Source organism: Magnolia sinica, chromosome 7 (assembly GCF_029962835.1).
Source record: "Magnolia sinica isolate HGM2019 chromosome 7, MsV1, whole genome shotgun sequence".
Lineage (NCBI taxonomy): Eukaryota > Viridiplantae > Streptophyta > Magnoliopsida > Magnoliales > Magnoliaceae > Magnolia > Magnolia sinica.
The window spans coordinates 16,292,149-16,436,327 of NC_080579.1; the positions used below are offsets into that span (position 1 = coordinate 16,292,149).

At 38.2% G+C, this 144,179-nt stretch overlaps 5 protein-coding genes and 4 long non-coding RNA genes across 19 annotated transcripts; 7 read left to right on the forward strand and 2 right to left on the reverse strand.

Moving 5' to 3' along the window:
- Positions 1-25,857: 25,857 nt before the first annotated feature.
- LOC131251138 (uncharacterized) lies at positions 25,858-37,169 on the forward strand. 9 transcript variants are annotated; one of them, XR_009173605.1, is made up of 4 exons: positions 35,152-36,136; positions 36,313-36,531; positions 36,750-36,858; positions 36,960-37,169. XR_009173605.1 is itself a non-coding variant. In XM_058251673.1 (3 exons), exons 1-3 carry the CDS (start codon positions 33,802-33,804, stop codon positions 37,113-37,115), a joined length of 378 nt encoding a protein of 125 aa, XP_058107656.1. In that variant the 5' UTR covers positions 33,720-33,801; the 3' UTR covers positions 37,116-37,169. The 9 variants fall into 9 exon arrangements, 1 of the variants encoding a protein (XP_058107656.1); XR_009173599.1 differs by having other exon boundaries at positions 35,156-36,148; XR_009173601.1 differs by lacking the exons at positions 36,313-36,531; positions 36,750-36,858; positions 36,960-37,169 and adding exons at positions 33,673-33,877; positions 34,264-34,329 and having other exon boundaries at positions 35,388-36,269.
- A 9,552-nt stretch (positions 37,170-46,721) lies between these two features.
- LOC131251140 (uncharacterized) lies at positions 46,722-53,516 on the forward strand. Its single transcript, XR_009173608.1, has 4 exons — positions 46,722-47,044; positions 51,361-51,432; positions 53,066-53,093; positions 53,279-53,516. It is a non-coding gene; the product is annotated as an uncharacterized LOC131251140 (long non-coding RNA).
- A 25,590-nt stretch (positions 53,517-79,106) lies between these two features.
- On the forward strand, positions 79,107-81,462 carry LOC131251139 (uncharacterized). The gene is made up of 3 exons (XR_009173607.1): positions 79,107-79,270; positions 81,117-81,206; positions 81,412-81,462. It is a non-coding gene; the product is annotated as an uncharacterized LOC131251139 (long non-coding RNA).
- A 15,777-nt stretch (positions 81,463-97,239) lies between these two features.
- LOC131251997 (uncharacterized) lies at positions 97,240-99,116 on the reverse strand. 2 transcript variants are annotated; one of them, XR_009174089.1, is made up of 2 exons: positions 98,924-99,116; positions 97,240-97,386 (listed from the first exon to the last, which is right to left on the reverse strand). XR_009174089.1 is itself a non-coding variant. In XM_058252961.1 (2 exons), exon 1 carries the CDS (start codon positions 98,127-98,129, stop codon positions 97,587-97,589), a length of 543 nt encoding a protein of 180 aa, XP_058108944.1. In that variant the 5' UTR covers positions 98,130-98,158; the 3' UTR covers positions 97,240-97,386; positions 97,463-97,586. The 2 variants fall into 2 exon arrangements, 1 of the variants encoding a protein (XP_058108944.1); XM_058252961.1 differs by lacking the exon at positions 98,924-99,116 and adding an exon at positions 97,463-98,158.
- Positions 99,117-103,317: 4,201 nt separating this feature from the next.
- Positions 103,318-106,239, reverse strand: LOC131251998 (uncharacterized). Of its 2 annotated transcripts, XR_009174091.1 has the most exons (4): positions 106,121-106,239; positions 105,336-106,032; positions 103,857-104,883; positions 103,318-103,641 (listed from the first exon to the last, which is right to left on the reverse strand). It is a non-coding gene; the product is annotated as an uncharacterized LOC131251998 (long non-coding RNA). The 2 variants fall into 2 exon arrangements; XR_009174090.1 differs by having other exon boundaries at positions 105,336-106,233.
- A 13,069-nt stretch (positions 106,240-119,308) lies between these two features.
- On the forward strand, positions 119,309-119,863 carry LOC131251999 (uncharacterized). The gene is made up of 3 exons (XR_009174092.1): positions 119,309-119,414; positions 119,509-119,580; positions 119,662-119,863. It is a non-coding gene; the product is annotated as an uncharacterized LOC131251999 (long non-coding RNA).
- Positions 119,864-120,595: 732 nt separating this feature from the next.
- LOC131250575 (protein DETOXIFICATION 45, chloroplastic-like) lies at positions 120,596-122,084 on the forward strand. Its single transcript, XM_058250862.1, has 5 exons — positions 120,596-120,607; positions 121,130-121,201; positions 121,509-121,625; positions 121,711-121,806; positions 121,915-122,084. The coding sequence occupies exons 1-5, from the start codon at positions 120,596-120,598 to the stop codon at positions 122,038-122,040; spliced, it is 423 nt and encodes a 140-aa protein (XP_058106845.1). The 3' UTR covers positions 122,041-122,084.
- A 3,600-nt stretch (positions 122,085-125,684) lies between these two features.
- On the forward strand, positions 125,685-129,615 carry LOC131252000 (uncharacterized). Its single transcript, XM_058252962.1, has 3 exons — positions 125,685-125,804; positions 125,885-125,958; positions 128,725-129,615. The coding sequence occupies exons 1-3, from the start codon at positions 125,721-125,723 to the stop codon at positions 128,924-128,926; spliced, it is 360 nt and encodes a 119-aa protein (XP_058108945.1). The 5' UTR covers positions 125,685-125,720; the 3' UTR covers positions 128,927-129,615.
- Positions 129,616-130,806: 1,191 nt separating this feature from the next.
- Positions 130,807-131,151, forward strand: LOC131250576 (cysteine-rich receptor-like protein kinase 34). Its single transcript, XM_058250863.1, has one exon. The coding sequence runs from the start codon at positions 130,807-130,809 to the stop codon at positions 131,149-131,151; it is 345 nt and encodes a 114-aa protein (XP_058106846.1).
- The last annotated feature ends 13,028 nt before the right edge of the window (positions 131,152-144,179 follow it).

The following is a 144,179-nucleotide window of genomic DNA, read 5'->3' on the forward strand; positions in this document are numbered from 1 at the left end:
TAAAATTGGGGAAAATGCTTCATCTTCTTCATTTCTTCTTCACTCTCCAACGGGCCGACGCACGACTAGTCGAACCCTTCCTTCAAAATCTTCAAGGTTAGTACTCCATTTGTATTTTTCTTGTAAATTTGAGTCTAGATTTCTTCTATTTTTCTCTTGAAGTTATCTATTTCAAATTTCGTTGAGATTTGAAGTTTTTCTTGGGTAAAATCTGATTTGAGAAAACCCACTTCTCAATCCTTTGCAACTCTCTATTTCCTTAAAATCCTTGTTGCAAATGACATCTAGAGGGAGAAAGACAACATCCTATAGTCCATCTTCTTCCTCCAGATCGGCCCCTATCACTAAGCGTCATCTTCGAGCTCCCAAGGACGATCCATCTTATGTTTGGGACATTAGATTGCGTAATGTTATTATTGAACATCCTATTGATATTAATCATGTTGCTCCTTTTGATATCCTTCTTATGCTTCAAGCTGTAGGTTGGGATAACTTATTACATTGCGGTGGGTCAGCATACCGGTCCATTGCCCAGTCCATGTTTGCATGCATATATGATTTTTCATTGAAAAATTTATCTTTTAAGATAGCCAAAGAGAAAGACCATTTGACGTTGATCGTCATTTGATTTCAGCTCTTATGGAAATTCCTGTGAATGATGAGGGCACTCCTATCCATAACTTATCTGAAAAACCCTCAGTATCTAAAAAACGTATGCTAACAAAAGATTTATGAAATTTAGATGTTCAATGGACACATAAAGGGAATGCGCTTCCCTCAAAGTATCTGTTATCCAAATACAGAGTTCTTCACAAAATATTTGTGTCTAACTTGTATCCTCGATCAGGTAATAAATCTGAATTGACTTCATTCATGGTTTGTGTCCTTCATGCTGTTGCTAGCGGTGCTCATGTTTGTCTACCATCCTTAATTTGTCACTCCATTATTCAGTTTCGACTCCATCCAGGTCACAGTGACATTCCTTTTGGTTATTTGATGACTGTGTTGGCTACACATATGTTAGTCGATATGTCGGTTAGAGAAGCCCCTATCCATCATCTAATATTTAACAATTCTAATATCAATAAGATGAAGCTTGATTTCCTTCCTGGTCAAGGTGTTGGTGGTGGCAATGCTGAAGCTAAACATGAGGAAGACGCTAGTGATCTTCCTTCTGATGATATCAACATGGATGATATTTTTAATGAACTTGGATCTGACTCTACAACTGATCTAGATTATGAGCCTTATGAGTTTGATGCACGTCTGCGTGCATTGGAAGATAAGGTTGAGAATATGAATGTTAAGATGGAAAACATGTCTATTGCCCATGATTTACAATTCAAGTATATGCGCAAATATCTTAGGCGCTTGAACAAGGGCATGCATCAACTTGATCCTTCCATCCCTGCTCCTTCATCTGGTTCAGATTAGTTCTTTTAAGTTAGTTGATCTATTATAACTTTATTACTCTTGTGTTAGCTTAACTGGTTTTGAGACTGTAATTATCTTTGACTTAGCTTTGTTTATGAATTATGTAGGTTGTTTATGCTGGTTAATCATATCTTGTCTTGTTTCCACTCATATATCTCTTTCCTTATTTCTCCTCAGCCATCTGTTCTATGCTTCCTTTGTCCTATTATGACAAAAGGGGGAGAATGGATATGGATGTGATGTGTCTAATGATTATGTTATGAGGAGGGAGTAGCATTGTATGTTACTCAGGGGGAGTAGTATGTGTAGAAGTGGACTGTATGTTATGTTGAATATTGATTTACAGGTTTGCAGGATCATGTTAGTATATACCGGTTGATAACAACTGGTGCATGATATAACAACTAGTGCATGAATCTTTAATTAGATATTATGTGTTATGTAACTTGGAAGTGTGTTTTGTCACTAATTTGACAAAGGGGAAGATTGTAAGTGCTATAGTTTATAGCCCCTTTTTGTTGTCAAATTTGTGGTGCCAAAGACACTATTATGAAGCGTGCATATGTGAAGAACAATGCTTTACTCAAGATCAGCTTTGATTGACAAGCACTGTTCACAAGTCAAGATCTCAAGAAGCTTTCAAGTTCAACCTCAAGATCTCAAGAAGCTTTCAAGTTTGAACTACATCAAGACTTCAAGCTTCATTACTTTCAAAGGTCACTCGTCTCTAAGTTTCAATGTCCTTACTTCACTATTGAGGTATGACTGACCTCAGGTTGACCTTTAGAGTATGTCATTCTAGATACATAATTCATATGTTTTATATAAGTTTAGGTTGTTCTAAGACTAGTCCTAGACTTTGTTCGACTAATCCTAGCATTGCTTCGACCTGTCTAAGAATTTCCTAGATCAGTCGTAAGTTTGTTGCAAAATTTGGATATTTTTTGTTAGGCTTCGACTAGTCTTAGGGTCTGTTCGACTAGTCGTATGAACAGTGTCGACTATTGCTTCGATCAGTCGTAGACCTACGATTCAAAGTACAGTATAGAAATTCGACTAGTCAAAGAGCAACCTACGACCAGTTGAAGGAGACCTACGACTAGTCGTAAACCACCTACAACTAGTCGTGAAACCGCCAGATCTTATCGCGCCCGAATTTTCAAATATCCGTTGGTTCTACGACTAGTCGTAGAGTTCTTTAGACTAGTCGAAGACGTGATTTTCTCACCTATAAATAGAGCACGAATCTCAGAATAAAACATGAAATTCAAGCTACTTTAATTCGGCCTTATGAGAGACAAGTCTGTGCTATATTTTAAGCTAAGTGTGCATATTTAATATTCTCTTTCTTTAGCTTTTCTTATTTGATTTTGTTCCTATATTCCAATCTTATTTAAAAAGAGGAATTACTGTATTCCATCTTCTTGGAATCAAAATCAAATAGAGCTATGCCCAATTTAGTTTAATTTAAAATCTATTAAAACCTAGAACCATTATAAAGTGAGTATTGGACATTGAACTTTGACATTCAAATCTCTACTCCAACTTGGTTCTTCTGGGCTGCTACAACGAAGGAAAAATTCAGGTATTTTACGTTTGTGTAATTTACTTTCATTTGGTTTTCTTTTGGGATTTTCCAGAAAAATCTCATTGTATTTGTTATCTGAGAAGAGCCAGGAAAACTCAGAAGAGGGGTTTTTTTAATTGTGTAAGCTCACAAAGAAAAACACAATTGTGAAAGTTTTACGTGAACCTAGAAAACCTATCTTTGATAGCGAACGCTGATATCCCCTGTGTGAGGATATTAGGAGTGGAGTAGCGATGTGTGGCTATTGTTGAACAGTTAGTGAACACACAGGCGAACCACTATAATTCTTTGTCTTATGGTTTGAATGCTTGCTTAAGTTTTATATCTCTTTTCATTCAGATTTGTGGAATGTATGTATAGATGTGAATGTTGTAAAATTTACATTTCAAGCACAATGGGAATGTTGTAATAATTTAGTTTGAAATTCTGCAATTTATTTCAATTCCTTGTTATTTATTTATTCCTCTCCGGTTTGAGTTTTTGATACAAAGGACGTTCTAAAAATAAGGTTGTCCTGCCATAAACCCTTGGTTTTTATGGTGTGAGGTTGTCCTTATAACTGAATTCGTATCAACCTCTCAATTCTTGTTTAGAGAGGTTACTTTTATTTCAGCATTATGATTTGATTTAGTTTATTTGGCTATCTATATTTCTTTATTCCGCTGTTAAAGTTTTATTTTGGCATCGTCCTATTCAACCCCCCTCTAGGACGTATAGCTAGGCCATTTCACAAGCCCCAGGGACAACTACATCAGATCGGCCTCCCAAGGGCCCGGCCTTGGCCCTTCCAGTCGGATCCCGAGGTATCCTCTTTAATCCTGTGGCGCGACCTTTGCCTTTTGGGCTCGCAGTCTTCTTTGCTGGAGGCCGGAGCAGTATCACCTCAAAGGGACCTTTTAAGTCCCTACGCTCGGAGTTTGTACTCTCGGACTTGGATTCCTCACCCATTGCTCGAACTATTTAGACTTCATTTGAACCGTTTGACATAATGTGTTTAAAGCAAAGCAAAGGAAGGCTTGGGAAGGAGAGAACTCACATGAAATCACCCTCGGGGAGACGATTGGCAGCGTAAAACTCTGAAACTCTCTTGAGGGATGGAATGCAGGAGAATCAAAATGAAAGCGGAAGGCGCCTTTTATAGCCTTAATCGATTATGTGTAATCATTACAGATAGCTGTCTCTGGAGCCAAAGCGACATGGTGCCGAGGCTTACTGAATACATGGCAGCTAGTTATTCATCTGAGCTACCCTCCGAACCGTTTACCGCCAGCACTGAAGAGCATTCAATGCGTCGATGATGCTCCACCTCCCAAGGTCCACGCGACAGCACCATACTCACCCAAGTCATTCAAATCCCTAACTGCCGCTATGTGTTCACCCACTACAAGCTCAAATCCAAAAGGTCACCTCCGAACTACGGTGCCTCGATCGCGAGGAGTAATGATCACGACTGTTTGTTTCGATGTTACTGACTCATCATTGGGGAGGGAATGCCAGTTCACTTTCCCTGGCATTTACTCCTTAAGTCCGAGTTCGAACTCAAAGAGTAGGGGGCTTCTGTTAGGGGAAAAGATGGGCTAACCTTAGAAGAGATGGACTCGGCTCGACCAACCAAATGAACTCGCCATAGCCAAACGAAGTCTTAGCTCGTCAGCATAGCTTGTCTAGTCCTAGCTTGGTAGTAACCAAAGCTTGGCTTCCAAGTTCTTTTGTAAGGCTTTCACATCAACCTAGAACCTAAAAGAAGCCATTACACTTTCGACCTGACTGCTTCCGACCCAACCCTTCTCGCCAAGTACACCAGGATCAGCTCACCTATGGGCTCAGACTATCGCAGGTGAGACCTAAACTTTGAGGTCAGATCGGATGAGAACATGGTCAATGGTCACATTGAGGGGTCAACTCCGGTAATGCATGACAGGAGTAACACCCGATGCACGATCTTAGGGTAACCGACTACATCACTGGTTGTGTACATCTCGCCTAATGGTTGAGATTGTGCCGAGAATGGCGGGTACGATTTCTTCAATCAAAAGGTATAAATAGGAGATGAATCCATTGGAACAGGTACGCAATATCTTATACCCTATGCCCCAGCTATACTACTTAGACCCAGATTCCTAGCCTGACTTTGGCATTGGAGGGTCCCCTGCTCTAGCCAGGGTCTCCTTTGTCTGTCTCTTGTGCAGGCTAATAGAGCTCGGAGCGAGCCTTCGGAGCTTGGCTAGGGTGAACCAGATTCTTGCATGAACAAAACTCATCCTGGTTTGTGAGATGCCACTGATTTGAGGATCTAATGGTCCAGATCATTTCTGCCTCTAATAAGGTATTCTCTAGTCCATCTTTGCTATGAAAGTGTCTGCGACCCACTCTACATCAGTCCTCTCGACTTCAAAAGAACTCGACCTCGAGTTCTCGTTCAACTTCAGTTCATGATACTTAGTCAGGTCTGCAAAGTTGAAAGTACATGAGATTTCCATGTAATCCGAACGATCAACAACGTAAGCATTGTCATTGATCTTTCAGAGGATCGGTACTAGTCCAATCTTCTTGTTCTTCAACTTGTTGTAGGTCCTGGTTGAAAATCACTCCTTGCATAGATGAACCATAATATTGTTGGTTATCTCGAATACCTTTTGATGACGATGCTTGTTAGCTTACGACTTTTAATTGTCTTTTAAAGCTTGTAACTTGGCTTACACATCATCATGAATGCCCTAGCTAGATTCGTTTTGCCATATTCTTTGCTGCAATACTCATGCATGGGAGCTTAGGCAAAGGGACAAGTCAAGTGTGTGGCGGGGCACTCGATCATAAATAATTTGGAATGGGGACTTCCTTGTCAAGTGGTTCACTAGATTGTTGAATGCAAACTCCACTTGAGATAAGGTCAAATCTCACTGTTTCAGCTTGGAACCTGAAATAAACCGAAGGAGGTTTCCTAACATGTTATTCACAATTTCATACTACCCATTGGTTTGTGGAAGGTAGGCATTACTGAACTGAAGTTGTGCACTGAACCGATTCCACAAAGTCGGCCAAAAGTGGCTAATGAATTTCATGTCACATTAAGAAGTAATGGTCCTAGGAACCTTGTGTAACCGCACAACCTCTTTAAAGAATGAATTCATCACGTGTGTTGCATTGAGGGTCTTCTTACATGGGATAATGTGCGCCATCTTTGAGAAACGATCTACCACCACAAACACTGAATCCAAGACACATTGTGTTCATAGGTGACCAAGCACGAATTCTATAGATAAGTCCTTTTAAGGGTCATCAAGCATATGTAACGGGGTGTGGAGGCCCGTATTCTGAGATTTCCCCTTGGAGGTCTAACAAATTTGATAGTGCTGCACCACTCTACCCACGTCATGCACCAATTATGGCCAACAATATCATTCCTTAACAAGAGCTTGCATCTTGTCTCGTTCAAGGTGTCCATTAAGGTCACCTCCATGTAACTCTTGGATAATCTGCTCACTCAGAGAAATTTTGGGGATAATGAGATTAACCACTTGTCAGTAGGGGCAAGTGTTTGATAGGTGACCTAGTTAGCCAAAGCTATAGCAACGTTCGGGCCTTGGAATTCCTCTCTAATTGGATGCGATAGGAAGTGCCTTGCGCAACAAAAGAGATGTACATGACTGGCAGTCTGTCTTTGACGAAGCGACAGTGGATTTGTTGTGTACTGACAAAATTGCTTCCATTGTATTAGAGAGCTTCTATGATTTACCAAAGCATTTGAAGCAATGCTTTACTTTATGTTCCATATTTCCAAAGGATCATTTGATAGAGAAGGCCAAGCTAATCATGTTGTGGATAGCCCAAGGTTTCATTCCCCAAATGGGAAGAGAAGACATAGAGAGGCTAGGTGGGTTATATTTTGATGATTTAGTTAGGCGTTCGTTGTATCAATTCGTAGAGACAGATGAAGAAGGTGATCGAAAGTATTGCATGATACATGACATGATCCATGACCTCTGCAAATCTATTATGACTAAGTGTTTAATCATAAAAGAGGAAATGTCGAGGAGTCAGCTTGCAAAGGCTCGCCATGCCTCATGGATTTGTAATGAGGATGTAAAATCCATTCCTTCCTTCATACTCAGGGCCAAAATTTTGCAAACACTGCTACTAATCGGATGGCCAAAAATTCTCAGCATTTTTCATCATTTTTTTTTTCACGGCTTAAAACGTCTGAGAGCATTGAATTTGAGTGGCAAAAAAATAGAAGAGCTCCCAAATTCTTTGCAGAACTTGAAGCTTTTACAATAGCTCGACTTGTCTGCCACCAATATACAAGAATTGTCGGAATTTATAAGTGGCCTATGTCTTTTGTAGACCTTAAAGCTTAATCATTGCTTTAGTCTTAGAAAACTCCCTAGAGGGATTGTGAAACTGATCAAACTAAGACATCTTGAAACCGAATGTACTCATTTGCAGTACTTACCAATGAAATTACGGTAGGACCGCTAATTTGAATAATGGAATTAGGTCCAAATGAACAATTTCTATAAACTCGAGTGATTTTTGAAAACAATCTAGATATGAGAATTCTAAGATTCATGAATGTTGGGTGGTACCTTCTCCCGGACTCAAGCGCACAACAGTAAACTTCATAATCAAGTTCGAGGTATTAATCCATCAATCAGAAAAATTTTAAACATTGAGTTCCATCGGTGTATATAGTGTAAACCCTGCTCACCATCATTAAGAGATCCAATCATCACTTTCCATACATTGACGATCAAAATAGCATTCAGGACGACCTAAACCAGAACTTGCCTTACAGTTCTTCTTTCTTTTTTCTATTGACGGTGTTCACGCCGTTTCAACCTTGAGGATCAAACCCTCACCTATAGGGAGCAGACCTATGGTGAAGACCGTTTGCCCACAACCACATGTATTGGGTAGAGCCAAGGAGGGAAAACGACCCCTCACCTATAGGGAGCAAACCTATGGTGAAGACCATTCGCCCAACCCTGGATATTTTCTTTTTCTTCAATTCTTCTTTTTCTTTTTCTATTGATCATGACGGGTAGATTGTCCAGGTTGGTTCCTTTTATGCTTAGTGATTACCAAGTTAATCCTTTAATATTGAACTGAAACCTTAATGTGAAAGCGAGATGTGACATGTGAAATCATGATTCAATCAATGTTTACAACTTCTAATTATGGATCAACACTTCAAACTTAACTGTGAAATCTAATAGATAATTGAATTTAAGAGTCATAAATCTATCATTACGTATCTTATAATTCTGAATCAAAGACGGCCATCAAAATCACTTCGCATTCACAAGAAGTTCTAGGAAAATTTTAAAATTTTCACAATTTTTGCTCAAGACCAATAAAATACTGATTAGGGGACCTAATCTCCCACCCCAACCTAAAATCTACATTGTCCTCAATGTAAAAGATATGAGCATGCAATGCACATGGGACAACGAAAGTAAAGGAAAAGTGATGGGAAGATAGTACCTGGATAATGAATCGAGAGAAAGACTTTCTAAGAAATCGCAGCATGAAAACCGGTCAGCACGAGAGTGAAGACACAAAAGCAAACTATCCAAAAACAACGCAGGAAACAAACTAACCTAATGGCATAAAATCGTCTATCCTAAAACAGCATAAAGCAAACTACCATAGTCCTATGAAAGCAAGGAAAAACTACTCGATCATGCCGCAAGGTTCCTCTTCCGACTAATATCTTGATAAGTTTCTCAGTAAGTTCCTCAACAGGATCATCCAAAAGCCCTTTTTGCAATAGACTTGGATGCTCTGGAGCATGACTTTCCAGAGAAACTTATGTACCTCATCAAAATTTTTTCGTTGAATCACTTGAGGTATTCAGAGTATATACAATTCACCTGTGACAGAAAAAGTTTCGGTGTTATTATCCCATGGTGAATCAGAGACTACAAATAAATAAAGTTCAGAAAACTTCGCAAGAAGTGATGTAGTCTCAACATATTCTGAAGTATTAGACTTCGGTTCCATTGTCAACTCCTCCTCCTTTAATGGTAAGCATTTAGGATTAGGGAAAAAAGGGACTTCAGAATAAGGGTTCTCTTGGTCAGTGATGACTACTGAGATGTTGTCTTACAAGGCATCCACTTTGTCTTTTGACATGGGATCATTTGAATCTGCAAAGTGTGCCAAGAAATCATCTAAAGAGTTGGGAAGTTCAGCTGAGTGTGATTTATTTTTCACATTGGAGCTCATGATGATCTGCCTAAGGAATCCATCATCCTTGAAAGTGGATGGAGGTATGCTCTCTTGCTTCAATCCTGCACAGATAAATTGAAAATCAATAGGGGAAGCATTTATGTGATCACTCTGTTCATTGAAACTACTCAATCGAGGCGTTGAATTATCAAACGTGTATAGCTTAGATGGTGGCCTCAATTGAGTGTTTCAAATTCCAGGGTCGTAGCGAGAAACTCGTCCTTCTCTCGAATCACATCATCATTCGATTCAAAGGAGTGGTCCAAACATGTTTCATAAAAGTTAGAAAGGTCGGTTGTAAGGGGCTCATCCTTCACTTTTAAATCAGACATGTCAGGTAAAGGGAGTGGCTCATTATGACCGACCACATCGTGTACGACTTGATCATTGACCTGGACCAAACTTGAGATTGATTATAGGGGAATTTGGGTTGCACGTTCATAATAGTTATCCCAATATGCATTATTGTCTAATTTCGTCCAGTAGTGCACACTCGGGATGGGATCACTTTCCTCACATTCCATTCCTAAATTAGGTTGAGGTTCGAATAAATTAACATTTACCTCATCAACGAAATCCTGTGTGTCATGTGAGGGAGGTGTATCATTATCACTGTATTTGAAAGATACCCACATCTCTTGACCATTATTTTGGATCGTCCTCGAGATCGACTCATCGGGAAAGTGAACCATATGCTCATTAATGGAATCCGACTCCTCATTCTAAATTTCAGATTTCTTCAAAAGCGAGTGAGGATCACTTTCCTCGCATTGTATTTCTGCATTGGGTTGTGGTTGGGATGAGCGAGCTTCCTCTATCCTATCGAGGCGCGAATTGAGTGCTTCCATTACTTTTCTAATTTCCACAAGACAGGCCATGTTACGCTGAATTGAATCCTCTTGGATCATTTCTGGTTGGATCTCAAAGGTAGGGGATCTAAGAGAATAATTATTATAACATGTTGTTGGTTCATTTCCCCAACTTTGATGTTTTCACTGATTACAGTCATACGGCTCATCGGTGGGAGAATCTGATGGTTGGTAATACATATTATCACTCATAATATAATCACGCATTGTTTTCTTTTTATCGGATGGATGATAATAATTCTCACTCCCATAGTTATGATAACCCCAACACTCACGTACTGCTTTGTTAATCCGTGGGGGGTAATTGTTCTCCTGCATATGATCATATAAGGACTTCTTAACTGGTGAATCTTTATATTCCAATCAGTTCTCGATGATAGTTTCAGAAAAGTTTTGGAACATAGGTTGATTTCCATCATAATCATCATCCCAATATATGTTATTCTTCTCAGCATACTAACGTTCCCACTCGTACATATACATGGTGCAACCCTAACTCTGAATCTAATCTTAAGAAAAATAAAAGAAAAGATCCTACAACTGTATGGTAAGTAAGAGGAGAAGAAGTTAGAAGGAAGTTACCAGATTGGAATTCTATGTTAAAATCCTGCAAAAGGAAATAAAAGAAATTAGTTTCTAAAAACAGAAGAAATCCTACAATTAGAAAGTTTCTAAAAATAAAAATAGAAAGTTAGTTTCTAAAAAAAAAAAAAAAAAGAAGAATCTAAATCTAAAATTAGAAAATAGAAAATTTCTAAAAAATAAAACCCTAATTCTAAAAATAGAAAAAATAGAGAATTTAGAAAGGGATTACCAAATTAGAAGTTTATGTCAGGATCTTACAAAATAGGAAAACAGGTTAGTTTCTAAAAAAAAAAAACTTTAACCTAAAGTTAGTAAAATCCTAATCTTAACCTAATTATAAAACTAATTAATCTCAGAAAACGTAACCATCAATCCCCGGCAACGGCGCCAAAAACTTGTTAACTCCCCAAGTATAGTGTTGTGATGCAGTAATAAACTCGGTGAGACCGAGGTCGAATCCACAGGGACTGAAACCTGTACGTAATCTGAAACTAACTAGACTAAGATGAAATCTAAATCAAGTGAATATGAGGGAATAATGGTGAAGTATTACTCTAAAACTTGTGAAAATAAAAGTGGAAACTAGGGTGCCAAGGATCCGCTTGTAACAATTGGGAAGCTACCTTGTATTGATTCAGGGATACAACTGGAATCAGAGTCCTATCCTATCCAGTTGATAAGAAGAGATTTGTCAGATCTCTGAACTTCTCATGGATCTAATAATCAATAGATAAGAGTGGTGAAGATTTGAAAGTGATTCCATCACCTAACTATGCCCAGGAGACTATAGCAAACAACAGCAATTTACCAATCTCACAGGCAATCATGAGAGAATTGTGAAAGTTAGGAAGGATTCCGTCACCCTACCATGCCCATGGGACGATGGTGAACAACAGGTCTTACTAATTTCACAATCTCAATAATGGAAAAAACATATTTAAAGCTATCGCAGATCCATTGTAATTTGAGTCACAGCAAACGATTAAAAACTAAAAATATACCTTCATAAATAACTAGAATCCATAAGAGTTCAACAAAACATGAATCCAAGCCAAGCAAACGTGCCAATTCTGCTACAAGCTTCACCTCTTAGCCCTAGCTAAGAAGTTTAGCCCAACATGATTGGGCCAGAACTCGAACAAAAACAAAATAGAAAATATGAAACAAATTCTAACTACTCTACTCTCTCTTGTATCCACGTTGAAGCCCCCAGTCAAGATGCCCCCAGGATCGGCTCTCCAAGTCCTTTTATAGCTGCTGGAGTCGGTGGAGGAGTCGGTTGGTGCAGTTGTCGCAGCAGCTTCGCATGCGCAGCGAAAGCTTTTTCGCAGCAACTTCAGTGCCTTGAAACTCACCATTTTCCTCACTCAATTTCCAAAGAAACACCGTCCCTTAGGACTTTTTTAAGTGCTCTACATGATGGACGGATCAGATCTGCCATATGATCAAAGATGGTGGACCACAACCGCTTGGAAGTCTGGATTTCTCGGACGTGCGTAAGCCTACGCACGTGACTGCGTTGACGTGATCGATGGGTCCCATAGCAGTGTTTTCTGGGAAATCCACCTAGTCCAGTGAATTCCTCTCGATATTTCGGTCAAGAATAATAGGTTTTAAATGTCTGTTAATGCGGCCAAAAGAAGAAATCACACTGAGATCATTTTGAACGTCAAAGGGCAGTCCGCTTGTGGCCTCTGTATCGCACATGTATGTATGCATGGATGAAAAGTATCAGCATTATTTTAAAGTGATCGAGGCCTTCTACAAGATGGATGACTTAGATCAGTCGTACAGAAGATGTATGGGGCCCACTAACTTCCACAAGATGGACAGAGTCCGTCCGTTACACGGACGCTGGAAATGGAAGTTTTCATTTCTGAAGGAGATACGGGTCAGCAGGCGCTGACCCGCCTTAGCCGATTCGGTGCTCATCCGTGCGTATATGCACTGTGTACGCACACTTCACGGTGTGGGGTCCACTGTGATGTTTTTCAGATATCCAATCCATCCATCCTGTTTCTCATCTTATTTAAACCGTTGATGCCAATTTTGAAGCATATCCAGATAGCATGTGGGCCCCACTCAATGAATTGTAAGGCTGATCCATCCGTTGGCATAATTCCAGAGACATCCAATGGCTGAAATTTTACATGTACGGTTAATTTATGGTCCCCAAGCTATGTATGAAGTTTCATATCAATCTGATGGCGAAAACCCTGTGATCTTGCATTCTGGACCAATTTTAGGCCTCTTTAACATGAACAGCTTGATCTTCTCGGATCCCTGGCGTGTAAATCCGTTGATTTTGGTCCCATGGAGTCCGTCCCTTGTCTTGGTGAATTCTGAGCATTAATTCCATGCTTTTAGCACCCTGTTTCCGTCCGAGCTCCTAAACTCACCTTGCAACACAAACACGATTAAAATAGTCCGTTAAACAGTATCATGTTCATAAATTTAGGTAATAACTGGGGTCTAATATACAATATTTGACCCTCAACACTCGCCATGCCTCCTGGATTTGTAATGAGGATGTAAAATCCATTCCTTCCTTCATACCCAGGGCCAGAATTTTGAAAACACCACTACTAATCGGATGGCCAGAAATTCCCAGCATTTTTCATCATTTTTTTTCACTGCTTAAAACGTTTGAGAGCATTGAATTTGAGTGGCAAAAAAATAGAAGAGCTCCCAAATTCTTTGCAGAACTTGAAGCTTTTACAATAGCTCGACTTGTCTGCCACCAATATACAAGAATTGTCAGAATTTGTAAGTGGCCTATGTCTTTTGTGGACCTTAAAGCTTAATCATTGCTTTAGTCTTAGAAAACTCCCTAGAGGGATTGTGAAACTGATCAAACTACGACATCTTGAAACCGAATGTACTCATTTGGATTACTTACCAATGAAATTACGGTAGGACCGCTAATTTGAATAATGGAATTAGGTCCAAATGTCCTAAAGAGGGGTGAATAGGACTTTTCAAAAATATTTTCTTGTTACAATATACAATGCCTTAATTTAATCAAGATAATTAAGGCAAAGTAACTCTAAGGCTTCCAAGCCAATAGAGGGTCCATTCACAAAGACTACACATGATTTCTAGCATACACTATCTCAAGCATTCAAGTATTTCAGCACAATGATTTGCCATTAAGAAGTATTAATGGAATCTTAATGAATGTCAGAGTTCATGATTTAATCCAAGCAATGAAGATAAGAGTAAATGCTTGTGCAAAGGATTGAATGATGAACTCCAATGGGAAAGAGAGCTTAAGGATGAGGGTATTAACTATTGCAAGAACTCTCTCAAGCTTTCTTCAAATCTAGCTCAGTTTACCAAGAAGCAACCCATGAGTTCATATAAAATTGAATCCTAATGGTAAAAAAATGGGTAGAAATCTGACATTGTCGATGCCATCGAAATTTGAATTTTGATGTCATCAAATCTTCTATGATTGCATCGACTACCTACACCAAGATATTCAATTGGGTGCAGGACAGATTTTGTTCGATCTTATCAACCACCCTTTGATGTCATCGACGTGCACTTCGATGTCACCGAGGGATATTTCGATCCCATCAAAATTTCCTTTAAAACCTTACCCTTTGGTAATTGGACAGATTTGTCCCCTTTTCGATGCAATCGATTAGACCTTCGATACCATCGAAATTTCAATTTCGATGTCATCGACAAGTCATCGATGCAATCGAATATATTTGATTTTCTTATAAAGCTTGTTGGACAAATTGGTCCTTATATTGATAACTTACTCTCGATGTTATCGAAGAAGGTTCAATTACACCAAGGAACACTTTGAGTATTTCAATTGTATAGGAAGAGAGCCCTTGGTTGATTTAATCGAAGTAGGTTCGATGTCATCGAATTTTGAATTTCGATGTCATCGAACTTAATTCGATACAATCGACAATTCCCAGCATTTGTTTAGTTTGTTGTTGGATAGTATGGGCTTGTTATTCGATGCAATCGAACCATGTTCAATTCCATCGAAGTTGTCCTCGATCGCATATCGATGCAATCGTCAAGACATTGATTTTTCCTGTATGGTTCATGTTTTCCTCCAATACTCAAGATGTTTAAAACTAAGCTTACCAAGAGATTTTCGAAAACAGTTGTGGGTAAGTTTAAGTTTTTATGGATGGGGTCATATACTTTAAGGGTTTGGTTAAGGAAGTGAGGCTTTGTCTACCTATGTGGAGCACTCTAACTTCTTCTTGGTTAAGTCTTTGGTCTTGTAATCTTTAGCTTGGGGCTCACTTGACAGACTAACTCAACACTCACGTAATTTAACAATCCATGGTACTTTCAACCAAAAGGCATGGGGAGGACGTGAGATTATATAATTGAAAGACCTTTAACTTCTTTAAGGGGAGCTAGAAATAACGTGCTTAAATAGAGTAGCAAGTAGAGATGAGGATAACAATGCAAAATTGGAGAACAAGCAAAATCTCCATATTTTGAAATTGTCAGGTACGGACTAGATGAATTTTGATATGCACATAACAGGTGTAGAGGAGGAGGTGGAGGGTGTGTTTGAAGCCACATAGGACACTTACTATAAATAGTAAATTTACTATTTATAGTAAGTTATGAATTTTTGGGAGTTTTAGTTGTAGTTTAATTCTAAAACTTATTCCAAGGCTTGGAATCCCTATTTAAAGGGTTGTAGACTCGTTTATTTTAATCATCAATCAATTTACGAATTGTCTAGAATATTATTTTTATTTTCTTGCTTTTTCTTCGTAGATTCGAGAAGTCTTTGTAAGAAGTATAGAGAAGCTTCATGGATTCAAAGTAGTTATCCTTAAGGAAGATGGTGATCGAATTCATCACATTCATCCCTACGTCAATTGGTATTAGAGGGATGATCCTCTCGTGTCGATGACAAACAACGAAGGTAATGAACCAAAATCTTATGGAAGGCGATCCAGGGATTTGTTATCTTTTGGAAAGAGGAAGCTTTCCACCGGGAGAGTCAATTGATTGTGCAAGGGCTGCAGGCAACCCTCAACCATCTTGCAGATGCACTGATTCTGCCTCGAGCCCAAGGCGATGTTCAAACGCTCGTAGTTGTACGACACAACCTTGATTTTTGTAGAGCACTACCAGTGGTGAATCTTAGGGATACACCAAATAATTCAAGCTCTAGTGACGAGGATCTTAATGAAGGCTTTACCCTACGACCAATCCATGGATGCGATCATCTGTATCATACTGAAGGATACTATTAAGGTAAGGCCGAACTTCCTAGTTTTAACGATTTATTACGCATAGAAGATTTCCTCGACTAACTAGTCGAAGTAGAAAGATATTTTTATTACATGAACATGCCAGAGCATAAAAAGGTGAAATTAGTAGCGATTAATTTAAAATCTGATGCTTCTGCATGGTGGGAGAAATTACAACTCTCATGTGCCTAACAGAACAAGGTGCTCATCTCATCATGGCCATGGATGAGACGCCTTCTTCGATCACAACTCCTCCCTAGTGATTACGAGCATGTATTGTTTCAGCAATACCAAAACAGCCAATAGGGAAATCGAACTGTCATAGATTACACCGAAGAATTTCAGCAGTTAACAATGTAAAATGATCTATCAGAAATCGAATCACAAAAAGTAGCACGATTTATAAGTGGGTTACGGTCGACGATTCAGGACCGAGTTCAGATGCACCTAGTCAGGACTTTGTATGAAGCGGTTCATTTGACAGGTAGGGCAGAAACAGAACTTGCAAGAATTCCTACTTGGCCTTATCCTTCAACTCGGTCATCTATGACAGGTCTCATGCATGATTTAGTACTGGCATAATAAAAAGAACTAGTAGGAGGACATCCTCAACCTCCTACAACCTCAAACTATGACATGGGGAGTGGCCCATCTAGGCCTCAACATGTAGCACCCATAACAGTGGGCCCAAGTAGGATTCTAAATCGTTACGTTCGGCTAAGACTAAACAATTGTGACTGCTGTGGCCAACCGGGCCACTTATCAGACACCTGTCCTCAACGCCCCAAATCACACTTAACCATAAATGAAGGGGGCATTGAAGGTGAGGCCGCAGAAGAAGACTCCAACTTTGATGAAGATGAACAAGTCATTAAGGAAGGAGCAGATGGTAAAGAATGGACGGGTGAGGATCGTGGCGAATCTTTAGGCGTGAGGCGATTACTGTACACCCCACAAAAGGAATTACATCCATAGCGACACTATATTCCGTATGCGATGCACCGTCAATGGTAATGTTTGTCATGTGATTATAGATAGTGGTAGTAGCGAGAATATCGTCTCGAAAGTGATGGTGAACAAGTTACAGCTACCTACAACAAAACATCATTCACCTTACTCAATTGGTTTGATTAAAATGGTGAATGAGACCAAGATAACTGAACAATGTACTTTCTTATTTTTAATTGGTAAAACTTAAAAGGCATGTCATATGTTTCTCAGTCGACCATGACAGTCGTACCGTGATGCCACCATAAAAGTAGTAGGCCCCACTATTAAGATGACACTCCTCGAAAATTAGGATGATTCACTCACTAGATGGGCCACATGGCCATGTTGAGTTAGGCCACTCACTAGATGGGCCACCCAACTATTTTGAGTGGGATCAACGGTTGTCTATTGATTGCAACAGTGTTGGCCCATGTTGTGAGCGGTTCAATTAATATTTGTGAGAGGTGATGTATATGGTGGGGACTATAGCATTAAAGAACTCTCTCTCTCTCTCTCTCTCTCTCTCTCTCTCTCTCTCTGTATGTGTGTGTGTGTGTGAAAGCCCCGAATCTCTGAAATCTCTACACATACATGCTGTAATCTCATTTTCTGTGGAAGGGGCCAACTAGATGGATGGTTAGGATCTATTTGTTGGTGCCCTTATATTACAAAGGGTGTGTTTGGTTGCACCAAGAGTAATGAAATTTGCTCCAAATTAGACTGATTAATCATAAGATATCATGAAATTTGCTACAAATTAGATTGATTAGACATAAGATACCATGAAACTTTATAATATTTGGTACAACCAAACATGCCCTAAACAACTAGGGAAAATGAATAGAACGGGGTACTCCAGCCCCATGCTCTCGTGGTTGTTATTCAAGTGTGGCAACTGTGGCATGGGTGGATGAGATCTGGACCCGATTGTAATCCTCAAAATTCAGCCAATTAGTGACTAAGATTTCCCAACTGATATGGTTTTTAGGCCACCTATTGTTCACCGTATAGCCCAATAAATGAATGCTTTGGATCTTCCGGATGTGTATCTTTCAATAAGATTGAACGGTTGATGACTAAACTAGACATTGATCCTCCATGATCACTGCTGATCATGTTTTCCACGTTCTAATATTCTTACAACATCATGAGTTCTCAAGATCTGGTTGCCGACGAAAGTAGCTATAATGCGTCGCAGCTGGACTCGATGATGCAATCTTGGTCGATGGATTCTCTATCGATCAATCCAAATGGCAAATCATGTGTATGTTCTCCAATGAAGCACGCGGGATCGTTCCGATGCAGGCTTCATCAGTGTTCCCCAACCAACACCATGGCCTGGGCCCATTGCCCTCTCAAACCAAGCCATCTACCGATGCCGTCCAAGCTGAGTGAAATTGCTGTATGAAAATGGGAATGCTAATCACGGCCACCTGTTTGTAAGCGTGGAACATGAGCACCCTATAGGTGCCAACTTGGCACACGTGTGAGATTCTGGTCGTTCCTCAGGTGGCCCCAATGGTGAATGTGAACTAGCCCAAAACGTGTAAAAAGAAAATGGCCGGTCCAAAAATATAATTGTCCATTTTAAAAGATGGATTGGCCAGTGTTTTGGGTATGGACACATTCACTATGGAAATCACCCTAGATCTCATTAATGTAAGGAGCTTGTATTTGGCGATTAAAGAATAATAACCATCGGTTGCAAGAAGCATTCCTCTAAGTGGCCCATTTGTAACTTGTTTTTCTTTTTTCTTTTTCACTGTTATGGGAAGCTCTATGTTTAGAATTGTGCTAGATGAGATTACAAGTGTTACTCTAGGTTCCTTTGTACATGGCCCCTTTCTTATATGTTGGGCCCTTCATCGTTGTATTGTTGATCCGGACTGTTGATAGAGTGGCCCCATCGTGGATCCTGGTTGGTCCAAAGTTCACCCATATAGATTTGAAGATCCGAAAAGTCCAATAAATAAAGATTAACGTGTTTTGTGAAAGAGTGTTTCTATAACGACCACTTGCAGTACCATTACGTGAAAAATGGAAAAAAAGGACAGATTTTGAGACGGTTGTGGACTGTCTCTAAAATTCTTTGGTTTAAAGACGGTTTAGAGACGGCCGTAAACCGTCTCTAAAATTTTAAACGGCTCTTGACCATCCCTAATAGTCTTAAAATGTTGAGCATTCACAAATCATTTAAGACGGTCTTCGACTGTCTTATATGTGGTCATCTGAGACGGTCAAAGACCGTCCGCATTAGAGACGGTCTTTGACCGTCTTATATGCGGTCATCTGAGACGGTCATTGGCCATCTGCATTAGAGACAGTCATTGGCCGTCTTTTACTTGTAATATGAGACTGTCAAAGACCGTCTCTATTAGAGACGGTCCTTAGCTATCTTATAGCCCTGTCAAAGACCGTCTCTATTAGAGACGGTCCTTAGCTGTCTTATAGCCCTGTCAAAGACCGTCTCTATTAGAGACTGCTAAAGACCGTCTCTATTAGAGACTGTCAAAGACTGTCTCTATTGGAGACTGGCACAGACCGTCTCTATTAGAGACGGTCCTTAACCATCTCTAATGCTCAGGTCAAAAATTAAGAAGCTCAAACAAATTATGAAATTCGAAAAAAAAAATAGTTGAGAAGCTTAGAAAAATAATTAACAATGTTTAAGAAAATTTTAAATTTTGAAAAAAAAAAAAACTGTTGATAATTTTGAAAAAGAAAGATTTCGATAAAAAAATGATATTTTGAAAAAGAAAATTTAAAAAATTAAACAAAATTGTGAAAAAATTGATAAATTGTAAAAAAAAAAATATTTTTTAAAAAAGAAAACCAAATTTTGTATTTTGACAAGAAAAATTGAAAAGTTATATAATAAAAGTGAGATTAAAAAATGATATTTTGAAAAAGAAAATTTTAAAAATTAAACGAAATTGTGAAGAAATTGACAAATTGTAAAAAAAATATATTTTTTAAAAAAGAAAACTAGATTTTGTATTTTGACAAGTTTGAAAAGTTAGATAACAAAAGTGAGATTTCGATAAAAAAAAAATGATATTTTGAAAAAGAAAATTTAAAAAATTAAACAAATTTGTGAAAAAATTGGCAAATTGTAAAAAAAATATATTTTTTACGAAAGAAAACTAGATTTTGTATTTTGACAAGAAAAATTGAAAAGTTAGATGACAAAAGTGAGATTTTGATGATGTGTTGTATATCCTTGCCACCCATACGTTTCTTCAACCCATTTTTGGGCCAGGTATAAAAAATTGTGTAGATTTAAATCTTAAGTGGACCACACCACTGAAAAGAATGATAATATAGTACCTCACCATTAAAAATTATAAAGAGCCCATCGTAAGGTTTTAGTAATATTTATTTGCAATCCAACTTGTCGATAATGTAAAGAAGATCTAGATGAAGGTAAACTACAAAGATCAAATTGATCCAAAACTTTTGTGGCCTTCAAAATGTTTTTAATGGTTATTCATCGTATTGTTTTGATTGGTATGGCCTACCTAAGATTATTTAGTTCTTATGATTTGAAATCACATCTTAAAATATGATGGAAAAATATATGGACGGTGTCAATATACATAAAATATATCAAGGTGGGCCCTACACGGTTAGATTACTAACACCCATGAAGGAGTTACCTAAAATAGTGAAATGGTATTATAAGGTCACCTCATGGGAACTTCCCATGAGGTTAATTTGTGTGCGCCCCACCATGATGTGTGTAGAACATCAACACCATGCATTTGATGTGTCCCCTTTAAGTCCAAAAATCAGCCATATACGAAACTTAGGTAGGCCATAGCATCTAAAACTATGTGAAGACGTCCCTAAAACATATAAAAGCATTTGGTGGGGCCCACATGAGTTTTGGATGTGTATGAAACTTGGTCTAACTCCTCATCCAAGTGGGACACACATAATGAATGGGTTGGATCTATGAACCACATCTAGGTGGGCCGAATAAATGATTATGAATGTTTTAATGGGAGGGTAACCCTCTCAACTATAGTATGTGGTGTGGCCCACCCAAGTCATGGATTGACTTTATTTTTAAGCTCTTGGCCCACCCAAGTCATGGATTCACTTTCTCCATATCATTCAACGCTTTTATCGTATCATTTTAAGATATTAATTAAAAAATGGGGCAGGTCCAAGGCTTAAGTGGACTACAAAGTGGGGATTGAATGTCCGTCATTAAAAATAACATTTGCAGAAGTTTTGGATTAAGCTAATGTTTGTGTTTTCTCTTCATTTATATCTTTTTGATATTCTGAATATATATACAGTTTTTATATTATATGAGTGAAAATTTTATGAGTTAAAAAAGTTTTGGATCAAGCTGATGTATGTGTTTTCTCCTCAAGTTTTTATATTATATGAGTGAAAAGTTTTGAAAACAAAATGATGCTTTTTATGAAAAAAAATCGGCATTTTGAAATTATTGAGAAAATTTTACCAAAAATTCGGGATTAACCCACGCCGTTCATCCATTTTTCGAGATCATTTTAGAAAATTTTCTAAAAAATGAATCATATCCAAAGATTAAATGGACCACACTACAAATAAGGGGAACAGATTGGCTACTCCCCCTAACACCATCCAATAACTGGTGGTTGGTGCCCTGCGGGCCCCACCATGATGTATGTGTTTAATCCATGTCGTCCATCTATTTTTAAAGATCATCTTATGGCATGAGACAAAAAATGAGGCATATCCTAATGTGAAATAGACCACATTATAGGAAATAGTGTTGAATGAGCGTCAACCGTTTAAAACATTTTGGGGGCCATAAAAGTTTTGGATCCAGATGATTTTTGTTTTTCCCCTTCATCTAGGCCTGTATGACCTAATAAACAAACTGGATGTCAAATAAATAGTACAGTTGGCCTTACAATGATTTTAATGATGGATAACCAATCACTATTGTTTTCATGTGGTGTGGTCCACCGGATATTTGAATATGATTCATTTTTGGGCTCATATCCTACAATGAGTTGGGAAAACAAGTGGATCATATGGATATACAATATATAAATCAAAGTGGGTCCACATCTACCCCATCAGTAAGACGCACCATTCCATGGTGGGCCTAGGGCTTAAAAATCAAATCAATTCGTGACTTCTTTGGGCCACACCACATACAAAAGTTGAGAGGGGTTACCCTCAATTAAAATATTCATATTCACTTGTTAGGCCCATCGAGATGTGGTTCACAAATCTAGCCCATCCATCATGTGTGTCCCACTTGGATGAGGAGTCAGACCAAGTTTCATATGCATACAAATTTCAGGTGGACCCCACCAAGTGCTTTTATATGTTTTAGGCATTTCTTCACATGATTTTAGATGGTATGGCCCACCCAAGTTCCGTATATGGCTGATTTTTGGGATATCCCATAATTTAAAGGTGGCCCATCAAATGCACGGTGTTGATATTTGACACATGTCATGGTGGGGCCCACACAGCTTGACCTTTGTGTTTAATCCATGCCGTCCCCATGAGGTCAAGCTGTGTGGGCCCCACCATGACATGTGTCAAACATCAACACCATGCATTTGATGGGTCCCCTTTAAATTATGGGATATCCCAAACATCAGTCGTATACGGAACTCTGGTGGGCCATACCATCTAAAATCATGTGAAGACATGCCTAAAACTTATAAAAGCACTTAGTGGGCCCCACCTGAAATTTGGATGCGTCTAAAACTTGGTATGACCCCTCATCCAAGTGGCACACACATAATGGATGGTCTGGATTTGTGGAACACATCTCGGTGGGCCTAAAAAATAATTATGAATGTTTTAATGGAGGGTAACCCCTCTCAACTTTTGTATGTGGTGTGGCTCACACAAGTCATAGATTGATTTGATTTTTAATCCCTGGGCCCACCATGGGATGGTGCATCTGACTGATGGGGTAGATGTTTGACACGCATCATGATGTGGCCCACAAAGCCATACCCGGCCTTGGCCTAAATTTGGGCGCGCGCTCAAAAACAGAACCGAGCCCGAAAAAAACCCCAAAAGCAGAGCCGTGCTTAAAGGCCTTCCCTTTCTTTCAGAACGTCTCTCTTTCCCCCAAAACTGCATCTGATTTCTCTACAATTAGGGCACGAAATGAGAGCTTCAGATCGACGTGAAAATGGCAGATTTCGATCTCCTCTGCATGTAGTTGTCTCAGATTGATCAAGATCCATAGGTATCAACTTACCTAAATCAAATGGTTGTCATTTCTCAGTTTTCTATGATGAATCCGAGGGGCCGATATCCGTCCAGTATCGGCAACGTCCGCTGCGGGAATCCGAGGGGTTTTTGGTGGGAAACAGTGCAGATTTAGAGCTCAAGGGGTTTCCTAGGTTGCATCCATGCTGGCGCTCGTCAACTACGGAGGTAGGATTCGGGATCTTTGCTTCTTGAGGTAGGATTGCAAGACATATCAAGCACATATTAGAGGTACATCATCTTCTTCATTTTCTTTTTCAACAGCTAAATTCATAATAGAAGTCTAGATCTGTTTATTAGATCAGGATCTGTGCTACCTTCATTTCTAAGAATGGCCTGAAGGTAAGAGAACCTCTACTTCTCAAATGGGCTGCAGTTCCAACTGTCAGGTCCTAAAGCTTGGCCTTCGAAGGCCTAGAAGCTGCTTTCTTTCCCCTCCACCATTCCTGTATCAAACCTGATGCCTTGTTTACATGCCTCTTTATCTCCGCTCCAGTGTCTTTAAGACCTTTCACAATCCGCTGCTTCCAATCCTTCTCGGTAGATTCCTTATCTCTCAGGACTTCCTTTGAAAAGAGATGGGTCATGTTTTCATTGATGAGATTGATGATTTGAACAGAAGCTTTGGTGGAAATACAATAGCAAAGCCTGCATCTTTCTTGAAAAATGTGGACCTGACTTACAGTCAGGTATGCTAGGTCCAAGCCCCTCATCATGTAGGGTGCACTAATTAGTGCTGGTCCACTCATCTGGTAGATCACACATGTATGCTAGAAGTGGACTGTAAAAAGGCATGCCTCCTCCAGGGCATGTTTGGATGCAACTTCGGCAAAAGGGAGTTTCAGCAAAAGGCCCGTAATGTCGACTCACTGAAAACCAATCCAATTGGTTTTTGGCGAGTGGGATTTTTAACACCTATGTGTCCAGCAGGGCATAAAAGGTGGGTTACAAAAGTGCATCAAAACACCCAACTTGAAAACGAGTTTGGCTAAAAAAAATGGCATTTAGGCATCAAGAGCTCTTAAGGGTGCCTCCAAATGGGACCTAAGGTACTCTTCCAAAAGGAAAGACCAAATGGCATCAAGAGCTCTTAAGGGTGCCTCCAAATACATCTTCATGCCTGGTGCTCCCGGCATGCCCTGAGACAGTAAATCACACAGATTAAACTGTCAAATCAAGTGGACAAAATGCTAATGGCAGTCAATTTCTAAATTTCTATCTATTGGAGAGAATTGTATGATATCGTAGAAGATCGACACAGCATGGTAGATGACCACAGAAAACTGTTTCTTAAAGCTTGTTGATGAATGATAGAACAGGTGGTAGTTGTTTATTTCATTGTCTAGAAATTTGTTAAGTTTGTTGAAGGTTAGTTATGATTAGTACATTTGTATCAGGATTAGTTGGATGTTAGTTGCAGAGAAAATCTTTACACATCATGCTTCCCTATAATTTAATTTCTAGTTTTGAACATTGTTGACAATATGACAAAGTTATGAAAGGAACAAAGTCTCTTTCCTCTCTTCTTTGGAAGGTCTTTGGCATTGCAATACACTTGGATTTTGCTGATTCCCATTACCTCTTTGATCCCTTTTACAGTCACATTGTAATCTTTGACTCTCATAAAATCAAGATGATCTAGGATTTCATCGTGAGCTCTCTTTTTCGTATTGATTTATTACGTTCATATATTTCTAATCTTCACAAAACTATCACTATTTTCCATTCCAATGCTTCAATTTAAATATGCTTTCCATAAACAAAGAGAGTACAAGTTTGGATTTCTTTTTCCAAATGGTATGCAAATCCGAAACAAATTGCAGGTATATTTTTTTTTTGTTTTCCTTCTATACACGTCTTATTTTGGACACATTGGGAAAACCTTGGATCTTGTGCAGATGTGACATGTTGGCCCATCTGTTGGCCATGTACATGAGCAATGTCGCCACATGTGCTGGCCTGTACCCGAGTAATTTTGGCAAATGTGGAGGTGTGTAGATGAGTAGGGTTGTGAATGCATGTGAGCTTAGCAAGTTTCCTCATTTTATCTTTTTATTTTGGATGAACAGTTATCCAATATATATGAATATATTTTTTAGTTATTTCTTTAAGTAGATACAATTCAATCTTAAGATCTTTGGTTTTTTTATTATCTGTTATCGAATGTTGTACTTTATTTCTTCCAAATTTGTATTCTTTAGCCCTTTTGTAACCAGTAGATAGATGATAATCTATGAAGAACAGTATGTCAGGGGCACTAGCACTCTTAACAATTACATACTGCTACACTTTACACACTGCATGGAGATAGATTGATGGCAAATACATCTGTTCAAAGATGGCACATGTGGGCATTCATGTCTTGTGGCTGCAAGTAGTGTTCCTATGTTCTGTAACTTTTGTGTAACAGTAACATATATTGGTAACTAACAACCAACTCCACCTTGCTAGTTGCTTGTCTAGTTGCCTACAAACAGAGAGTGTAGCATGTGTGAGTGATCCAGGTTTACTAGTGTACCAAAAAAAGGAAAGCTGTAGAAGTTTCACACGTTCATATTGGGTCTATGCTCTTGAAAATGAGAGAACAACATTAACTATAGATTATGAAGAGCTTTTGATAGCCATGAATGTTATAAAAGTATAAGAAACAACCCATACAAATTGACCATCACATTCGCCTAAAACAGCCCCTTACCTCGTATGAAGAGCAGTGTAGCTTTTGACGAGTGATGAGTCGCAAATGTCACATCATTGGTGGCATGAGTAGCCCTGCAAATGACATTAACAAACCATTAAAAAAACAAGGCAGCTCCTACCTAATTACAATCGTATGGATAGATAATAAAGAGAGGTATTTGCCAAAAAAGGTTTACATTTCTCTTTATTATAATATGGATAAATAGCATTAAAAAAAAAAAAAGATCTGCATGATTATCAAATAGCCATTAATTCAGGGTATTTTAGGTCTAAAAGATTTGTTGAGAATGTCTTGTATTTTGATTTTCTATCTTATAATATTGCAAGAATTTTTTACATACGCACGTCTTTGCATATATAGCTGTTTTGACCTTTTCAGGTTACCAAGTCTATAAAACCCGACATTTCTATGCGTTTTTGTTTCTTTTACCAAGCTTTTAACTGTTTTTTCAAGGATCCAAATGGTATAGTCACACGATAGGCGATACAGGGCCTCTTTTTGTCTGCCCGTGTGCGCCTGAATCCTTTTTCTGTAATTTTTGTTGATGATATGAATGAATTCACAGTTTTTTTTTTTTTTTTAAAGGATCCAAATGGTATAAAATTCAAACCTTCTCTAAATCCCAACTTTTCTAATGCCATTTTTTCAAGACTAGATCCTCTCTTTGTAACTTAAAGAAGCCCAACTCTAAACACTTTCCATAGGTTGTTGCACCATGACTTGTCATGCAGGTCACTCATTCCTACCAACATGCTGCAAATGAGTAATCCTCATCTTGAAAATCAGTCTGATCCACTCCGTAGTGGACCACAACTGATGCTTACACGAGATGACCGTCGAAAGCTTTATTCGAGTTTTGGTTCATTTTAGCTTTTCAAGTGACCTTTTTCCTGCATTTTTTGGCTTGGAATTACTCAACTAAGTTCCTGCTATAGCTGATAGATGGTGTGTTCATGGCTGTACCTAATAGATGGTGTGTTTGTGCTTCATAGGTATCCATTTGTTCACGAGGAATTTGTTGTTTGTGAGGACATTGATCAGGTAAGTTTCCGTGGAAATTGCATGAAAACATTGTGAGAAAGCACCATTGATTTTCTCATGTGTGGTTTAAGGTCGCAGACATAAACAGAGAACAATGGAATCACTCTACATGGAACCTGCTTATCTGGATTCTCCTCATCTAAATCATTCATAAAATTTATTTTGAACTGCTTTCCTTGTATAGTGATGTTGGATTCAATAACATTCACGTTGAAATCTATCTACTATTCAATAGTACCAGTTCTTGTGACATTATTTTCAGCAACATTTTAGTAATTCACTAATCTCAAAAAATTCACCCTAAACATTCAGTGATACTCCCTAACCTAAAACCTCAACTCAATTCCCTAAACCTTAACCTATAACCTAACCTAAACCTAAACCTCTAACCTACACTTATAACCTAAACCTAAACATATAACTTAAACCTATAACCTTAACCTAAACATAAAACCTAAACTTAAACATATTCTTATAACCTAAACCTATTCTCAAATCCCAAAACCTATAACCTAAACCTTAACCCGAACCCGAACCTAATTTCCTAAACCTAAACCTACACCTATTCTCAAATCCCTAAACCTTTACCTATAACCTAACCTAAACCTAAACCTAAACCTATAACCTAAACTTATAACCTAAACCTTTAACCTTAACCTAAACTTAAAACCTAACCTAAACCTTAACCTATAACCTAAACCTATTCTCAAATCCCAGCCAAAAACGATTTGAGACGACGTTTAGTGATACTTTGTTAAATATGAAATTTATGACCTTTAGTAACTTGGTTAATTAAAAAGAACTACATAGTGGCTTGATCCCAATCTAACTTTTTGGGTACGTAGGCAGCCGTTCGTAATGTACTAGAATATCGGTGCAGCCACAAATCTTTTTTCTCCTTTGAATTATAACAGACTGTATCATTTGTATTTTTCTCTGTCATACAGGTTGTAGTTATCAAAGATATAATATCACCTCCTTATAGGGAAACATTTAATGATGTGTACATGTAAATTCATTTTTTCTTATTCCTTATATTGTTTTCCAGTTATATTTGTGTTGGTTTCATAGTACAGGTAGCGATAGAAAGTGTTGGTCGATTGTGGCTTATAGACAAAGGGATGAGTAACTAACAATATGAATATGGGAGGACTTCCTCAGGTATCCAGATGCTTTTAGATATAATTATGTTGTTTTTAAATGTATTAGCTTGAAATTGATGGAGCAGACCCGGATGTGCGTCAGAGCTATCCGGATGTTGAGCGGGGTCCCCTGTAAGGTGAGAACAGCTGTTATGACCATGATGAAGCTGTCTATTTCCTATGGACAACATTGGAGTGGCCTGACCATTTGGACATGCCATTTTTATGTATTTACTCGAAATTGATGGAGCAGACCCAGATGTGCGTCGGAGCTATCTGGATGTTGAGCAAGGGTTCCTGGAAGGTGGGAACCGCTGTTATGACCATGAAGAAGCTGTTCATTTCCTATGTACAGCATTGGAAGGGCCTGACCAATTAAAGCAGGCCGTGTTTATATCTGTATTTGCAGGGACCACACCCTTAACCTATAACCTAAACCTATTCTCAAATCCCGAAACCTATAACTACAACCTAAACCTATAACCTAAACCTATAAACTATAACCTAAACTCAATTTCCTAAACTTTAACCTATAAAATAACCTAAACCTATACTTATAACCTAAACTTATTCTCAAATCCCAAAACCCATAACCTAAACCCATAACCTATAACCTGAACCTATAACCTAAACTCAATTCCCTAAACCTTAACCTATAACCTAACCTAAACCTTAACCTAAACCTTAACCTAAACCTATAACCTATAACCTATAACCTGAACCTATAACCTAAACTCAATTCCCTAAACTTTAACCTACAACCTAACCTAAACCTATACTTATAACCTAAACCTATTCTCAAATCCCAAAACCTATAATCTAAACCTGAACCTAAACCTAAACCTATAACCTTAACCTTAACATATAACCTAATTCTCAATTCCTTAAACCTAAACATTAACCTATTCTCAATTCCCTAAACCTAAACATTAACCTATTCTCAATTCCCTAAACCTATAGCTTATAACCTAAAACTAAACCTAAACCTAAAACCTAAATGTATTCTCAAATCCCTAAACCTAAACCTACACCTAATCATCATCTTAACTCCCTAACCTAAACCTAAACCTAAACTTGAAAACCCAAACCTAAACCCGATCCCGAACCTGAACCTGATTTCCTAAACCTAAACATTAACCTATCCTCAATTCCCTAAACCTATAGCTTATAACCTAAACCTAAACCTAAACCTAAACCTATTCTCAATTCCCTAAACCTATAGCTTATAACCTATAACCTAAACCTAAACCTAAAACCTAAATGTATTCTCAAATCCCTAAACCTAAACCTACACCTAATCCTAATCTCAACTCCCTAACCAAAACCTAAACCTATACTTGAAAACCCAATCCTAAACCCGATCCCGAAACCGAACCCGATTTCCTAAACCTAAACCTTAACCTATTCTCAATTCCCTAAACCTATAGCTTATAACCTAAACCTTAACCTAATCCTAAACCTAAACCTATAACTTATAATATAAACCTAAACTTAAAACCTAAATGTATTCTCAAATACCTAAACCTGAACCTACAGCTATTTCTAATCTCAACTCCCTAACCTAAACCTAAACCTAAACTTGAAAACCCAAACCTAAACCCGATCCCGAACCCGAACCCGATTTCCTAAACCTAAACTTTAACCAATTCTCAATTCTCTAAACCTATAGCTTATAACCTAAACCTAAACCTTAACCTTAACCTAAACCTTAACCTAAACCTAAATCTAAACCTATAACCTATAACCGAAACCTAAACCTAAAAACTAAATGTATTCTCAAATCCCTAAACCTAAACCTAGACCTAATCCTAATCTCAACTCCATAACCTAAACCTAAACCTAAACTTGAAAACCCAAACCTAAACCCGATCCCGAACCCGAACCCGATTTCCTAAACCTAAACCTTAGCCTATTCTCAATTTCCTAAACCTATAGCTTATAACCTAAACCTAAACCTTAACCTAAACCTAAACCTATAACCTATAACCTAAACCTAAACCTAAAACCTAAATGTATTCTCAAATCCCTAAACCTAAACCTACACCTAATCCTAATCTCAACTCCCTAACCTAAACCTAAACCTAAACTTGAAAACCCAAACCTAAACCCGATCCCGAACCCGAACTCGATTTCCTAAACCTTAACCTATTCTCAATTCCCTAAACCTATAGCTTATAACCTAAACCTAAACTTAAAACCTATAACCTAAACCTAAACCTAAAACCTAAATGTATTCTCAAATTCCTAAACCTATTCTCAAATTCCTAAACCTAAACCTACACCTAATCCTAATCTCAACTCCCTAACCTAAACCTAAACCTAAACTTGAAAACCCAAACCTAAACCCGATCCCGAACCAGAACCCGATTTCCTAAACCACTACAAGAAAATAGGCCTTTAGCTACAATTTTTTAGCCTCAGTTGAAAAAATGGAGGCTAAATGTGTTTTTTAGCCTCGGTTGCTAAGGAACTGAGACTAAAAGTTCATTTTTCACCTCAGTTGCTAAGGAACTGAGGCTAAAAGTCTACTTTTTAGCCTCCATTGCATAGGAGGCAAAAAGTCTACTTTTTAGCCTCAGTTGTATAAGAACCGAGGCGAAAAGCCTAATTTTTAGCCTCAGTTGCATAAGAACCGAGGCCAAAGCCTAATTTTTAGCCTCAATTGCATAGGAACCGAGGCCAAAGCCTAATTTTTAGCCTCAGTTGCATAGGAACCGAGGCCAAAGCCTAATTTTTAGCCTCAGTTGCATAGGAACAGAGGCCAAAAGCCTACTTTTTAGCCTCAGTTGCATAGGAATCGAGGCGAAAAGTCTACTTTTTAGCCTCAGTTGCATAGGAACCGAGGCGAAAAGCCTGATTTTTAGCCTCAGTTGCATAGGAACCGAGGCCAAATGTCTACTTTTTAGCCTCAGTTGCATAGGAACTGAGGCTAAAAGTCTACTTTTTAGCCTCAGTTACATAGGAACCGAGGCGAAAAATCTACTTTTAAGCTTCAGTTGCATAGGAACCGAGGCTAAAAGTCTACTTTTAAGCCTCAATTGCATAGGAACCGAGGCGAAAAGTCCACTTTTTAGCATCAGTTGCATAGGAACTGAGGCGAAAAGTCTACTTTTTAGCCTCAGTTGCATAGGAACCGAGGCGAAAAGCCTAATTTTTAGCCTCAGTTGCATAAGAACCGAGGCCAAAGCCTAATTTTTAGCCTCAGTTGCATAGGAACCGAGGCCAAAAGTCTACTTTTTAGCCTCAGTTGCATAGGAACCGAGGCCAAAAGTCTACTTTTTAGCCTTAGTTACATGGGAACAAGGCTAAAAGTCTAGCCTCAGTTGCATAGGAACCGAGGCTAAAAGTCTACTATTTTGCCTCGGTTAGTAAGTAATGGAGGTTAAAGGTTTAATTTTTAGCCTTAGTTGCATAGGAATTGAGGCTAAAAGTTTTGCAAGGGCCCACATCTATTCAGAATGGAGGATGGCTAGCTTAATTTAAACGGATCTCAATTGTTTTTTTTTTTTCCATCCAAACCGTTGATAATGTTAAGCAGAAATGGATGAAGGGAAAATTCAAAGATTTGCCTGATCCAAAATGGATGGGCGGTTTGGATAAAACATGTACATCATGGTGGGCCCGACAAAGCCGCTGATAGGACTGTCCATCTCGGACGCAGATTAGCGACTAACAGGTTGAATAGCCAGACTCGCTACTGGAGTGACCTCACCAATTTCCGTGGGCCCCACCATGATGTATGCTTTAGGATAAGACATCCAAAGAATGAGTTAAATCCAAAGCTCCGGTGGACCCTACCATAAAAAACAATGGGGACAGTGACGCCCACCATTAAAAACTTCTAAAGGCCACGAAAGTCTTCAATCAAGATGATATTTGTGTTTTAGCTTCTTTCATGTCTTTTTTAACTCTTGAACAGGTTGGATTTCAAATAAAAATCATGGTGGGCCTTGGGATAGTTTTAACGGTGGGAATCACTCTCCCCACTGTTTTCTGTGGTGGGGTCCACTACAGCTTTTTATCTACCTCATTCTTTGGCTCATGCCATAAAATGGTATCTAAAAATGGATGGACAGTGTGGATACAACACATACATCATGGTGGGCCCCACAGAACTTGGTTACGTCACTTCAATAGCAAGTCTCGCTGCTCAACGTAGCTAATCCGTGTCCGTCCATATTGAATATATGTGGTCTATCTACACCGTCCATCCGTTTTTCCTGAAATTTACGCCCATAAAGGCCCCTACATCGCACGTTTTCCACCATTTCCCCTCTTTCACTCTCTTTCGCCATTGTAGCTCTGAAACGAAGTTTCGAAGCGAAGAACAGAGAATTCATCCACAAAATGAAGCTTCGAGAGGCGAGGATTCGGAATCCTACCCCTCAAATTCTCGGTACGTGAAGCAAAAATCTTCTCTATTACTCTTTTATTCCGCGAGAATCTACGAAGTCCGCCCATTTCCGCCCTCTTTGGCTATAAGATCGTTTTTGGAAGTGAACGATTGGATCTCGCATGCATTTTCTCTGATCTTCATTCAATGGTTGAAGTGAAGAACAGAGAATCCGATCCGCAAAACAAAGCTTCGATAGGTGAGGATTCGATCTCCTACCCTCAAATTGTCGGGTACGTGAAGCGAAAATCTTCTCTATTACTCTTTTATTCTGCGAAAACCTTCGTGTTTCTCCGATATTTAGGTTTTTTCCGGACGATGACGGTCTTTTGAGCATTTCCCGTCATGGAGGCATAAGGGTAAGAGGACGCATGCTCATTAGGCATTTCCCCCCTTTTCGGATGTGATTGTCGATTCGTTCTTGTTGATTCTCCTAGTGTGTATGGGATAGACATGTTGTAATCTTATTATAGCAACGATCAAGGAAAAATGATTTCTCATCATTCTGTTTTGTGCTTGATTTGATGCTTGGATGTGATTTTAGCTAGTTATTTCACCGTCTTGCTGTTTTTTTTTTTTTTTTTTCTTGATTTAATTTTCAGCGCTAAAAAGTGTTGCAAATTAGTTGCTATCTTTGCTTGTTTCGGATTAGAAAATTGCAGTAGCAGTTTGTTGTTTCATTTCCCTTTTTTTCTTTCATTTTTGTTGAAATATTGTGTGATGAAATCTGTTATAGATATCTGATCTTTTGCTGATTTTGAAAGAAAGATAAATTAGTAGAGCAGTTCCACTTTTATGCAAATGAGCTTAATTATGATGTATTCACGGCTTCCAAATGACATTCTGTAATTTTTTTAAAATTTTATTATTATTTATTATTTTTTTAATTTCTACTTTTAAACTTAGAATGCATGTTATTTGAATCGGTTTGGATGGTCTCTTGAGTACTGATCCTAGCCCTCAATTTCATCAAGAAACAAAAAAAACAGTTCCCAGGTATAAGACGAACTTTGAGTCTTTTTATTTCTTGCATGAATCCTAGGAGTAGCGTATCTGTTAGTTGAGATGAAAATGCTTGATCGGTGCCACAGTTTCTATTCGAGCATATTGGGATGTTTTGAAATCGACCAAAAATTAACACTTCAGTGAAAAAGGGAGGAAATTGGGGAATTCTATTTTTATTTCTATTTTTTCTTTTTGGAAAGGTAAGATTAGTTTGATGATTTTCCTTTAACATGAGTAATTAGTTCTTTAATTCTCAATATCTTTTTTTGTCCTTATCTCTTCACATGCATTCTGACAAAAAGACTAGGGCAAGGATTTGGGTTTAAGAGAGGGCTTGGGATGAGGAATTTCCAGATCTTCAACTCTTTGACCAGACAGATGGAGCTTTTCAAGCCTAAAATCCCTGGAAAAGTAGGTATGTATGTCTGTGGCATCAGCCCCTACGATTTCAGCCATCTAGGTCATGCTCACTCTACGTAACTTTCGATGTCCTGTATAGGTTCATGTGCTTGTTTTCATTCTATTTGCTATTTTAATTAGGCACTTGCTAATATCCTACCCAACAACACTTGCCATCTTTATACATTATGCTTCATTGGCAACTTAAGATTTAAAAAAAAAACATCATTATGGAGTGGGTTCAACTCTTTCTTTCTTAAAACTTTCTTTTCCATTTGTTCCTGTAATTCAACCTTTTCTTTCTTAAAACTTCATGTCCATTTAATTCATATACTTCTCTTCATTCTATTGTCATGAATTATACTAGTTTGTGAGATGGGAGAGTCACTTGTTGAAATACAGGGTACTATGGCCAATTGTGAAATCAGGGATATTTCTCAGCCTTTGCAAGTGGGTTCTGTCGGGCAGGTGCATGCTTTATATTCTATTTAACTTTTTTTTTTCTTTTTCTTTTTAATTCCTGTTTAGGTTGGCGGTAGGAAGGAGCATGGGCAACCCGATGTTTCCATGAATCATCCACATGATGTGGGACTTGATCGTTTTCCCCAATACCCTCCAAAAGGCTATGATTTTTTTATTGCATTTTGTGAAGAAGATTTGATTGAGAAGAAGATTGATTTTCTAGTAAACTGTGTCAGTTACCCATTAAAATCGTTAATAGCATTTTCGTTATGTATGTCATATACAATCGAGAGGGTCAAAATAAGGTCTTTAATGTATAAGTGGCTATAGGATGAAGGAATGGCAAGATCAGTGTTGGCTTTGAGTAGAATCCTTGCCTATTCAGATACGACATTTATATTGCATTTTGTGAATTGTCACCAAAGGGTCCTAAGGTTTGAGAAAAGTTCAAGAAAGAATGATCTTTAGGCTAAGCATTGTCTTTTGCTTGAAAGAGGAAAAAAAAAGTCGTCCCTTTCATGAGAAAAGAAAATGTATGAAAGCCCACAAAAGAAAATGAAAAAAAAAAAACTATATTCAATACCTTTGAAAACCATGACCAATGAAATGTGACTCTTGAATCTTGATAATTTGAGTTAAAAAAATCAAGCTTTTCTAATTATTAGCTTCCTTTTTTGGTTGATCACATTTTGATGCAACTTGGTTATCAAGGCAATGGTTAGTCACATTTTGATACAGTTTGGTTATCTGGAGCATAAATGTGTGCACGCATGGAATCAATTTCAAAATTCTGGATATCTTCTTCTTCTTCTTCTTCTTCTTCTTTTTCCATTTTGGCCGTCTCTAGACTATTTTTTTTTTTTTATGTGAATAGTAACTCAGTTACTGAAAAATGTAGATCTTTAGCATTGATTAGAGAAGTGCTTATATTTTTTAACAAAACCAGATGGTTATTGGTCTTGTACTTTAATCTATGCCTTGTTATTGATTGCATTTTCTTTGTTATGTTTTGCTTTGTTTTACCATTGAAAGTAACTGAATATTTCTTGTACCCTGGTCTTTAGACTTACACAGAGTATTGGAATGCTATCCAGCACATTTTTTAGGAGTACTCGGAAGGAAGATATTGTAGTTCCTATGGTAAGAATAGTTTTAGGTATTGTTGTTGCATACTTCTTAAATGCTTTTGAATTGTGTTCAAAATTCTTTTCCAGCAGGCTTATTGCTATATTTATGTTGAATGAAAGTAAATTGACTGGATAATCATTTACGGGTGGTTATGGGCCAGGTTTGGGCCATGTCAAGGTCAGCCAGAATCTAACCTATTTACTAATTGAGCCAAAATCAGACTTCACATACATTATTTTAATGCAAGCCGAGGATAAACATCTTATGCTAGAAGTAAGATTCATTTTTCTCTACTTGTTACTTTATTAAAAGCATGCCACTATTTTTCTCTACAGTCCAATCTGTTGATATGATGGACTCCCTGTAGATGGGAGATGCACCAAAAATTTGCCAAATTGGAGGATCCTAACAATTATTCTTAAGAGCAGTAACAACCCATCTTCCGAGATTTGTTTTGGGAGATGAGTGTTTGATGATGCAGGCTGAGGTGTATCATTCGTACATGGAAGTGTTACGTGCATATGAGATTTTTAATGCAGATGGAGATATGTGGAGGAAGCAAAGAAAGACTGCAAGCTTGGAGTTCGCATCAAAGAACTTGAGAGATTCCAGTACTCTTGTATTCAGAGACTATGCCCTCAAGCTATCAACTATCTTATGCCAAGCTTTTATACAAAACCAACAAGTAGGCGTGCAGGTCTTTCTCATCTACCCAAGAAACACTCTCTTCTAATGCATGCATATCTGTATTGATGCATGTGGATGTGCGTGTCTTTCTAAAGAGTAATGATCACATGAATCTCATCACATTCAACTCATAGTACGTTGTACTTTTCTTTCCCCTCAATGTGTCGTGTGTAGGATGTCCAGGTAGTGCAAAAAGGTGGGCCCAATCAGGATGAGCACTTGGCCTGAAAATTGAACAGGTCGACTCAGCGAGGAGGGTGACAACCAATGATCTGACCCAACATACAGCTGTTGCCGAATTGATGTGTGGATACACCTGTTTTTCATGGTGGAATCCACATTTTGCAAGAAAGAATTGGATGTTCTACGCATGTGCAATTCCCACCGGCAACGGTATATCATGCTAAATTAGCTTTCTGTGCAGTTTTTGGTCTTATACAAAAAAACTTTTGGTCTTATATAAAAAGTTTCAGGATGACAAATAGCCAACATTTGGCAACAAGGACTTTTCCTCAATTATTGGCTTGCCGATGTGCAAGTTATAGATTGGAGCCTTTTGTTGTTGTTGTATAATTTTTGTGATGATAGAATTAGAGTTTCGTGCTTGGCAGAGAAAGGGTTAAGCAGAGGCTGGCACTTTATCATGGGGTGTTGCCCATATATATGTAGTTCTCCAATGATGCAGAAGAGACGTTCTCTTGAGCTCTGAATCTCCTGCTGGTATGGAATTATCGAATGCTTGCACTCATGGATCTTGATTGTTTTTATTTCTCCTTGTTTTCCCCTTTAATAGTTAGTTCTATAAAATTTTCATGCACCAGAGCCGAGGTTTGTTGAAGGAGGGAGAGCATGTTACTCTTGTCCAAAGCTACAATGCTCAGTTACTGCTGTTGATGATTACTACTGAATATTTTGGCCAGGCATTGGTGAAAAATGCAACAGATGTTATTCTGAATATTCCACAGGGTTGGCACTAGGCAGAACATGCTAAAATGCCATTTGCTTAAACTTCGGTTTTGCAAGACTGGTTATGTGGAGTGCTACTGTCAGTATTTTGTGCTGTTTGATCTGTTTGCAATGGATTCCTATTACTTTTCTTTTTCAGATTTCTTTGAAGCTAACATGTTCTCTGGTGACTGATTCAAGGGTAATCAACAGTGAAAAAGGCTTAGTTGATGCCAACAGAGGCTAAAGCCATCTTTAGCGTCAGTTATCCAAACTGAGACTGCTACTCTCAGGGCTAAAGGCTTTAGCCCCGGTTCTTGAGAACCAAGGTTAAAAATAGTTTTAGCTTCGGTCGGAGGCAATTGAGGCTAAATTTGGATTTAGTCTCAGTTGGAAACAATGGAGGCTAAAATTTTAATTTAGCCTCATTTTGAGAAAATTGAAGCTAAAAAGGTTCTTTTAGCTTCACTTGAAGAACCGAGGCTGTAAAAGTCATTTTAGCCTCGGTTGCTAAAACTGAGGCTACAGCCTTTACCTACAGGGGTTTCAACCTCGGTTTGAATAACTGAGGCAAAACCAAGGCTAAAGGCTTTAGCTTCAGTTTTTGACCTTTTTAGCCACAGTTTTGAACCGAGGCTAAAGCCATCTTTTCTTGTGGTGAACCTAAGCCTTAACTTATTCTCAATTCCCTTAACCTATAGCTTATAACCTAAACCTAAACCTAAACCTAAACCTAAACCTATAATCTATAACCTAAACCTAAACCTAAAACCTAAATGTATTCTCAAATCCCTAAACCTAAACCTACACCCAATCCTAATCTTAACTCCCTAACCTAAACTTGAAAACCCAAACCTAAACCTGATCCCGAACCCGAACCCGATTTCCTAAACCTAAACATTAAGCTATTCTCAATTCCCTAAACCTATAGCTTATAACCTAAACCTAAACCTAAACCTATAACCTATAACCTAAACCAAAACCTAAAACCTAAATGTATTCTCAAATCCCTAAACCTAAACCTACACCTAATCCTAATCTCAACTCCTTAACCGAAACCTAAACCTAAACTTGAAAACCCAAACCTAAACCCGATCCCGAGCCCGAATCCGATTTCCTAAACCTAAACCTTAACCTATTCTCAATTCCCTAAACCTATAGCTTATAACCTAAACCTTAACCTAAACCTAAACCTAAACCCCTATAACTTTAACCTAAACCTAAACCTAAACCCCTATAACTTAAACCTAAAACCTAATCCTAATCTCAACTCCCTATAACCTAAACCTAAACCTAAACCCCTATAACCTAAACCTAAACTTTATTTTAAAAAAGTGCCCACTTTTTTGGAAGAAGTTTCTGCAATTCTTCATGATTCTGAATTATAATGTTTTGTTGGTTGGATATTTTTTTATTAGATGAAAGACAAAAAGAAAATTGTTGCTGATTTTTTTCTTTTTTTTAAAAAAAAATTTATGATGTTAAACGTATATGTATTTATGCGTGGATGAATGTAATGTGGTTAAGATTGTTTGTGTTTGGATGGATGTAGTTTATGTTTGGATGAATGTAGTTTATGTTTGGATGGATTACATAGTTTGGGTCTAGATGGATGTGAATGTGAATATGATGAAATATATTATATAACAGGTGTATATCAGGAAGAATGCGATGAAATTTATTGTAACAGGTATATATTTACCGTCTCAAATTTGAAAATGTCCTTTGAAGGCTCATAAGAGATGGTCCATAGCAGTCCGTTTTAACGACGGTCCATGACTGTCCTTTGAAGGCTCATAAGAGACGGTCCATAGCAGTCCTTTTTAAGGACGGTCCATGACTGTCCTTTTAAAGGATGGTCTATGACCGTCCTTTGAAGGCTTATAAGAGATGGTCTATAGCTGTCCTTTTTAAGGATGGTCCATGGCCGTCCTTTGAAGGCTCATAAGAGACGGTCCATGGCCGTCCTTTTTAAGGACGGTCCATGACTGTCCTTTGAAGGCTCATAAGAGACAGTCCATGGCTGTCCTTTTTAAGGACAGTCCATGACCGTCCTTTTTTCGTTAATAAGAATGATGGTTTTCAACCGTCCTTTTAAGTAATACGACACGTCAAAATATGACGGTCCATGATCGTCCTTTTTGGTCATTTGAGTCGATTTTGGACTGTCCTTTTTTCGCTGTTTTGGCGTAGTGTGCATGCAGTGTATGCTTGCATTGGGGGTGCAAATAGGTGGGTTTTAGGCAAGGTCAGGTGATGTAGAGTGGATTGCAGACACTTTCATGGCAAAGATGGACCAGAAAAGGCCAAATCAAAGGCGGAAATGATCTATACCATCAGAATCTTAAATCAGTTTGTGTGCCCATGCCAGATTTGTGAGATTCCATCATATCGACGGTTAATAGTCCCATTTATTATCATGTTACTATAAATAGTAAGCTTTAGTTCCCGTTTAACTTTTGATCCTTTTAGTATAAATTGTGCCCAAAATGAAAAGGTTTTAGAAAAGTTAAGAGAATAAGGTGGTTGGCTCAAATTGGGCACTTACTATTTTTAACAGAAAACCATAAGTCTAGTAGGAATAGAGGCCATCGAAGTTTACTATTACTAGTAAGTCAGGTTTTTAGGGTTTGACTTCAAGTCCAAGGCCCTATTTGTTAATCTGAAGTCTAAAGACTGAATCTGAAACCTAAAGCCTGAATCTGAAATCTAAAGTGAAAAAGCTTGTTTGATACACTACAACAAATTAGACTTTTTGCAACGATTTTTTTAGCGACGAGTCCAATTTCATTGCAAAAAGTCAATTTTTTACAATGATATTTCAAGTCGTTTCAAAAAATCGATTATTTACAATGATAGTTTAAATTGTCGCTAATAGTTACTTTTTTGCGACGAGCTTCATTTGTCGTCGCAAAACTTGTCACAAAAAGTTGTCATATGAATTTTTTACAACGAGTTTAACCAGTTGTCGCTAATAGCCACTTTTTGTGACAAATTAGGTGTCGTAAAAAAAAGATTTTTTACGATAACACAAGTTGTCGCAAACAGTACCTTTTGCGACAACTGGTTATGCTCATTGCGAAAATACAACATTAGACTTTTTTCCACAGTTCTTTTTGCAACGACTAGTTAAACTCATTGCAAATAATACTGAATTATACTTTTTGTGACGAATGTAGTTTCATTGCTAAATGTTAGAATATTTGCAATAACATTGTAAATCATCGCAAATAGTTTGACGTTTTGCGACGAGTTATAATTATCGTCGCTAAAACGTTTCCTACCAATTTTTCGCGGGAAAATTACATGGTGGGAAAGACGTTTCGCCACGTGTTTCAATCGTCATCACTAATGTCCACTTTATGCGACGAATTGAGGTCGTCGCAAAACATTATTTTTTAGAACAACACAAAAGTCGCTGCAAATAGTTTGTTTTAGTGATAACTAAGTTAACTCGTTGCGACAAATACCAACTGAAACTTTTTGCGACGATTGTAATTTCATTGCGAAATGCTAGAGTATTTGCAACAACATTGTAAATCATCGCAACTAGTTAATGTTTTTGCGACGAGCTATAATTATTGTCGCTAAAACGTTTCTCACTAATTTTTCACGGGAAAATTACATAGTAGGAAAGACGTTTCGCTACGCGTTTCAATAGTCATCGCTAATGTCCACTTTATTTTACGAATTGAGTGTCGTCATAAAACATTATTTTTTGCAACGACACAAAAGTCGCTGCAAATAGTATGTTTTAACGACGACCAGGTTGACTCGTTGTGACAAATACCAACTGAAACTTTTTGTGACAAATGTAATTTCATTGCGAAATATTAGAGTATTTGCAATAATATTGTAAATCATCGCAAATAATTTACATTTTTGTGACGAGCTATAATTATCGTCACTAAAACGTTTCTCACCAATTTTTCGCGTCAATCGTCAATGCTAATGTCCACTTTATGCGATAAATTGAGTGTTGTCGAAAAACATTGTTTTTTACAACGACACAAAAGTCGTTGTAAATAGTTTGTTTTAGCGACGACTAGGTTAACTCGTTGTGGCAAATACCAACTGAAACTTTTTGCGACGAATGTAATTTCATTGCGAAATGTTAGAGTATTTGCAACAACATTGTAAATCATCACAAATAGTTAACGTTTTTGTGATGAGCTATAATTATCGTCGCTAAAACGTTTCCCATCAATTTTTTGCAGAAAAATTACATGGTGGGAAAGAAGTTTCGCCATGCGTTTCAATTATCATCGCTAATGTTCTCTTTATGCGACGAATTGAGTGTTGTTGCAAAACATTATTTTTTACACCGACACAAAAATTGCTACAAATAATTTATTTTAGCGACGACTAAGTTAACTTGTTGCAACAAATTCTAACTGAAACTTTTTGCGACAAATGTAGTTTTATTGCGAAAGGGTAGAGTATTTGCAATAATATCGTAAATTATCTGCCTGTGTACTCTTATGAATAGTTTTCCTTCATCTGTCTGTGTGCTCATCAGCTAAACAGTGAAAACCAACGTACATTGTCTTATTAAGTTCCTGATCGATGATCGAACAGTGCACATTACTAATGATCGCGCGATTGACTTCCTAATCAATAATCGGACGACACGAAGTGTTATTGAACATTTGATGAACCTCCAATTAATGATTGAACGATACAAACCAACATAAATCTTATTATCAATTCCCCTATTCATGATGGAATGGTGCACATCAACAATTGCTTGATCGACCTCCAATCAACAATCGAACGATAGAAAGTGTTGTTGACCATCCGATCAACCTCCAATCCTTTATCGAATGGTGGAAATCATCGTACATCACTTCATTAAGTCTCCAATCAATAATCGAATGTTGCACGTCACTGACAATCACAAGATCAACCTCTCAATCAATTATCGTACAACACAAAGTGCTCTCAACCATTAAATCAACCTCCAATCATCAATTGAATGGTAGATGGATGGGATGGATGGATATTTGGATGGTTGGATGGAATAGTTAGATGAATGGATAGATGGGATGGTTGGATGGTTGGTTGAATGGGATGGTTGGATAGATCAATATGTGAATAGATGGGATGGATGGACCGATGAATGAAATATTTGGGATGGATTGATGGGATGGATGGATGTTTAGATGGTTAGATGGACGGATCTGATGATTGGATGGACGGATGGATAGATTGATCAATGGGATAGTTGGATGGGATGGTTGGATGGTTAGATGGACAGATATTGATAGATTGATCGATAGGATGGATGGTTGGATGGAATGGATGGATGTTTTGATGGGATGGATAGATGATTGGATGGTTGAGATGGGAATGGATGGGTGGTTGTTTGGATGGATAGATGATATGGACGGATGGATGTTTTGATGATTGGATAGAATGAATGGATGGATAGGTTAGTTCGATGGATGGTTAGATGGATAGCTGGGATAGATGGATGAATGGATGGATGGGATGGTTGGATGGAGGTATGGATGGATGGTGGGGGGTGGTTGTATGGATAGATGGCATGGATGGACGGATGTTTTGATGATTGATGAGATGATCAGATGTATGAACGAGATGGTTGGATGTTGGATGAATGGATAGTATGGTTGGATGGATAGATGCATGGATGGATGTTTGGATGATTGGATATATAGATGGATGGAATGGTTGGATAGATGGATTGATGGGTGTTTGGATGATTGTATGAGATGAATGGATGGTTGGGTGGGGTTATGCAATGGTTGGATGGGGGATGAGATGAATGAGGCTTCAATGGGCCACTAAGGGACCAACAAGATGTATGAATTCTATCCACACTGCCCATCCATTTATACGTATCATTTTAGAGTATGACCCCAAAAATAATGAAGATATAATGCTCAAATGGACCACAAAGTGGGGATTAAATTCATACCATTGAAAAATTCTTGGGGGCCACAAAAGTTTTTGATTAAGATGATGTTTACTTTTTCACTTCATCCAGGTGTATATGACCATATCAACAGGTTGGATGACAAATAAATAATGTGGTGGACCTTAAAAAGTTTTCAATGGTGGCCATCCTTAGCACAATTTCATGTGGTGTGGTCCACTTGATACGTAGATATGCATTTTTTTTTTAAATCTACTATAATCTAAAATGATATGAAAAAAATGGATGGACAGTGTGGATACAATTCATAAATCTTTCTGAATTGATGGACGGTGTGGATACAAAACACACATCATGGTGGAACACATATAACTAGTGACGTCACTTCAGTAGGAGTCTTGCGGAAACAGATTGGCTACTCCCCTACCACCAGCCAATGGCTGGTGGTCGGTGCGCTGTGTGCCCCACCATGATGTATGTATTTCATCCATGCCGTCCATATATTTTTTTACATCATTTTATGATATGAGACGAAAAAATGAGGTATATCCCAATCTAAAGTGGACCACATTACAAGAAACAATGTTGAATGAACGTCGACCGTTAAAATTTTTTTAGGGCCCATAAAAGTTTTGGATCAAGTTGATCTTTGTTTTTTTCCCTTCATCAGGGTCTGTATGAGCTAATCAACAGATTGGATGTCAAATAAACAGTATAGTGTGCCTTAGGAGGATTTTAATGGTGGATATCCAATCACTATTGTTTTCTTGTGGTGTGGTCCAGATTATATTTTTATCCCATCCATTTTTGGTGTAAAGACCTAAAATGATCTGTAAAAATGGATGAACGGAATGGATGAAATACATACATCATGGTGGGGCCCACATAGCGCTGACCACCAGCCATCGGGCTGGTGGCAAGGGAAATGGATTGACTACTACCCCTGAGACCACCCAGCAGCTGGTGGTCGGTGTTATGTGGGCCCCACCATGATGTATGTGTTTCATCCATGCCATCCATCTACTTTTAGAGATCATTTTACGGTATGAGTCCAAAAATGAGGTATATCCAAATCTCAAGTGGACCACATTATTGGAAACAGTTTGAATGAGGGTCAACCATTAAAAACATTTTGGGAGCCATAAAAGTTTTGGATCACGCTGATCTTTGTTTTTTCTCTTCATTTGGGCTTGTATGACCTAATCAACATATTGGATGTCAAAGAAACAATATATTGGGCCTTAGGAGGATTTTAATGGTGGATATCCAATCACTATTGTTTTCATGTGGTGTGGTCCACCTGAGATTTATATCACTCATTTTTGGGATCAAGCCCTAAAATGATCTTTAAAAATGGATGAATGGAATGGATGAAACACATACATCATGGTAGGGCCCACAGAGCACCGACCACCAACGACGGGGCTGGTGTCGAGGGGAGTAGCCAATCTGTTTCCGTTTTTAGGTCGGATGCGGATCGTGTCCTACTAATTCGTCCGGGTGGGTCTTTGTGAGGCTCACCGTGATGTAAGTGTTTTATCCATGCCGTTCATATTTTCTTCCAGATCATTTTAGGATTTGAAAAAAAATAAAATTTGAAGTAGGTTCACAGCTCTAGTGGACCACACCAAAGGAAGCTGCAGTGATAATAACACCCACCATTGAAACCTTTCTAAGGGCTATTGTGATGTTTTTTTTACCATCGAACCTATTAATAAGGTCATTTAGACGTGGACGAAGCAAAAAAATAAATATATCAGCTTAGATCCGAAACTTCTCCAGCTCTCAGGAAATTTTTAATGGTGGAAGTGCAATGCCTAATTTTTGGTCCACTCAAGCCTTGCTCCTGACTAATGTTTTGCATGATACCTTATATTATATGAGAAAAAAGATTAACGGTGTGGATAAAACACTTACATCACGGGGGGCCCCATAGAGCCCTGCTCGGATGACAATGGGTTGGATGCAATCCGCGTCCTTTCAGATAAAAGACCGCAAACAGTCCTCACGCCCGTCCTCACTTTCAATCTCCCTCTCCCATTCCCTCTCTCACTCGCTCTTGCCGTCTCCCTCTCTCGCTCACCCTTGCCGTCTCCCTCTCCCTCTCTCAATCTCGCCGCCATTCTCGCGGGCTGCAACAAGTTCACAACTCTAAAAGGTCTCTCTCTCTCTCTCTCTCTCTCTCTCTCTCTCTCTCTCTCTTCCTCTCGATCGGACTGTTAGCTACGCTCAACTGCAGCAACCCGGAAACCCATCTCCGCACACAGGGGGTTTGAATCCATTGAGTGCATTGATGAACGGGGTTGAGATAAGGGTTTGGGTTTTGATTTGAGCACATGATTCTTGAAATCGATGTTAATGGAGTGGAGATCTATTCTAATTTTGGATTAAAATGCCAGCCTCATAGAAAAAAACATGCTCAAGGTTTTTATTCAAGCCAACATTTGTACATGTATGGTCTTCATAGATCTGGTTGATTCATCTTGCAGGCCACAATATGGATTGGGAATGAACTGAAGGGCTAATGCATTGAACAATCCCAACCATCTAATCATTATACTTGCCTCCTATTGCTTATTACGTGTTGAGCCTGTTGGTCACATTTACAGGAAAGTCGTTGGCTTCCTAGGATTTTTTGATTGAGGATATTTTCAGTTCATTGCAAAGCTCCTTTTATTCATTTAAAAAAAAATAAAAAAATTCTAACTTTTTTTTTAAAATTTTTTATTTTTCATGGAGACTGGTTGATTTTCAGGAAGATTTTTCTTTCCTTTGATTTTTGATTACATCGAATGTTTTTTTTTTTTTTCAATTGGCTTTGATTTTTCAGAAGGCAATAATTTTTGTTTATGGCCTTATGTAGTATGGTTTGTGTCACAAAGAATGAGGGATTTAGATTAAGTTGTTGTTTTAAGAAAGGCATGTATGATTACATGATGCTTGTTAGATATTTGATGAAATGGGCTTTTCAAGTTTGGTTGTTTGGATGATGCTTGTTAGATATTTGATGAAATGCCCAAGAGAAATCTTGTTTGGGTAGAAGTAATTCTATAGTTTGTGTATGAAATAAGTATTCTTTTATTCAGTTATTCTATATAGTTTGTGTATAAGCAATTCCAAAAAACAAAAGAAAAGAAAAAAAAAAAAGGAAAAAAAAAATACACCATGTGATTCCACCTCATTGCACGTCTCCAAATGCAGCTTTAGTGCTTTGTTCGAAGTTTTTGAATTTAAAGGAATTAGAGATAGAGCTCTAATGCTTTGACATCTCTACTTTTTAATTCAGAGATGGTTGTTCAGGAACTTGATAAGATTAGCGAACTTGAATCAATGGGATTTCCAATGGCGTGCACAACAAGGGCACTCCATTATTCTGGTGGGGCAATTGATAAGAAGAGTCTCTTTTCATCTCTACTCTGCATTTTGTAATAGTAAAGTTGCTTTCATATAAGAATGGATAAGGCTATGATGCTTATGTTGAAATTTTCTTTTGTATCTCAATAAGAGGTTCCATTTCTTCTACCCAAATCACTGTTGTTGTTGTCATGAGTTTCTGTTTGATGATTCTCTTGGATATCTATGAAATTATGCACTATTAAGGTTTTGAAAAGTTGACTAGGTTTAATTCTAGTAATTATCATCTAATATTTTTGTCTCCCTTTGGTAGACATTTTGGTTGTGGGCTGGCCTAGTTTGGTGTTAGTCTTAGGAGTTGTACTTCACTAAATTAAAATATAATTCAATTCTTGTTATGGTAACCTATCAATTGTATGCTGTGTGTTTGATGCAATCATGCATGCATCTGGCAACTGAATTGGGAAGGAGATAATGAGATTCTTATTATTTAATTTCAGCTTTGCTATTTCTCTCTAACCATAGAGGATCTTCTTAGTATCATGCATCTCCAAGGTTTTCCATTTCCATTGCTTACAGGATTATGTTGCAACAAGATGGTATAAAGCTCCTGAATTGTGTGGATCCTTTTTGCTGTAATGTGCATGAATTTTTGTTGGCTAGGTATGTGGAATCAATTTGATAATGCACTAACCTTTGCTCTATCCTTTGGTAGTGCTAATTTCCTTTGCTTCAATTATAAATTTTGTTTATTCTTTCTGTCATTACACTGATTGTTTCAAAGATTTTATTTGGAATGGAGCTTGGATATTAGGAACATTGTGTGTTCTAGGTTGTACAAAATGGAAACCTAGTCTTATTCTCCAGAATGTCAGCCCTAGCATTGCTATGGATGCGTGTTGTGTGGTGGTGGGAACTGAATTGTGTGCTTGTATGGAGAATTGCTTGATTTGAATTGCTCTGACTTTTTCCCCTGTCATAATATGATGTAGATGAGCATTTCTCTTCACCATTTCGAAGTTTTGAAAATGGTTCAGAACTCTGGATGTCATATGCTTTGTGTGCATTTGTCCATATGCATTTGTTTGATATGATTTCTAATGATTTTGATACCGTCAAAAGCTTTGAGATAGTGTCTCTGATTGCATCAACGATTTCCCTCCCCCCCCCTGATTTTTCAGTTTCTTGAAATCAAAATTTGTTCCATTTCTACCCCTTCAAAATTTTTCTTAAATTGTTATATTAGCAAGGAATATAATAACAAAAATAATTTGCAGAATGTTTCCAAGAAAAAAATCCAATGCTAAATGCTGATTTTTTTTTGGAATTACTTTCATGTAGATAAATTATTGTCAGGATGTTATTTCCTTACTTTTACTGCTCCACTTCTAATCTTTAGTGATTTGTATTAAACACCTGTTGAAACTTGGAATGGCATTTTTCAGGCACACATCTACTGTCGTTCTAGTCACGCTGAAGACTTGAGCTCAACCCTGTCAGCAGATGATATCTGCTCTGCATTTCTTGCAAATATTGATGAACATATATAATTCGGCTTGAACATATATAATTCGGCTAGTGTGAAATTCCTTGGTCGAGTTTATTCTTTACCACCATGGTCAGTCGGTATATTACCAGATTGTAAGAATGTTGCTTTCAATACTGCTAAGGTAACACTCTAAACCATTGGCTGTAGTTCTTTTTCTTTCCAAGTTGATTGTACTTGTACCATTGGAATTTTCCTGAAGTGAATAGGATTGTAAATGTCTTTTTGTTGAATTTGATCCATAGCTATCAGATTGTCAAACTAACACATAATACTTATCAAAGAAATGATGAACTGCAGGACATGAGAGATGGCATGACAGATGGGGGTGCTCATAAAATTGGTTATAAAGGGTGGGTGTATAGCTAGTTTGATGCCATTCCTCTTGGACCTCCTGTCATATGAAGGGTGAGTTGGCGGAAGTGGGATCCTCTCCACCTTAGGCATGTTTTAATCTAAGAATTACCTGCTCTAATTTCTCAAGCATTAGTTGTTTCTGTCTTCTCTTTCTAGTTGAATAGACTACCAGACAGGTTTTCTCCATTTCTTCTTTTTTCCTTTTCTCCATTTCTTGTTTTTAGGAGAAACTGTTTCACAACTTTTCTACAAAGAAGTGAGGTGAAAGAGGTCTACAAGATCCATGTAGATATTCGACAAAGAATGGAATTTAAAGGCGATGAGGTCCCAAGCCCGGGTAAAGGAGGAGGGAGAATGGGCATCAAGGTGAGTCGTGTACTTTTCATTCATTTTCTGAGAGACATTTTTAAAATGCTTGATGGTTAATTTCAAGAGTTTTCCTATAAAATGTATTAGTAATGGCTTCTTCTACTACCATCTGAGGACCTTAAAGGCCCAACTAACTTGAGATTTTTATATGCAGGCTGATGTATTTTTAGCCCCACGGATCAATGTTGCCATTGCAAGGTTCAATATTGAAATGGTAAAGTTTTTAACTATTTATTTTATCTTTGTTTATTCCTGTTCTTCATAAATAATCTGACATCTTAGCCTTCTTTCATTACCATCTAGTTTTGTCACTATTTGTACATACGTCAATCTCATGAGTCTTACTTTTTGTAATTTTCTTACCCTTGTAGTGATTATCAGTAAGCAGTGGGCCATCATTGAAAGATTGGCAAGTCCAGGTACATGTTTGTAATCTTTTTAGGCATGAGCCCTAAGCTTTGTGAGGCCCACTTCAATGTATGTGTTGCATTCATTCCATTCATGCGTTTCGCTAGTTCTTTTTAGGCATGAGCCAAAACACAAGGCAGATCCAAAGCCCAAGTGGACCACACCACATAAACAATGGGGGTTATAAGCCCACCATTAGAAACTTCTTGGGGGCTGTCGAAGTTTTGAGGCGCGGGGTTGAAGATTTGAGGTGCTGGTCCAACTTTTTTTTATTTATATTTCTTTTCCTTTTACACACGCCTACATGTGTGTACTCGAACCCAAGACTTTAATGTTTGTTGAAACGCAAAACATCTACTACTGAGCTGTGCATTGAGAACCAGGGTCTAACTTGATCTGATCTAAAGTTCGGGTTCAGCTAGTCATGTGCAGGCTGAACCTGACCTATGTTCCACCTCTATTTTTTTTTTTCAAATTTTTTTATTTTTATTTTTATTTTTTATAATGCTCAGTGTGGCAACCTTTTCAATTTTTTGCATTCTTCAATTACGCACCTCTAAAGTTTGAATTAGTGTTCGAAAGAGCCAATTCCAACAAGTGGTCCTGATGGTTTGATGATCCAGACCTTTGATCTGCCAGATGCCATCATTGTTCTCCTAGCTCGTGTCATAACCCTTTAATAGATGCTCTACGAATGGACTATTGAGAAATAATACAACAGTCCATGTAAATAGGCCAAACATCAAACGACTAGGATCTTTAGATCTGAAAATTATTGGGCCATCCCTCCATTTATGATGGGACCCATTAGTCCAACAGTATTGGTCAGTTAGCAATGGGGCCTGCTTGCCGAGATGTCCCAAACAGTAATAATCTTCAGATAATTGATCATCTGTAACTCCATAAAATAATGCTTATCTACCGTGGCTGTTGTATTTTTGTCATATCTGAAAATTAAAATTTAATTATGTTAAATGGTCTATTTTGCAGTTAATACAAAGAATGGTTGTTTTGTTGTATACACTGAACATTCGATGTTTAACTGTACTATGAATCAATCCCTTCCAGATATGGGTTAAAATGCATTTTCCAAGTAATGTATGGGATTGGGAACTGTATCGAGGATAATGGTTTTCATTACTACTTCCCATGGCTATAATTGCAGTCACCTACAGTGGAAAATGGGCTGATATGGACTGCCACCAACCCTCTTTGGGCTGGGGTTTGGTTGATCAGATTGGGCCTGACAATTTGTTAATTGTGTTCATGGGCTTCTATCATAAGCTCAAGCCCAACCCAAATTGGGCTGCACCCAAAAGCCGATGGATACGGATGGACTTTGTTGCAGGCCGAGAATTTGGCGTAGTTGTGGTGCACAGGTTGCAGCTTTTTTCAGTTAAGAGTTAAGACTAAGTTGGATGTAGATGGTTGTAAAAATTTATGGATGTATTCCACTTTTCAGTCATTGGTGGAGCAGCAATTGCTGGTTTTGGACCATCTGTATGCATTTTATGGCTGCATTTCAGTGATTGTCTAATAATGGTGTTAGTTGAGCATTCTGGTGGCCAGGTTCTATTGATGGAACACTGGATGTTTGGATTATGGCATTATATGCAATCTTCTGCCAGCTATGTTGCTAGTCATCTTTGTTAAGTAGCAGATTCATACTTGGTTTTTAACACTTCTGTTTCCATCATTAGAGGCTGCTTCAAAATTGGTTTCCTTGAGAATATTGGTTGCTTGTTAATTCCAGCTTTGTAGGCTAGAAAGTAATGTGGCCTGTGCTTGTTGTATTTGGATCATGGATAGCATTGATATAGTTACAGGCAGATGTGGTATCAGAATTAGGGAGGTTAATTGGCCATTGGATGGTCTTTTCTGTGTTGAAGTTTAGGATGGGGTAGCTGTAGATTTTCAGGCAAAGCAGAGATCTTGGACCATAGTTTAAATAAAAATCATAAATGAAAAAAAATTCCTGCTGTGTAAAATGGTTCATAATGAACTCCCATGCCAATTGACCAGTGGTCCATCTTTTCATTTTATCTTCAGCCACAGTTTTATATTAATTCGTATCTGATGGATTTCAGCCAATCATAACTATAATCTGATAACTATAATCCATCTCAAGTCCTTTGGTGTTATATGAGTTATAAAATTTAGCATTGCCACACTCATGCCGAATCTTACTCAGAAAGATTTGTTCCTGCTCTGAAGTTTCTTTCTTGTTTCTAGCACATACATATGCATCTGTTTTTGACACCCAGTCTGTTCGAGATATTTCGGGTTGTTTGCTTGAGTAGAAAGGTTCCGTGGGCTGTTCTTAAGTCTTATTCAATGGCACTTGCAGGGACCTAAAAGAGCTTTCTTTGCGAGGGATATTGGCCCCAGAGCTTGGGAAACTTAGCCACTTGAGAGCTCTGTAAGTATCATTTGAGCAGTTCTGTGGGGAATCTGAATTCTACTTAATGCTATTTGCTATATGAAGTTTTACATGCACACAGGAGCACTGTTTCATGCATACAGGCACACATATACATTAAACATCATATTTCATTCAAATACATACCTCTCTATGTAACTCAGACATAATCACATGGTCTCAGATATGGTAACACATGAAGTCATATTTCATTATGGATTAGAGTCATACAAAATATTTGCATTAAGATCATCATCATCATCATCATCATTATCAAGAAGAAGAAGAAACGTAATAGACTTTTGACATTGAGTTTACATTTTTGAATTTTCTGTGCAAAACCCTAGCAGGGGGAGATTTGGTTTGCATCAATAAATAAAATATATTAGCAAAAAATAGGGAAAATATTCTGACATGCATGTCTGAGATGGCAACACTTTTATTTCAAGTGTTCTTGTTACATTAAATCCTCTCCTTTGGGGCAATGAGGTGCTTTTCCAGAATGTGAGACAAACTTTGACCAATTGCTCTGTTTAGTAGAATTGACTTCTAGGGTTTTTTTATTTTTTTATTGTGTTGGACCCATGACAGGGGACATGAACTCTTGTTCACTAAGGATAGGGCTGTAGATAGGAATGATTGGGGAAAGAAAATTCATGAAGCCAACCCCAAATAGTTGGGATGAGGCTACGATGATGTATTAGATTCCAATCACCTTCTCTTTTCTGTTTCATTTATCTTGTCTTAGTGTCAACACAACCGAGCCAGTGAGACTTGTCTTTCGGAGAGGTGGTATATGAGGGTGTCAATGGGTCAGGCCAGCCCATGATGTATTCAGCCTGGCCTGTCACAGCCCGGGCTTATGCCTAGGCTTCTTGTTCCATCGACCTAAATGTTCAGGCTCAATTAATATTTGGCCAGGATTGAGCTAAGGTTAATTGGCCCATCAGGTCTGGTCCGGCCGGCCCATGCCAGATTATATGGATAACAGTGTATATTGGATATCTCTCTATAGGGATTTCCTTCCCTCTTTCCTGGTCTAGTTGTCTTTGCTTTAACAAGATTGTTACATTTCAAAAGAGAAAGAAAGCATATCGGTCATATGTATGTGTGTATGTGCATGTGTGTGTGGCATTACATGTATAAATTGCATGGTGGGCTGAGCCGATGCCATGAAAACTTGGCCAGTTTCAGTGTCAGATCTGGGTGGGGCTTGGGCTGATTTCTTGTGTCAGTGAGGCAAAGCACCAGCCGATTTCTTGCATTGGCAGTGTCCTCTCCAAGAATCACTTCCGTGGTGTCATACCTAAGGAGCTTGCTGGATTGACAATGCTGGAGCTATTAGACTTAAGGGCTAATGACTTGAGCGGAACAATTCCAGCAGAGATGGGCAATATGCTTTCACTTAAGTAAAGTGAGTCCTTAATTGCAAATGTCAAGCGTAATCCATGCTCATGAACTATCCATCCTTTCTTGTAAATGTTATGCCTAAAATTTTATTGCATTATAGTGGTTGGACTGAAATATCACATATGCAAATTGTCTTTCATTAAATGCATTTATTTACATCTATATGTTACCATTTCATTTTCCAATGTTGAAAAGACATTGATTTTGTTTTTTCCTTACGCAGGCCGCTGGTGATCTGTCAGTAAAAATTGGTGAGTTTCGAAGGCATACTTGGATGGTATTGACTTTTATATGTATATTCTGTCCAATTCATTGGTGACTTCGTAAACTATAGTAAAAAAAAAAAGAGAAAAAAGATCTCATCCAATGTGTATCTTTGCTATCTAGATATCTCTCATGTTACTAGAGCTGAGGCTGTGTGTGTTGGTTTGTGCAGGGGCCATACTATTGTGGTGATGGAGCTGACAAGGCATTTGGACGATGACTGCTCCTATTATACTTACAATCGGTGATCTGTTGTATTCTGAAATTTGTTTATTTAGAAATGTGAATGTAGGATGCATTGTATGTTTTGATTGCTATTTGTAATATGAATGCATCCTTTTCTTTTCTGATTGCATTTTATGTACTATTTCTAGCAGCATTAATTGTATTAGCTTAGTTGAGCTGATCAATCACAGTAGGTTCTTGCAATGCTAATAGACACCATTGGTATAAATTTATTTTATTTTCAAAATTAGCTACGGATATTAGCCGTAGCTAGAAAGCCGTAGCTATTGCTATTTCACCGGTTGCTACGAATTTATTATGCTACGAATTTAATCCGTAGCATTTTACTAAACCCTAAACCCTACAAATATTATTCGTAGCTGTTTGTGCAGTTCCCTCCAGAATTATAGCTACGGATATGCTATGGATTTAATTCGTAGCCATTGAGACCTTACCTACACAATCGACTTTTAGGTTGTTCTACAGACTATAACCATAGCAGCAATCATTTAGCTACGGTTTTTATCCGTAGCCTTTGTTCCTTTTCTGGTAGTGGGTCTTCACATATAATTAAATTATTGGCGACAAGTTGGAGTTTCCATCACTAAATAGAATTTGTGATGCCGTATTTGCGACAAAATTGGCAACAAGCACACAATCATGGCAATGACCTTGGCAACGGGTTTGAGATTTTTAGCGACGAGTGGATTTGTTACAAAATACTTTATTAGAGACGAGTTTCATGTTAAGCGACGTTTTACAATATATAATGGTGATATGTTAACTCATCACTAATTAGCTATCTTTTGCAACAAGTTATTAGGTTTTGCAAATAATTAACTCATTAGTGATGGGTTGATGTTTTCGTCGCTATATATGTAGTTTATTCGCGACGAGTCTCATATTTAGCGACGTTTTACGATATGTAATGACGATGTGTCAACTCGTCACTAATTAACTGTATTTTGCGACAAGTTATTAGGTCGTCGCAAATAGTTGAGTTATTGGTGACAAATTACTGTTTTCGTCTAAATAGAATTAGTGATGCCGCATCTGCAATAAACGTGGCGACGAGCAACACTCGTCACTAAAAGTTTTTAGCGCGAGTTTGGAGTTTTTAGCGACGAGTTGACTTGTCGTGAAAAGACTGAATTGTTGTAATGATAGCAAATATCTGAAATGTCTGAAATATGTTAATTTGACACATTATATTTCCCGTTTGGAAATGTTTTATATAATAAAGGAATTATTTTTTATTAAATGAAAAAAAAATCATTATGTTTAATTCAAATAAACTAAAATACTTAATAGAAAATTAAAATATTATTATTCATAAAAAAATATATTAAGAAAATCAATGATTTGCATGTATAAGTGTGGCCCCACCTGACCGGGCATATGGTCCAAAAGGCCTCGAATAGCTCGTCCATATTTCATGTAGTTTTCATTAAAGCAGAAGCGTTATTCCCCCTAAACGGACTTTTTGTTGAGAAGATCATGTGCATTCGAACATACACTGATTACCATGTATTCCAACCATGTGGTGCCTACTTTTGTGTATGAGTATCACCCAAACCCGTCCGTTAGATATGCCCCTTAGCCTAGGTGGGCCACACCAAAGGGAGCAAGCAATGGGGGAAACTGGGGAGAGTGAGCCACACCATAGAAATATTTAAATGGGGGCAATTGGGTCCACTTTTTCGTGTATATGTCATCAAATCCAGTCATTAGGTTTGCCCCACGAGGATGAAGAATGGACACGCCAAAACTGAGATGGACGCACCAAAAACTCAAATGAGTTGTGATAGTATATACATGTGTGATCCTGTGAATTATGGCACAACTAGTGGCAATCTATAAGCATTTCAAAGGTTCACCAGGAAGCAGATTTCTGCCAAAGGTTCCCACACTGGAATCCAAGGTGGAGCCCATCGTGATGTTTATGGGAAATCCACCCCGTCCATCCTTTTTGTGAGCTCATTTTAGGACTTTCCACTAAAAATTAGGTGGATCTGTGGGGCCTACTGTAATGTATATGTTTTATCCATACCGTCTATCCGCTTTTTCATATCATTTAGGGGCATAAGATTAAAAATTTAAAAAAAAAAAGGAAAAAAGAAAAAAAGAAAAAAAAGAGGTAGATATAAGGCTAAAGTGGGCCACACTGTAGGAAATAATGAAAATTTGGCGCCTATCGTTGAAAATTTCTTAGGCCCATAGAAGCCTTGATCAATTTGGTATTCATCTTTTTCCTTTTTCATGCCGGTACATGTGACCTTATGAAGAGGTTACATGGGTAATAAACGTCATATTGGATTCTACGAAAGTTTCAATAATAGTTATTCAAATTTTGTTGGTTTCTATGATGTGGTCTACTTGAGTTTTACATGTGCCTCATTTTTGGGCTCATGCTCTAGAATGATTTGAAAAAGTTGATGGACGGTGTGGATGTAACACATAAATCATGGTGGGCTCAGAGGAGTGCCCCATGTTAAAAGTTGGGATATGTATAACACAAGGGAGAAAATCTCTCTTGCAAAGGATAATTTTGGATTAAAAAAAATAATCACAGAGTGCATTCTTGATTCCCCATTATGCTAGACTCCTATCACGGAAAAATTTCAACATAAAATGGTGGAGCCTTTTCATTCTTTCACAATAACAAACACTACTAAACGTGGAAAATTTTCTAAATTTCGTGTTGAGTACAAAAATTCAGCATTAACAAAGAGGCCCTAAGTCTAAAACTCTGTCCTAGGTTTGAGCTCATTATTTAAAGGGTTATAATTTCATTTTTTAAAAACCATGAATCAAATTATTTCAAATTTATTAGGAATTACATTTATTCGCTGAGGAAGACGGTGATCGGTCTCATCACGTCCCTCCCTGTGTCATCAGTAAGCCCAAGCCTGACCAATTTACCAAGCAGTCCAAGAAATCTTGCCCAAACCCGGCCCATGAATGATTACCCTTTGACTAAGCCTAACCCACTTAAAGCTTATCAAGCATGACCCAACCAGACCCATTTAATTGGACATGAGTTGGGCTCAACTGACCCGACCCAACCTTCCAGACCCAAATTCAGGTTTGAGATTTGAATTTGAAGTTAGGGTTATGCATAAGCTAGCCCAGTCAATAGAAATGTTTCATCTGCACCCTTTTTTTTAAATTTTATTTTGCTTTGGGTTTTGGGTTTGGCTGGTCTATTCGTTTGGCCCAACCCATTTACGACCTGCATGGGTCTGTAGGATTAAGTAGAGTTTAACCCAGGCCCTACAACCCACTTTGTTAAATGGATCACATTTGTAGCCCGAACCTGACCCATTAGTCATTTAGCTCGGCTAAAACCCACTTCAAAAGCGGGACCCATTGCCACCCCTAATTGTAGCCCATGAATCAAGCCATGTGATTATCTTAAGCATCACCCGTCTTGAAAATTGGAAGAGGTCCAGGTTCATGGTAGGTACGTGGCTAAACTATAACGCACCTATCTGCAGGCGCCAAACATTATCATCTTTCATATGCTAAGGGGGCAATTTCTGTGAGATCTCAACAGTTCGATTTCATGAATAGCTCATCCACGGTATAATACAATATACTGATGGTCTAGATTGCCAGATCATATGTCCTACTTGCCAGAATTGAGAACGCGTGTATATTGTGGAAGATGCTGTCCCCCACTTGGACAGACAGGGTCCAGGCAGGGGCTCTGTGAGGCCCAAAGTGATGTATATGTTTTATCCATTCCATCCCTCCATTTTTCCAGATCAATTTTGGGTATAAGGATAAAATTTAGTTATATTCAACGCTCAAGTGGACCACACAGTGGGGGCTGAACGTACTCCTTTCCATTCATCCAGACCTATTTGATCTTATGAACGGGTTGGATGGCAAATAAACATCATGGTGGGCACTAGGAAGATTTCAACAGTCTGCGTCATTATGACCGCTTCTTCCTTCGTTGTGGTTCACTTGAGCTGGATCTTCCTCTATTTTAGAGTTACACCCTACAATGATATGAAAAAAAATAGATGGACAGTATGGATAGAACATATACATCACACTGGCCCCACAAAGACCCTGCCTGGACCGCGTCCATAGTCGCAAGGGCAGGACTCAATCCGAATCGCTTTTTGAAGGGTTTGGCAGATAATTTAGTAGAGCGCGAAGAACCTGCACACGGTAAAGCCATCTCTTCACCATACATGTGGTAGGATGATGTACCAATCGGGTTCATTCACATTTTGGCCAATAGCATTAAAGCCTTGCCTAATTTAAATCACACCCATTAAACAATTCTATCAGTCTAATTAGTTGCTATGAAAGTGACGGTCGAAAATAAAAATAGCAAGTGGACAAACATTCAGTGAAGTAAATCTAAGGGTAAGATTGAGAAATGGGTTTTAATTTTTGAAACATACTGGTATGAAGTGGATGGATCGACTCAATAGATACATCTCACGGAGCTACGGCTACCGGGTCTTCTGCATCTGCGGCTCAAGGAAGCGGATTGCGTCCTGCCCCCGCTGGACGATCGTCTGTCCATGCAGTGATCTGTGGGGCCCACTATGATGTATGGATTTTATCTACACTGTCCATTTATTTTTCCAGATCATTTTAGGATATGAACCAAAAAAAAAGAGGCAAATCCCAGGCTCAAGTGGACCATACAGTGGGGATTGAATTCTTACTATTGAAAACTTCCTGTGAGTGGCAGAAGTTTTGGATCATTCTCATATTTGTGTTTTACCTTCGTACACTTTATCAAAAGGTTGGATGGCAAATAAACATTACCGTGGCCTCTGGGAAAATTTCAACACTAAGTTTCATTATCGCAGCTGCCTCCTGTGGTGTGGTCCACTTGAGCATCGGAGCTGTCTAACTTTTAGGCTATATCTTAAAATGATTTGAAAAAAAATGGTTGGACGGCGTGGATAAAACCTATACATCACGGTGGGCTGCACATAACCCTTACCTAGAAGCGGATAGAGTGTTGTACCACATAGCAGCGATATGGCTGGTGTGGGCACGAGTCGCGGGAAGACAGCGGACGCAGATCAGATGCTGACAGGTTGAGCAGCGAGACTAGGTACTAAAGTGACGTCACCAAGTTATGTGAGACCAGCCATGATATATGTGTTGTATCCACACCATCAATCTGTTTGGACATATCATTTTAAGGCATGCCACGAAGAATGAGTCAGACCCAAATATGGAGTAGAGCCCACAACCGAAAACAGTGGGAAGAGTGACGCCCACAGTTGAAACCTTCCTAAGGTCCACTATAATGTTTATCTGATATCCAACGTGTTCATAACTTAAGACGGACGTGAAAGAAGGGTAAACACAAATTTCAGCTTGATCGAAAACTTTTTGTGATCTTTAGAAATTTTTAATGGTGGGTGTCACTCCCTCCACTGTTTTTGTGGTGGGTCCACTAGGGCTTTGGATCTGACTCATTCTTTGGATCTTGTTGTATTAAATGAGATTGCATTACCAATCCCACTTTGAAATTCAGAATGGCATGTTGGGAAGGAAGATGAGATGGGATTAAATTTAATTTTGTAGGCTTTGGAAAATGAGCATTGTGTTAGAAAGTGTAAGATAGGATTGCTAATCCCATGGATGACCGCTTTTTACCTCATCCAAGTTTAATCCAAATGCAATTTGAAAGTAAAATTTAAAATTTATTTTTCAATGCATACATTCTAAACATAGTACTAGAAAATATGGGATAAACTTGTTATTATTATTATTATTTTTTTGGTTAGCTTGTTAGCACACACCCATGCCCATACACACTCCATATGGGATAAACTTATGGACAATTCCTTACACATGCATTTATTATAACTTTTATAATTCCACCCACCTTAATCCCACCTATTGTAGTTGGCCAAACATACCCTAAATTGATATCTCCGAATGGATGGACGGTGTGGATACAACACATACATCATTGTGTCTCACAAAATTTGGTCACTTTGGTAGCAAGTCCCGCTACTCAACCTGTCAATAGCTAATATGCGTCTCATTACAGCTCTTCAATCTCCAAGTTGTACGAACGGTTTAAATGAGATCAAAGTTATATGTGCAAAAATGATGTATTTATTATATCCACGCTATTAATCCATTTTGTGAGATCATTGTAGAGCATGATACCAAAAATGATTAGTATCAGATCTTAAGTGGATCACACCAGTAATAGCAGTGGGACAATGATTCTTATCCTTAAAACCTTCATAGGGCCCACCATAGTTCTTATTTTCCATCCAATCTGTTTATAAGGTCACACAGACCCGGATGAATAGGAAAGAAAATATAGTATCAATTCAAAACTTCTGTGACACCCAAAAGGGTTTCAACAGTAGATGTTCAATCCCTACAGCTTTTTACAATGTGGTCCAGTTGATGTTTGGATCTATCTTAATTTTTGGTTTAAGGTATAGGCTGAGCTCTCAAAATGAAAGGACGGTTGGGATATAACACATACATACATCATTATGAAAGAACTTGGTGACGTAAACACACCAGCGGTATCGCTGGTGTGCGGTACACCAGCCAATCCACTCCCCCCTGCATGAACGCATTAACCATTTTTAATGCGGGCAGGATACAATCGGATACGGATGGGCTACTCCCCCTGCCACCAGCCATGTGGTTGGTGGTCGGTAATATGTGGGCCCCACCATGATGTATGTATTTCATCCATGCTGTTCGTCCATTTTTACAGATCATTTTATGGCTCGATACCAAAAATGAGAGGTATATAAATCTCAGGTGGACCACACCGCAGGAAAACAATAGTGATTGGATGTCCACCATTAAAATCCTCCTCAGGTCACTGTACTGTTTATTTGACATCCAATCTGTTGATTAGGTCATACAGACCTAGATGAAGGGAAAAAACAAAAGATCAGCTTGATCCAAAACTTTTATGACCCACAAATTTTTTTTAATGGTCGAAGCTCATTTAACACTGTTTCCAATAATGTGGTCCACTTGAGATTGGGATATACATCATTTTTGGTCTTATACCTTAAAATGATCTACAAAAATAGATGGACAGCATGGATGAAACACATACATCATGGTGGGGCCCACAGAGCCCAAACCATCAGCCATTGGCCGGTGGCCGGAGGAGTAGCCAATCTGTTTCCGACACAATCCGCTTCCACGGCCCGAAACCAAGTTCCCAACCGTAAGAGGATCGGCACATCAGCTATATAGCTGAGTAGTGACGTCAGCCAGTTCTGTGAGTCCCATCATGAGGTATGTGTTATATCCAAACCGTCCATCCATTTTTTGGGCTGGTTATAAGGATTGGGACAAAAAAATAAAATTGATCTAACAATCAAGTGGACCACATTAAAAAAGAAAAAAAGAAAAAAAGAAGGGGATTGACCATTGAAACCCTTTTGGGGTTCACAAAAGTTTTGGATCGATATGAAATTTTTTTTCCCTCTTCATCCAGATATTTGGGGCGTCATGAATAGATTGGATGGAAAATAAACATTATGGTGGGCCCTATGAAATTTTTAACGGTGAAAATCATTATCTCAACTGCTATTTGTGGTGTGATCGGTTGATCTTTGGATATGATTTATTTTTTGGATAGTACTCTAAAACGATCTCCAAGAATTGATGAACGGTGTGGATATAATAAATGTATTACTGTGGAGCCCAGGTAACTTTGATCTCCATTGAACCGTTCGTACAACTTGGAGATCGAGGAGCGTCAGTGCTCGTCTTCCCACGACACGTACCCACACCAGCTAGATAGCTGCTATGTGGTGCACCAGCCATTCCGCTTACCAACCGGTTTTCTCTGGAGAAATTTCCTAGCGTACGACCCATATATGTTCCACCAACCTTTTTAAGCCCACTTCTTTTTAAGCTTCAGAGAATAAGTCTCTGCTATACGGACGCCTCTGCATTTGACGAAAATGCCCCTGCTCTAAAATTTTCACTCCATCTACTCCCTTATACGCAAATACACGTCGGAACTCTCCCTGCCATCTCCATTCCTTATTTCACTAGAGTTGGGCAATTCTAATCCGATCCGGTGGATCCAACCCGATTCGACTAGATACAACCCATTCCGAACCGATCCGACGGCCTGGATCGGTGCGGATTGAGTAGGGCAGTCCAGATTCGAAAGATTTTTGGGTTGAGTTCGGATCTATACCTACTTAAACCAATCCGATTCGATCCGACTCAACCCGATCCGGCCCCATCATTATGTGTGTTTCATCCATTCTGTTCATTCATTTTACATATCATTTTAGGGCTTCATGTAAAAAAATGATAGTGATATAAATCTCAGGTGGACCACACTATAGAAAAATAATAATGATTGGATATCCTCCATTATAATCCTCCTAAGGTCCACTGTATTGTTGATTTGACATTTAATCTGTTGATTAGGTCACAAGGACCCAGATGAAAGGAAACAATAAATATCAGCTTGATCAAAAACTTTTATGGCCTCCAAAACATTTTTAATGGTCAACGTTCATTCAACACTGTTTCCTACAATGTGATCCACTTGAGATTTCAATATACCTCATTTTTTTCCTCAAAACATAAAATGATCTATAAAAATAGATGGAGGGCATGGATGAAACACATACATCATGGTGGGGCCCATAAAGCACCAACCACGGGCCATTTGCTGGTGGCAGGGGGAGTCGGCCAGTAGGCCATATGGGTGTCTGAGCTCCTCGAGCTCCGGGCGTTCCTCAAGCTCTGAGTAGTACGAACGGTTCAAAGGAGATTAAAGTTATATGGGCCCCACAGTGATGTATTTATTATATCTACACCGCTCATATATTTTAAGAGAACATTATAGGACATTATCCAAAAAATGAATAATATCCAAAGATCATCTTGACCACACCACAAATAGCAGCAGAGAATGATTTTCGCCGTTAAAGAATTTGTGTGGTCCACTTAATAGTTAGATCTGTCTTATTTTTCGTCTCAAGCCTTAATACGAGCTCACCAAATGGATGGACGGTTTGGATATAACACATACCCAATGATTAGACCCACACAACTCGCTAATGTTGATACAAAATCACAACTGTGCTGGCATGAAAAGTAAGTCACAATTTCTTGCCATGCATGTCAAGTAAACATCTAGTAAAAACATGAATACGTAGATGGAAAGCTCTTTCAGAGCCATGTGGGGCTCACCTTGATGTATATGTTTTATCTAAGCCGTTCATCCATTTTGACATATCATTTTAGGCCTTGAGCAAAAAAAGGCATATATTAAAGGTTGAAGTGGACCACATCACATGAAACAGTTGAAATAAATTTATACGATTCGAATCGTACCCAACTCGATCCGACTCGGTTTCTCTGACCGAGTCAGACTTGGTTCGGGTCAGGCGACTCATGTATCGGATTGGTTCGGGTCAGGTGACCCGGATTTGGTTCCGGATCGGATCGAGTTTGGGTCAAACCATTGACATTTCGGATCGGATCGAGTTGAACCCAATCCGATCCAATTCGGACCGATGCCCAGCTCTAATTTTCACCCATTTTCTTCATGAAATCTCCATAGAATCTCCATAGAATCCCTATCCAACTATCACATTATATCTTCCATCATCCATTCTACTCAAGGCTATCCGTTTTCCTTTTCTGAGAGGACGTGGATGCATTAAATGTGAAATGTCACACCCCAAACTCGGAAACCGGGCTTACAAAATTTTCGATCACCGAATCTAGTGCCGACAGCCTCCGTAGTACCCCATTCTCAGCTCTCGGCACCCATACACCAGGTTCCGACCCTGGGATGCTACAAGGAGGATTTTAAATCACCAATTTAATTGTAATAACTATAACCATAAGTATAACCCACGAACAATAACCACAAGAACACCATCACAAGATCCACTATGATAAAAAAAACTTTTAAGTGCAATGCATCTGAAGGGAATATAAGATAATGCAAAAGATAGAAACTCCAAAAGCTCGTCTGCATGCTCCTGCTACTACTATGCTACGACTGCGTCCTGGTGTCACTTGCATGCATCAATCGTGCATAAGTTTATAGAAAGCTTAGAGGGTGGTGTAAGTGTGTGCGTAATATAAGCGTGCTCAAAATGCAAGGTCAGAGTAATGCGGAATCATGGTGATGAGTAAATGAATGCAATCAGCCGTACCAAGGCTATGCGGTGCAAGATATGAATGCTATCGACCATAACACGGCCATGCGATGCGATATGCAACTCAAGCATGCCAATCCTCATCATATATCAGTACAGTTCTCATTTTGGATAATCACCGGGGTTTAGTACACTCTAAGTGGCACTACTACTCTCCTAGTCACACAGTCCAAGTGAGCGTAAGAAACCTCACTATCCGCCCGGCCAATAGTCTACCAATACCTATCCGGCATGACGATAGTGGACCCATTCACGAGCTGGTCAAACTCAGCCTAGTATTGCCCCCTACCCTCGGGCGAGTAAGGCCACACCCTTTTCCAACCGACCACGACACAGTGGGAGACGTGGCCTCCTGGTATTCGGCCCTCGTGCACTCATACATCTACTTGGTCTCGATGTTAGAGTCATCCTCTGGTACCATCGGGTTTAGAAATTTTTACCCAAGGACATTTATGGCGCCCGTATACTAAAACCAAACATTTTTGGTATCTAATCTAGCCACCCACGATGTGTCTGTGGAGGCTTTGGCCCTGATGTCGCTAGGGCACATAATAATCATGATCACACAAATGCAAGAGCATGAATTACCCTACCAAATATGCAACAATCCTGCGTCTACCGAGCGCTCATGTGGGGCAGCTCCACCTGTCAGGGAGCCCATAAATGATCTGCCCGAAGGCATATGCTATGATCAGTCACTTCTCATATCAGACATTCATATGATGCGTATGATCATGAATCATGGATCTATAGTATACATGTTATGTGGTGATGGGCTCTGATCAAAACGAAGATGGGCCTAGACGACCTATATGCTACAGGTATGAGCCTATTAATTGGCCCTAGGGAGAGAGAGACAATACAGACATTTAACCAACATCATCCTTACAATGTGGACATCAAACCATCATTGCTCCCAAGGCACGGCCTGCCATGAATCACATATTGCAATGGGCCTTATATAGATCTTCTTGGGCCTCGACCCAAGGGCCCAAATACATCAAATGGGTCTTAAACCATGGACTCATATATCTTAAGTGGGCCTTAGTGGGCGGGCCACAAATACATTAAGCTGGGCCTAATCACATGAGCCTTGCATACGTCATAATGGGCCTCATAATATGGGCCTTATACAAATCAAGGTGGGCCTCAACAAGGACCACCAATACATCAAGATGGGCCTCAACAATGGGCCTTAAATTATCTCCAAAATGGTTGGACGGTTTGGATGAAACACATGCATCATGATGGAGCCCACACTAATGGAGGGTGTGGATTACAATACATACATAAGTGGGTCCCATGTGGGGCCTACCATAATGTTTATTTTCCATCCAACCCATTGATAAGGTCACTCAGACCTGGGGCCCATAGTAATGTTTACTTTCCACCCAACCTGGGCTCACTGCAATGTTTATTTACATCCAATCCGTGCATAAGTTCACGTGGACCAGGGCCTACCATAATGTTTATTTACATCCAACCTATACATAAGGTCACGTGGACCAGGGCCCACCATAACGTTTATTTACATACAATCTGTTCACAAGGCCACGTGGACTAGGGCCCACCATAACGTTTATTTACATCCAATCTGTTCACAAGGCCATGTGGACCAGGGGAGAAACTGGGCCCACTGTACTGTTTATTTGCATCCAGTTTGTTGATAGGGTCTGGACCAGGGGGGCCCACTGGAACGTTTATTTGCCACCCAAATTGTTCATAGGGTCACGGTCAGGGGCCCACCGCAATGTGGTTTGCAAATCCAGCCCACCCATTATGTGTGTCCCACTTGGCTGAGGGTTCAGACCAAGTTTCTGCCGCATCCAAATTTCAGGTAGGCCCCACCAAGTGTTTTTATATGTTTAGGCATGTCTTCACATGATTTTAAATGGCGTGGCCCACCTGAGTTCCGTATACAGTTGACTTTTGGGGCGGCCTCCTGGTCCGAGGGGACCCATCAAATGCATGGTGTCGATGTTCGAAACGCATCACGGTGGGGCCCACAGCTGGAGCCGTGAGGGCCAGCCCGCCGTCCCTCCGCCAGCCGCAGGCAGCGCCTGCTGCGTCTTGACAGCAGCGCTACTGCTGCTGCTTATCATTTTTTTAAAAAACCAGTTTTCCTGTGGTTTTTCATAGGTGGGGCCCACATCAAGGAAATCTACTCCTCCCATTGTATTCCCCGGCTTGATACAGTCAAACAGAGTCTAATTTCCATTAGGATTGGGCGAGTAAAACAACAATGTGGGTTTTGGGGGGTAATAATACTGCTTCCTAAGGTATGGCCCGCCCGAGAATCGAATTGCCCTCAAATTTTGACTCAACGCCTAAAATGAGTTGGGGAACGGAATGGATGGCTTGGATTATGTACATACATCAAGGTGGCGCCTACATGAGTGGCCCACCATTCCCTTTATTTGGCTAGCTCGTTAGTACACTCCCATGTCAGTTTACACTTCACTGTTAGCTAACAGCACGTCTAGCGTCCAGGTATGCTGGACGGCATAAGTAAACACATCATTGTGGTGGGTCCCACCTATACGTGGTCCACACAATAAGGTGGGTCCCACACGTGGCCCACTGGTTGGATAAACGTGATATTTGTGTCTTCCCTCATCTTGGCCATCTAACGGACCCACTACAAGGTGGGCCTCACGATCGGGCGGCCAAGATCACCTTGCACATGGTGGCCACAAGACATCACACTAAAGAAGGAGAAAAAGAGAGAGAGAGAAAGAGAAAAAGAGAGAAATGAGCGGTGTAGATGGAGGGACCCCGCCACTATGGGTCCCTCATATGATTGCAACACATACATCAAATTGGGTCCCACATAAATCATGAAATCAACGGTAGAAACTCAAGGATCACCCACCTCTAGGCCTCATCCTTGCTCCCTTAGCCTTCTATGCTCATTGCCTTCACTTTTGATGGTGGTTGATGGAATTTTGATGGTGTGGATGAGAGATGAGAGGGTGGGCCACACTTATGGTTTGGGAGAGAGGGAGGTTGGACGTGGAATGTTGCTTGGGAGAGTATTTTTTTTTGAGAAATGAGGGAGAGAGAGAAGTGATGGGATGATAAGGATGGGTGATGTGGTGGTTATAAGAAAAAGGTGATGGGAGGAGTGATGGGTTGTAAGAAAGGGATGGGTGGAGAGAGAGGGAGAGTTGACTTTGGGAATGGGAGGGATGGGTTGATGTACTTGGGGTATGGAGTGACTTGACTTGTACTTGACATTGATTGATTAATTGATTGATGAGACATATCGTAGAGATTCCTTCGATATTTGCAACGCGCAGTGCTTCTTCGAAACAAATGCTGGCTTAGATCTCCCGGCCTGGGTATTGGTTTGGTGTGCGAGTCGCGGCATTGGAAGCGCCGCAATGGCAGGTCGCCAATGTATAGGTTTCAGTTCGAGCAGACTTCGGTAAGCGGGACTGAGCTTAGGATCGTGCGCAAACGTCGGATACGGTGCGGAGGTTGTCGGAATTCAACCGGAAGGACCGCGGAAGCCAACGGAACGGTACAGACTAGGATGCGGATCTTACATGAAATCTTGAAGACTTTTCTTCGAAGAGTGTATTTCACGTCAATGTACTCTTATTATTCTTCTCGAATAGGATTTTACTGATACGGTGGCGGCACAAGGTAAGGACATTTAAATTCTTAACAAATTACCAAGAAGTTTGTGGTCAATTTCATGCATTGCTAAGTCAATTTTACGTGGCTATCCAATAAACTTCAAGAAGTTCGCGGTCAATTTGATGAAGTTTCGGGGTCAATTTCACTTAGCGCATGTTTGATTTTCTCAGGTAAATGTAAATGTAGTGGAAATGGGCAATAATTATTTCCTTGGGTAATTACCTTCGACGAGACTGCCAAATATAAGTGGGACCCACCATGATGTAGGTGGATTATCCACATCGTCCATCCATCATGCCAATTAAATTTAGGCATGAGCCAAAAAATGAGGCAGATTCAAAGTTCAAGTGGACCACACCATAGTAAAAATGTAATCAAACACTTACCGTTAACAACTTTTTAGAGCCACTGTTTACTTTAGTGTGGGCCACTTGAATGTTGGATTTTTCTCATTTTTTAGCTCATGCCTCAAAATGTTACGGTAAAATGGATGGACGATGCGGATATGTCATATACATGATGGTGGGGCCTACAAATTTATGCCAGTCATTTTGGACCCATTTTTCAAAGCAGGAATACACTGCTATTTTCAAACAGGTGAAATTGTAATAACTAGCTATTTACAGCTATTTACATTCTCTTTGGAAAATCAAACAGGCCCTTAGTTCCCAGTCAATTTATTGAATTGATTGATCAACTTCATGCACTACTTGGTCAAGTTCACGCATTTTACCTTCAAATTGTAGTGCATTTTTGTAATATGATCGTTAAATTTGTAGTGCCTTTTTTGTAATATGACATTGAATGTTATATATTGAATATATTTGTTGGATTCTTTGAAATTCCGAATTTCATACCACTATGATTCAAATTTCATAGTCAATAAGACATTCACTTCACGGTCAATTCTATGCATTTCACGGTCAATTCCATTCACTTCACGGTCAATTCCATGCATTTCACGGTCAATTCTCTTCACTTCACGGTGAATTCCATGCATTTCACGGTCAATTCCCTTCACTTCACGGTGAATTCCATGCATTTCACAGTCAATTCCCTTCACTTCATGGTCAATTCAATGCATTTCACGGTCAATTCCCTTCACTTCACAGTTAATTCAATGCATTTCATGGTCAATTCCCTTCACTTCACGGTCAATGCAATACATTTCACGGTTAATTCCATGCATTTCATGGTCAATTCCATGCATTTCACGGTTAATTCCATGGATTCTCCTTCACTTCACGGTCAATTCCATGCATTTCACGGTCAATTCCCTTCACTCCACAGTCAATTCAATGCATTTCACAGTTAATTCCACTGATTCCTCTTCACTTCATGGTCAATTCAATGCATTTAACGGTCAATTCCCTTCACTTCACGGTCAATTCCATGCATGTCACAGTTAATTCCACCGATTCCCCTTCACTTCACAGTTAATTTCATGCATTTCACGGTCAATTTCCTTCACTTCACGGTCAATTCAATGCATTTCACGGTCAATTCCCTTCACTTCACAGTTAATTCAACGCATTTCACAGTCAATGCAGTACATTTCATGGTCAATTCCATGCATTTCACGGTTAATTCCCTGGATTCCCCTTCACTTCACTGTCAATTCGATGCATTTCACGGTCAGTTCCCTTCACTTCACGGTCAATTCCATGCATTTCACGGTCAATTCCCATCACTTCACTTAGAAATTTTGACCGATAAGTCGGTCATATTCGAGCTAGTACAATGGTGTATTTCCTACTACTTAGTCAAATCCACCTTATACGTGTGAATACTAAACAAGTTATATTATTGTGTTTGTTTTCAAAAAATGACTTCGATAATGATCTTATGCTCATATGGTGGGGAGTTAGTAAACGAAAACATTCGATATACGTACAAGGGTGGATACTCGAAAACTATTGTTGTGGGCTTTGACACTACATATGATGAGCTTTTATAAAAAAATGTACAGGATTACGAGAGTAGACCTGAGGATTATGATATTATGTTGAAAGCATTTAATCCCTGCATAAATGAATCAGTCCCTCCGATTGTAATTGAAGATGATGAAGATGTGAGAATGTTGTTGGCAGCACAATTGAAGCATTCGGATCATTACATCCATTTATTCATCGAGACAATGGAGCGCGTTAACGAGGCAATACCTGAAGACCCAGTGGCTTTCAGTGGTTTTGAATATGACACCCCACTAGTAGGAAGTTTGGGTGAGAAATATATCTTAGAAGTTGAAGTAAAGACATCACCTTCACATGTTCCTCTAAGTAACACCCCAGTACCCGAGCCGGCTCAAACATCAAACTTCATTACAAGTTAAGTGAGGGCGTCGGTTGACATGAATCTCATAAGTGAATATATGACATTACCTTGGCCTCAACATCCAATGCCAGAAACGTAAGTGGAAGCGACATTCCATTGCCCGAGCAGGCTTGAACATCAGACTTCACCATTGGCTTCCTATTGTGCCTTTTGAGGATGCTGGTTTTACCAATGCAGACCTGTCATTATATTCATTTCCACTTGATGAATTAATTGATATAGCCATTGGCCAAACATTTAAGGACAAGAGCCGGTGTAAGTATGTTTTGAGCTAATTTGTAATTCGCAACAACTTTCAATACAAGGTCCTGTATTTCACATCCAAGAAATTTACCATGGTATGTATGGAAGATAAGTGTGATTGGAGGGTACACGCATTTAGGGTGAATGATGTGGAGATTTTCAAGATTCAAACTTACATGTCCATACATACATATGGAATATCATACATGAAGAGTGATCATCGGTAAGCAAGCAGTAAGCTAGCTAGTGAACTGGTTGTCAATCGCATTGAGCAACGGCTGGGATTAAGGCCAAAGGACATTATATTGGCAATACAAGAAAAGTATAATATTTTTATTAGCTATAAGAAGGCATGATGCGCTAAAGAAATTGCAATCAATCTCGTAATGGGGTCTTATGAAGACTCTTATAAAAAACTCCCGATGTACTTGCATGAGTTGAGGATGACGAACCTGGGACACTGACCGCCCTGCTTGCAGATCAACAAAATGGGAGGTTCGAGAGATGTTTTATTGTGCTCGGACAGTATGTCAAAAGTTTTCGAACATGTTTGCAAAGGGTCTTAGCCGTTGATGGGATGCATCTAAAAGGTAAGTACAAGGGTGTTCTGTTCGTTGCTATGCTTTGGATGACGACAATTATATCTTTCCAGTCGCTTTTGGTATAAGAGAATCAGAGAACAGCAGTAGTTGGAACTAGTTTCTTACCTACCTCAGTCGTTCATTAGGCGATCTACCTGGTCTTGTGATCATATCAGATCGGCATAAAGGTCTAATGAAAGAAGTTCCCCAGGTCTTCCAACCAGTAATCCATGGCTACTGCGCCTACCATATATATCAAAACTTGGTGGGCATGATATCAAACTTGCCAATCCCCCGGTACATACATGGTTGAGGGAAATAGGGTATGAAAAGTGGGCATCATTGCACTTTCCAGGAAAAAGATTCAATTTAGTCACTACAAACATAACTGAGTGTGTTAATGCTCTATTCAAAGAAGCACAAGAATATCCCTTGACTATGCTGATAGAGACCATCAGATTGAAAATTTAAGAGATGTTCTATAAGAGAAGAGAATCAGCATCATCATTCGTTGGACCATTGACACTGGGCCGAGAAACAATTAAAGGATCTCATACTGAAGGCACGAGATGTTCGTTGTCATGCAATTTCTCGGGATGAATACTATATTATGGGAGAGTACAATGATACTGTCAACCTCAATGAGCTTTTATGTACATGCCGCAAGTTTGAAGTACTACGATTCCCTTGTTTCATATTCTTTCAGCATGTATAAACTACAACCTTCCTCATTATTTGTACTACTTTCCATTGTACACGGCGAGGAATTACCAGATCACGTATGAAGATTCCGTGTACCCAGTACGAGACAAGAGCCAATGGAAAATTTCATTAGCATTAAAGGATTTGTGTGCGAGTATGAAGCCACCACTACAGAGGAGGGCAGTTGGAAGACCAAAGAAGGCACGGATCCTTTCCCATAGAGAGGAGTGAACAACCAAAAAATGTGGACGTTGCAAACAAACAGGGCATAATCATCAGAGTTACAAATTTCCAATACATTCGGAATAATGTAATTTTTTGCGCATTTTTTGTAATACGACTATGAATGTTATACATTTTTTTTTGTAATACGACTGTAAATGTTATACCTTCTTTGTAATACGACTACATTTTTTGTAATACGATTGTGAATGTAATACATATGTTGTTTTCTTTGAAATTGTGAATTTCTTACCACTACGATTCAAATTTCCAATAAGACATTCAGTTCACAATTGATTCCATGCATTTCACGGTTAATTCCCTTCACTTCACGGTCAATTCCATGCATTTAATGGTCAATTCCCTTAATTTCACGGTCAATGCAATGCATTTCACGATCAATTCCATACATTTCATGGTCAATTCAATGCATTTCACGGTTAATTCCATGGATTCCCCTTCACTTCACAGTCAATTCTATGCATTTTATGGTTAATTCCTTCACTTCACTGTCAATTCCCTTCACTTCACAATCAATTCAATGCATTTCACGGTCAATTCCCTTCACTTCGCGGTCATTTCCATTCATTTCACGGTCTTTTGCGCTAATTCAATACATTTCATGGTCAATTCCCTTCACTTCATGGTCAATTCAATGCACTTCATGGTCAATTCCCTTCACTTCACGGTCAATTCCGTTCACTTCGTGGTCATTTCCATTCTTTTCATGGTTTTTTCCGCCAATTCAATGCATTTCACAGTCAATTCCATGCATTTCACGGTCAATTCCATTCACTTCATGGGCAAGTTAATACATTTCACAGTCACTTCCCTTCACTTCACACTCATTTCCATTCATTTCACGGTTAATTCCATGGATTCCGCTTTACTTCACGGTCAATTCCATGCATTTCATGGTTAATTCCCTTCACTTCATGGTCAATTCAATGCATTTCACGGTCAATTCCCTTCACTCCACGGTCATTTCTATTCATTTCATGGTCTTTTCCACCGATTCCCCCTCACATCACGGTCAATTGAATGCATTTCACGGTCAATTCCCTTCATTTCACAGTCAATTCCATGGATTCCCCTTCACTTCACAGTCAATTCCATGCATTTCATGGTCAATTCCCTTCACTTCACAATCAATTCCATGCATTTCACGGTCAATTCCCTTCACTTCACGATCAATTCAATGCATTTCACGGTCAATTTCCTTCACTTCACGGTCAATTGCATGCATTTCACGGTCAATTCCCTTCACTTCACGGTCAATTCCATGCATTTCACGGTCAATTCCCTTCACTTCACGGTCAATTCCGGCGATTGCCCCTCACTTCACGGTCAAGTCAAACCATGGGGCCCACTTGCAAGTGCTGGTCCATCGGGAAACTATACCTACTGATGCATTAGGACCCAATAACTTCTCCCTCATAATACTTTTGGTACATGCTCCCATTTCTATTCATGTTTTGTGACAATTGGGTCTGAAACCATACCTCAACAGCCGACTTGTAGAACAAAATCATGCGCTTTAATATGTCCTGCATCCAGTAAAAATCAAGAGGGCCGAGCTAGTAACACCATCTCAATTACAAAACCACTAATGAAAGGAAAAGGATGGATATTGACCAAAATGATAAACGTATTCTATGTACAACACATTAGTAACATAGAAATGCATGTCTGGGTTACCCAGAAAGAAAAATACATAGCTAGAACCTGGGTGATCAAGAGCATACCCGTCATTCTCCACCATAAATATTATTTTCATGGTGGCGAAACACAGGGCTATCCATACAAAATCCACACCATCAATGTATGCATGGAAATAAGAAGCTCAAGTGGGCCACATGATAGAAAACAATGAGATTGAATGCCTACCATAAAAAACAGTCGGGGTCGACCGGGTCCAACCCAGTCGACCCCAACTCTCTGTACACTTACCCGGTTGACCCGGGTTGCCAACTGGTCGACCCCATTTATTTGTGTGGTAGGCAAATGGGACCCGGTCATCCAGGTAAGTGTACAGAGATTTGGGGTCGACCGGGTTGGACTGTGAAATGCATGGAATTGACCATGAAATGAAGCGAAATCGGCGGAATTGACTGTGAAATGATTGGAAATGACCGTGAAGTGAAGGGAATTGACCGTGAAGTGAAGGGAGTTGACCATGAAGTGCATTGAATTGACCGTGAAGTGAAGGAAAATGACTGTTAAATGCATTGAATTGATTGTGAAATGCATACACTGTCAATTCCATGCATTTCACAGGGTTTACCTTCACTAACGGTCAATTCCTTACGTTTCATTGTCAATTTCCTTCACTTCAGGGTCAATTCCCTTCAACTCTGACAAGTGGGTCCCATAATTTAATAATCTAGATGATTAGTTTTCCGAATCCTCTCGTTGATGAACCATGCCTCAAAAATCTCACACATTGAAAATTTCAATCGACTAGTATTTTCAGACCATGATAGCTTTTATCTTCTCAACCCTCTATACGTATGCCACAAATACAAAGTTCAAGATTATTCCGCAGACGTTAATTAAAGGCTTTGTCGATCCCAAGGTGGGGCACAATAGAAAAACGGTCTGGATTTCCAAATGAAGGGCCTTACATGTCAGTATAGTTAAAGAAGACAAATAGGAAGTGGCAAATCCCTCATTTCTCACATGAGATGATCCAATGGGAGATTTTGGGATTTTCCCGTATTTCCACCTACCCGGTTGACCGGGTATAACCCGGCCAACCCCAACTCATTGTCTACTTACCCGGTCGACTGGGTACTAACCTGGTCGAGTAGGTCCGGCTCTCCCGATTCCCGAGTAAGCTCCTTCAAAACCCTATTTCTTTTATTTTACTTCATATCACCCGATTCACTTCTATTTCTCCTTTCTGGCTAAAACCCTCTCCTTCTCCCATCTCTTCTTCTATAATCCTAAAATGGAATCTTTCTCTACCTCCATTGTGAAAGATTCTCAAAACCCTATTTTCTTCATCATCCCTATTTTCTTCTAGATTCTCAAAACCCATTTTCGTTTCTAATGGGGGCTTTTCTTTATCTTGTTTCTTCATGGCTATTGCTACCATTAATGGTGAGGCTTATGGCCAAGAAGCGTGACACACAGGAAGTGGATGAACAACAGTATAATCATTGCTCTAAGCGAAGGGAGGATATTAGAGTGTCAACCTCAGCGGGAGTGGCTACCCGGGCTGCGAGAGTGGTCTTGAGACCTCGCTCAGGTCCATCCACGTCTCGGGCGGGACCGTCAACAACTCGCGGCCCGGGAGTCGAGGCGCAATGAGCCATTAATTTGGGAAGATTCACCAAACGCAAGATATCCTTTGAGAGGTATGTGAAGAATGACTTGTTCGTCAATACCCAAGAACTCAAGTGGCTTACCACGATTGGGTGGAATCCCATATTCACACCCTACAACAATGCCGAAGCCGAGACTATGCGCCATTTCTACGCTTCAATTTAGAATTCTTGTCTATAGTCAATGACATTCAACATAGCAATCACTACGTGAAAAATGGAAAAAAATGACGGATTTAGAGACGGTTCTGAACCGTCTCTAAAATTGCTTGGTTTAAAGACGCTTTAGAGACGGCCGTAAACCGTCTCTAAAATTTTAGACGGCCCCTAACCGTCTTTAATATTGTCTTAAAAAATTTGAACGTCCACAAATCATTTAAGATGGTCGTTGACCGTCTTATATGGGTCATTTGAGACGGTCATTGGCCGTCCTCATTAGAGACGGTCCTTGACCGTCTTATATGCGGTCATCTGAGACGGTCATTGGCCGTCTACATTAGAGACGGTCGTTGGCCGTCTTTTACTTACAATCTGAGACTGTCAAAGACCGTCTCTATTAGAGACGGTCCTAAGCCGTCTTACAACCCTGTCAAAGACCGTCTTTATTAGAGACTGTCAAAGACTGTCTCTATTAGAGACGGTCAAGGACTGTCTCTATTAGAGACGGCCCTAAACCGTCTCTATTAGGGACTGTCAAGGACCGTCTCTATTAGAGACGGTCTTAAACCGTCTTATAGCCCTGTCAAAGGCCGTCTCTAATGCTCAAGTCAAAAATGAAAAAGCTCATAAAAATTATAAATTTCGAAAAAAAATAATATTTAAGAAGCTTAGAAAAATAATTAACAATGTTTAAGAAAAATTTAAATTTTGAAAAAAAATTGTAATTTTATAAAAATCTAGATTTAAAAAAAAATAATTAAGAACTTTGAATAATGTTGATAATTTTGAAGAAAAAAAATTTCGATAAAAAAATGATATTTTGAAAAAGAAAATTTTAAAAATTAAACAAAATTGTGAAAAAATTGATAATATGTAAAAAATATATTTTTTAAAAAAGAAAACTAGATTTTGTATTTTGACAACAAAAATTGAAAAGTTATATAACAACAGTGAGATTAAAAAAATAATATTTTGAAAAAGAAAATTAAAAAAATTAAACAAAATTGTGAAAAAATTGACAAAATTAGATTTTGATGATGTAAAAAAATATATTTTTTAAAAAAGAAAACCAAATTTTGTATTTTGACAAGAAAAATTGAAAAGTTAGATAACAAAAGTGAGATTTTGATGATGTGTTGTATATCCTTACCGCCCATACATTTCTCCAACCCATTTTTGGGCCAGGTATAAAAAATTGTGTAGATTTAAATCTTAAGTAGACCACACCATTGAAAAGAATGATAATATACTACATCGCCATTAAAAATTATAAAGAGCCCATCATAAGGTTTTAGTAATGTTTATTTGCAATCCAAGTTGTTGACAATGTAAAGGAGATCTAGGTGAAGGAAAACTACAAAGATTAAATTGATCCAAAACTTTTGTAGCCTTCAAAAGGTTTTTAATGGTTATTCATCATTGTTTTGATTGATATGGCCCACCTGAGATTATTGAGTTCTTGTGATTTGAAATCATATCCTAAAATATGATGGAAAAATATATGGACGATGTCAATATACATAAAATATATTAAGGTAGGCCCTACATGGTTAGAGTAACACCCATGAAGGAGTTACCTAAATAGTGAAATAGTACTATAAGGTCACCTCATGGGAACTTCCCATGAGGTTAATCTGTGTGGGCCCCACCATGATGTGTGTAGAACATCAACACCATGCATTTGATGTGTCCCCTTTAAGTCCAAAAATCAGTCATATACGAGACTTGGGTGGGCCATGGCATCTAAAACTATGTGAAGACATCCCTAAAACATATAAAAGTATTTGGTGGGGCCCACATGAGTTTTGGATGTGTATGAAACTTGGTCTGATTCCTCATCCAAGCGGGACACACATAATGAATGGGCTGGATCTATGAACCACATCTAGGTGGGCCCAATAAATGATTATGAATGTTTTAATGGGAGGGTAACTCTCTCAACTATAGTATGTGGTGTGGCCCACCCAAGTCATGGATTGACTTTATTTTTAAGCTTGTGGCCTACCATGGAATGGTGCATCTGATTGACGGGGCATATCCAAAGTTCAAGTGGACCCACCATAGAAAAGAGTGGGACAGTGACACCCATTATTGAAACCTTCTTAGGGTCGGCCGCGATGTTTATTTGAGATCCAATCTGTTTATAAGTTAATACAGACATGGATGCGGTTGAAACTTGGTCTGATCCTTCATACAAGTGGGACACACATAATGAGTGGGTTGGATATGTGAATCACATTTAGGCAGGCTCAATATATGATTATAAATGTTTTAAGGAAACCCTTCTCTACTACATTTGGGTTACTCGTTACCCTTACCAGAGTAAACTCTGTGGGCTCCACTGTTATTTATTTATTCTATCCACTCCATTCATCCATGTTAACAGATAATTTGAGGTCTAAAGAACAAAAATGAATCATATCCAAAGCTTAAGTGAACCACACCACAAGAAATAGTGTGATTGAACCTCTACCATTTAAAATTTCTTGGAGGCCATAGAAGTTTTGGATCAAGCTAATGTTTGTGTTTTTTATTCATTCATATATTTTTGATATTATGAACAACCTTTAACCGTTTTTGGATAATCTGATCAGTCTAGATTGAAGAGTAATAACTTCAGATGTTTAAATCAAAATTCACTCAAATTGTTGATCAATCTTGTTTGCCCAATATCTTTCTCATATGTAACATGATTGGGGCGAGTAACTAGTCAATTTAAGGGTAATGATCAGTAAAATAGAGTGAATGGACCAGACATGTAAAATGGGTTAAATATTCTAGACAAATTTGTGACCCAACTTATTGACACCCTGAGACTCTAAGAATTAATGTTAGTAAGTTTTGTGGGGCCTATTATGATGTGTATCGAACATCAACACCATGCATTTGATAGAAGTTTTGGATAAGCTAATGTTTGTGTTTTTGCTTCATTCATATCTTTTAGATATTATGAACATGTTGGATGGAAAATAAACATTATTGTGGGCCTAAGGAAGGTATCAACGGTGGAAATCATTACTCCACACTGTTTTGTGTGGCATGGTCCACTTGAATTTTGAATTTACCGAAAATTTGGGATCAACACACACCATTCATCCATTTTTCGAGATCATTTTATAGAATTATCTAAAAAATGAATCATATCCAAAGATTAAATGGACCACACCACAAATAATGGGAATAGATTGGCTACTCCCCCTAGACCATTCAATGGCTGGTGGTTAGTGCTGTGTGGGCCCCACCATAATGTATGGCCCCACAAACCATTTTTAAATTTTTTTTTTTAGTTTTGAACCAATTAGATTTCAAATAAACATTATGATGGGTCTTAGGATAGTTTCAACGGTGGGAATCACCCTCCCATTGTTTTCTGTGGTGGGGGCCACTACAGATTTTTATCGGTCTCATTCTTTTGCTCCTGACTTAAAATGAAATCTCAAAATGGATGAACGATGTGGGTATAACAAATACATCATAGGTTTTTATATTATTTAAATATTTTATATCTATCTATCTATCTATATATATATATATATATATATATATATATATATATATAGAAAATGTTCTATACGTCGAGCTCATGGGAACTCTCCATGAGGTCGAGCTGGGTGGGCCCCACCATGACGTGTGTCAAAAATCAATACCATGCATTTGATGGGTCCCCTTTAAATTATAAGATATCCCATAAATCAGCCGTATACAGAACTTTGATGGGCCATATCATCTAAAATCATGTGAAGACATGCCTAAAATATATAAAAGCAGTTGGTGGGGCCCCACCTTAAATTTGGATGGGTCTGAAACTTGGTATGACTCCTCATCCAAGTGGCAACAGGTAATGGATGGGCTAGATTTTTAATGGTGGTTGTCCAATCACTATTGTTTTCGCATTGTGTTGTCAACCCAAGTTTTAGTTCATGCTCATTTTTTAGGATCGATGATAAAATTATGTTGAGAAATGGATGGACGGCATGGATGAAACAAATCGATCATGGTGGGGCCACAAAGCCATACTAGATCCAAAGCTTGACCTCACGTTTTCATTTTTTTGTTTTTCTTTGTGAGTTTTGTATTTTATATAAAATAGTGGTGACTTGTTTATAACAACAGTGGCTAAGCTATAGAGTTATCCAGACCATCCAAAAAATCGGTATAGTTGTAAATGGTAAATATTTGTATAATTTTTATTATATAATACAATCTTAACCATCCAGAAATTGGTCCCATACATGTACGGCCGTTAATAAACTTTGTGTTATTATCTAGTAGAAAACTCATACGGATTTTAAAATTCTATGTTATTTGGAAGAGGATTTTCATATCCATCCCAAATCGATCGAGCGCCCCTTCTCCCTCCTTTCCTCTTTTCCGTCTTTCATCTTCCATTGAGCGCCCACATTCAAACGGCCCCATCGATCGCTTTTTCCGACACCAGATCGGCATTCTCTAGCGCCAGTGCTCAGCTCCCATGTCTGATCTCAAGCCCAAGATCGAGATCTCATTCGCGGGAACGTTCGCCAGCAATGCTTTCGCCGCCTATGTTGCAGAGGTATCGATCCTTTTCTTTTCCCTATTCTATTTGATTTCGAAGTTAGATTGAGTGGAATTTGGTTGTATTTACTTGATCTTGTATTTTTGGCCTTTTTTTTTTTTCTTTTTTTTTTACATTTTTACTGTAAATTTTCGGTGATTCATTTTAGTTTGATTGAACAGATGTTCTTGTTTGATCTGGTTCTTTTGACCTTGAATTTATAAATTTTTATAAAATTTCTTGCATTTTTTGCTCATCTAGTCGAATCTAATCAGTTTGGATTTTCTTTTTTCTTTTTTCCTGTTTTGCTGGATCTTTGGTTGACTTGTAATAGTTTGATATTTTTAATTGTAGAACTTTCGATCTTCATGCTACATTTGCCTAAATTTTCAGCATTTTCGTGTTACATTTGCTGTTTAATTAGCGAATTTTGAAATGCATAAATTTTCTAGTTTTCTTTTTCTATTTCTTTTTGCCTTTGATAGACAGCAGAGAGGGCAATGGCTTGCATTTGATAGACGGTAGAGGGGGCATGGATTTATGGAGGCTTGCATTTAGGAAATCCATGAATTTGACAATCCCTGCAAACGATAAATAGGGGAGATTTGAAATCCATGGATTTCACAAATCCCTGCCAAAAATCCCTCGCCCCAAACAGCCCCCAAGTAATCAAAGTAGAAAAAATAGTGAACACGTTGATTAAGTGATGACACATGGAAAAAAAAAGAAAAGAAAAAGAGACTGTGACATCAAAGAGATCTCAAACCCGAATCAATAATGCTAGTTCAGAAACATCCTCAGTGCATGAGTCACTGAGACTAGACAGCCTTGTCTATCTCCAAATGTACACAGTGGAAAGAAGTAATCAAGAGGTGTTGCAAGAATCCATACTTCCTCTTATATTTTCATAAATCTTCCTGTTTTTAGATACCTTTCAAGACGCCGTCTGGTGTGTATCATCTTTAAGGCCTAGCTGTCCTTTATAATATGGTTTTGAAGGGTGTGCTCTTTGGTGAGCACGGGTGTGACTTGTGAGGATCAACTATGGAAAGGTTGAGTCAGGGGTCCTCCAAAATCTAATTTCTTAGGACGGTTATGGCAAGGATTAGTTATAATTCACAACTATAGCTGTGGAAAATGATTTCCGCAACAAAATTTACATGCATGATTAGCCCAGCTTGTATGTACCTGTATCTTGGTTGCATTCTGAACATTTCACTAGTCAAAAGATTCTTCTCCAGTGTTCTTGAACAGATGCTGACAGAAGGGGAGAGAGATCTTAGTCCAACTTTAGAAGGGCATGGAGCAGAACCCTCATAGAAGCATTGCAGTAATGTTGCTGATCCTTAGCTAAACCTTGATCAACCATGGTTCTGTATTTCATATGATAAATATTTTTTAGAGGTTTTTGCATATACAACCCTTCCTTTTAGCAATAGAAGACAAAGCTCCCTCTAGTTTTCATATTTGTAATAACACCATTCCTTTTTGTCATTTATAAACAAATCCCCAAATTGTGACTGTTTTAAGATGATAGCATAACTAGTGTTAGCTAAGCTACCAAATTAAGTTTTTGCCCCTTCTGATTTGGAAAACGTTAGTTACTCTACTATGTTGTTAAGGTGATATTCATGATGTCAAAAACTGCACAAGTGTCATGGTCACAACTTAAAACTGTTTATATCGCTGATCCTATTTTAGCAGTAACTTAAACTAATAATTACAATAGTTTGATTATTAATCAGCTGATTGATCTTCATTTTTTTGGATGATCAATGAAAGGAAGTGGGTGGTCATGTGCAGTTCCCTCCGTTTCTTTGGGCCATGCTTCTTAAGCTAATAAATATTTCATTCATTATTTCAGAGTATTGCAGTGGCCTTCATGTTTCAGTCCCCTCCGCTTCTTTGGGCCATGCTTCTTAAGTTCCCGTTCGGAAGTGCATATTCAGTTGATGTAAGAGCATTTAATCTTTCCTTTTATTTTACCATGATTTAGAAAGGAATTATAGATAGTGAATGTCATTTGCAGTTCATAAGATGGAAACAAAGGGTAACCATGCCTTGGTTATTTTACTAACATCTTTAAAATTTGACCAAAAAAAGAGTAGTAAATGAATGTGCATGTATCAGCTGTCATCTCTAAATATGATGGGATGCAGAGGCCAATTAAATGTTTTGAGAGAGCAGCTGAAAGGTGTCACACGGATTCAAAAAACATAATTACCCTGTTGCCATGGGATAAGAATAATTCCATGCTTTGTTGGTAATCCGGTGGTACATTGAATGGATATACTAACCATCGTTCGAAGTTATTGAGAATAACACACATGTGTTATATCTAGACCGTTCATTTGTTTTGGAACCTCATTTTATGGCATGGGCCTAAAAATGAGGTAGATCCAAAACTTATATAGCCCCATTGAAGTTTTCAATGGTAAGTATTCAATCCCCGTTGCTTTCTATGGTGGGGTCCACTTGAGTTTTAGATTAACCTGATTTTTTGGCCCATGCTCTAAAATAATCTCAAAAAATGGGTGGACGGTGTGGATCTAACTTACACATCATAGTGGGACCTACACAACTTGCTAACATGGAGTGAAATTGGCATGGGACCCAATGCAATTCCATCGACAGCTTTTCCGTCCTCCCCAAACATGGAGTGGAATTGGCACGGGACCAGATGCAGTTCCATCCCACCTATTCCCTTCTAATCCCAGTGCCCTAACGCGCCCTAAATGTATTAAATCGAAATTGATGGAACAGACACGGATGTGTGTCGGAGCTATCCGGATGTTGAGCGGGGGTCCCTGGAAGGTGGGAACCGCTGTTATGACCATGATGAAGCTGTCCATTTCCTATGGACAGCATTGGAGTGGCCTGACCATTTGGACAGGCTATGTTTATATATTAACTCGAAATTGATGGAGCAGATCCGGATGTGCATCGGAGCTATCCGGAAATGGTCAGGCTATGTTTATGTATTAACTCAAAATTGATGGAGCAGACCCGGATGTGCATCGGAGCTATCCGGAAGAGCAGGGTTCCCTGGAAAGAGGGAACCGCTATTATGACCATGATGAAGCTGTCCATTTTTTATGGACAGCATTGGAAGGGCCTGGCAATTTACGTCGGATGGCCGTGTTTATATCTGTATTTGCAGGGACCATACCCTTAACCAAAACCAAAACCTATGACCTAAAACCTGAACCTATAACCTAAACCTCAACCTTAACCTAAACCTATAGCCTAAACTCAAATCCCTAAACCTTAACCTATAACCTAACCTATACCTATACTTATAACCTAAAACTATCCCCAAATCCCAAAACCTATAACCTAAACCTAAGCTTTCCCTAAACCTATAAGTTAAACTCAATTCCCTAAAGCTAAACCTACACCAAATCCTAATCTCAATTCCCTAACCTAAACCTAAACATAAACTTGAAAACTCAAACTTAAACCCAATCCCAAACCTGAACCCGATTTCCTAAACCTAAACCATAACCCATTCTCAAATCCAAAAACCTATAACCTAAACCTAAACCTAAACCAAAACTTATAACCTAAACCCGAACTCATTCTCAAATCCCAAAACCTATAACTAAAACCAAAACCAAAACCTATAACCTAAACTCGAACCCATTCTCAAATCCCAAAACCTATAACCTAAACATAAACCTTAACCTAAACCTATAACTTATAACCAAAACCTATAACCTAAACCCAAACCCATTCTTAAATCCCAAAACCTATAACCTAAACCTAAACCTAAACCTAAACCTTAACCTAAACCTATAACCTATAACATAAATCAAAACCTAAACCTAAACCTATAACCTAAACCTATAACCTATAACCTAAATCAAAACCACCTTTCCCTAAACCTTAACCTAAACCTATAACCTATAACCTAAATCAAAACCAAAACCAAACCTTAACCCAAACCTATAACCTATAGCCTTAACATAAACCTGTAACGTATAACCTAAACATAAACCAAAAACCTAAATGTATTCTCAAATCCCTAAACCTAAACCTACACCTAATCCTAATCTCAACTCCCTCACCTAAACCTTAATCTATTCTCAATTCCCTAAACCAATTGCTTATAACCTAAACCGAAAGCTAAACTTATACCTTAACCTAAACCTAAACCTATAACCTATAACCTAAATCAAAACCGCCTTTCCCTAAACCTTAACCTAAACCTATAACCTATAACCTAAGTCAAAACCAAAACCAAACCTAAACCTATAACCTATAACCTAAACCTAAACCTAAAACGTAATGTATTCTCAAATCCCCAAACCTAAACCTACACCTAATCCTAATCTAAACTCCCTAACCTAAACCTAAACCTAAACTTGATAACCCAAACCTAAACCCGATCCTGAACCCAAACCCGATTTCCTAAACCTATAGCTTATAACCTAAACTTAAACCTAAACTAAACCTTAACCTAAACCTTAACCTAAACCTATAACCTAAAACCTAAACATAAACATAAAATCTAAATGTATTCTCAAATCCTTAAACCTAAATGTAAATCTTAACCTAAACCTTAACCTAAACCTATAACCTATAGCCTTAACCTAAACCTGTAACCTATAACCTAAACCTAAACCTAAAACCTAAATGTATTCTCAAATCCCTAAACCTAAACCTACACCTAATCCTAATCTCAACTCCCTCACCTAAACCTAAACCTAAACTTGAAAACTAAAACCTAAACCCGATCCCGAACCCGAACCCGAACCCGATTTCCTAAACCTAAACCTTAACCTATTCTCAATTCCCTAAACCAATTGCTTATAACCTAAACCGAAAGCTAAACTTATACCTTAACCTAAACCTATAACCTATAACCTAAATCAAAACCACCTTTCCCTAAACCTTAACCTAAACCTATAACCTATTATAACCTAAATCAAAACCAAAACCAAACCTAAACCTATAACCTATAACCTAAACCTAAACCTAAAACCTAATGTATTCTCAAATCCCCAAACCTAAACCTACACCTAATTCTAATCTAAACTCCCTAACCTAAACCTAAACCTAAACTTGATAACCCAAACCTAAACCCGATCCTGAACCCAAACCCGATTTCCTAAACCTAAACCTTAACCCATTCTCAATTCTCTAAACCTATAGCTTATAACCTAAGCCGAAATCAAAATCTATACCTTAACCTAAACCTAAACCTAAACCTATAACCTATAACCTAAACATAAACCTAAAACCTAAATGTATTCTCAAATCCTTAAACCTAAATCTAAACCTTAACCTAAACCTATAACCTATAGCCTTAACCTAAACCTGTAACCTATAACCTAAACCTAAACCTAAAACCTAAATGTATTTTCAAATCCCTAAACCTAAACCTACACCTAATCCTAATCTCAACTTCCTAACCTAAACCTAAACCTAAACTTGAAAACTCAAACCTAAACCCGAACCCGAACCCGAACCTGAACCCGAACCCGATTTCCTAAACCTAAACCTTAACCTATTCTCAATTCCCTAAACCAATTGCTTATAACCTAAATCGAAAGCTAAACTTATACCTTAACCTAAACCTATAACCTATAACCTAAATCAAAACCACCTTTCCCTAAACCTTAACCTAAACCTATAACCTATTATAACCTAAATCAAAACCAAAACCAAACCTAAACCTATAACCTATAACCTAAACCTAAACCTAAAACCTAATGTATTCTCAAATCCCCAAACCTAAACCTACACCTAATCCTAATCTAAACTCCCTAACCTAAACCTAAACCTAAACTTGATAACCCAAACCTAAACCCGATCTTGAACCCAAACCCGATTTCCTAAACCTAAACCTTAACCTATTCTCAATTCTCTAAACCTATAGCCTATAACCTAAGCCGAAACCAAAATCTATACCTTAACCTAAACCTAAACCTAAACCTATAACCTATAACCTAAACATAAACCTAAAACCTAAATGTATTCTCAAGTCCTTAAACCTAAATCTAAACCTTAACCTAAACCAATAACTTATAGCCTTAGCCTTAACCTAAACCTGTAACCTATAACCTAAACCTAAACCTAAAACCTAAATGTATTCTCAAATCCCTAGACCTAAACTTACACCTAATCCTAATCTCAACTCCCTCACCTAAACCTAAACCTAAACTTGAAAACCAAAACCTAAACCTGATCCCGAACCCGAACCCGATTTCCTAAACCTAAACCTTAACCTATTCTCAATTCCCTAAACCAATTGCTTATAACCTAAACCGAAAGCTAAACTTATACCTTAACCTAAACCTAAACCTATAACATATAACCTAAATCAAAACCACCTTTCCCTAAACCTTAACCTAAACCTATAACCTATAACCTAAATCAAAACCAAAACCAAACCTAAACCTAAACCTAAACCTATAACCTATAACCTAAACCTAAACCTAAAACCTAATGTATTCTCAAATCCCCAAACCTAAACCTACACCTAATCCTAATCTAAACTCCCTAACCTAAACTTAAACCTAAACTTGATAACCCGATCCTAAACCCAAACCCGATTTCCTAAACCTAAACCTTAACCTATTCTCAATTCCCTAAACCTATAGCTTATAACCTAAACTTAAACCTAAACCTAAACCTTAACCTAAACCTTAACCTAAACTTATAACCTATAGCATAAACCTAAACCTAAACCTAAACCTGTAACCTATAACTTAGACCTAAACCTAAATCCTAAATGTATTCTCAAATCCTTAAACCTAAATCTAAACCAAAACCTATAGCCTATAGCCTTAACCTAAACATATAACCTATAACCTAAACATAAACCTAAAACCTAAATGTATTCTCAAATCCCTAAACCTAAACGTACACCTAATCCTAATCTCAACTCCCTAACCTAAACCTAAACCTAAACTTGAAAACTCATAAACTCGATCCCGAACCCGAACCCGATTTCCTAAACCTAAACCTTAACCTATTCTCAATTCCCTAAACCTATAGCTTATAACCTAAACCTTAACCTAAACCTATAACCTATAGCATAAACTTAAACCTAAACCTAAACCTAAAACCTAAATGTATTCTCAAATCCTTAAACCTTAACCTAAACCTATAACCTATAGCCTTAACCTAAACCTATAATATATAACCTAAACATAAACCTAAAACCTAAATATATTCTCAAATCTCTAAACCTAAACCTACACCTAATCCTAATCGCAACTCCCTACTAAACCTAAACCTAAACTTGAAAACCAAAACCTAAACCTAAACCCGATCTTGAATCCGAATCCGATTTCCTAAACCTAAACCTTAACCTATTCTCAATTCCTTAAACCAATTGCTTATAACATAAACCGAAACCTAAACTTATACCTTAACCTAAACCTATAACCTATAACCTAAACATAAACTTAAAACCTAAATGTATTTTCAAATCCCTAAACCTAAACCTACACCTAATCCTAATCTCAACTTCCTAACCTAAACCTAAACCTAAACTTGAAAACTCAAACCTAAACCCGAACCCGAACCCGAACCCGAACCCGATTTCCTAAACCTAAACCTTAACCTATTCTCAATTCCCTAAACCTATAGCTTATAACCTAAACTTAAACCTAAACCTTAACCTAAACCTATAACCTATAGCATAAGCCTAAACCTAAACCTAAACCTGTAACCTATAACCTAAACCTAAACCCAAAACCTAAATGTATTATCAAATCCTTAAACCTTAACCTAAACCTTAACCCAAAGCTATAACCTATAGCCTTAACCTAAACCTGTAACCTATAACCTAAATATAAACCTAAAACCTAAATGTATTCTCAAATCTCTAAACCTAAACCTACACCTAATCCTAATCTCAACTCCCTAACCTAAACCTAAACCTAAACTTGAAAACTCAAACCTAAACCCGATCCTGAACCCGATTTCCTCAACCTAAACCTTAGCCTATTCTCAATTCCCTAAACCCATTGCTTATAACCTAAACCTATACCTTAACCTAAACCTATAACCTTTAACCTAAACATAAACCTAAAACCTAAATGTATTCTCAAATCCCTAAACCTAAACATACACCTAATCCTAATCTCAACTCCCTAACTTAAACCAAACTTAAATTTGAAAACTCAAACCTAAACCCGATCCCGAACCCAAACCCGATTTCCTAAACCTAAACCTTAATGTATTTTCAAATCCCTGAACCTAAACCTACACCCAATCCTAATCTCAACTCCCTAACCTAAGCCTAAACCTAAACTTGAAAACCAAAACCTAAACCCCATCCCGAACCCGAACCTGATTTCCTAAACCTAAACCTAAACCTTAACCTAAATGTATTCTCGAATCCCTAAACCTAAACCTACACCTAATCCTAATCTCAACTCCCTAACCTAAACCTAAGCCTAAACTTGAAAACACAAACCTAAACCCGATTTTCTAAACCTAAACCTTAACCTATTCTCAATTCCTTAGACCTTTATCTTGTAACCTAAACCTAAGCCTAAAGCTATACCTAAACCTGTAACTTATAACTTAAACCTAAACTTAAAACCTATTGCTTATAAGCTAAACCTAAACCTAAACCTAAACCTTAACCTAAACCTACACTTAATCTTAATCTCAACTCCCTAATTCAAACCTAAACCCGATCCCGAACCCGAACCCGATTTCCTAAACCTAAACGTTAACCTATAACCTAACATAAACCTAAACCTATTACCTGCACTTATAACCTAAACCTATAACCTAAACATAAGCCTAAAACCTAAACCTAAACCAAAAATCGAAATGTATTTTCAAATCCTTGAACCTAAACCTATACCTAATTCTAATCTCAACTTCCTTACCTAAACTTAAACCCGATCCCGAACTCGGACCCGATTTCCTAAACCTAAACCTTAACCTATTCTCAATTCCTTAAAGCTATAACCTATATACAACCTATAACTAAAACCTAAACCTTAACCTAAACCTATAACCTAAGCCTAAACCTAAACCTAAACCTAAACCAAAACCTATAACCTAAACCTTAACTTATAACCTATAACCTATAACCTAAACCAAAACCTGTAACCTAAACCATAACTTATAACCTATAACCTATAACCTAAACTTATAACCTAAAACCTAATTGTAAACCTAAACCTAAAACCTAACACCTAAAACCTAAACCTAAACCTATTTTAATGCTCAGTTTTATTTTTAAAAAGTACTCACTTTTTTGGAAGAAGTTTATACAATTCTTCATGATTCTGAATTATAATGTTTTGTTGGTTTAATTTTTTTTTTTTCAGGTGAAAGACAGAAATTGTTGCTGATTTTTTTTCTTTTTTTTTTTATTTATAATGTTAAACTTATATGTATTTATGTGTGGATGAATGTAATGTGGATAAGATTGCTTGTGTTTGGATGGATGTAGTTTATGTTTGGATGAATGTAGTTTATGTTGGATTTACGTAGTTTGGGTTTAGATGGATGTAGTTTATATTGGATTTACATAGTTTAGGTTTAAATGAATGTGAATGTGAATATGATGAAATATATTATATAACAGGTGTATATTAGGAAGAATATGATGATGTAACAGGTATATATTGACCCTCTTATATAAGGGACGGTCCATGACAGTCCTTTTTAAGGACGGTCCATGACCGTCCTTTTAAAGGATGGTCTGCGGTCCGACGGCCCATAAGAGACGGACGATGACAGTCCTTTTTAAGGACGGTCATGGACCGTCCTTAAAAAGGACGGTCTATGGCCGTCCTTTAAAGGCTCATAGAGACGGTCTACGACAGTCTTTTTTAAGGACGGTCCATGACTGTCCTTTTAAAGGACGGTCGATGGCCGTCCTTTAAACGCTCATAAGAGACTGTCCGAGACCGTCCTTTTTAAGGACGGTTTACAACCGTCCTTTTTTAGGACGGTCCATGACCGTCCTTTTTTTGTAAAAAAAAAATGACGGTTTTCGACCGTCCTTTAAGTAATACGACACGTCAAAATTTGATGGCCCTTGTGACGGTCCATGACCGTCCTTTTTGGTCATTTGAGACAGTTTTGGACCGTCCTTTTTTCGCAGTTTTGGCATAGTGAATCGGTAATTCCTTGATAAAATTTAGAGTGTCTGACATTGAGTGGATTATTGGGGTGCCATGTGGCACAGTGATTATTCCATATAAGGATGCGAACAGGTCCAAGTACAAGGATGAGAAGACTGTTTTTATTTGTGGCGAACTTAAAGCATTGGGTCATAGGTGATAACTATTTGGAGTCAGCAAGGATGCTTCCGGTTTACAGGTTCCTCCACCTTGTCTTCACGTACAATTTTTATCCTAGATCAAGAAATCATACACAAGTAACACAGTATATGTTGGAGGTTTTGTATTTACTGGGTATGGGTGTGAAGGTTTGCTACCCATCTATTGTAATGCGCCACATCTTAAATGCCGCCACCACCAAAACCAATCTCTCCTTACCCTTCGGAAGGTTGATTTGTAAGATGGCCAAAGACTGTGGGTTTAGTTTCATCCTCAATGCGAGGCTTGAACCACAAAATTTCATTGACACCAATACTATTAAAAGAATGAAATTGAATCAGTGAGAAGAGGTTGAAAGAGGAGAAGAATCTGAGGAAGAAGAAGAAGAGGAGGGAGAAGAAGAGGAGGAGAAGGAAGATAATGATAAAGACATCGATGAAGATTTTGTGGCCCCCCCGCTTATACATGAGCGCTTCAGTCGGGTGGAAGAGGAACTGGCCTCTATTCGGTCTGAAATAACTGATATGAGGGCTGAAATGAAGACCTGAAGGACCGAATAGGAGCAATGGAATGAGAAGATCTTTCGTACCCGGAAGGATTTGTTATGTTGTGTTCAAAAGGATGGAGCAACGCCGCATCCGACTGATTCACAAACTGGATGATTGAGATCCGTGATCCAGTAGACCAGTCCTTGAGATCCTTGAAGAAGCTAGGAGCTAAAGAGCATACAGATCCATCAACATCTATTTTGTTTTGTTTGTTTGGAGCTGCGTTAGTGATTGTGGAACACTAGTTTTTTGTTTTGTTTGTTTGGATTTGAGTTTTTCCTCACTGGTTATTTTTGTTTTATTTATCAGATCTGGTGAACAAAATGAGTTTTATCTTTCCTTTTATTTATTTGTGAGTTTTATGTTTATTTTAGTAACAATAGACTCAAACACTTCACAATAATGCGTATGTTAGTGCACGCTGCCAAATTCACAACAAATAAAAGGAGCCCATCATTATGATAAGGTTTTCCTAGGCAAGATCAAATCTCGCAGCAAGAACAAAAATTGCGAAGGTTTGATCTACTTTAAATGGGATCTTCCTCATAGTGGAATGAAGTACGGATTTTTGCAAAATTCAAATGCCCACCCTTTATTACCTTTCTTCAAATCCACTCTTATGATCTTATCTACTCACCATAAAAAGTAAGAAAGCCCATCCCCATGTAAATGAAAGATTGAAATTTAAAGGAAATCCCCTCCCAATCTAAATTTGTCAGCATACATGGGTTGATTTTCATGGGGTTTGAATGACTGATTTTGGGTGTGACCTGTGTGTGGATGGATAAAGGTCAATAGTGTCAGAGGGCATTTCAATTAAATCTCAATTCCAAGAAAGTGGTATTATATTACTTCGGTGGGGTTGATTTTTCAGTCATCTAGCAAGTCCACGATCGCAAAATCGTCTACCGGAACCCGTCCCTGGATGAGAAATATAGATTAGCATGAACAAGAAAAGGATTCCTAGCTCAAAGCTTTAGTTCAGATGCAAGATCCATGTAAAAAGGGCACTCCCTTTTAAAAACTTTCCATGATAGACACTACTAGTGGGAAGAAATCTGTGTCTCTCTTCTTACTTATTTTCTAAATACTTCATTCACTTCACGGTCAATTTCAATCACTTCACGCACAATTTCATTCACGTCGCATTCAATTTCAATCACTTCACGGTCAATTCCCTTCAATTCATGGTCAATTCCATCATTTCATGGTCAATTCAATGCATTTCACAGTCATTTTCCTTCAATTCACAGTCAACTCAATGCATTTCACGGTCAATTCAATGTCAATTCAATGCATTTCACGGTCAATTCCGTTCACTTCACAGTCATTTCCATTCATTTCATGGTCAATTTTTCCAATTCTGCTTCATTTCATGGTCAATTCCACCGATTCCTCTTCACTTCACGGTTTGTGGTTTCTCCTTGTGACCCAAGTTCTTCGATCTGCAGATGATGGCCCACCTTGTCAACTTCACTTCTTGTACTAGGCAACAATTGTGATCCTTTCCCATTTGATCTATTGAATGTCACACTCTCTCGTCCATTAACATCTCCTGCACCCCCATCTGTATGTAAACTGGGCTCCTTGCTAGGCAGATGGTGGCCCACCTCCTCCACTAGGAATCCTTCACCAGAACATGATGACGGCCCTTTATCTGTGAATCCATGTAGTAACATACCCTCCAGTACATTACCATTTCCTTCTGCCCCTTTAAGTAAATCAGGACTCTTGATTAGTGGATGGTGGCCCACCTCTACTTCAAATACTTTTCCAGATGATGATAGCAATCCGTTCTCTATCGACCCATGGAATAACATACCCTCTAAATCACTACTGTCTCCTTCTCCCCCTTCATACAAATAGAGATTCTCAATTAGAAGATGGTGGCCCACATCCTCCACTTCAGATCCTCCACCAGAGGATGAAACTGACCCTTTCTCTGTTGACTCATCAAATGACACATCCTCTTGTCTGTCATGATCTCCTCCCCCTTCATGCAGATTAAGCCTTTCGATCGGTGGATGGTGGTCCCCTCTACTTCGAATCCTTCACCTGATGATGACAGAGGCCATTTCTCTATTAACCGATACAATATCACATCCTCCAGTCCATTATCATATCCTTCGTCGAGCCCCTCGACAGTAGAAGGCAACTAGTGGTAGAGTGACAATATACAAAAGTTAATAAATAGAAATAGTTATGGTTCAAAGCTTGGCAAGGTACTAGAAATGATGAAATTTTTGAACAATATAGAAATGCCAAAAATATTGCTAAGAAAGTGGTGAGGCTGAAAGTTAAGACTTTTTGAGGATCTTTATAATAGACCGGGGACAATAAAGGGTGAAAATGATGTCTCCAAATTGGCAAAAATTTGAGAGAAGAATGGTAGGGACGTAGATCATGTTAGATACATTAAGAGCAATAACCAGAGGGTACTTGTAAAGGACAACGAGATCTAATAAGTGTGGATAAGTAATTTGAATGGAAATAAGAAGCTCAAGTGGGCCACATGATGGAAAATAGTGGAGATTGAATGCCTACCATAGAAAATAGTTGGGGTTGATTGGGGTCTGATTCGGTTGACCCCATCTCGCTGTACAGTTACCCAGTCAACCAAGTTAGGACCCGGTCGACCCCATTTGTGTGTTGTAGGCATATGGGGCTGACCGGGTCACAACCCGGTCGACCGGGTAAGTGTACAGCGAGTTGGGGTCAACCAGGTCAGACCCGGTCGACCCCGACTGTTTTCTATTATGCAGTCATTCAATCTCCATTGTTTTCTATTATGTGGCCCACTTGAGCTTTGGATCTACTTCATTTTTTGGTCCATGATCTTAAATCATTTAAACAGATGAATGAACAACATGGATATATGAAATGCATGGAATTGACGGTGAAGTGAAGGGAATTGACCGTTAAATGCATTGAAATGAGCGTGAAGTGAAGGGAATTGATCGTGAAATGCATTGAATTGACCGTGAAATGCATGGAATTGACCGTGAAGTGAAGTGGAATCGGCGGAAATGACCGTGAAATGAATGGAAATGAGCGTGAAGTGAAGGGAATTGACCTTGAAATGCATTGAATTAACCATGAAGTGAAAGGATTTGATCACGAAATGCATGGATTTGACTGTGAAGTGAAACGGAATCGGCGGAATTGACCGCGAAATGAATGGAAATGAGCGTGAAGTGAAGGGAATTGACCGTGAAATGAATGGAATTGGCCGTGAAGTGAAGCGGAATCGTCAGAATTGACCATGAATGAATGGAAATGACCGTGAAATGAATGGAAATGACTGCAAAATGAATGGAAATGAGAGTGAAGTAAAGGGAATTGACCATAAAATGCATTCAATAGACCGTGAAGTGAAGCAAAATGACCGTAAAATGCATGGAATTGATTCCTTAACCACTTTACTATAACATTCTGTAGCTAAGCTTAGATTCTTTTAGTTAGCTTTTGGAATGGGGCCAGAATGGTGAAAGTCTATTCCACATGACCAATTGTAGCCAAGTTAAACCACAACATTTTATAGCTAAGTTAAAGAAGTCTATTATTTTAGCTAAGCATCCAAAATAGCTCACAAGAACCATCTATTCCACATGACCCTACCTATATATTTATCCAAGTCATTGATACGGTGGAAACCACCATGAATGTGTCATGTCTGAGAAATCTCCCCAATTGGTCAACTCTAACCTCATTGTTGTGTTAGTATAAAACACCATGGTTAAGAATGATTTGGTGGCTAAGATCTTATAATTTAGGAGATTTAGAGGCATGATCCATCCATGGTGAGAACATTCACATCAATGGCTTGGATAAACCAACCATGGCCCCCACTTCTACAATCTCGGTGAAGAATTTTATCATTCACTGTTCACTCCCCAAGTATAGGGTTGTGATGTAGTAATAAACTCGGTAAGACCGAGGTCGAATCCACAGGGATTGATACCTGTACGTTATCTGAAACCGAGTAGAACTAGAACTAGACTAAGATGTAATCTAAACCAAATAGAATTTAAAGGATTAATTGTGGAATAATTATCTAAAACTTTAAGAAATTCAGAGGAAGGAAACTAGGAATTCAGAGGATCCACTTGTAGAGATCAGGGAGATCTTATGCCTGCATCAGGGATTATGGAATTCAAACTTATTTGATTTGGTTTTCAAGAGATGAGAGGTATATGAATTAGAATGGATTCCATCATCTAACCATGCCCAAGAGACAAAGCAAACAACAGGATTAAATTAATTACCAACCAATCAACAATGTATGAAGATCAGGAAAGTACTGTCATCCTACCATGCCCATGGAGCAATGATGAACAACGGGGCTTCCTGACTCCATAAACGTAAAAAGAGGAAAGAAATATTCAAAGCCATTGCAAACCCATTGTAATTTCAGTCACAATAGACCATTAAGGACTAATAAAAATATTCCTTATAATAATCATCAAAGAACAAATTCAGTTCATGCATTCACATTAAAAGCATAAAGTAGTCTCCCATCTCGCTACAGGCTTCACCTCTTAGCCCTAGCTAAGTGGTTTAGCCACACATAGGCATGATGTGGCTGAACTTAAAAATAAAAAGAAATATAAAGGAAAAGAAGAAAACCAGGCTCAAGTCCCCGCTGCCTCCTCAGCTCCCCTCCGTTTCTCTTTCACTCTTCCTGACGTGCAGCAGCAGCCACGCCACTACAGCAGAAAAACCACCTTTTCACGTTCCTTCCTTTCTTCCTTATCAGCCACACAGCCTCTCTTCCTCCCAGTCTTCTCCATTCTTTCCTTTCGACCCCCAGCAGCAACCCACGTCCCTCTGTTTTATAGCTCCAGGGGCGGTGGAGAGCTGTAGTCCACAGACGAGTCGCATAACCGATTTCCTTTACGTAGCGTGCGAAACAGGGCCGGTTCCGTGTTCGACGCTGGTGATGATGGGCCCCATTTATAGTTTTTATTTCAAAAATCAGAGCCGTTTAATGTATTTGTAGGACCGATTTAGGCCATGAGCCAAAATCTGGAATGAATCCAAATCTTAGGTGGACCGCAATATCAATCAATGTGGTGTCTTTTCCTCCCTTCTTCTGATCTCGTTCTTGTGTATGGTTGCACAAGAACAACATGGTTCTTATTGAAATCATTCCTTGGACCCAATGGTCGGTCTGGATCACCCATCCGACCGTGATCATGGTCACAGAACGCCTCACGGAAGTCGGGAGCGTCCGGACGTATGTTTTGGAAAGTTATTGCGCTGGGACGCTCAGTGGGGTCCATACTCAGATTCAAATGAAAAATCCAGGCCGTCCACTAGATTGCTCTCGGAATTTCGGTCGGGAACAGAAGGTTTTTGGCCGTCCGTTGATGTGGCCTGCTGCGTTATCACCTGACCGTTCGCGCCTCGTCCGAACGGTTGAAATCTACTCCGTACTCCTTCTAGGAAAAATTCCACCTAGGTGTGAGTCACGCCCTCCCTCTGGACTCGGTGGACGGTTCAGATGGATGATTTGGATGCTGAATGGGCCCCACTGCACGAAACCGGTGGGTCTCGTGCGTCCGTGCTTGAGAAGGAGAAGGAGACGGGTCTCCCGTGTTGACCGGGCGACCTTGGTCCGGTGCACAGCAGGCGTACGCCTGCTGTGTACACCGGCCATGTAAAATGGTCCTCACCTTGATGTTTTAATGAAATCTGCTCCGCCCATCTGACTTCTCATCTAATTTAAGGAGATGAGACCAAAATCAAGCCATATCCAGAGACCAGGTGGGCCCCAAATCGCTGTTCTATGGGCTGATCTAACTGTTGGGCTACTTCCATAGTGATCTGAGGGCTAAAATTTAACATGTACGGTTAATTTATGGCCCTCAGGCTATGCATGCAGTTTTGAGCCAATCAGATGGTGGGAACCCTATGATTTTGCATTCTGGACACTTTTCGGGCCACCTGAGCTTCAATTTCTCGATTTTCTTGGATCCCTGACATGCAAATCTGTCGATCTTGGTCTCCTAGGGTCCGTCCCTTGCCTTGGTGACTTCAGACTGTTGAATCCATGCTTTTAGTACCCTTTCCTAGTCCAGGCTCGTGAATACGCCCTGCATCACAAACACGATTAAATCAGGCCATTAAGCGGTATCATGCTTGTAAATCTATGTAGCAACTGGGTCTGATATGCAATATTTGACCCTCAACACACCACAACGACCGTGAAATGCATGGAATTGACCGTGAAGTGAAGGGACTTGACTGTGAAATGAGTGGAATTGACTGTAAAGTGAAGGGAAAAGACTGTGAAATGAATGGAAATGACCGTGAAGTGAAGGGAAATGACTGTGAAATGTGTGGAATTGAGCATGAAGTGAAGGGAATTGATCATGAAATGAGTGGAATTGAACATGAAGTGAAGCGAATTGATCGTAACATACATGGAAATGACCGTGAAGTGAAGCGAATTGACTGTTAAATGCATCGAATTGATCATGACATAAAGGGAATTGAGAGGGGAGTAAATGAAATTATATAATACACAAACAAATCATAATTCAGACTGAAATCACTAGTATGAACACATCATTTACTACAAAATTATAACAATATATACAAGGCATTGTTTACATCATTTAACCTTGAATGTTTTACAAGACATCATTTACAACAATTTACAACTCCCACAAAATTTACATCATGCGTAAGACAACTATATCATATTTTGTGGTCACTCAGGCAGTTATAGGCTATAGAGTTCCTAAAGTTGGGAGTGAATTGCTGCAAGTTTCTCCCTGACAAAATTTCATCACTGCACAAAATGTCCATATATTTCATGACAAAAATGCCACAATCATATCCGTTTGACTGCTTTGGTACATAAGTATCTTCTCTGACCATCCAAGACTTCCCATCCAACGCAGACATATCTCCTGCGGCATGGAATAATATAGGCAAGGCCTCCTTCATCAGCTCGATATATTGCCTATGTTGACTAAGTGCCCTTGAATATAAACTCTCAAGTATAACAATTTCTCGATCTCGAGGGTGGATGACCATTAGGTACTAATGAGTGTTGGCGTAGTTGACTGGTATGTATACTTGTCCATGTTTGATAAGAAAAGATATCATTATAGACATCATAAAAATGGGTACACATAGCGTTAATAACTTGTAACGACACCATTACCTGTTCATACTGCCACATGGCCTTCTGCCCTTCACGATGTTTAACAATACCGTATACTGTGAGTTTCTCCACTTCTACAAGTGAACGCATATTATCACCTCCAATGTCCCGATACATTCTCAATGCTGACATGGAAATGTCGATACATGGCTATTACAAATAACATACCGAACATATATCATATAATGAAATAACATAATAACCACGATCCAATTCATACAGTCACCAGAAAAAATGTGGGGTAGAACTTGCAGTCCTTTGTATATATAGTAGGAAATGAAGTGTGCCTTCTTTCCAGGAAATCAACGTACTTGTCAATAGCCTAATCAATAAATATGACGAATTAAGCTCTAGTCTAATATAATTGTTGAATAACCATAGATGTATGTGTGTGAATTACTTACCACGCTATCAACCCATGCATTTTTCTCCCATATGGTCGTGAACCAAACAAATTCTGTCGTTTCTTTGTTTGCGTTTGCCCAACTATCCAATTCATGCAGTTTCTCCTCCGATATTACCCTAAATGGATCAATCTTGGCTTGGAAGGGTATCGGAGAAGTACACAATTCTTTCAGTTTCTCAGTGTCGGCGGCGTTGCTTGGAGTTGTTTGCATGACAGAGATGGAAGTGAATGGAGAATGCTTGTATACAGATGGCTTCACCACCCTCTTAGTTCTCGTCTTATATATTGCAATGGAAGGCACTAATTTGTCACATATATCAACGTCTAAGGCATCCAAGTGTTGAACATCCATATCTCTGTTCCCCTGATCCCTACATTCCAATTCCTCATCCTCCTTCTCAAACTCTTCCTTCTCTTTCTCTAATTCCTCCTTCCAAAACTGCATCTTCTCTAAAAGAAATGCCTCCATCTGTTTATTCAACTCCATCTTACCCTCCTCCAACTCTTCTTTCTCCTTCTTCAATACCTCATTTTTTTATCCTCAATTCTTCCTTCTCCCTCAATAGCATTTTCCTCTCCATCTTCAAAACTGCCCTCTCATTCAACTTTTTCTTCTCTAACCTCAAGGCTTTAATCACTTTTGGCATTAGTTCCACCTCCTTGCATACTACTTCTCTCTCTCTCTATCGATTCTTCTCTCTTTTAGCGTGCGTTCTTGCCACTTCAACTCTTCCCTATCTCTCTCTAACTAAATCCTCTCCGCCTCCAGCTTCTCCCTATCCTCCCTCGACTCCGCATTCAGTTGCAATTTCACTCCCTCTTCGTCTCCCTCATCGACACTCTCTTCCTCTCCCCCTTCTTCTCCCTTTCCCTCATCACCACTCTCTTCCTCTCCCCCTTCTTCTCCCTCTCCCTCATCCCCACTCTCTTGCTCTCCCCCTTCTCTCTCTCCCTGTCCCGATCTCCCTTCCATATCTTCATCATCTTCATCTTTAATGCCCTATAAAATGAAGCAGTGTATGTATCAATTATATAACATGTCAAAGAAAATATAACATATCAACATAAAAGAATACTTTTCTGACATCTTACAGTAAATCTATAACAGAACAAGTGAACGGCCTCCGTCTCCAGCTCCTTAATGGTAGGCTCTAAGATAAGAACTATCTCAGTCTGTAAGAGAACATCTTCATTTTCATATACAGAAATATAAATATATATATATATATATATATGTATATTTCAATAAGTGATTACTTAGCTTCATAGAAATTGACTTACATCTTCACTCTCTAGTATTTGATGAATCTTCTTATACCTCCAACCCTTCCATCCTCGATATTGTTTGAATCTTGGAATTTGAGAAGGAACGTATGAAATGATACATTGTCGGAGAGCCGGTACTCTCTCAAGGGCCTATATCTGTTACAATGAAATGACAAGATGATGTTAAATATATATAGTTTCATATAAACTATAAATTAAAATAGACAATGAAATAATCCTTACTTGTAGGGAAAATATGTAACCGGTGACATTGTCATAAAGTCCATGGATGCCATCAAGGCACTATCGATCCCTTCAGTTATCGTCTGGAAGGGCACACTACCCCAAGGGTAGATATTAAAGTCTTCCAATGAGTCAACAAGATCAATAAAGTTTATACAACACATAGTTGGTTCCCCTAATAAACCACTTTACACATATTAGGGCTACCTTCATGACATCTTCGTGCTTTTTATTATCAACTATCCTATTGAACACTTCCTGTACATGTTTCTTTAGGATAGGATATTCATTGAAGTATTTTTCTCTTATTGACTTCTTCAAACAAGGGATATTAGGTATGGAGAGGTTACCAGTCTTCATCCCTGTTATTAAGGTGAAGTCTATCTTGGAAAACTTTACACGGTTCCCCTACATCTCGAATACAAGATTGCCTATATATCTCTCAATAAGTGAGTGAAAATGGCTCCTATAAACCTAAATGATGGAATGTGTAATAAAAATGAGAATGGGGTCTGCCTAAATATATTTATTCTAGTGTTATTCTTCTCTAACCCACTCTTGACGCTATCAAACCACCATGTCAAAGAACATTTACATGATAGGGTGGGGGCCGACTCGCCAAATCCCTTATGCAAGGGTTTGTTATCTGCAAAGATGAATGAGAAATTATATCAACGATAACATTCAATATTTAATGACGCATAATGTGAAACTTCACTTTTTGTGGTGAAAAATCATAAAGTATGGTGTGAGTTTGCCGAGTCAGCAGTTAGTTTTTGGCGAATTCCAAATGAAAGTATAGGACTTATAGGTGAATTTTCACAAGTTTTGTGCCTGTTTCACTCATATATTAGTCAATTTCATTAAGTTGTCGGTACATTTATACAAGGTTGTTGGTAAAAAAGATGTCAAATCAAGCAGTTATCGGTCATTTTGACATTCAACAAGTCTGCGGCTAATTTTACTAAGTTATCAGTCAATTTTCCGAGCTATATGTTGCATTTCGGCCCGAGAACGTCATGAAATTGACCATGAGTGAATTTGACTGAGGACTGAAAATGACCGTGAAGTGAAGGGAATTGAGTGTGAAATGCATGGAATTGACTGTGAAGTGAAGGGAATTGACCGTGAAGTGAAGGGAATTGTCCGTGAAATGCATGGAATTAACCGTGACATGAAGGGGATTGTCCGTGAAATGCATGGAATTAACCGTGAAGTGAAGGGAAATGAGCGTGAAATGCATGGAATTGACCGTGAAGTGAAGGGAATTGTCCCTGAAATGAGTGGAATTTACCGTGACGTGAAGGGGATTGTCCGTGAAATGCATGGAATTGACCGTCAATTGAAGGGAATTGTCCTGCAATGCATAGAATTGACTGTGACATGAAGGGGATTGTCCATGAAATGCATGAATTGACCATGAAGAGAAGAGGAGTCACTGGAAATGACTGTGAAATGAAGAGGATTGACCGTGAAATGCATGGAATTGACCGTGAAGTGAAGGGGATTGACCGTGAAATGCATGGAATTGACCATGAAGTGAAGGGGAATCGCCAGAATTGACTGTGAAATGCATGGAATTAACCATGAAGTGAAGGGAATTGACCATGAAATGAATGGAAATGACCGTGAAGTGAAGGGAATTGATCGAAATTGACTATGAAGTTAGTTATATGTTTCTTGCAATTGTGAGTCAAATTTCACTTAACGATTAGTCAATTCCATTCACTTTGTGGTCATTTTAAGTCAGTTCATAGTCATTTTAACTCAGTTCACGGTCATTTTAGGTCAGTTCACCGTCCTCATCAATAACTCAGTGGCTCATCGGTCTATTAACTCAGTCGATGCTCGTCAGTCTTCGTTTAGTTTTACATCTCATTTCGTTCTTTGTTTCAAAAACCCTCATTGTGGGCCATTTGACATTAACTTTTGCCCGTTTATCAGGACATGCCATACCATTCAGTGTTTAAAATAAAATAGGGCTATACACGAGTCAAGCTAGCTTAAAAAGCTCACTCGAGATGTCCAAAGTTAGCTCAGATTGACTCTGCTTGAAAGGCCAACTCGAGGCGAGTAAAGTTGAGTTCAAGCCGAGTTCGACCATGGTGTATTGCAACTCAACTCGACTCAAACTCGACCTGACTCAACATGGACGAGTCAAGCCGAACTTGGCCCACCTCTGCTCGATGTACGACACTAAAATCAAATGATAAATGGATTATGGATCGTGAGCATATGACCGTGCGCATATATAGTATAATATATAATGGGGTCCACAAAAAGTGAGAGATTTGAATATACCTACCGTTCGAAGCTTCTTAGATGGGGGGACCATTTTCATCCTTTCTTGGGTTCACAAAAGTCAAAAATGACGTGCGTGGGGTCTGTATTCTCGACCATATAAAGGGAAAAGAAAAAAAATGAAGAAAAGGGAGGGTTTTACTAGAAGGTGGACAGTCACAAAGGGGGAGAAGTAATCAGAGAATCAAATTCAGTTGGCTAGGATGAAGGAGCAGGGAGAGGAAAGAAGAAAAAATCAGATTTTCGGTGGAAATGGGGCTGGCAGCGTTTGAAGGGGCATCTGTTTTAGAACAGGGGCATTTTCGTTATGTGCAAGGGCGTTCGTATGCTTGGGGAGTATTCTTAGCAACTAAAAAGAAATGGGCTTAAAAAGGTGGTGGGCCATGTATTGGTCGTACAGTAGGAAATTTCTCATTTTCTTTGGTACCTCGCCAACTTTACTTACATTGGCTGAGAGCCTTACTTGCACTGACATTAGGAAGGATGAAAATGCATCAGATCCAGCTGGCCATTAAGTGCACCATTGTATTTTTCACCATGGACTCCAATCATAAGTAAAATTCAAAACTTAACGTGGGTCACAACGTAGATAATGATGTAAAATCATTCTTAAAATTTTTAAATTCCCGTGGTGTCACACACATGAGTATGTGATGTCTTGAATTTTAGTAAATCCATTTATACAAGTGTGGTAAGTGGGTCACGGACACTTTCATGGCAAATATGGATAAGAGACACTACAAGAAAACTGGCCTTTACCGGTGGTCAAAACCATCGGCAAAGGCCCAGAAAACCGTCAGTAAATCATTTGCCCACGGTTAGCTAATAGCCGGTAAAGCCTCGGTCGGTAAAAGGCTTTACCAGCGGTCAGGACTTTTACTGACGATTGTGCTGGACGTCACTAAATCGTCAATTTTTGCTCAGAAAATTGGTTAAATCTACAAATAAAATCTGTAGCTAAAGATGACTAGCCCCACAGTATGACCATAGCCATTGGTACCATAGCTCTTTAAAACTTTGCTATGGATTAAATCCGTAGCTATACAGGTCATGGCCACTGACGATCCGTAGCCATATTGAAAATCTTTATTATCAAAAAGTTAAAAAAAAAAAAAAGAAAAAGAAAAAGAAAAGAAAAGAAAAGGTGACCTACATGTAGCCTTTAAAAAAAAATAAAAATAAATTTTAAACACCAGTCTAAGCAGCTAACATACCTTGGTTAATGTCAATGATCTCCTTGTTGCCAATGATTGCCATTGTTTCCAAGGGACTAGTTTCTTTTGTCGATCTTTGGTGAGCTGTGTAGCAGTAAAAGGCATCGACACTAGTATTTTAGAGTCCTTCAACAGGTTTAGGCCCTCATTGATATTGAGGTTCACCATCTGTGAGCGGAGGTTCTCTGTTTTGTCTACCAGAAGCTCAATCTTCTCACCACGGTCCAGAACCTGCACAAAGGCAACCTTGACAAGGTCATTGTCAACTTCAAGAATAGGCTCAAATTTCACAAACATGGCTTTTGGTTTCCATCCTACATTTTATTCAATCAAGTCAAAAAACACATGATCAATAATAGTGAATCTTAATCTGTGAATACCGCTACAGCTGTATGGAAATGTTAGATCTAAAATTTCTTAAAGGGGCTGAATATTGATATAAAGTGACTGCATGCCTATTTGAAACAAAAGTAGTCATTAAAGCCAACCTCTCATGATTTTGAACAAGCCAAAACACGATATTATTAGAACATACCTTTGAATGAGTTTAGATTTTCTAATTAGATTTTCTTTATTGTAACTTTAATTTTTATGAAGGATATGGATAAAACACTTGACAATTTAACTATCATAGGAAGAAAGCAAAGCATTAATAGTACCCAAGGTCAGACCACCATATAATTTAATCAATCAAAACGATGCCAATATTACAGGAAAGCACTAAAATACAACTCCCTTGTTGTAAAATGCAGAAACCAAGTTTAAAGCAGTAACAAAAAAGATGGTTTGAATTTTCTTGAAATGATCAAACCCCCTGCCATTTATATATCATCTACATCAGCCCTGGAAAAAAAGGAATTTTATAGCGTATGGCTACTGATATGAAAACACTAAGTTGATGTGAAGAAACATGAGGATACACTTAAGGCCATAAGTAACTTCCATAGAAATGGGCAGCAATAGAAGACTTCCAGCCTGAAAAGAATTGAAAGAAACAACAAATAGAGCACTAAAACACTTTATTATAGGGGATTCAATGATCATTTTATGATATAGATAGAAAGATCAAGATAATCCGAGTTGGGAGAAAACTCCTGAACTGAAGCAGGAAAACAAAACTAAGTGAAATGATGCAATACCATGGGAGGTATGCACAAAACACATAAAATTTATAAAAAGATTTAAGAGACCTGCTAGAAGCATGTGAATTGTGTAACCTCCATCCCATCCATCAAAATTTCCCAGCCCAATCCCCAAGCCCTAAGAACCTATCAACATTTCAAAAAATTTTAAAAAGAGAAGGATGGAAAATGAAAAATGTTCAGTGAAAAGGGGCCATAAAACTGAAGTCCAAAGAGAGCAAGAATGCAAAGCAAATGAATATGGTGTGGTTTGGTTAAGTTAGGATAGATGTGGAAACCACCCTTTTATACAAAGGAGGATGTGCTCTCCCACAAGGAGTGAGCGGAAACTTAGTAAATGAAAGTGCAAGTTTCCCAAAAAACATTTGTTGTGGTTCTTAGTTTCCATCCTGAATCTCTACCATGACATATCAAGCAAGAGCATCTCAATAAGTTGCAAGTCAGTGTGTAGTGTCTTTATTCTTTTATTTGATAAAGGTCCAAGTCTTCTGATTTTATTCTTTCAGCATGTGGTTTCAAATACCCCATGAAATGAACAGAAGAACAGAGTATGTATCTTCCTGCACACCAAATTTGTCAAAATATGGAAGATTTTCCTATGAATGGTGGAATACAGAAAATCTCAATCACCTTCAAGAGTCAAGATGGTTCATGAGTTTTCAAAAAATTCCAGTCTGTTTACATTTCAGAGAGAGAGAGAGAGAGAGAGAGAGAGAGAGAGAGAGAGAGAGAGAGAGAGAGAGAGAGAGAGAGAGAGAGAGAGAGAGCCTTACCAATCAATATGGGTCAGATGCCCGGGTCCTGACAAGCCAAATACATCCCTCTGGGAGGCCATTATCCAAACCTATGCAAAGCTTATGATCCTGGTTGAAAGGGATCACAAAAGAAAGGGAAAAAATGCAAATAGAAAAAAAGGAAGTGTAAATTAGAATGGAAATCACAAAAAATGACTATAATAACACTATAAAGAATGGAAATTTCACAAAAGTTCTATTGATGAGCAATTGAGACTTCCACTATTCACATCAAAGAAATAAGATGTGCATTTCCTTTCATAGATCAAGAGGCCCCAAACCTTCAAAAAGATTTCAACTTCAAATTATGATTTCCTTCTTTTTATCAATTTAAACATGAAACACACAAATAAATGCTTGGACACTACTAAGGTGTATTTTGAACATGAATTATCAATAGACGACTTAAAAGAGAAGAAACTCATGAGCATAATACAAATCCTAAAAATGAGTATCAACCCAACAAAAATATCATGATAAGAATAGTTTCCTACTAAAGTTAACTAAATAAAGAAGTAGCACCATTAACCAACCTGATCAAGTCCTAAAAGTTCCCCACTAAAAGTCCATAATATTAATAATAATAAACAACCATTAGAACAACTTCAAAATGCCATGCAAAAAAAAAAAAAAAAAAAAAAAAAAGGAATACAACTCAAATTCAATAATTCAATAGAGACAAAAAAGGAGAACAACAGCAAATAGAAATGTAACAAAATGGTGAAAAACCCACCTTAAAATGATTACCAGCTCCCTCAAGATCTTTCCAGCAATGGATTTTCGTATCGAGTTTACGAAAGTTACTCGTCGTATTTTCTTGTATGGCGCAACCTATAGCAAGAATAGTAAGACAAATGGAAAGTGAGAACCCATGATTAAGGAATAATTGAAAAATGGTAAATTATGTTGGGTTTTGCTTTTTAAGGCATCTTTGGATACACAAAATCCATGCGTGCTTGGAAATTGTTTTCCACTAAAAAGACAGTTGGACAATTTGGATGTGTAGTTTCACAAAGTCAATGGAAATTTAGCAATTGATATGTGTAACATCATCACAAAAGAGGAGTTAATAACTAGACTATTCTCAAAATTTTCTGAAATTGTTGCTGCAAAAGGGTTAATTTCCCTATGATTCAGAAAATGGTAGGTTCTGGTAATATTCTCCCATTGAATTAGGTGTAAAATATTCCTTTTCACTATCTGTTTGAAGGTTGCCAATCAGATAAAGCAAGGCATGATTTTAGAAATCTACAAAATCTGCATTTTAAAAAGGAGGAGCCAAGCTAGCATTGCAAGGCCCAGCACATTTTCACATTTTTTAATTTCATGCATGAGATTGAAGAACCACTCACAATAATTGTTGGTGGAATGCAAACAATGAGTGCAACAATGGAAATGTAGGCGTAGATATTGGTGTTGTCCATGTCAGTCTACAACAAACAAGGGGTCAATCTTCATTTGACAGATAGATACATTTTAGAATCCAGATATAAAGAATAGAGAGAGATATTGTCGGACCATGGCTTTCTTTGAATAGATGCTCCTGTAAGTGAAGGAGATGTTGGAAATCATGGCACTAATGAAGCTTGTCCAGTTGAATGAAAGATCAGTTAGAGATGCCATTGACACACCTACAAAATTCATAACCGAAAGAAATTTCAATAAAGTTGCTAAGTTTTAGGAAGAGTACAAGAAGTCAAGAACTAAGTACAGTTGTTGGATACATTTTTTTTTAAGGAGATATTCATACAGGCACTGTACGTGAGCTTCCACATCGATGTCTTTCCTGTCATGTCACTTTTGGAGAACATCCAGGCATGAAAAAGGATTTGTGTTGTTGATAGAATGGCAGAAGAGGATTAATGTAGCTTGCCCCAATTAGTTGGGATAAGGCTTAGTTAATGATGATGATGATGATGCACGACATGAAAAAGGTGGTTCTCACCTTGAGTAGCATTCATTGCAGTGGGCAGAACCATCAAAGAACTCTGGCAACATAATGGCAACTAAGACTATTTAGGTAGGACCTTCTTCAAAGCCCTTCACTTGAGAATAAAAATTGAAGTTAGTATTTATAGAAACAGAGAAGTTAGAGCAATGGGGATTTCATGTCTCTCCTATAAGAGACCAATTCAATGAAACAGGAACATCGATATTATGGTAATTCATGAAACTATGACACCAAAGACTACAACTCCACTCATTTCTTGGATATTATGGCTATTAGGCAATTATCATGAATCTAAGATTTCTTTTTACCATGAAATCCGTTGTAGAATTCATTTCCTGCATCATATGTGATATTACACTCACCATTAAAAGATCTCAAATTATTAGGAATTGGATTTCAATGGATGAAAGTTAGGCCATGTTAGGATGTTTGATTGAATTCATTTACAGTTATTCAATTCATTAAAGAGTAGATGACTGAATTTTAGTTGTTGTAGTTTCAAATTCAAATTGAAACAACTAAATTAGAATTCCATGTTTCTAATCTAGGATGGTTTCAAGGATCTCAGATGCACTATGATAAGAAAATAAGTAGACTTCCTTCTAAGGAAAATTACATGCAAAATATGGAGGAGGTACATTGTCAACAACAGTTCTAAAAGATCTCATATCCTACCCAAGGCAAATAATGTATGATTTAGGATCTAGCATGCATTTTGGTACCATTTACTAAATGGTCACAACCCTACACCCTACAAGAAATAAGAGTTTTACCGACGAAACTGTTACCAACGAATTTTTTTTTCATAGGTAAAAAGGACTTTTACTGACAAAAATAATTTTCATTGCTAAAAGTTTACTTTTACCAACAAAAATTTTTGTTGGCAATGGCTGTTTTGAATTTTTGAAGAAAAAAAATCAATAAATGTACTTTTACTGACGAAATTTAATTTTCATAGGTAGAAGTGTTTTTACTGATAGACATGAATCATCGGCAACATTCTGGTATGACCTAATTACAGACGAAATCTTAGTTAGTAAAAGTGTTTTTCCCGACGGCCATAAACCGTCGGCATAAATCTTGTACAACGTTCATATTGACAAAAACTACTTTTGTCGGTGAAATTGTTTTTCCTAATGGACATGAAGGACCGCAACAAATCCGGTACAATGTTATTATCGACGAAATATATTTTCGTCAGTAAATGTATGTTTTTCGGCGGACATCAACCGTTGGTAAAAATCTGATACTGTTATTACCGACAAAAACCATTTTCGTCGGTAAAAGTGTTGTTCCTGACGGACATGAAGCGTCGGCAAAAATCTGGTAGGATATTACCGACAAACAATCTTTGTTTGTAAAAGTGTCTTTCCCGACGGACAAACTGTCGGCATAAATCCCGTAGTGTTGTTATCGATGAATAGTAGTTTCGTCGGTACATGTATTTTTTCCGACGGACATGAATCGTCGGCACAAATCTGGTACAATCCCGACGGGCGTCAACCGTCGGCAAAAATCCGGTAGTGTAATTACCTATGAACGTAATGTTCATTGGTGTTTTTCCGACGGACATGAACCGTCAACAAAAATCTGGTACGATGTTGTTATCAACAAAAACTATCTTCGTCGATAAAAGTGTTTCGGTAATATTGCTTTTTACTGATGAACTAAAACCGTTGGAAAAGGTTCCCGCTGAGGACCAAAAATTCTCGCTAGGATCGAAAGCATGACACTTTTGCCGACGAAGTAAAACCGTCGGGAAAAGGTTCCCGCCACGGACCAAAAATTCCCGCCACAACCGAAAACACACTTTTACCAACAAAATTGTTTTCGTCGAGAAAATTGTTTTTACCGACGATTATTTTCGTCGCTAAAAATAAATATTAAAATTTTTCCCGATGGCTGATAACTATCGCTAATGGTTTTTACCGACGAACAAAGCCGTCAGTAATAATCCTCTGTTTTTCGGTGTGTGTGTGTGTGTGTGTGTGTGTGTGTGTATATATATATATATATATATATATATAGTTTTTATATCATATGAGTGGAATTTTTTTTTGTTTTTTTAATTAAAAAGTAATATTTAAATGATTTGTAATATCACATGAAAAAGAATATTGAAATAATTTATAATAAAAATGTTTTAAAAAATATACATTTTGAAAAAGAATGTTATTTTTAAATGGAAATTGAAATTTATGTTTGAAAAAAAATTATTAAATTATTACGCACATCCAGTAATTGTACCTTTAACCATTTCTAGACAATCTAATCAGTCCAGATTGAAGAGTAAATAACTTCAGATGTTTAAATCAAATTTCACTAAAATTGTTGGTCAATCTTGTATCATATGTAACCTGCTCCGGGACGAGTAGCTAGTGAAATTGAGTATTGATCAGAAAAATAGAGTGAATGGACCAGACACGTAAAATGGGGCAAATATTTTGGTCAAAATTGTGACCCAACTTTATTGACCTCGTGAGAACCTAAGTGTTGATGTTAGTAAGTTTTGTGTGCCCCATCATAATGTGTGTCAAACATTAACACTATGAATTTAATGTGTCCCCTTCAGGTTATGAGATATGTAAAAAAATCATCCCTATACGAAACTTAGGTGGGCCATGCCATCTAAAACCATGTGAAGACATCCTAAAAAATATAAAAGAACTTGGTGGGGCCCACGTGAGTTTTGGATGCGGCTAAAACTTGGTCTGACCCCTCATCCAAGTGGGACACACATAATGAGTGGGCTGGATATATGAATCACATTTAGGCAGGCCCAATATATGATTATGAATGTTTTAAGGAAACCTCTCTCTCCACTACATTTAGGGCTTGTTTGATTTTCCAATTCAGAGGTAAATGCAGTGTAACTGCATAATGATCATTTCCTTATGTATTTATGGTGCTCTTCCCTATATTTGATTTGACTGCTTACTTTTTGTACACAAAAATTGAAAAGGATGTAAAATGGTTGTGGGCCCCATCGTGATGTGTGTCGCTTATCTACACCGTTCATCCATTATGCCAAATGATTTTATTGCATGAGCCACAAAATGAGGCATATCCAAAGCTCTTGTGGATCACGCCACAGAAAAAAAGTGAATCAAATACTTGTCGTTAAAAACTTCTTAGGGCCATTGTTTCTTTTGGTGTGGGCCACTTGAGTGTTGGACCTACATAAATTTTCAGCTCATGTCTCAAAATGTTGTGGTAAAACGGATGGACGGAACAGATCTGTTATATATGTCACAGTGAGGTCCAAAAATTTCAACCAGCACTTTTGAACGGTTTCCAAGGCAATAATTTCTAAAACTTTCTAAACGGGTGAAATGGTCATAATTACCCATTCACCCAGTATTTACGCTTGCAATGAGAAATCAAACAGGCCCTTAGGTGAGTTATTCATTACCCTTACTAGAGTAAACTCTATGGGGTCCATCATTTTTTATTTATTTTATCCACTCCATTAATCTATCTTAACAGATAATTTGAGGTATAAAGAAGAAATAGAAAGCATATCAAAAGCCCAAGTGGACCACACCACAGGAAATAGTGTGATTGAACATCTACCATTGAAAAATTCTTAAAGGCCATAGAAGTTTTAGATCAAGCTGATGTGTTTGTGTTTTCTCTTCATTCATATCTTTTTGATATTATGAAGATGTTGGATGTCAAATAAAATTACTGTGGACCCATGGAAGGTATCAACAGTTGAAATCATTATTCCACACTGTTTCAAGTGGCATGGTCCACTTGACTTTCAGATTGACTGAAAATTTGGGATCAACCCACGCCGTACATCCATTTTTCGAGATCATTTTAGAGAATTTTCCAAAAAATGAATCATATCCAAAGATTAAATGAACCACACCACAAATAAGGGGAACAGATTGACTACTCCCCCTGACACCATCCAATGACTGATGGTTGGTGCTCTATGGGCCCCACCATGATATATGTGTTTAATCCATGCCGTCCATCTGTTTTTAAAGATCATCTTATGACATGAGACAAAAAATGAGGCATATCCTAATATGAAATGGACCACATTACAGGAAACCGTGTTGAATGAGCATCAACCATTTAAAACATTTTGGGCGCCATAAAGGTTTTGGATCGAGATGATTTTTATTTTTCCTCCTTCATCTAGGCTTGTATGACCTGATAAACAGACTGGATGTCAAATAAACAGTACAGTTGGCCTTACAACGATTTTAATGATGGATAACCAATCACTATTACTTTCATGTGGTGTGGTCCACCTGAGATTTATATACCTCTAATGCCACCATGATGTTTGTTTTATATCCACACTTTCCATCCACTTGGAGAGATCATTTTAGGGCAATATCCAAAGAAGGATTTAAATCCAAAGTGCCAGTGGACCTCGGCACAAAAAACAGTGGGACTGTGATGCCCACCATTAAAAACTTTTAAAGGCCACAAAAGGTTTATATGAAGATGATATTTGTGTTTTCCCTTGTTTCATGTATTTTTTAACTTTTGAATAGGTTGGATTTCAAATAAACATTACAATGGGCCTTAAGATAGGTTTAACGGTGGGAATCACTATCCCCTCTATTTTCTTTGGTGGAGTCCACTACATATTTATATCTGCCTCATTCTCCGGCTCATGACTTCAAATGATATCTCAAAATGGATGGACAGTGCGGATATAACAAATACATCACAGTGGGGCCCAAAGAAAATAGATGGACCGAGGGGCATCTCATCCGTCCATACGTAAAAATCCCCTATGGAGATATCCCAGCTAGCGAGAAACCTCTACCAAAAAAAGGGGCAAAGGATTCAGATCACGTTACTTTTTTACTACGGATATAAACCTTAGCTATGATTGCTACGGTTTTAATCCATAGCTAAAAAGTTGATACACCATTAATAATTAATAGTGTTGTAAGGGGCTCTATGAGGCCTAAAAAAACTATATGTTCTATCTAAGCCGTCTATATATTTGTAAATATTACTTTAGAAGATGAAAAAAATCAGCTAGATCTAAAGCTCAAGTGGACCACACGATAAGAAACATTGATATTAAATTATTGTTGCTTCTTATGGAGTGATCCACTTGGGCCTTCAATATACTTGAAATTTGGTGTCCTAAAGTAAAATAATTTATTAAAATTATGGACCGGAATGGATTAATGAAATACATCATGGTGGGCCCCACGGATCCCCTGATCGCACCTTCTATGTCCGTCCATCAGTAAACCCCCAAATTTGGGCGCACGCTCAAAACAGAGCCGTGCCCAAACACGCGTATTTCACTCTCTCTCCATTCCCTAATCAGAGCTTTGGGAAAGCTCTTCTTTTCCTAATCCTCTCTCTCCCTCCCGATCTCTGCTTCATCGCTCTCATTCTCCTCCCTCTCTCTCCAATGCATTAGTCGTGAATGCCCTCTTCTCTCTCTCTCTCTCTCTCTCTCTCTCTCTCTATTGCAGCAGCCGTGAATCTCCTGCCCGAAGAAACACACGTCATGAAGCTCCTCTCCATAGGTTTGATATCTTCTTCTATTTCTATCTCTTTTCCTGTCTTTCAGATTTGATATACGCTAACTGTTTAATGAAATGGCATGCTATCTGTTTGTTGAAATGGAATGCTATCTGTTTGATGAAATGGCACGTTATCTGTTTGTTGAAATGGCATTCATGCCAGGAGATATTGAATAGGTGAGCTTGCACTAGAGGGGTCGACCTCTAAAGAGGGCAACTTAGACTAGAGTGAAAGCCACCACAAAGTGGAAAAGATACTTAGACGTAAGCCAGGTGTTGTGGGCCCCATCGAAGGTTGGCTATCCAGTACCACAGATGGACCATGCCTGAGAAAACCCCAGAGTAGAACTTGCCACCACTCTTATTGAATGTGGATCATTTAAGTTTCTACTGTCTAGTTGTAGACAGGAAATCATACAGTTACAATTGTCCTATCCAACAGAATCTCTACACATATTCCATATGTAGTGGGAAAAAACAAACAAACAATCTGGATTACTTAAAAATCAACCTTTTATTTTGATTTTTAAGTGACCCTCTTGTTTCTAGTCGTGTGTTGTTCGAGCAGTGACCTGGGTCGGGGCCTTGACTGTTTTGGTGGACTTGGCTAGTAGTACTACCTAGCTGGCCATACTGATACAACAACACTTACCTTAGAAGCAGCCCTGGCCATCGAAATGACCTTGGCTGGAGTGGGGGCCTTCACCATTGCGTGGTTTTAACCGATATGGAGGCCTGGACTATTGTTGCAGTGTCGACCTTAGAGTAGCTTTAGCCGTTGAGGGAGCCTTACGAGTTGTGGTAGTTGGAGGTGTGGTTGGTCCATGCGATACAACCGCTAACCCTCCCATGGGGAGGAAAAACAAGAAGGCCTCTTACTGTGTGAACACCATTGTTATAAGGAAGTTAGATGTCGTTGCTTGTAGATTCATTAATAATAAAAAGGTCTCCTTGTAAGAACGTGTTTCTTCCATTTTGGTTAGAATGACCAACCATGAATCTTGCATAGATTAAACAATCCATGATTGGGACTTAAGGAAAAGTTGAGGTGTATTGTTGTCTCCAGTCAAGTCATTAATTTTGTTTGAGGTAAATTTGTGTTTGGATTGTTGTTTGTTGTAGTTTGATGCAAGATAGGTGTTTATTACCTAGGAGTTTCTGAGGATGTTGTGGCGTCTTCTCAGCCATGGACTTCAAGCATCTTGTTATTGTTGGGCGTTAGTAATCTCTTTTAGCGATGTAGTGGTGTCGTGGTTATAATTGAAGATAGCTGTATAGCCTTCTTGACCTTAGGTAGTAAGGATCCTTGGAGTCTCTGTCCCCAATGTTGATCATTCTTAATTCTTTCCATTAAGTCATGCATGATATGCTTGATACAAACCCATGAACATGCCATGCTAGAGGTCGACCCCACATGTGTCAAAATGGCATGTATGTCCAACATATGAGCCTGGTGCCAGGTCTGGCACTACATATACATGAACATGCCTTGTACCTTTTTTTTTAGAATTAAAAAATAAGTTAATATGCTTCACCATCATGTCTTAAACCACACTTAAAATTTCTAAAATAAAAAAACCAATAAAGAAAAGCTTATGCCATAGAGACCAAAATCCCAAATAACTTAAGAAGCATCTCAACTTTCTAATAGTTTCAACGAATTTGATTTGGCAACACAAAGTCACAAACATCATTGATCAGAATTACATGAACAAATTAGGCCTCGATGCCTTGAATATTGTCTTAAGCTTCCTAGTTGGTGTCCTAACCTTCTTGAACACCAATGGGAACTTGATTTTGGAATCCTGAAATTGCTTGGTATTCTCTCTCTTGCAAAGCGAGTCAGGTATGGTAGCTGTCTTAATGATCTAAATGCAAGGAGACCTTACCCTGTGGCGAGAAGCCATCTCATCATACATCTGCTCAACAACACCATTAAGAGTGGTGTCCCGGTATTCCTTGTACATATTGTGGTAACCAGTTCTGGTCTGGTACCACAACCAAATTCTGTAGTTCTCAACAATGGTGGGATTCCTCTCAAAAATCTCATTGATGGCAAACACTTGCCTGATACTGATGGAACATGCCTTGTACCTAAATCCAGGTTGGTCCCAACCCTCAATATGGGCAATCCATCAAATGGGTCCATCCTTGATTTCCCCTCTCTCTCTCTCTAAAAAAAATCCCTTTTGACTAGATGATCTTAAATATCCAATCAATGGCTAAGGAAATTGATGGTTTATATTGTTCATACTACAAACAGTCTATTAATCTAGACATTCCATGATGTGGGTCCTAAGCTTGATTGTCCATTCATTTTTTCATATCATCGCGGATCATGAGCCCAAAAATGAATGGGCGTTCAATTATCATTGTTTCATCTTATGTAATCCACATAAGATTTGGATCTTCCTTTTTTCGGTCTCATGCCCTAACATGATGTAGAAAAATGGATGAATGGCATGGATGAAACACATACATCATGCGGTGACCCACACAGCACCGTCAGTAGGCAATCCAGGTCCCTTGTGATATGTCCATGAAAAGTTAAAGCTATTCAAAGACCAAACTCCAATGATAGTCATATATGCATGTGTTTAGAATTAGATCCGTGAATGGGTGAAAAATAATAATAATTATTTTTTTGTAAGGTGTAGGTTCAAAATGAACCCCTTTGTTAATCAGGATCTGACTATAATAGATAGGGAGTGGATGACACTAAGTTTTCCGAACCCTCATTTTATTTTTGGAATTAGAAGCTTTTTGAAGTTTGCATGAGAACACCTTCCTGGTAGAGAGCATTCTTTGTCCATGCGCCACTTGTAGATGTTTACGATTACCGGTTTCTTTTGATGATTTGGAAATACATCTAATGAAAAATGGATTCGACCCAAGCTATAGGGTTTGGGACATGCATGGTGAGCATGTATCACCTAAGTGTACTGAATATGCATCAAGTTCCCAATAGTACCACAATGTCCTGAACTTAAATGAGGTTCACAATGTGATTGTTCAAGAACTCGATGGTAATAACCTAGATGAATTTGTATAGGATGAGCCGAATGTGACCCCTGTAGTTGAAGGCGTCTTTGGGGAAAATGAAACTGAAAACTTTGAAGAAAATCTATGAGACGCAATGACTGAGCTATACCTAGGGGCCCAAGATTTCACCGTGCTGACTTTTATTGTATAACTTTTCAAATTAAAGGTGAACCATGGATGGAGCAAAAAAAGCTTTACAGAGCTCCTTCAACTACTAAAGATGTTACCTTCTGGTAACAAGGCCCCTACTAATACGTACCAAGCAAAGAAGATCATTATAAAGTTGGGTCTTGATTATGTGAAGAGCCATGCTTGTCCAAATGACTGTATCTTGTACTGGAAAGAGAACGAGATGAAAACCAGTTGTCCAACTTGTAAAGCTCCTAGGTTCAAATAGAAATGGATGTTGAGAAAAAATAATCTCGAGTACCTGCCAAGGTGTTAAGGTATTTTCCATTAACACCAAGGCTATAAAGAATGTTCAGCGTGCCATGGTTAGCGAAAGAAATGTCCTAGCACTCAACCAGAAAATTGTAACATGAAAAGATGGAGCATCTAGCTGATTCTATTGCATGGAAGAATCTCAATGAGAAGTATATAGATTTTTCGGCTGAGCCTCGCAATGTTCAATTGGGCCTGGCTACAGATGGGTTTAACCCATTCGGTGCTTTGACTACAGCTTATAGTTCATGACCCATTATGTGTGTGACGTACAACCTTCCACTAAAGCTTTATATGAAACCTCAGTTTACTATGTTGACTTTGCTCATTGAAGGACCACAACAACCAGGAAAGGATATTGATGTTTATTTACGGCCATTGATTGATGAATTGCAAGACTTATGGCATAAAGGGGTCACGACGCTTGACGCATACCATGAAAATAAATTCAAGATGCGTGCCATTTTGCTCTAGACAATCCACGATTTTCCAGCATATGGTAATGTTTCTGGTTGTAGGACCAAGTGTAAGTATGGTTATCCTATATGTGGTTCCAACACAGATTCCTTGTGACTCCAATATGGAAAGAAACCTGTTTATATGAGTCACAGATGATGGTTGCCAATGTCAGACCAGGTAAGGAAGGACATAAGTGCTGGCACATTCAATAAGAAGGTAAAGATACGACGACAACCCATTCGTCTAGAGGGGATTGAGGTCGAAAGAGAGACTGTGAACCTAAATATGCAATGGGGGAAGACTGAGAAGAGGAATATGAGGGGTATTGATGGAGGCCGACAATAGCTAACGGGTGATGTTGAATCACCGTGGTTCTTCAAATGGTCTATATTATTTGATCTGGAGTATTGGAAAGATATTCCAGTGCATCACAACCTTGATGTTATGCATGTCGAGAAAAATATATGTAAAATCCTTATCGCCTTGTTGTTGAACACACCCGGCAAGACCAAGGATGATGCTAATGCGCGCAGGGACCTGAAACGGTTGGGAATTAAGAAGCGTCTATGGCTAAAAAAGAGCAATGGTAAGATGATTCAGAAACAAAGTCCTTTTTGTTTAAGAAAAGAAGAGAAAAAACTTTTCATCCAGACTTTGCATGACCTACGTGTTCCAATCAGTTTTAGTGCGAATTGGAAGACCATCATAAAGGGAGATTACATGGATTTAAAGGGAATGAAGTCTCATTCTTACCATGTGTTGATGCAACATTTTCTCCCAATTCTCATCCAACATACATTCAGGGATAAAATAGGTCATTCGTCCTATAATTATAAGCTTTTGCACCTTCTTTAATGCCTTATGCTCGACAACAGTAGACCTTCAAACACTCCTCACTCATAAGAGGGGTATGACTAGGACGTTATGTCAGCTTGAGATTATATGCCATCCACCTATATTTGTCGTGATGATGCATCTGTCGATCCACTTGGCTTACGAGGCTCGCATATGTGGTCCTGTATATTATCAATGGATGTATCCATTCAAAAGGTACGATATGAGTTTAGTAAGAATAATCTGGCTTAACATCTACGGTTATATGTATTTGTAATGTATCATTATCTTTGTTAGGTTCATGAAGACATTCAAGGCCTATGTTCGTAACAAGACGCAACCTGAGGGTTGCATTGCAGAACAATATATCCAAGAGGAGACAATTATATATTGCAACCAATACAGAGGGAAAAAAACAAACCTCTTGGAAAAACTAGAAAAACGGTTTGATGGAGTCATTCCAATACTACAAAAGTTGCAAGATGTCGTTGTTGACGATAACAATGATGACGATGTTGGTCCAATAGGTTCGGGGCAAAGTGTTATCCTAGTGGGTATCGAATACGAATAGGCTCGTACATGAGTACTGAAGAGTCATCCCAGCTATGATGTGTGGGAAGGCTATGCACAATCAGCTTATTTGTATATATCTTCCTTACTTTATGTGATTTTAATATAACAATGGTATCAAATAACACGCAGGAAGCACAAAGATTTCTTGCAGTGATGCTACAGGAGGACCAACAGGGTACTAGTGAGGATGAATTCATACCTTGGTTGAAGAGGCAACCAGAGTTTAGCGAATCTAATGATAAAGAATATAAAGATATAGTGAGAGGACCTCTAGCTTTTTGTACTCAATACAATAAGTATTGTATTAATGGTTTTCTCTTTGTCACTAAGGACTATGAGGAGAATAAAACGAACCAAAACAGTTATGACAGAGGGTATGACCACCTTCCGATCTAGTGCGAAGGATATGAATACAGTGGATGAAAATCAACCTTACTATGGAGTCCTTCATAGAATTATCCAATTGGATTATAGAACAAAGTACAAGCCCATCCTATTTAACTGTGATTGGGTGAAGGTGATGCATCATGGTGTTTCTTTTGATGTCGAAGCGAATTTGAGATTAGTAAATTTGTCCAATCTTTACAGTTCAGACAAATTGGGTGACGAGTTGTTCATTCTTGTGGACCATGCCATGCAAGTTTTCTACTCCAGAGATCCAAAAAATCCTGAATGGCATGTGGTATTGGAGGTTCCAAAAAAGATTTTTATCGAAAAAGAGATGTGCCATCTATCAGAACGATTTAAAGATGTAACTGATGCCGATGCAGGACCAAATCTCACCTCATTAGCAGTTGTTGATGAGTTGATATTCAATGAACCTGAAGACATCAGTGTTGTAGTCGAGAAAACAAAGAAAAGAAAGCAATCAAGGAGAATCTCTTGAATTGTTTATATTTTCTAAGCATGTAACAAAATAATATTTATTATAGGAAATCCAATCAAGGTATGGATAATGTAGTGAATTGTTTGTACTTTATCTGTTATCTAAATTATTGTATTAATCATTAGTGTTTTTAATAATTTAATTTAATTTAATTTATATTAGTGAATAAACAGGCACATGGATTCACAACCAGAGGCATTGGGTGTGCACTTGACCGAGACTACAGATGCGCACAAGACCAAAGGTAATATCATAGTTCTCCTTAATTAGATATATAAATTTCATTTTTCTTATATATTGGCGGTAATCAACAATGTGTATATATAACTGTTATTCTTTTTATGTTGTTGTGCCAGCTTCTTCTTCTTTGTCTAGAAAGAGAGGTCCTACTAGGGGTGCTTTTTTACATGAGCAACTTAATAGGAAAAAAGTCCTAACGACGAATGAATTCGGGCAACCGAATGAGGATTGTCCTGAACAAAAGTAATTTGCATCATATATCAGTATCCTCACCTGTAATCATATCCCAATCATATACCAGGACTTTTGTCAGGTGCCTCATGTACACATTCAAATGATCATAGAGTCATTGTCACGGGCTTATGAGTTTGAGGGTCAAAGTTGGGATGCGAGTCTTACATACGTAACAAAATGCATCAAGGAAACATGACGGAATTACAAGCAAAGGTTGACTGCAAAATATATTAAAGACAAGGATCCTGCAGTTGTAAGAGATAATCTTGCCCCCCCCCCAGGTTTCCCTATGGAGGATTGGTTGGTCTTCGTGAATCAACATAGCACTGAGGAATTCAAGAGAACAAGCGAAAGGAATAAAGTCAATCGGTCCAAGCTAAAAGGACCTGCGTGTCTTGGGAGGAACAGCATGGATGTTATTCACCATTAGATGGTATGTATTATTTATTTATAAATATAGATATTATAGTTTAATATTGAATTTTCTTTTGAATTATCACTCATCTAACTCCTTTAATATGTAATGCGCCAAAGGCGAAGGAGAGAAATCTTACCTCTGATGCCGAGATAGGTAGAGGTGATGTTTACTTAAGAGCCCATACAAGCAAGGACAAAGTTGTCTAGTATCCTGACCTTGTTGTAAGTACATCCCCTTCTACCACTAACCAGAACCTTTATGAGATGCTAATGTATAACTTTGAATTATTTTACATTCATTTGTATTTTGTCACAGGAAAAATTAGATGAGCTTTATTCTAACAATCCTTCTTTTAAGATTACCGGCATTGACGATGCCCTTACACAGGTAATAATAAAATTTAAAAATCACAGTGAGATTCATGGTAATTATGAATTTTCTAATAACTTGATTTGCATTGTTTTACAGTTGGTTGGTTCTGACAGCAGAGGCCGAATGCGGGCTCTAGGTTGCTCAATAACTAAGACAGGACTGAAGATGTTAGCCCTTGCCCATTCAAAGGTAGAGAATTTGATAAAAGAAAGAGAGAGCCTAGTGCAGGAGATATCTGATATAAAGAAATCTTTGGCCGAGATGAAGGCCTGGATGGAGATGCAGTAACATGCACAATCTACTCAAAACCGCTCATCACCAACAATTGCTAAGCATTGGTATGCAAGTGTAAATTTGCTACTGTATTGAACTTATAATTATTTTATAAATGATAACAATACTCATGCAATTTTATATGTGTACATGTAGTCGGATATTATATATATTGGTAAGAGATGCGACTTGCTTGGTTGGGGAAATCGTGATGTAGTTACTCGTGATCAAGTACACGAAGTTAATCCAAATGCACTTGTCCATTGCGAACCATTGGAGGAGGGAGCTTTTGTTATTATCCTGACTGAGATTATACATCCTGACACTCGTTTGTGGAAAGAAGATGGGTTCGCATCTACACTTGGAGAGGCCGGTCCGAGATCATTTGTGCAATGGGGGAAGGAATCTTTGAGATTTTGATAATTTGAACAAATTTAGTACTCTTTAATTGAACTTGGTGTGGATGATTTTTTAAGTTACTTTATATGATGTTTCTCTTGTTTTTTCCTTAATTTTGAACTAATTTGGCACTTTATAGTTCAACATATTGATGGTCTACATGTTTTTGTTTTTTTAGTTACTCTATATGTTGTTTGGTTTGGTTTTTATAATTTCGAATGAATTTTATACTCTATAATTAAACATATTAGACTCCATTTGGTCGTCACAAACCAAATGGAGCCTAAGCCCCATTTTAACTCCGCCAATGCAACTCCTTGCATTGCTGGTCCCAAGCTCGGGTAAAGGATAAGGGAGAATGGGCATCAAGGTGAGTTGTGTACTTTTCATTCATTTTCTGAGAGAGATTTTTAAAATGCTTGATGGTTAATTTCAATAGTTTTTCGGCTTCTTCTACTATCATTTGAGGATCTCAAAGGCCCAACTAACTTGAGATTTTTATATGCAGGCTGATGTATTTTTAGCCCCACAGATCAATGTTGCCACTACAAGGTTTAATATTGAAATGGTAAAGTTTTTAACTATTTATTTTATCTTTGATTTTTCCTGTTCTTCAAAAATAATTTGATGTCTTAGCCTCTTGTCATTACGAGCTAGTCTTGTCACTATTTGTACATTTACAGTCTCTCATTTTTCTGTAAAATCTTGTTGAAATTGCAAGTTTACTGTTTGGGCTTTGCTTTCTTTATAAATGCTAGCCTCTCTAATTTGCTTTGCCTCTTGAAATTTGTTTGTGCTCATTGGCGTATATTTGGACACATGTTATTATGATTATTAATATTTTCTTTTATTTCTTGATCATGTCTTTAATGGATTGTTTGTTTATTCTTAGGCTCTAATTGCAAGTTCTTTCTCAAAGAGTGACTACAAAAAAGTGAAAGAAATTACATATTCCGTTCTGAAGGTGATTATTCTCCTGTGTTTGTCATTTTATTTTTGAATAGCCTGCAACTTGAGTAAACGATAATCTTGAGTTGTCTTTCATGCGATTTCTGTTAGAGGATTGGATGCGTTTATATACAGCTATACATACAACTTACATACTAAGGTAGTTAGAGGTTAAGATATGCTAAGGTTGTTGGAGGTTATGAGATTTATGTATCCAGTTGTGCATACATATCCTATCATCTAATACTTTCAAGGGTCTGAATTCATTTTATTAAGGTTGTTCGGAAACTGATTTGAACTTCCATGTTTCTCCTTTTCCTCAGATAGAAGCATTTACTAGTGTTTTCTTAGCTATCATACTGGGTACATGGTACAGTTCTATTGCTGAATTATTCACTAAGGACGTTGAAGTGCTAGGAATTGTTAGGTCAGTGTTTCTGGTACGTATGCATGTTTACCTGCAACTTGATTATTTCAGCCCTTGGTTGCATCTTGATTGATGGATTCCCTTGTTATATTTTGCAGTTTGTCAGTGCCACTCAACTCATCAATGCTCTATCTTTTGTTTTTGATGGTCTCCATTGTGGTGTTTCAGACTTCTCGTATTCAGCTTTTTCTTTGGTAAGCTTCAGCCTTAAGATATATTAAATTCACATAATTTTTAGTCTTCATTCATGATATTTGCCTATGTCTAGAAGATCCTTTAATATTGCTATTTTGACTGAGCAGATGGTGGTTGGGACTATGTCATGTGCATTTTTGGTATATGCTCCTTCTGGTTTTGGTCTTCCAGGAGTATGGTTTGGTTTGACTCTTTTCATGCTCTTGCGTACGGTAGCAGGGTTTGTGAGGTAAGAGTATGCAAATTTCTTACATAGACTGGCAGTAGGTTCCATTATTCAATATTATTTGGGTTCACCATTCTCATGCTACATTATACCACTATGTTACTCACTCATCATTTCAATTCTTGAAATGAAACCATATGTTGAAATTCTATTCCACAAGTCAAGGTAACTGAAAATATGGCTAGCCAAATTTTGTTGGCATTCCTGCTTTAAACATTACAGACGTGCATATTGCACTTCCTTCGATTAATTTAATTCATAGTTTCAAATGATGGACAAGAAAATTGGATCGAATCTGCATAAATAGTGTGGAGATATTTATAGTCATGCTTTAAGTTGTACCATATGTTCTTATTTTCGCTTTGTGTTTCTATAGTCATATGGAATGCCATACTAGTCTCCTTTCATTAATAGAGAAGGAAAAGGCCCAAAAGGTTTAGATTATAGAGAAGGAAAAGGCCCAAAAGGATATAGTTAGAGGTAATAAGAAAAGATAGGGTGATTTATGGTCTAATTGAAGTTATGACTCTAAATATAGGTTTGAATTAATTATGATAAGGCTTTGATGATGATATGCATGTAAGTGGGAATTCGAGTGGAAAGGGCCACTGGGTGTAATGTTCTAATGTTGTGGGGCCCATGATCCCCTCATCCACGTCAGCCACATTTTCCTGCACTCATCTTGACTGCCTTATGGGATCACGATTGGGTGCATGATTTAAGCTGTCTAAAATGCTAATGAAATGGCATCCCTGCTATTTTTTTATTCAACAAGAAGCATTTCTAATAAACTGCGGGGTCATCTATTCCAGTAGCATGAAGCCTAGATCTTTTATTCAAATGTGCATGCGCTCGTAATTTTGCAGTCTCATGTAGCATTTTTTATTTCGTGCAGCTCTGTAACTCTTAGTTCATATGCCAATTTATTTGCATTATAACTCATGTTGGGCCTAGGAATCTTGTCCAACAGACTAGGCCCCACCCATTAACACACAGTTTCTTCTTTTCCCGTTGGACATCCATCAGTGTTCATATACTCAGTTATAACTGAAACCTGTTAAGACTTCTTGTAGGAGTAGCATATTGAATCCTACTCTCCTTGCATGCGAAATCCAGGCCTTTCATCAGGTATGTCTAGTTCTCAGTTGGGCCATACATGGGCATCAAATCTGGATTGCCAATTGAGTCGGTTTCCATTCTTACCATACATACGTGGTTCATCTCAAAAACAGAACAACCTGATTTTTCTAGCCAGAGCACATACACGGTGGCAACCACCAGATAAATTGGATCTTGCATACATGTAGGGATGGTAGTAATAAGAATCCTACTCACACACTTCTTATTGTAATTGGTGCATTCTTGCACATGTTTATTTTTAAATTTCGATGCATTCAATTGTGAAAGGATTTATGACATAATGATGATGATTTTGTTCTTCCATTGTGAAAGTATATGATATTTCTTGCAAGCAAATATGTAAATGTGAGGGCTAAAAGATGTAACAAAAAAATAAAAAATAAAATCAAAACCATTTATTTTTTCACTCCAAAGAAATCAGGACCTTAATTTTAGTTTTTTACTTAATCTTGTAGACTAGTTTTTGATTTCTTCCTATATAAGTGTTTTTTTTTTTCTTTTTTTAATCTTTCTTCCTTTTGAGATGTGTACAAAGCATGCTTGTTTGATTGTATCTACAAATGTTGTTTTATACAGGCTGACAATAAGTCACTGGAGGATAAAATTCATTTTCTTAAGGGAAGGGTTTCAGAACTTGAAAGTGATCTTGTGTCAAAGTCCACAGAAGTTACATCTGCAGTTTCAGGGAAAGAAGAAGCTCTATCTCAAGCAAATACTTCTGTATTTCTAAATAAGAATTATTGCATTATATGGAGGGTGTGTATTGTGTTGGAGTGTATTTGTTTCTTGCACATGAGGGCATGCCTTAGTTGTAATTCTTATGATAGGTTAAGCAAAGTGAAGTATTGTTTATTTAGAAATGTGAATGTGGGATGCATTGTATGATTTGATTGCTATTTATAATAAATGCATTATTTTTTTTCCTGATTGCATTTTATGTACTATTCCTATCAGCTTTAAGCTTTAGATGGGTTATCAATCACAACAGGTCTTGCAATGGAAACAAGCACCATTATTACAGTTTTTTAAAAAATAGCTACGAATATTGGCCATAGCTATTGTTCTGAAAACCGTAGCTATTGCTAACTACGACGTATTGCTACAGATTTCATTGCACTTTTAGCTACTGATATTATCTGTAGAAGTAGGTACATTTCGCTACAGAAATTACAGCTACTGCTTTTTTCCGTAGCTACTGATATCTACTGCTACGGATCTAATCTGTAGTCATAGGTATATTTCCCTACAGAAAGTATAGCTACGACCTTTATTCGTAGCTACTGGTATCTATTGCTACAGATTTAATTTGTACATATAGCTACATTTCGCTACAGAAAATATAGCGGCGGTTTTTGTTTGTAGCTACTGATATCTATTGCTATGGATATAATCCATAGCAATAGGTTTTTTGACCTTTAGCTACCCCACCAATAACGACGGACGTGCTACGGACTAGATCCATAGCAAAAGGTCTTTAGTTACGGATATTGGCCATAGCCTTTGCCCGTTTTTCTTGTAGTGAACCCACTCAAAGCTTCTCTCTCGCTCTCTCTCTCGCTGTCTCTTATTGTCTCTCTCTTCCTCTCTCTGATCTCTCCACCCACCTCAAGCTCTCTCTCGCATCCTCTCCCTCCTCTGTCTCTCTGTATCTCTCTTCCTCTCTCTCTAAACTCTCTTGGGCGGACCGCTGCTGAACGCTCTACCCACGCCGTGAGGGGTAGGGATTTGGGGACCGTGAGGTATATCTCTCTCTCTCTCTCAATCTTTCTCAATCTCAATACCGATTTAGGGATTTGGGGATTGGGGATTTAGGTTACTTATTTTTCCTTTTTGAAAGTAACCTATCATGCTTGGTAGCCTGGTTTGGTACTATAGTATACGTTTATCCATACAGACATACAGTCTCTGTTTGGTACTATAGTATCATGGTTGGTAGCTCTATTAGGTGTTGTTTGGTCTCTTACAACATGGACTTGATGTTGGTATATGATTGTTAAATCCAAACCCTAAACCTACTTAAGTTTAAAAATTGCACTGGAAGTCCTCATCTGGATAGAAATTAAATGTCAAAACCATTGTGTTCCCCATAATGTCTTGTAAATTTTGTTGAAAAAAGTGTGAAACTTGGTTTGCACGAAACTGAAGAGCGAAAATCTTTAAGATAGTGTATATAGAAGGCACTTGTTTGCAAAATCTTGTTAAAGTTTCCAAAATGTAGAAAGGTTATTCATCTAAGCTATTCTTGGAATACACTAGGACTAAAACAGGTCAAAACCTAACACTGATTCCCTTTTTATTATCACTACTCAATATAATGATAACTAGATTAAAAGCATCAATGTGCATTTCATGTATATGATGGTAGGTTGATTTACTTTGTTTTTTATATGCAGAAACTTCCCTGTTGGGAGGCGGTTTATGTTGCACTAGTTTGCACTTTTGTAAAGATTTTGCTTTCTATTTGATTATTATTCTCAAGTATCTCATGAGTGGATTTGATTCATTAAATTAGGTACCATCTCTCATGCATGAGGCCATCACTTGCTAATGCAGGCATGGCAAAAGAATATAAATGCCCTTTCTGCCTTTATATTAAGACGAGCTATTTCTAAGAATGGCAGGCATCCTTTGGTATGTTCTAGTCATAAATTAGTTTATTTGAAGAAGTTGGCATCTTTGTAACTAACTAAATTTGGCATAATTTCTTACAGATATCTAGGGAAACACACCCTGAACTAAAGATGTTCAACGAACTTCTGTGTGATGCTAGGGATTTTTATGCAGGGTAAGAAACAACACATTCTATACATATTTGGAGATAAAGCGTGCACACACACACACAGATATATATATATATCTGTGTGTGTGTGTGTGTGTGTGTACACACACACACACACACACACAAAAATGTTCTCCTGTGCACAAGGCCGCATGGATATTTTATGCGAGCTTTTCATATGAGTTGTTAGCTTATACTCACGGCTGGGATTCAGCATCTGTAAGAACGAGAGAGCCTCTAAAATAATGACTCGCGGTGATACTTTCGTACTCTCATGGGATTGCATGCTGTACGGCTCAAAAACTATTGGACGGTGCTCTTTGGTTCTATCATGATGTACCTGTTTTATCCATGCGGTTCATCTAATTTGTCAGATCATTTTCAACCATAAGCCCAAAGACAAAGTAGATTCAAATCTCAAATGGACCTCACCATAGGAAAACAGTTGTTATTAAACACCCATCGTCAAAAACTTCCTAGGGCCCACTATAATGTTTATTTGACCTATTCGTTAGGTCACACAGACATGGATGATGAGAAAATAAAAATATCCAATTCATCCAAATTAAACTTGTGGCCCTCAAAAAGTTTTTAACAGTGGGCTAATGATTCTCATCGTTAAAACATTCGTAGGGCCGACTGTAACGTTTACTTTCCATCCAATCTGTTCATCAGGTCACACAGACCTGGATGAAGAGAAGAAAAAATATCATATTAATCCATGATTTTTGTGAAGTCGAAAAGGGTTTCAATGGCAGGCGTTCAATCCCCCACTGCTTTTTATAATGTGGTCCACTTAGTTTTTGGATCTGTCTTTTTTTAGGCTCAAGTATTAAGAGTAGATCACCCAGTGGACCGACGGTTTGGATATAACTCATACCTCATGATGGACCCACATAACTTGGTGATGTCAACACACCAACCAATCCGCTTCCTTCGCACACACGATGAAAGTGGATTGCGTACTGAATTACTCAGTACACTTTTATCATTCTAAGTAGATTCTTTTGGGACCACCATAAATGTATGTGGTTTATCCATGTCATCCATTTGTTTTTTCATCTCATTTCAAGGGTTGAGCCCAAAATTGAAACATATTCAAAGCTCAAGTGGACCATACCACAGGAAACACTGGAAATAATGATTTCCACCGTTGAAAATTTTCTTGGGCCCACAATAATATTTACTTGTCATCCAACCTGTTCATAAGATCACATAGATATGGATGAAGAGAAAAATACAAATATTAGCTTGATACATAACTTCTATGGCCCCCAAGTATTTTTCAATGGTATTCATTTAATTTGCACTATTTCTGTGATGTGGTCCACTTGAGGTTTGGACATACTTTATTTTTGGTCTCAAGCCCTAAAATTATCTGTTAAAATAGTTGTACGAAGTGGATAGAGTACATAGATCATAGTGGGCCCCACTGCAGGCAACGACAATGATGGTGGAGCAATTGGTGTGATCCAACTACTTTTATTCAAATGCGATTAAATGTTGTGTGCGTTCATGCTTCATGTGGTGTGGTCCTAACGAATAGGTTGGATTCCTGAAACCCATATAATATCCTTCTGTCATTATTGAGCCAAAAAAAAAGAAGATGTTTCCCCATTATTATCACATGAACAATTCCTTAACTATTAGCTTGTTGTCGTATTTTTCCTTTTTGTTGGGCTATGTCATGCTGTCTTATAATATTCATCACGCAACTATGCTACCAATAAATAATCATGATATAGATCTTTACAAATCTTACAAATATCTATCTTTGATCTTATGTAGTTTATTTAATAGAGCCCCGTATAGTTAATAATAGCATGGGCAGGTAGTTCTTATATTGGACTTGTTTATTTTTCTTTTGTTACTTGAAATAAAGTATCATTTTAATTCATTGGATGATCATTGAGTTTACATTTCTTTTTTTCTAATTAATTGTTGAGTCATTAGCCTTAGCCAATGCACATATTGCTACTACTTTCAATTCCAAAAATGTAGGGCACATGATTTGATGATCAAAATGCTTGATATGATAGGCCCTACCATGGATCGGGATACCCTAAAAATATCTCAGGTTGGAGGCTAGATCTAAATGATGAGATTGGTGTCCTACAGTTGGAAAACTGAGAAGGCAAACAGAGCACAAATGCACAGATAGGTGTTGTTTGGTTTCTGTGGAATTCTAATTCAGGCATGTGTTCACATCAACCTATGGGCATTTGGCTATGTAACTCAGCTGGGTTTTGGCATTCCACCAGGAACCTTTAAGTCTAACCTAGAAAAATTGGGTTTAGGATCCCAATTAATTTCCTTCATTTCCAGCAGAACTAGAAAATGGTCAGACACTGTCTAAGGAAGACCTTTTTTCTAGAAAAAATTGGAAACTTCTGAACCCAACCTGTAGAAACCCAAGAAGAGACATGGCTGGAGAGGCTTGACCATTCGAAAGGGAGATCCACCAACTCATGCTTGAACCCAATCAACAAAACCTCTCATATAGCTAGTAGTCCTAATGCCATTAAGCTATTCATGTTGGCAGAGTTCTTCACTTATGTAGTCTAGTGGAATTACTCTCCAATGTTTACCACTGGGTTTTTCTATGCAATGTTTGTATTTGTATCATCTCCCTGCTTCTTCCATGCCTATGAGCTTGATATGCTAATTTATTGGTAGAAAATTGAATTTATCTATTTAGTAAATTTGTTATCTTCTATTCTCATCGCTTCATCTTAGCTACAACTGCTTCATAAATGGGCTTTTTCTTCACAGGATTACAGAAACAGATATAGTACGAGATATTGTGGATCAAGCTTTGTTATGCAAGTCCCACATAACTGACATAGTGAATCGTGTGCTTGCATATGTCAACAAAGATCTTAGTTTCATGTCTGAAAATCTTTTGATTGTTTTGAAGGTAGTATTTATTTTTCGCCAACCTTTGTTTCTATTACTTCAATTTTGCCTCAGTTAGATTTTGTCCCTGATTATTTTAAGATATTAGGCTACATACAATCCAAGGGAGTTTTTCTCAGTAACAAGTTTTGGGATCATGCGCCTTTTTTTTTTTCATGCACTCACTCACCCCACACATGCATGTGTACTTACACCACAATGGGTGCTCGAACGCATAACCTCATATTGAAACTCTTGTGAGTCCACCACTGAGCCATAAGGCCGTAGGCGGATCACACACCTTCATATAAAAATGATTGTATGTTTTGTTGTCACTGCCTCACCTGAAGATTGCAGCCAATATGAGTAACTATTCCATTTATAGTGCATGTTGGTGTTATTCTTTCTTCATATCTATGTTAGTCTGGTGTGTATACGAGTCTTGGGTACTGGTATGGAACAGGTGTTGGACTCACTTTAACCCTTGAATCTCATGGTTGGGGACATGATTGTCTATACTACTATAGAGAGTTTCCACACCATTTTACTTCCCAACTTTTTCCCTATTCATAGTTGTTATTTTCAATTTTATCCCTATCAGAATACACGTATTACACAACTTGCATAAATATTTGATAGTTCATATTAAGCTTTTCTATGATCACACGCATGTACAAGGCAGCTTATCTACATGCTTCTATGTGTACTGGGTTGGCACCCAAACAATTAGATCCATTCCTGTCATCAAGTTGGCCATACCCAATTAGATTCTCTATCTCAAAAATAGTCCTGTATACTCCTCATGTAGGTCATATTTAGATAACAAATCAATTGGTTAGAATAACTTCACCAAGGTTTTTCTAGACTGTCTGCCTTTTTTTAACATTTTGACCTGCTTGATTAGTGGTCAGCCTGATGGCCGTTCTAGATGGGTAACTCAATAGACATCACATTGGTTTTATCGCCATATTATTCTAGTTAGTGGCTACCATCAAAAAGATTGTTATAGAGAAAAGGATGGATGGTCTGTGTGCAACATATACAACTAAAGCTGCTTGGGGGTGAATCAAGTCCTCTTCAGAAGGATAGATGGTCTTTGTGCAACAGAGATAACTCAAGCTGCTTGGGTTGTTCTCCAAACTGCTAGAGCGATGGGTTGACTTTGACTAAATGGGATTTCTAATGGGAATGATTTTGGTGCTATTGATCTTAACTTAGTCATCAAGCACTCTTGTTTCCAGACGTGTGTTCTTTGAGTAGGTTGTGCAAGTGCACATTGCTTTTCTCACGCTTTTAATGTCAATTGTAGCCTCATCTAATTTTCTGAGTAGAAAATGGAGATAGGGAGCTAAAGTGATCATTAAATGCTTCACAGGACATTTCTATTTTGGTCAAGAGTTCATTCTTGTTTTCTTTTGAGCAAAAAATTTCAGACTATAGAGACTTCTATTCTTGTTTTTTTGGTCAAGAGTTCATTCTTTTAGAGCTCATCTTGGAAAGAACCACTAGTTTTGATATTGTTTTGGTTTTGGAAATGGGATGTACGGCTTTTATAGCTTCAAAAAGTTGGGCTGATTGGATTTTTCTTTTCACTTTTAGATTAAAAGATGCTTTGGTGTTGTTAGTTACTGGTGAACAGAGAAGTCATTGGTGAGTTTTTTTATGCTCTTCTATTTTTAGTGAATCACACCTCAGAGACAATACAAGCAGTAGATTCACAAGCTTCTAACTATAAGCTTCAACAAGCAGTAGATTCTATCGTATGCCACTGGTAAGGAAATAAATGAAACTGAAGAATAAGCTTCTAACTATAAGCAAATGGTGACTTCCTAACAATAAGCTTATATTCCTGAAATATAGCAAAATGTTCTGCTATGGACAACCTTCGTAAACACTCAATGGTCCTTCCAAACATCTGTCTTCTCTACTACGTTTTGCTTGCTTTAGCTGCCATATGCCATGCTTGGTGAAGGTGGCTTCGATCCCGTTTACAAGGGGAAGCTAATGGATGGTCAAGAAATAGCAGTGAAAAGGTTGGTGAGGACGTCAGTGCAAGGAGTGGAAGAGCTTAGAAATGAAGTAGTGTTGGTTGCTAAGCTTCAGCACAGGAACCATGTAAGGTTGCTAGGCTGTTGCTTGGAAGGAGAAGAGAAGATGCTTGTCTGCGAATACGTTCACAACACCAGCCTCGACTCCTTTCTATTTGATCCAATCAAATGCCTAGAACTTAATTGGGAAAGACGAAACAAGATCATCATAGGGATCGTTCGAGGTCTTGTTTATCTCCACGAAGACTCAGATTAACTGTTCTTTATATTTCTCTTCTAAAACCAGTGCTGTATTTGGTATTCCTCATGTAGCATTACTGAAATGAGATGTTTATGGTGATAACGATTGTGAAATAGACATTTTCTATGTAACATGGATAATGACCAAAATGTAGGCAATTGATTGAGTGTTTAAGATAATCCAATCGGTGGAATTTCAGGTAAAAAAAAAAGCTGCCATATGCCATGCTAGTTTTAATGGATAAGGCCCTGTTTGGCTGCTACTTAAAAATGAGTCTATCTCATTTTATATAAGGGTGTATTTGGTTGCACCAAATTTCATGAAAAAATTTCACCAAACTGGAGTGATTCATGGTGAAATATCATGAAATTTCAATTGGTGCAACCAAAGGCATCCTAACGTTAATTGTGTATTAGAGATTTCCATAAGGATAAAAAACTCTTGATAAACCATAATTTACATAAACTAAACTATGATCTCTAATACATAATACTGTTAACTAAATGAGATGAAATCACTTTGAAATGGCAACCAAACAGAGCCTAAAATGATGAACTCCAATGGTTCGCATTCAGCTTCATAAATCAACAGTTGAGCTCATCCTGGCAGCATGATTATGGGATTGTGGTTTATTTGTAATACTCAGAAGATGATGCGGTTTATTTTGTTGTTGAAGCATGTATATTTCTGGATCTGTTCATCTATATGTACATTTAGTTTTCCTAGCTTGATTCTATTGCCACTTGTATGCATGCCACAGATCCGTACATTATATTGTTGAAATCTAAAGATGTGCTTGTGGAGAATGAGAGATCTGATATTAATGGAAAAAGACATGAAAAATAAAAATAAAAATCAGTTAGTCCAGTTATCTATTTTACTTGTTTGAGTCAAGGAGGTAACTTGATATTTTACTTTAAGACAGGTCAGTCATCATCCAATGATTGTTGCATGCCACTGTGAAGGTAGAGGATGGAAATGTGTTTTTCAATGGAGCTAGGTATGAAAATCATGAATGAAAATAGTAACATTTGTTTCCTCATAGGGTTCAAGCTGAAATGTGTATTTCGTTTTTATTTTTTTCCTCAGGTCACAACTTTTTTGTTCTACCAATCACCAATCACCAAAAGTTGGACAGTGCAAGCATTTCTGTTCTCTTTCAGGAGATAATTGATATGGTGAGACCATTCCTTTTGTGTCAATTTCATTCCTCTTTGAGTTTTTATTAATTCATTAAGAAAAAAAGAAAAGAAAATGGTCATTCATGATGCCCTTCTTTCACTTTATCTATTTTCCCCCAATGGTCATTCCGATTTATGAATACCTTGACTATTTATAGGATGATGCAACATATGAAGTTGTTTCAAGAAGTGACTTTGTCATTACTAGAGTTGCATTTTGAGACAACTCTTCAAAGTACTACATAAGTGACCGTAGAAGTAATTTTACAGAGGTCACTAAGAAATTGAAAGGAAAAGAAGTGGACTTAGACAACAATCGGTTTTTGATTCTTTAGGTAGGTGTTGAGCTGATGGCTGAAGAAGGCCTATTTACTTCTGAAAAAAATACCGTATTGTCAAAATCTATCTTCTCTTTCAATTCTTTATCATTGAAATTTCAGGGTGAAGTTGAGCAAATTTCTCTAATGAAGCCTTTTTAGCTACAAATAATATGGTATTGTAATGTCAAAAAAATGAAGGATTAGGCATATTGCTACGGATATTGACCATAGCTGGTAATCTGACAATTGTAGCCATTATTAAATTCGGCATATTGCTACGGATCCAGTACTACTTTTAGCTACAAATAATATCCATAGTTGTATACACTTTTCGCAACAGAAATCAATGCTGCGAATTAAATCTGTAGCTATTGTAATCTATCACTACGAATTAAATCTGTAGCCATAGGTTTAAGACCTATTATTTCGGCACCTACGACTACAGTCGTGCTACCGACTAAAACCGTAGCCATAGGTCTATGGCTACGGATAAAATCCATAGCCTTTGCCCAATTTTCTGGTAATCAAGGTTCATTCACATTTTTTTTACTTATGAATCATTTCGTAGGTAAAAGTTTCATCAACGGTTTTTACCAACGTCAAATTTCATAGGTAAAAAGTCTTACTGGTGCCACCGAATACAAAGTATACAATTTTTACCAATGAAAAGTTTCGTCAACATTTGTGCTTATGACCAATTTCGTAGGTAAAAGTCTTAACATAGTTTGTACCTACAAAAAATTTCATAGGTAAAAGTCTTAATGGATTGTCGTACACGGTTATTAGCTACGAAAAATTTCGTAGGTAAAAGTTAGGTACAGTCTTCACCAACTTTTTAGCTATGAATAATTTCATAGGTAAAAGTCTTACCATTGCCAACGATGACATTTTTCGTCGGTGAAAGCCTTTAGCAACGGTCTTTTACCGACGAATTTTTTCATAGGTAAAAGTGGAATTTCCTGTAGTGAGAAGACCTTGATTCGTGCACTTGGGTGGGGATTCAAACCATATATACTATCAGTGGAGCACCTCTTGGTATTTTTGGATGGTAAAAAGAAATCTTAGATCAAATGGTTGGAAAAAGTTTCAACTAGTGGCCCATCCATAACCTGGTCTACCAGTGGCCCACTCTACAAGACCTTGATTCGATCTAAGGCCTTTTGATTTTTCTTTCCTAGGTTGTTAGGGGTTGTTTGCCATCTCGGCAGCTTTGACCTTTTCCATTTTTTGTTTTCTTTTGTTTCCTTTGTTTCTTTCTCCCGTTGTTGTTCCTCTTGTCCTCTTTTTAATGAAGTTGTTGTTGCCTTTAAAAAAAAAAAAAAAAAGAAATCTTAGATCAAATGGTTGGAAACATTTTCAACCAGTGGCCCATCCATAACCTGGTCTACCAGTTGGCTAGTTTGAATGGATTGACACATTTGCCAATCTAATCATAGGACTAATACCATCTAATATATGGCACTGGATGCACATCGGATCCTACCTCTTTTTATAGATTGGTGTATAGAAACCGTAAATATCACACAAAAATCAAATGGAATTAAGGAAACATGGAAATTGATACTGTTGAAACTTGGAGACATCCGACACTTTAGCTTCCAAAAATTGAAGAGAAATGAAGAGATAACATTCACCATCATGTATTAATCACAGTTCAAAAGCAACCAATGAGCTTCGTGGCTTCACCCAAAGGTGCAGCTTGGGTAAGTATTATGTCTTGAAAATTGATTGGATGCAGAACTTGCACTAAGAGTCTTCAAATAAAAGTATTCGGTAACTGTAACAGTAACAACCGCCATAACGGCTGGCCATATGGACAATACAATAGGGGCCATAACAGTAAAAAAAAGAAAAAAAAGAAAAAAAAAAAAGAAAGAAAAAAAAATAGATTGCCCCCATTATCAGTCCATTACAAACCTGTTATAGCCATTACAGGCCCATTACAAGCCTTTTTTATTTTCAGATCGGGCATTACAGCCCTGTTATCGTGTAACGAGGTCCCACTATTACTATTACATAACCATTTTTTATACCTAGCTTCAAATTAGGGATTTTCTAGAGAAATCCAGTTTATTCTATTTTTCTTTGATTCAATGCAATCTATTTTTATTACTTGGTAGCAGATATTAAGAACCTTAGCCATATTATTCACAAAAAATTTAGACTTTCCAATTTATAATCATGCAACACAGTAATTTTTTCCCTATTTTAATCATATGCAAGAAGTCATGAATGAGAAAGATGTTAGTGATGAAAGTGGAAGCAAGAAATGAAAGACAACAGAAAAATGCAAGTTAAAGCATTTCATCTCCTCTATTGTGATTTTCCATGTAATTCTTAGTGTTATATTTTCTGGTAAAGTATACAATCAGGCAATTGCAGCATATGCTAAATCTACTAGCCATGTAGAAAAGGAATGTGTTATACTAAGTAGATAATGTCAAATTAAAATACACCATTAAAATGCATTGTTCAAAAAATGATAGACTGATCTTAGTCTCTTATAAAATACGGGGTGATGATTGACTTACCCAGATGTCTACCTTCTCACTTAGAATTTCTCTTATGAACACCATCAATACAAAATTAGAAGGTTGGTATCTTCCAAAATGAGATAATCTTCATGACATTTCCATCCAAAGCATGGCTCAGTAGATCAACAAAATGGTTTATTTTTTCCAAATGATTCAATAAACTGGATCACTACACCATCAATACAAAATTCATGGAATTCAGATCCTCCAAAAACTATACATTTCCTTAGGATCAGTACCTTATATCTACTCCCAATAGATAGAATCACATCTCATAACCCTTCCAAGAGTAATTAAGAGGAAGAAGATAACCACCACAACTAGAACCAAACAGGGTTCTTCTCAAATCATAAATCAACACAAATTAACAGAAAGAAGATCAACATAAAGAGAGGTTAAAGAGTAATGCTCAAGGATCAAAGGGCCTTACCTATGAGCAATCAATGGTGAATCAGAATGCATAGCAAATACCGCATTGCATACATCCCTGAAAATTAATAGGACCTACTTTTCCTCAAAATACCATGCTCCTATGTTCTCCAACAAATTAATACTACTTCGATGAAGGACCCACATCACGTGCAAGATAAACACAAGGGAAATTAATTTTGAACAAGAGTGAAGATGACAGAAACTATCTAATTAATTTTGAAAAAGATAAACTTCCAAAATACCTCATTTGCCGCAGGAGATGTCTGATCTTCTTTGTCAAATATAAATGCAAGAAGCACGAGCTTAAACTCTTCATATGCTTCCTTAATAAAAAAATATTTTAAAAAAAAGCAAAAAAAAAAACACAAAAGAAGTCTGATTTTTTAAACCATGGAGCTACAAATTGGGATCACCTAATGAGTGACTTGGATCTTGCACAAGTGGATCATCTATTCTTAGCTAGTGCTAAAATAGATGGATGGAGTTCACCTGGCACTCCAATTGAAACAATCAAGAACATGGCCCACCAAAGCAAAAGAAAACAGGAAGATGACCCACAAGCCACAAATGAAACAGAAAATGACCCAAAAGAAGAAGAGAAGCCAAAAATCCTACCAACCCAAAAAAGAAAAGCCTGCCATCAAAGTAACATATAACTCACAAAAGCATAAACTGGAATTTTCAAAAAATAAAAAATAATTCTAACAAGAAGTTCTTGCTTCATACATGGTCTCTAATTAAGAGGATCATTATTGATATGGAGGTCTGTGAGCCCCACCATCATGTGTGGCCTAGTTTTTCTGATTGTAATATATCACTTACAGTGAATAGTATCATGTATGGCTGAAGTTACAAAAGTTCAATCAACTAAACAATCCAACCCATTCAATTGTCAGACTTCTAGGCTTCTTTGGATAGGTGGATTCTATAGATAAAGAAGATCGTTTTTCTTGATTTAGTGTTTTTTTTTTTTTTGGCATTTGAATGGTAAAGAAAATAATAAATTCTGTGAAGTAATCATTAATATTTTTCTTAATTAAAATTCTCTATCTCAATATATGCTAAAATGTAATAGAATATCTAGCTGCACCTAGTGCAATGCAGCTGTTGGTCCCCAGCGTGGGTAAAGGAGAAAGGCCCACTGTGATGTTCTAAAAATGTTTCTACATTGAGCTTAACATACAAATCAATGTGTAAGGCCCACTGTGATATTCTAAAAATAATCTGTCCATCGTGTGAATCCCTTCCTATTTTCCTTACCTCCTAAAAATCAGGTGGCCTACATCATATAAAATCATGGATAAAATCTTATGTCTAACGTGAGTTTTGGAAGGGCGTGGTTGTTTTAGTATCCATTCATCTTGGTCAGATGCATCTTCGAATACATTAAATTCAACATTTAAAAATAATAATAATAAAGAAATCCCCAACTAGTTAGGGATTAGACAAGGCAAATTCCTAATGTGGAATTCAACAATACAAATTCCTAAAAAGGGATTCGACCATTCAAATCCCCAACTAGGGATTTGACAATACACATCCCTAATTAGGGATTTGACAATGCATATCCCTAATCGGGTATTATAAATTGCAGAAAACAACAACGAGAAGGGAAAAACCTTACATCATATGTGAGAATCCGAGATTTACAAGCAATAGAAGGCTGAACTGTAGCAGAGTGCTGAGGAGAGAGAGAGAGAGAGAGAGAGAGAGAGAGAGAGAGAGAGAGAGAGAGAGAGAGAAGACTAGGGTTTTGAGAGAGAAAGATAGGGATAGAGAGAGGGAGAGGGAGAGGGAGAGTGAGCGGAGAGGGAGAGGCAGAGGCAGAGGCAGAGGCAGAGAGAGGGAGAGCGCATGAGAGGGAGATGGAGAGGCAGAGAGAGGGAGGGAGAGGGAGAGGGAAAGCGCGCGAGAGGGAGAAGGAGGGAGAGCGAGAGGGAGAGCAAGTGGAGAGGGAGATCTTGAGGGAGAGCGAGTGGAGAGGGAGAGCTTGAGGGAGTGGAGAGGGAGAGGGAGAGAGAGAGAGTCGACGTGGGCGAGAAGAGCAAATGATCTAGGGCTTTCTTATTTTTCTTTTTATAGGAATCCTTTGCCCGCGGCCGTTAAAATTGGCCGCGGGCAAAGGGTAGCCCCATCCATCGGTTGCGCTCGGTTTTCTTGTAGTGAGAAGACCTGATTGGATGGGAAGTGATCACAACCATCGGAGCCTTAAAATGGTCTATCTCTCAAATTGGAATGAGTTTTTGTGTGATTTTGGGTTAGGAGAAGTACTTTAGCCAACTAACCCCACTATGCCAGATTTCCCATGTCAAATTTGCGAGATTCCATTAAATCAACAGTCAAAATTATATTTTATTTTCATTTTTACTATAAATAGTAATTTTAGTTTGATTATAATTTTTGATCAGTGGTGCCCAACATGAAAGGGTTTTGAAAAATTAAGAAAATAACGTGGTTAGGCCAAATTGGACACTTACTATTTTTAGGTGAAAGCCATGAAGTCTAATAGGAATGATGAATGTCTATAAATAGTAAGTTCACTATTTATAGCAAGTCACATTTTTAGGGTCTTTGAGTTGTACTATTTACAGTAAATAACGTTTTTAGGGTGTTTGAGTCTAAAACTTTGTCCTAGGTTTGAACTCATTATTTAAAGGATTGTAATTTCATTTTTATCATCAACTAATTTATTTTTAAATTTATTAAAATTTTTTTTGATTTTATCCTTCGTAGATTTGAGAAAACTTTGTGAGGAATCTAGAAAGGTCTATGGATTTGGAGTAGTTATCCCTAAGGAAGATTGTGACCAACCTCATCATGTCCTTTCCTACATCATTAGCCCATATGAAATTTGAACAATGTAAATGGATAAAATTTTCATCCTAGCTATTTTCCATCATCCCGAGTGTTTTCCATGGTCCATTCCACTTGAATATTGATTCGACTCGTGGTTTACCTTGTGACTGGATGGTACATGGGAAGATTTGATTGAGCAACATGCTGTTGTAAGAAATGTGCTTGTTTGAACAACTTTTAAACATGGATTGTGTGGGGGGAGTTGATTAGGTGCATGCAGCCTCACCCAATAGTGTGCCTTGACCATGGGGCTAACTTTGATGTATGAATTGTACATTCACACTATTCATCCCTTTTGCCTAGTTCCATCTTGGGTATGATCCAAAAAGTGAAGTGGATTTAAATTTCAGGTGGACCATACCATAGAAAATGCCAATGACTGAGAATTAAAAATTTCTCTCGTGGGCCACAAGTCTTTGATGAAGCTGATATTTATTGTTACATTCATCAAAGCTTGTGTGACCTTATCAACAGGTTGGATGGAAAATAAACATTATGAATGATCGAAGGTAGTTTTAATGGTGGGAGTTCAATCACCACTATTTCATATGGTATGGTTCACTCCAGATTTGGATCTACTTATTTTTTTAGCTCATCACTATTATTTTCCATCCAAACTATTCATAAAGTTACATAGCCCTGGATGAAGAGAAAACGAAAATATCAGCTCCATCTAAAACTTCTGTGGCCCCCAAGAAGTTTTCAACGGTAAGAATTTAATTCCCATTTTGTAGTACACCTGTGACTTGGATCTGACTCAATTTTGAGCTTCTATTCTAAAATGATATTAAAAAGTAGATGGATGGCGTGGATAATACCCTTACATCACGATTACCACTCAAAGCTCCTGCCCCTTTCCGGCGGGAGACTACGCCATCCTAGTCCCAATCTGGCCTAGCCGTCTAGGACGCGGATTGCGTCCAACCCCCTCCCATCCCTAGCCACAAACGGGTAGTTCTCAGAGTGGGCCCACAGTGATGTATCTATTTATCCGGGCCGTCCATCACTTCTCTCATCATTTTAAGATACATGAAAAAAAAAAAAAAAAAAAAAAAAAACAACCAGATCACACCAAAGATTACCCTCGCATTTAACGCAACTTGCAGTTAATGCCTTGTGCATTTAATACAACTAAGCTTGTTATTTGGTGTGGTCCACTTGAGCGTTGGATTTGTCTAATTTTTGATCACATAACTTGAAATGATATGAGAGAAAGTATAGACGGTGTGGATAAATAGATATATCAAGGTGGGCCTGCCCAGATTACTGCCCAATCGTGGCTAGGACTTTTGCCCATTGAATTATTGGCCGTCGGTTGAATTTCTTTACAACCTCCCGATTGTAGTCCTCAAAATTCGTCTAATTACTGGCTAAGATTTCCCAACTGATACGGTTTTTAGGGCACGTATAGTTCACCGTATAGCCCAATAAATCAATGGCTTGGATCTTCCAGATGTGTATCCTTCACTAAGATTGAACGGTTTATGACTAAACTAGACATTGATCCTCGATGATAACTGCTGATCATGTTTTCCTCGTTCTAATGTTCTTGCAGCATCGTGAGCTCTCAAGATCTGGTAGCCGATGAAAGTAGCTCTAATGCGTGGCAGCTGTACTCGATGAGGCGATCTTGGTCGACCGATTCTCTATCGACTAATCCAAATGGCAAATCATGTGTATGTTCTCCAACGAAGCATGCAGGATCGTTCCGATGCAGGCTTTATCAAGTGTTTCCCAACCATACCATGGCCCGGGCCCACTGCCCTCTCATACCAAGCCCTCTGCCGATGCCGTCCAAGCTGAGTGAAATTGCTGCAAATAGAATGGGAATGCTAACCGCGGCCGCCTGTTTGTAAGCATGGAACATGAGATCCCCTACAGGTGCCCACGTGGCACGTACGTGTGAGATTCTGCTCGTTCCTCAAGTGGCCCCAATGGTGAATGTGAACTAGCCCAAAACGTGTAAAAAGAAAATGGCCAGTCAAGAAATATAACTGTCCATTTTAAAAGATGGATTGGCCAGTGTTTTGGGTAAGGACACATTCACTATGGAAATCACTTGATTGACGGTCTGGATCTCATTAATGTGTGGAGCTTGTGTTTGGCGATTGAAGATTAATAACCATCGGTTGCAAGAAGCATTCCTCTAAGTGGCCCATTTGTAACTTCTTCTTTTTTCTTTCACTGCTATGGAAGTTCTATGTCTAGAATTGTGCTAGATGAGATTACAAGTGTTATTCTAAGTTCCTTTGTACATGGCCCCTTTTCTTACATGTTGGGCCCTTCATTGATGTATCGTTGATCCGGACTGTTGATATAGTGGTCCTGTCGTGGATCCTGGGTGGCCCAAAACTCACCCATACAGATTTGAAGATCCAAAAATTCCAATAAATAAAGATTAAAGTGTTTTGTGAAAGAGTGTTTTTATGACGACCATTTGCAGTACATGCGGTGTATGCTTCCAGCCAGGGCTGCAAATAGGTCGAGTTCAGGCAAGGTCAGCTGTCATGGCAAAGATAAACTAGAGAAGGCCCAATAGAGACGGAAATGATTCAAACGGTCAGAACTTTAAACCAGTAGTATCTTGCAAATCAGGATATGCTTTCCGACATATAATATATGATTTTGGGTAGGGGAACTTAAGCCAACCAACCCCACTCGTATTGCGCATGCCAGACTTGTGAGATTCCATCGACAGTTACAAGTCACATTTATTATTATTTTTATTGTAAATAGTAAGTTTTAGTTAATATAACTTTTGATACTTTGAGTGCTAGAAGTTGTGCACCAACATGAAAAGGTTTTAGAAAAGTTAGGAGAATAAGGTGGTTGGCTCAAATTGGGCACTTATTTGAAGAAAACCATGAAGTCTAGTAGGAGTAGAGACCATCTAAGTTTACAATTACTAGTAAGTCATGTTTTTATGGTGTTTGACTTGGAGTCTGACGCAGGGAAAGATGTGAGGTCGAGCACCGTCTTCCTCAAGAGGATAACTATTCACTCCTCGAATCCATGAGAAAGAAAGCAAAAAAATATAAATAAATTCTAATAAATTCGAAATTGATTGATGAATGGAAAAAAAAAAAATGAGTTCACAACCCTTTACATAGGGATACCAAGCAATGGGAAAAAAAAAAAAAAAGAATCAAACTACAACTAAAACTCCTAGAATTCACGACTTACTATAAATAGTAAACTTACTATTTATAAACGGTCGTGATGTCTACTAGTGCGCAAAGTTTTCGGCCAAAAATAGTAAGTGTCCTATTTGGCTTCCCCTGATTATTCTAAGATCTTTTCATGTTGGTCGCAACTTCTAAATGGATGAAGAGTTATAATCAAACTAAAACTTACTATGTATAGTGAAACAAAATTAAAATAGGAAAACAACTGTCGATCCGGTGGTATTTTATAAATCTGGCTTGGATAACCCGGTGTAGCCAGGTTGATTAGCTAAAGTATCTCATTCTACCCCAAAATCATATATTTTATGTTCAATAACCTATTCTGGATTGCGAGATATGCCTGATTTAAGGTCCAACGGTTCGGATCACTTCTATTGTCGACCGGACCTTTTCTGATCCATCTTGGCCATGTAACTGTCTGCAACCCTTTCTACATCAGAGTATAAGTCTAAAACTCCATCCTAAGTTTGAGCTCATTATTTAAAGGTTTATAATTTCATTATTTTAAGTCAAGAATCAAATTATTTCAAATTTGTTAGGAATTACAATTATCCCTCATGGATTTGAGGAAGCTCGTTGAAGAGTCCAAAGAGCTCAGCAGATTCAAAGTAGTTATTCGCTGAGGAAGACGGTGATTGGCCTCATCACATCCCTCCCAGTGCTATCAGTAAGCCCAAGCCTGGCCAATTTACCAAGCAGCCCAAGAATTCTTGCCCAAACCTGGCCCCTGAATGATTATCCTTTGACTAAGCCCAACCCACTTAAAACTCATCATGCATGACCCAACCAGACCCATTTAATTGGACATGAGTTGAGCTCAATTGACCCGACCCAACCTTCCCTACCCAATTTTCAGGTTTGAGATTTGAATTTGAAGTTAGGTTTATGCATAACCTAGCCCAGTCAATAGAAATATTTCATCTGCACCCTTTTTAACTTTTATTTAGCTTTGGATCTTGGGTTTGGCCGGTCTAGTCATCTTACCCAACCCATTGACGACCTGCATGGGTCTGTAGGATTGAGTAGAGTTTAACCTAGTGCCCAAAAATCCACTTTGTTTAATGGGTCACATTTGTCGCCCGATGGAAGCTGACCCATTTGTCATTTAGCTCGGCCAAAACCCACTTCAAAAGTGGGTCAAGGTGAGTTGACCGATGGGCCGACTCGACCCATTGCCACCCCTAATTGTGGCCCATGAATCAAGCCATCCGATTATCTTGTCCATCACCTGTCTTGAAAATTGGAAGACGTCAGGTTCGAGGTAGTTATGTAACTAAACTAAAACGCACCCATCTGCAACCGCCAAACATCATCATCTTTCATATGCTAAGGAGGCAATTTGTGTGAGATCTCAACTGTTCAATTTCGTGAATAGTTCATCCATGGTAGAATACGATATACTGATGGTCTAGATTACCATATCATATGTCCTACTTGCCAGAATTGAAAATATATCGTACGAAGATGGTGCCTCCGACTGGACAGAGTCAGTCCGAGCAGGGGCTATGTGGGGTCTACCATGATGCATGTAGTTTATCAACTCCGTCCATCCATTTTTTAAGATCATTTTTGAGTATGGACCTAAAATTTAGGTAGATCAAAGTTCAAGTGAACCACACAGTGGGAAATGAACGCACACCATTAAAAACTTCTTAGGATCTACATAAGTTTGATCAAGCTGGTATTTCTCTTTTCCCTTCATCCAGATGTATGTGACCTTATGAACAGGTTGGATGGTAAATAAACATGTGGGTACTGTAAGATTTCAACAGTCGGCATCATTATCACCACTTCTTCCCATGTTGTGGTTCACTTGAGCCTTGGATCTTCGTTTATTTTAAGATCATACCCTAAAATGATATGAAATAATGGATGGACAGTATGCATAGAACACATACATCACGGTGGCCCCACAAAGACCCTGCCTTGACCGAGTCCATAGTCGCAGGGGCAGGACTCAATTCGAATCGCCTTTTTAAGGGTTCGGTAGATAATTCAGTAGAGTGCGAAGAAGCCGAATTCGGTAAAGCCATCTCTTCACCATACATGTGGTAGGATGATGTACCAATCGGGTTCATCCATATATTGGCCAATAGCATTAATGCGTTGTGCAATACAAATCACACCTATTAAACAATTCTATCCGTCTAATTAATTTCTATAAAATTGATGGTCGAAAATAAAAATAGCTAATGTAAAATATTCGGTGAAGTAAACCTATGGGTAATATTGAGAAATAAGTTTTTATATTGAAACATACTGTACGAAGTGGATGGATCCACGCAGTAGATACATCTCATTTCGGTTATTCTGTCCAGAGAAATTTCTAACTGTACGGCCCATTATGGTCCATTTACCCACCTAAGCCTACTCCCCAGGGCACGGACAACTTGTCAAAGGCCGAAAATGCCCTTGTTATATCAATTTCACTGCATTATCTCCTTTACGGTCAAATATACGTCCGAGCTCACATGTATCATCCCTATTTCTTATTTTCACCCATTTTCTTCATCAAATCTTCATATAATCTGCATT

Coding starts and splice junctions, on each gene's coding strand:
- LOC131251138 (XM_058251673.1), top strand. CDS start 33,802: ATGAGGAATTTCCAGATCTTCAACTCTTTGACCAGACAGATGGAGCTT. Junction 33,878..35,990: donor TAAAATCCCTGGAAAAGTAG/GTATGTATGTCT, acceptor TTTTTAATGCAG/ATGGAGATATGTGGAGGAAG. Junction 36,137..36,959: donor CTTTTATACAAAACCAACAA/GTAGGCGTGCAG, acceptor TTCATGCACCAG/AGCCGAGGTTTGTTGAAGGA.
- LOC131251997 (XM_058252961.1), bottom strand. CDS start 98,129: ATGGAGTTGAATAAACAGATGGAGGCATTTCTTTTAGAGAAGATGCAG.
- LOC131250575 (XM_058250862.1), top strand. Junction 121,626..121,710: donor TTGTTAGGTCAGTGTTTCTG/GTACGTATGCAT, acceptor TATATTTTGCAG/TTTGTCAGTGCCACTCAACT. Junction 121,807..121,914: donor CGTATTCAGCTTTTTCTTTG/GTAAGCTTCAGC, acceptor TTGACTGAGCAG/ATGGTGGTTGGGACTATGTC.
- LOC131252000 (XM_058252962.1), top strand. CDS start 125,721: ATGCAGGCATGGCAAAAGAATATAAATGCCCTTTCTGCCTTTATATTA. Junction 125,805..125,884: donor AGAATGGCAGGCATCCTTTG/GTATGTTCTAGT, acceptor AATTTCTTACAG/ATATCTAGGGAAACACACCC. Junction 125,959..128,724: donor GCTAGGGATTTTTATGCAGG/GTAAGAAACAAC, acceptor TTTTCTTCACAG/GATTACAGAAACAGATATAG.
- LOC131250576 (XM_058250863.1), top strand. CDS start 130,807: ATGCTTGGTGAAGGTGGCTTCGATCCCGTTTACAAGGGGAAGCTAATG.